Below are 144,179 nucleotides of genomic sequence, written 5' to 3' on the forward strand. Positions count from 1 at the left end.
TTTGCAGCAGAAGACTCACTTTTAACAATCGCATATTCTATACATACAGCATAGAGTATTTATTTATTCTGCAATGTTCTAGAACACTACATTTCACTTCCTCCAAAGCACATGAGAGCTATGTTCGAGATGGAGATTTTGGCAGAACTCAGTGTTATTGTGGAAAATACTTTTCTTTCCCTGTTTTTCACTCATATAAATTATTATTCTCAGTAGTTTCATTGCAGAACATGTTTGGAAGTCTCTCATTCAGTATTTTAAGGAGAAAAGTAATTAAGTTCATTTCCCCCCCTCCCCCCAAATGTTTTATCATTCCAGTGAAAAGCTTGCAAAGCAATGCAGAGATCTGGGAAAGAACCTTCCAAAACTCTCCATCAGGAAGACAAGGAAGTTAATGGAATGACTGAAAGTGCCTCTCGCTCCCTTTCACTTCCTTCTCCCCTTCTCTGCTTGAGTGGTGAGAGAAACACACAAGTGGAAATGCTGGAAAAAGCCCAGGAGCTCTTCCGGCTCTGTGATAAGGAGGAGAAGGGTTTCATAACAAGATTTGACATGCAGGTAAGGATCTGACACTGGCTGGCTTCTCAGGATACTATATGGTTTGTTTGCTTGTTTGATGTATTGTATGAATCCAACCACTAGGTTTAGGAACGTATCGTAGTTCATGGGAAGAAGCATATCACTTTATTTAACAGATTCTGTTCGAAATACAAAGCAGAACATTCAAGCCTGAGCTTTTGAAAACAGTACTGGAGCAAACCAAGTATCAGACTGACATCAAATATGATGCAACATAATTTAATTATTATAGGTTCAGCATAAAATGGTTTTCTGTTAAAGTCTTAGCTTAAATGTAATACTAAAGCTGAAGATTGGTGTTGACCCATGATTGACATTAGTTTTCCCTATCCCTATGCCCTCAAGTGAATGAAAGGAATGGTAAAAACTGTCATCATTTAACTGCCTTAGGTTCTTTTCTGTCGTTGGTCAGTCAGCTGCTCAAAGTTTGATATTTATCTTTCCTTTTTATATGTTCTCACATTTGGAAAGAAATCCAAATTGCCCATATCATGTTCTGTACTTTTTGGTTGCTTAGCTAGCCCAGTTTAGTACTTTGTTATTTTGCTCCAAAGGTGCTTTTTCAAAAGGCAGCTGGGCCTTGTTTTTCCTTGCAGATGTTTTGATTCTCATCCAAGAAGCTTCTTCAGTTCTTCTTCTTCAGAACTGAAAAAGCTTCTTGGATGAGAAGCGAAATTTCTTCAAGGAAAAACAAATTCCAGTTGCCTTTTGAAAAAGCACCTTTGGGAAAACCATGACCTGGTTGACTGAGAATCTCCATAGACATTTTTTTTACTTTGTGTTGTCCTTTTGCCTTTTCTCACAACGTACAGAGATAGTTCTTGTTTATGTTGCCTAGTCTGGTGATGGTCTCTTGCTCATTCAGTCATCTGGTAATTGTCACAAGAAGATCCACTTTCCACTTTCTGATTGGTTTCTTTTATTTGTTCCGTTGGTTTGTCTAATTAAGCCTTACTAGGTAGGCTGTCAAGATTCCAACCATCATTTTCTCACCTCTCTTGGTTCACGACCATCATCTTTTCAGCTTTTCTCCAACATTGGTGTGTTCAGTATATTTCAAACTTTTTACTTATTGTTCAACTTAAAAATGCTGAACATAACCATCTGCCATAGTAATTATACATTGCCATAGTATTAATTGGCTTACCTATGTTGACAACGAAATCAAAGTTTATGGTTTAATATATGATATGAATCAGTTCTAATTTATTTTATAAGCTAGGGTTATATAAACTTGTGGATTAATATAATGGTGAATCTTGTATCATCTTCCACATTAGCTCTTACTTCCCATGCATGCCAAATTTGGCCCAAGTGAATTTTTTAAAATAAGAAAAAGTCCCTAAACAAATTTAATACAATATAGACAAAGACCATGTTTCATTACTTTAAAAACACTTAGTCTGTATACATAAGAATAAAGGGACACATATCTAAAAGATATGTATCCATTTATTCTTATGTATGCAGACATATCTAAAAGATATATGGACATATATCTAAATTTTACCAAGAGGCAGAAAAATTCTTCACACAGATTCTTGAACGATAGGTACAGATACTGTGTCTATTTCACACCTGCACCTGCATCTACTCCCAAAGGCAAGGAAGTCTAAAGCATAAATCCAAAAGAAAGTACAGGCATTCTGATGCCTGTCGTTGCATAAATGCAACTTTGGCTTCAGTGGCCATCTTCCTGTGTCTTTCTATGCCATGAAGAAATAAAACATGTGAAGGCTATTGAAGGGATATAAAGCTAAAAAAAAAAAAAGAGCTTATCCTGGTTCCTTCTTTTGCATATATTTGCATACTTTGAAGAATGCTGTTAAAGGCGCAGAAGAAATACCAAATGAATGGTTGTGGCTATGAATTGCAGCTAAATTGGACAGAGTGTGCACTTAGAGAACACCCAGTTTCTGCCCTGGCAAAATTGAATGTTCATTGTTTATATGACGTCTGCCAATTTTCCATGAGTTGCATACCAGTAAGGTTATTCAGGACTTCCTTCTCTGGTTTATCATACTAAATGCTAATTATAATTATAGACTATAATGGTTAAGACACACCTTAACTAGAAATTCTACCCATTAATATGAGTTTAGAGCAGAAAATGCAAGAGTGCAAATCGTCAGATCCACGTATTCAAGGAAAGCCCCCCCCTTTTTTTTTTTCATCTGCCATTGTACAAGAACTTGGCAAGCTGGGTAAATAAGGTGGGAATAATATTTTCTATTTGTTCTGTTAATTATAGATAAAAATCCTGAATCTGATCCTCCTTTTTCTTCTTTTCCACAGCGGTTACAAAGTGAGCTACCATTCACCACTGAACAGCTGGAGGCTGTTTTTGACAGTCTGGTGCAAGACAATAATGGTTACCTCACCCCAGTAGAATTCAGTGTAGGTCTAGGTAAGAGAAGAAGGAGAGTTTGGAAGGTGATCATCACTACATGTGGAACAATGACAGCTGCTCCTATTGAAGGCAAACAGTAGACAGGAAATCCATATTTCTGTTCTCAGACAGCTGAGAGCTGAGAATCGAACCATACTGAGAATTGAGTCTACTGTAGCAGGCAAGGCAGTGATATATGGAGAACTGAAAATATTGCTCTACTCTGAAGCAAAGAGGTAGGAATGGATAGACGAGGAGTAGATTCAAGCTGGTGAACTATTTGTCTTTGCCATTTTACTGTTTAGTAAAACAAACATCACTTACAAATGTTGGTGAACCTTCAGGAATTGTTTTGCCCCATGTCTATTCCACAAACAAGTTTTTCAGAGTAGTGAACATCTGGAAGCCACACCAAGCTTCGTGTTTGCAGAACAGAGTATGGAATGTACTTTCTCTTATTGTGAGTCATGTTGGGATGAGGTTTCCTTGCAACAACCTGCTGTCCTATTAAAAAGTCTTCCAACACTTCCCATTTACTGCTAAAATACCAAGCAAGCATGAATCCCCCATGTGGGCAAAGTAGATACTGTAAAAAAGATCCATTTGGTATGAGCTGGTTTTGAAGGAGGGGAGGTTACTACCTTATGCTGATTAGAAGAAGCCAAGTTCCTCTGTTTAAGAAGACAACTAAAGTCAACAGTTCTAAGACTTTGCTGAGAAGCAGGCTGATCAAAGTGAACAGACCTAGGAAATTGGGTAGAAAAGCAGTGAGAGATTCTGATTTGATGAACTAGAATAGAGACATGATATGGTATATTTTGTCCAAAGGGTAAATATCTTGCTATTCCAAGGGTAAACAGTTCAGGTATTTGACCAAGGCTACACATTTAGGAGGCAGTAATCACAATATAGGTAGTCCTCAACTTACGACCATAATTGAGGCCAAAATTTATGTTACTAAGTCAGAAGTTTGTTAAATGAGTTTTGCCCCGTTTTATGACTTTTCTTGCCACCTTTGTTAAGTGAATCACTGCAGTTGTTACATTAGTAACACGGTTGTTAAGTGAATCAGGTTTCCCCATTGATTTTGCTTGCCAGAGGGTCGGAAAAAGGTGATCACATGACCCCGGGACATTGCAACCATCATAAATGTGAGTCAGTTGTTAAGCATCTGAATGTAAATCAAGTGAGCATGGGGATGCTGCAATGGTCAAAAAGTCAGTTTTTTTAGTGTCATATCTTTGAACAGTCACTAAGCAAACTGTTGTAAATTGAGAACTACCTGTATAGAATATTGCTAGTACTGGCCTAATCCCAGAATAGTTAATGGTTGACTCTCTATCAAAGAATCAGAACTGCTGTATTAAAAAGCTGCAAGCAACCAGAGCCACTGCTAGATAGCTAAAGCAAGTAACTTTATTGTTCTCTACCTACAATACAAGAATCTCCCCAGACTGTTTGCCTTCCCTTGGGAACAACCACATAAGGTTTCATGAATCTTGGGGGTGGAAGGTTTATGCTTTTTGCAGTTGTGCAAGGATTCTAAACTAACTGGCAGTTTCCCAACAAAAACTCTGAAATCAAGTGTTTGCTAAGCCAATAATAATAAGGGGAATGTCATAGTCAGCCTATCACAAATGAGAAAGTCAGTCAGACAAATCGCTCTTATTAAAATACTGGGGGATGCAGGTAGGGTGGGGCGTCCCTGTGCTCTGTCTCCTGAGCTAAGCAAGACAATCCAGAGAGAGAGAGAAGTAATAGAAGAAAACAATATGCGCTCTCTGATAGCAACTTCCATATTTTGGCACTAATTCGCATATAACAGTTATGGCAGATATAACACTATGCTATAATAACTGTTTGTTTTTGCCTTCGTATTATGTGCAAATCAGGTCAGCAAATCATTTAACAAAGTATAGTTTTTAAAAAATTGAGTTATTAATATGTGTATGGAGTCCAAATAATAATAATAATAATAAAATGCAGGATTCAACCCGTAGTCTGTGTTTGGGTTGCCAGCAGTAGTGGGATTCTGTCCCAGGAAGCCATGTTGGCTTCTCTCACCACGATGCACTAGAAAATTAGAAAGCTTTTCTCTGTAGCCTAGGGCAGGGCAGGGAGTCAGTGCACTGCATAGGGAAGTGAAGCTGTCCCAACTTTGTTCCTTCATACAACATGTCCCTGCACTGACTTCCCTGGCTAGACAAAAAGCCTTCTCTCTAACTGGTGTGTGTGTGTGAGAGAGAGGGAGAGGGAGAGGGAGAGGGGAAGTGGTGCACTGTTTAGAGAAACAAAATGGCTTGTGACCTTCTCATCCAGTTTTCCTGTTGACTTTCTCAGGAAGCTGGCAGGGATGATTGCAAATGGTGATCGCATGAGGTTGCTAACAGCCCAGATTGCAATTACATGACTGCAGGGGCTGTGTAATGGCTGTGACTGTGAACACCAGTGTTAAGTATCTTCACTCAGCGCCATCTTAATTTCCAACAGTCGCTGAATGAACAGCCATTCAGTAAGTGGAAGACTACCTGTATGGAATAGCAGAGAATATTTTTAAGACCATGAAGCTGCCCTCCTAGTATGATTGACTGTAGTTTCTAGAATTTTCAGCTAGCATGGTGAAAGGTCTGGATGGCTGGGGAGACTGAGGTTTATACTCAAACATACTTATGAGTACTAAGTGAGGGTAGGGTGATAAGCAGAATTACCTTCATTGCCATAGAGTAACCACAGTTCACTGCATAAATTATGTGGATGGGCTAAGGATGGCCAGTCCTATTGTTCTTAGGACAACCCACATAGCTAGTGTGATTTAGAAAGTCACTTTCTAAATTAAGATGGGGTTATGGATTTGCTATTTCACAAAGGGTCTCTAATTTTGCTTCCCCAATTAATTATGTAGGTCCTGATACTGCAGTCTGGGACTTTGTCTTGAAGTTGGTAACTTCAGTGGGCTTCCAGTCAGTATTGTACTTCTCCCTCTTTACAAACCAGATCAAAAGAAGTGGGCTGCAAGGTGATCTTGTGTTCTTTCACTTATTTTCATAGGAAAGTTCATAGGAAACGAACTACACCAGAACTCTGAAAATGCCAGTCACGAGGAGACCTTTGAGTCTAGCTGGTCGGAGGAATTGGACCAGACAGATGAAGGGGAGAAACAGTTTTGCTCTGTGCTGGAGCAGTTTGAAGCATCCCAGGTCTTTGAAGAGTAAGATGGAACTCTCCAATCTGTCTTTTTCCATTAGAGTATGATTATGATAATTGTTCCATTCAACAGCCTCATGTTCAAAAAAGGTGCCTTGAATTTTGTTTGGCAGACTCTTTGCTATATAATTAGTGAGCTATATCTATTGCCTTTAATCTGTAGAATAGGAGTGAAGACCCTCTGGCTCTCCAGCTGCTGCTGAATTACAGCTCCTAGTATCTCTTACCAGTGGTCACATTGACTAGAACTGAGGGCTATAGTAAATCAGGTGGGCTATGGGTTTCTTATGCCCATGGGAGAATGTTACTAACTCTTCTGCTTTTCTGTTGCTAGGCCAATAAGGGCTAATGCATGATTCTGTGACAACAAGTCTAAGTGCTATTGTTCTAATAAAGCCTCCCCATAATGGCCATAAGTCATGTTAGTGAAGGAAGAAGAGCAAAAATCAGCATAAGAATTAACCAAAACTATTTTGAAGGCGGAAATGCGCAAACCTAATGTCCAGAAAAAGCTCAGACTTTTAAGATGTATGTCTTTCCTCTTGTGTTCTGCTTGTTCTTATCATAAGGAAGTATGTGTAGGAGTAAAACTTAAGGTTGTGTTTTTAAAAGCATTTTGCTAGAATTTTCATTTCCTTTACTCCAGTCAGGGTGAAGTTCAAGAGCTTTGGGTTCGAATCCGAAAAGAGGCACCAGAACTCCTAGCCAGTTTTGAAGAGTTTCTTTTCCATATTTCCTCATACATCAAGGATCTGCACCATGAGAAAGAATCCATGGAACTGGTATTAAAACGGTAAGCAATTCCCAGAATGTCTTAATGCTTCTCTTATTAAGATGAAGATTGGGACATTGGTTTCCCATGGACCATCAACAGGGTCTAGCAGAAAGTGGGAATCTAAAGGAAAGACTATGTTGTGCAAGTATGATAGTCCCTAAAGTTTTAATTAGAAGGCAAAAAATCTGTAAAATATTGTTGATGATAAAATATTCATGCACAACATGGAGGCATAGTTGAAGTAAAATATGGGGCTTAACTTTGATGCCAAGATTAGCCAACTGTTTGTGAATAAAACAAAATAGATAAAATGTCAGTAATTTAAATCAGTCATTGTGTCAATTTATTATAAAACACGATTAATCTAATCTTTTATTTTATAGTCATTTAATACACTTTGCCCTTTGACAAATGAGTCTTACTGGAATAATTTTTCCAAGGCCTAGTTACAGTTGCTAAAGATTGCAGATAGGATTGTAAAACTTACAGCAAACATTCACTGTCCAGAAACAACATATTAAGCCTATTATAAAGAATCCTGAGTTTTTCTTTTTAGGAATTTTTCTTTTTATGGGCAGCAACTATTTAAACATTCTGATATTTTTGTAGGGCTATGAGAGTATGTGAAAAGTGACAGGGTGTATGATGTGGTGAAGTGGAATGTATTTATTTTGCTTTAAAGAAAAGATTTTCCCCGTTCTCCAACTTTGTTTTCATTTTTTGTTTATTTTACCCAACCAATGTTTTTCAGACTTGGCAACTTTAATATGTGTGAACTTCAGCTACCAGAATTCTCCAGCCAGCATTGTTGCCAAGTTTGAAAAACAACGGTATACACTTTTTCCATATCTCCTTCTTCCTGTTCTATTCTTTTAGAAGAGAGACCGACCATGACCGAGAAATCGGGTGTCTCTATGAGGAAATGGAGCAACAAATTAAAGCTGAAAGGGAGAGGCTGGTCCAGCAGGTAAACTCCTGATCTGCATGCAATCCTAGTCCTTGACTACTCCTATGATGTTTGGCAAGTGCTGGGAATGATTTTATGGAGGAAGAAAAATAAAAAAAAGGAATACCTGTTCCTCTGCTTTTTTTTTTTCAGGCATCAACAAGGCTTGAGAAAAACAACATGTTTCAGAAAGAGTTGCAGAACAAAGAGCAAGAATTTGAGAAAATTCTTTACCGGCAGAAAAAGGTGACCAAGGCCTGCTTCTCATCCTTTCATGATTACAACCAAAGTTATCATTCAGTAAAGGGGTAACAATCTTTACTATAAACTATCCTTGCCCAATCTAGTGTTCCCTAAATATACTGGATTATGATTTCCAGAATCCTTGGTAAATGTTTGGAGGATGTGGAATAGAGAAAGGCTGCTACAAGTATTTGTTGATTTCATCAAGAGAAACTCATGGCTTAAAATAAGCTTTTGTATATGCACAAGTGATGCAAAGATGCATTGGAAAGTACCGTATTTTTCGGAGTATAAGATGCACTGGAGTATAAGACGCAACTTAGTTTTTGGGGAGGAAAATAAGAAAAAAAAATCTGCCTACCAGGTATTCATCTGGCTAGCGTCCTTAGTCTGGTCAGCTTCAGCACATTAATTTGCTGTTTTTTTATCCCCTGCTTTGGGGATAAAAAACAGCTTCTAAAGCACAACTGATCTTCAGAGAGAGAAGCAATGAGAAAAACAGGCAAACCACGGAGATCGCTTCACTCACTAGCGCCTCATTAGGGCTGAAAAAAAACTTCACAGCTGAGAGTCGGAGGGAGCAGGGAAAGCTGTAGCGCCTCGTTAGGGCTGAAAAAAAGCTACATTCGGAGTATAAGACACACCCAAATTTTCAGCCTCTTAGGAGGAAAAAAAGTGCGTCTTATACTCCGAAAAATATGGTACATCTTGTCTGGCTGGCAGTATTTTTTGCAGAACTAGAACTGGATTAGGGTACAAAAGGTTATTGTACAAATTGCAAATTAATATATAGACCCATTGGGAAAGGAAGAAGTAAAATGCTTTCTGCTCTATTTATTATTTCATCATTCTTGGTCCATTTGGTTCCAATAAGTACCAGTGTTACCATCTGTAGGCTTTCTATTGTCCTTTCATTGCCATGTTACCTCAAGATACGATTGAAAGATATGATATGAAAGCTTTGTGTTATTTTTACAGTCTTTGGTTTGTGACTTGTACAAAGCATTAAAAATGTTGTGGTCCTTCAGAGATGAATGGACATGCCTATGAGTTTGACAATGTGAAATCCTTGCTGCTACATTAATACTAGTATTGCAGAAAAGATCTTGTTTGCAAAGTCAGGATGCGTGCATGGACGGAAACATTTCTATCTGTTTGGAAACTGTCATGGATGAGATCAGAGCTAAAATGGACAAAGCCACGTTTTATTTAAGGAAAGATATAAGTTTAAAATGCCCATTTGAAGAGGAATGTAGCCTAGCCTGCCACCTGTGTTAAGAAATTTATATCTTATGGTGTGGCAAGCAAATAATTTTCACAAGGAGTCCTTTCATTTGGGGTGGATATGTCTATGATTACGTCTAACCATACCTGATTGGTTTATGTAACAGCTGTCTGGTTGAGAGCCAATTGCATAATATTGATACAGCAAACTTCATAAAATTCCTGACGTAGGAATCCATGACTGTAGGCCAAGTTTCTTCTGAAATCTTATCTTAATCTGCAAGGCCTGGCCCAACTGCTTTTGAATAGTATCTGCTATCTTCCTTTAACCTCCAGGCCCATGGCTTTGGCAGGGTTTCAACTCCTTTCATATTTCACTCTGGTCTGGTACATTAATCACCACCAAAGTAAGAAGGACTGTATTTATTCATGTCACAATTGTATGGTTATTATTCTTGGAGGAATGCAATTGAGAACTGGGAAATGGAGTTTGTTTGGATAATTATTCTATCCATATTGTCGTAGGTGATTTAAATTAATTTAAAAAAATAAAAAAACATACTCCTAGGATAAAACATTAACAATATTAGATATTGTTCTTATTGCAATCCTAGATTTCATTCAGACTTCTTGGTTCTCCAACTATATTTATTTTGTTTTATAAATGTCTGTATTTAGTTGGAACATCAGTTACACTGCCAGCACTCTGAGCAGCTAGAAATGCGTATACAAAATGAGAGATTACAAATTCTGAGTGAAAATCTCCTGGATCAGCTGGAAAGGACCAAATGGGAGCTGGAAGTAGCCCAAAGTCGGTTGCAAGAATTGCAGAAAGAAGCCCAAGTAGAGCAGGAACAGAAAAACAGGTATGACCAGTGGTAACGGCAGGATGTAGAATGGCATCACGAAGTTAGAATGGAAATATTAGAAAATCAATGCTGTTGTATGTGACTGTTGCACATTGATAACTCTTTAAGGTTGAATATTTTCTGATATTTCATTTCCCTTACTCAACTGCAATCTTTATAAATCTCAAGTACACAGAAGGCATAGTACCTTTCCTTTCCTTGAGATAAACTAATGATGGAAGTCTTTTTCCAATTACGTTTTTCTAGCAACTTCATGGAGGAATTAGCTTGGATAACAAACACCCCAGCATTTAAATATAAGGCCTTCTTTTGTCAAAACCTACAGGGCATGACAGTCCTGGAACAAAACGAATATTATCATTATCTCCACAGAAATCAATCCCTTTAATATTTAGAAAAATATGTCATTTGAGAATCATGTTGCTAGTCAAGTAACCAGTTACTATATATGTTATCAAGTGGTAAATAATTTATTTGCTAGTACTTAATTGACCAAAACCTGTTTTCCATGGTAAACAGAGGTAAGAGAATGGCCTTGTCCTCTGTGCAACAATTTCATCCAGTTTTCACTGATACGGTCTGCTTCAAACACACGGAGCATTAAATCCCAAATGCCTACATCAGAGTTGAAGTAGAAACGTATTTAGAGAGTCAAAGCTGGTGATTGTTGAGAAACAATAACTACCCAGTATCCATAGACACAATGTTTTAGATGAGATGAATGTATCAAAAATAAAGCTACCTAAAAAGCTGTTTTGGTGTGCTCAGGCAAACACATACAGGTAGTCCCTGACTTACAACGACAATTGGGACCAGAATTTCATTGCTAAGCAAGGCAGTTAAGAGAGTAGTGCCCAATTTTATGACCTTTTTTGGCTACATCTGTTAACCAAATCACTGCAGTTATTAAGTAAATCACACGGTTGTTAACCAAATCTGGCTTCCCTCATTGACTTTGCTTGTTGGTAGTTGGCTGGGAAGGTCATGAATGATGGTCATATGTCTGGGATGCTGCAATGGTCGTACGTGTGAGGACGGTCATAAGTCACTTTTTTCAATGCCCTTTATAATGTTGAACAGTTGCTAAATGAATGTTGTATGCCGAGGACTCCCTGTATGTCACTTGATCTGTATCCTTAGGGCCAAACTATACCTTGTGTATACATGCAACCATTGGAGGAAAAAAAGTGCAGGTAAGAAGGACATATGAATGTCCTTTGAGAAAAGGCAGATAAGTAAATATCCTTGTCTATAAACCTGTGATAACAATAGGCCATTAACAAGTAGTCCAAGTTCATATCATGTACTTAGCCATTGTTCGTTTTAACCATGTTCAGTAAACCAAAATGTGTGGGTTCACACCGCATATGAACCTGTGCAAGCTTGCAAATTACCATCACTTGATTCATACCTAGAATTAAGCCAAAAACACACAAGCAACATTATGCCATTGTGCAGCTGCAAACAAGTAGGGGAGACCTAGTTAGTGTTAATTTACTTAGACCATCCTCCATATACAGTTACCGGTAGCAGGCATAATACTACTACGTTTTAGCCAATAGTAATGTTTGCAAAAGAATAAAATACAGATTTACGCATATGAAATCTTTTTTTCCTTGCTTCTATCCCAGAGATATATTTCAAGCTTCTAAGAATATGCAGAAAGAAAAACAAAGCCTTTTGCGTCAGTTGGAGCTCCTCAGGTAAGAAAGGTATCTTAAAAAGAGTGGTTGGAAGAGTGAGTGTCTGTTCAGTTACTTGGAAAATACTTGAATACAGCAGTACAGAAAGTGGACCTCTTTGGGGCAGCTGTCTCCAACCTTTCTGGTTTTATGGACTAGCGGGGGAGGAGGCAGAGGTGATGGTTTTGCTCAAGTGGCGGGTGAGTGTGCATGTGTGCAAAGCTCTATTTGCGTGAGCAGCAGGCACGTGTGCTGGCCACTTGTACAAATGGAGCTATGTACGCAAATGGAGCTGCGTGCACGTGTGCTCATCCGCCGTGTCCACAGCCCGGTTCTGAACAGACCAGTAGTGGGCCACAGCCCAAGGGTTGGGGACCTCTGCTCTGGGGAATAGCAATAGCACTTAGACTTATATACCACTTTACAGTGCTTTACAGCCCTCTCTAAGCAGTTTACAGAGTCAGCATATTGCCCCCAACAATCTGGGTCCTCATTTTACCGACCTTGGAAGGATGGAAGGCTGAGTCAATCTTGAGCCGGTGAGAATCGAACTGCTAAACTGCAGGCAGCCAGCAGCCAGCAGAAGTAGCCTTCAGTACTGCATTTTAACCACTGTGCCACCAGAGCTCCTAGATATGTTACATGATGGTAGAAGATTAAAATAAAGATTAAAAAAGAGGAAGGGAAATGGACTTTTGCAATTGGAGGCTTGTGATTGAATTACAGGGGGGTGGGGGTGGGAAGGGGAAACAGAAAGTGTCTCTTCCTCTACCTGGGACTAATTCTTCCAGGATATTTGTGATGTCCCTCTCTTTACCCTTGGAGATACAATTCCATGGAAAGGAACAATATGCATTTAACTTATAGTTAAGAGAAAACAGTTCTTTAAGTGTTGGGAGGCCTACAGGGGAATTAGCTGTTAAGAGTTATTGGTCTCATTTACAGACAACAATGGCTTAAGATTTATTTTGATCATGGTATATGGAAGAAACAGAATGATGTCATGCAGACGAACAAAATAGTCTTGACTATTTTTTTCTCCTTAATTTATTTTACGGTGGAGCGCCCAGTATAAGCTATTTTGTATTCAGAATAATAATAATACAATGTGTTAGGTTGTTAATAATTTACTTTGTATAATTAAATATTTGGATGGTCTAATATTCGTTGGATCGTTGCCAAAATGGGAAAATTGAACTCAGAAACTCCTTGACTAGTTGACATTGGGTTGGACTCAGATGATAGCTACCTTATACAAGCAACTGCTCTTCAGAATTTATTAAATGCAATCTAGGTGCCAAAGAAATTATTTTCTTTGTGATCATACAAAAAAATAGTTTCTTACTTTCCCTGCCCTCTCTGTCTGTTAAGGCTGTATTCGTACAACAAATTGATTCACAATTATCTTGCTATTAAAGCTCAGTGTAATTATTTTATAGTTCACTGCATTATGCAAATTCAGAACATTTGATTAATCACATAAATCATCGATAAGTAAACCATTGGTAAGCAGGTAAGACAAACAGAGTTATTGACCACAGTACCTTTAATGATTATCAGTGGTTATGAAATCTTCTACAATCTGGTACCTTCGAAATGTGACCAGAAATTATGGGAGCTGTAGTACATCATAGCAGTAGGGAAGTCAGATCATTTCTGCACTAGTGACTTGCAGCCTTTCAGAGCTGTGCAACAATCATTTTGCCAAAGTAACAGTAATCTGAACAGGGTTTATATTACTTTAGGAATGACTAGGCAATACTATGACTACATTATACATCACTAGCATGGAAATTATTTAAGTTTGGATATGGGGAAAAGGCAAACGTGAACACTGTAGCCATAACACTTGCATTTGTCTTGCTTGCCTCTGGAGCAGAGAGATGAACAAAAATCTGCGAGATGAGAGAGACACAGTTGAAGCTAAGAAGATGGTCAGTCTGAAAAAGAACATTTTAATCCCCAGCCACCACTCCTTTGCCTGCTGTTGTTGCTGCCATCACTTGGGGACATTTCATTTATCTGCTGGGGGATACTAACAGAAACACAAGAGTTTAATTATTCTTTTTTTGTAAGGATGTTTCTTTTCTAAGTCTAAATGAAGCGAGGACTGCATTTTTGCAAACCCGTGTCATTGCAACAACAACAAAAAAAATCAGCATAGCTTGCCTATTTCTGATTGTACAGGAAAGACTCGTTAAGCAGATGTTCTTTGGACCGGAAAGCATGGAGAAATGTTTGCACTTTTTGAGTTCTTTGCACTAAAGGTAAAATACACATTAACTGAATCTATAGAAAATTGAATTTTCCTCATGTAGTTTAAAGAAAAAGTCTTCTCTTTTCCTCTATTGTCACTGTTTCTAATAACTTGGGAATTTTTACCTGCAAGCCCCATGTCTTACTTTACAACAGTTAGCACTTTGTACCAGCTCTTTTGCCATATTTATTCATGATTTTTTTCACAGTTTTCACAGTTGTGTAGCTTTATTCAAGCCTGAAGGATTTGTGCATGACCCTTTCTGTTCCTTACCTAGGTCTGCTGCTCCCGTAATGGACTACCCCCCCTTTTATTTTCTATAATGGCATGTGTGTACATAGGCACACAGACATGCACATACACTTGTATACCTTTGTCTCAGAGGAATGAGACGTATATATTCATCTCATGAAGTATATTCCCCAGTAGATTCCACAGTACAGATATAGCCCAAATATGAGGTATAAATGGAGCATGAGCCAAAGAAGACTCATGGGCTTCCAATGAAAAGTATTCTTGCTGTTTCATAAATGAAGACATGAAAGAACAATGAAGAAGAGAAAAAAGGTGATTAACATCTGTGGTCGGTTTTGTTGGGCAATGATAAACAGTACTTTGAGGTGTGTGTTTTTTTAAAAAAGACAACAACCTTGGAGATATATTGAAGCTGCTAAGTAAAATTTTGTACAGAGCAAGAGAGGAATCACAGTGTAATGGCTTGCTTTACAAATCTAGATTAATGTGTGTTATTTGACTGAATATTTCACTATTTATCTCTGTGATTAATTGGTGTGTGGAAGTATCTCCAGGTGAATAATTGATGAGGATACATATTACCATTCCATTGTAAATAGTGAAAGGTGTCTTTTTTGTTTCGGTAATATTTTCATGTAATTATAATTACCCAGGGAAATAACTATTGCACATTGTTCCCCAAATCCTGTGATGTGTTAAACTGGAGCATGTACAGATACAAAGATTAATAAAATCGTGTAAATAGAAGTTTCAGTAAATATGAATATAAAATGAACGATGTGAAGTCTTATTTTGCACACTCTGCATCTTTACATACTGATCAAGTTGTAAAAGGTTCTGCTGGAAAAATCCAGAGAGGATGACCATCAATGTTAAGTCTTGGAGGTATTGTACTTGGCAGCCATAGTGTTTCTCATCTCTTCCTCCTAAATCCTCCAAAGTGAATCCAGAGGCTGTATTTTTCTTTTTTTGTTGTTGTTTATTCCTACTCTGTGAGTCCAAGTCACATAAAATAAAGATCTATTTGTCAAGAAAAGTAGAATGTTCCATCCACATCTTTAGACCAATGGTGCAGATAGGCATAGGTTACAATGTGACTGGGATTACTATTACTAAGCAATGTGGTCATAAAGTACAATGTCACATGACCATTTTGCTTAGTGGTGGCAATCCTGGAAGTCCCAGTTGCTGTTGTAGCCTCAGGGTGCAAAGTTGTTAAGTGGTAAGAAGTGGGAGTCCCAGTGGGTGGGCACTCGGGGGCATGGTTGGGGTCAAAGAGGGCTGGTGGAGGCCTTGGTTGGGTTAAGAGAGGTTATGGAAGGAGAGTTATCTGAAGCCACAGGAGGCCAAGAGTGCTGTAGGCAGGTCCCTGGGATCTTGTCCTTTAGTGGACTCTTTGGAAGAAAAAACAGTGGCAGCAACTTACTGTGGCAACTTGCAACCTTATCTACTGGTTTTCCCTTGACTTTGCTTGTGGGAAGCTGGCAGGAAAAGTCACAAATGGTGATAATGTGACATGGGTTGCTGTGACATTGTAATCACAAACTGGACACTCAAGCACCCAACTCATAATCATATGACTGAAGGGATGCTACAGAGTGTGGTCCAGTTTTTCAGCATCACCATAACTTTAAATGGTCACTGAATTAATTTATTTTCCCCCAAGTTCTAAGCATTTGACAAATAAAGTTGCTTGAATTCGCTGGGCAAGTCCAGTCAATTTGACTGAGCATGAATTTTTTCTATTTGTGAAATGTTTGATCTTCTGATTTCTGAGAATGGCCTAAATAGTCCTTTATAATTCTAGTGTTTTATGTGGTGGCTACTTGATATAAAACAGTTAAAAGACTTGTAGAGCTGCTGCTATTGATCTGAGTTAGATAAAAGAGCACAGAGTATGATTTTGTTGAAATGAACATCTTAAATTGTATCTATTTCATTGTGTTGCCACCATGGTTACAGAATTGTGTGCTTTCTACCACAAGCTACATTTAGTCCTAGAGAGGTGGAGAGACAACATTTTTGTAATAAATATCTTACCTGAACTGAATGTTATTAAGAGATGCAATTTCATATACATACATACACCCCATCCACACATACCAAACGTCAGGCCCCATAAACAATTTATTACATAAATTACGTTAAATGTGTGAATAGGTTGCCATTTTCTTCTAAACACTTATTTGTTTGGTGCATGACCTTTGAACTTTCCTAAGTACAGTACAGTAACATTTCTCTAAAAATATTATTTAGCCAAATTAGTCAAACTTGTTCTTTACTACTATGGGACTTGATTTTGATTTTTGGTAGTGTGCGTATGTGCGTGCACAATACAGATACAAATACAGATTATATAATGAGTTAAAAGAGGCATACTTTTTATAGTGTCATATAAATTTGAACATGTTGATATTTGGCAGTAAAATACTGTATGCTATTTTAGCTTTGCTTAACCTGGCTGTCTCCAGAAATGCTGGAGTTCAACATCTTTAAAATTATGTGTCCTGGGGAAGATTGCCTTAAGATAAATTATACCAGAGTATGATGCTAATTTAAAAGGTCTGAAATCAAGATGACTAGGCCAGCATAAGCATGCTAAGGGTCTGCCTTAGACCAGATACAGTGTGATCTATTTACTTAGAAATAACCCCATTATATTAAGTGAGGCCTACTTTTAGATAAAAATACACAGGGTAGCAACCACAAAGAATGCAGTGAAAGTAGGCTTTTGCATACAGTATCTCATTTCAAAATGTGTCTACATTGTGTCACACCATTTTTGTTTTGCATGGCATCTAGATAAGCTGTTTATTTGGCCAATAGAGATTTATGTGTGCAGTAGTTGATACATTTCTAGTTATTTTGTAGCAGATATTTAAAGAAATTGCATCCCAGTGAAGAAAAGGGCCATTTCTCACTGGCTTGTAATAATTCAGAGAATTATATCATGAACTTTGCTATTTGGAACTTTTCTCTTATTTACCCCAAAAGCAGCAAGAAAGCAAAAGTCCAACAGGACGTAAATTAGATTCTATAAATTGAACATCATTGCCTCTTTGACATACTCCTGACTTTGTTCCCAGGCTGCTACGTCCCTTGGCCTCCCTGGGCCGCATGACTCCCTCTTGAGAGCAGATGCCATTTTTGGAGTAGACCCAATTCATTATGGCCACTCTGAAAATGGCATCCGCTTCTGGGACAAAGTTACATGGCCTAGAGATGGGGCAGTGTGCTCTGCTTCCCTAACACACTCTCCAGAGTTCTGGAGAACTTCTAAAGGTAAGGGTGCAATCAGTTACTGAGGTGGGGAGGAGTGTGTGGGAACCAGTGTGGTCAGTAACAGATCCAAGGTCTTCAGGGATCAAGTGGGAGGGAAGCAGGTCCAAAGCCTCTGAGGATCCTGAGGCGTGGGATGGGGGGAGATAGGAAAGGTGGGACACTGAAATGTACTTGCAGTCAGTCATAAGGGGGAATGACCTTAACTTTGAAACCAGGTCATAATTAGCTCAGTTATAACTTTGAACTACTAAAACATTTTTTTAATTACACAGTATTAGAATATTTTATTTGAGCCATTACACTTTTATTGAGGCTCAGACACCATGTCTCCTTTTATTTTACTTTAAGATGTATAAGGCTTCTCACACTTCATTGTTCAGAAACCTTTAAAGGAGTTTACCCAGTGGATTGAGATAAGGTATACATTCTAAGGAAAGATAAGGTATACATTCCAAGGATAGTTTCTCCTTGGATAAGAAAAAACCTTAGAAGCCCTGGCAAGGAAAGAAGTTCCTTATATGGAATGAGGTGCAGAGGGAAATGAATGACTGCATAGGGGATTTGTATTCTATAGGAGGGATCGATTTTAATGCATATAACCTGTGCTGGATGGAGGGAGCCTTTGCAGCAGCCCACATAAAGGCTTGCTATCATTGTCTTTAGGTGAAAAATAAAGAACTTAATTTCATGCAGCTGCCTGGTGTTTTTTTATCAACCTGACTCAGAATGAACTGGGTAAGGAATAAAATATTCCAGCAGAATGGTTGCAAGTCGAGGATAACCTGTAATGAACGGTAATAAAAATTCATTTTCCAACCAATGTGTGCATTTATGACCAAATTTCATGCTCTTGACTACAGTGCACAAGAGTAAGGATGGCAGAGCTGTACCACAAAACACTTTCTCAAATGAGACAGTGGCAATCTGGGATATTCATAGCATCTCTCTCTGCCTTCCTCTCTCAGTCACATGTTCACTCAGTGGCCATAACAACCCGATTGTTGGAATGGAACTTGGTCATTAAACAAGGAGGTGTAGTATAACTGAATCTATACAGTATTCAAATAATCTTTACTTGTTTGCACTTTTTAAAGCCTAGCCTTCTATCGGGAGGCATCAGCTGTAGAAACTGAAGTGAAACAGATCACATTGTTATTTTTTTTCCAAATTATGGGGAAAATGTGCTGCATTCTGTAAGCCACAATCATTGTATTGCACCTGCTCATGACACCAATAATTTGCAAGAGTTGAACCTGTACTGCACACAAGAGGGCAGCATCAGAGGCATGTTTTTCTCAAGTAAAGCAGGGTACTTCTGGCGAGCTGCTTCCAAGAATACCAAGCAGGAAGCGTGACAAGAAATATGTCTGCTGAACTTTTAGCCTGCAAAAGTATAGTAATGGAGAACTTTTTATTGACAGATGCTACTTTTACCTTTTAAAAAAATAAAAATAAAAATCAAGGCTGGAATGTATCTTGGAATGTTACATTTCCACCCCAATATTGAGACTATGTTGGGATAGAAATAAATGACTCAATGAATAAATAATTATTTATTAGAGCAAGCAATAATAACAGGTAACTGTTCCAAACTTCCCCAAATTGCTCTAACAGAAGATTTTTTTCTAGATTTTTTGATGAGCACATTTAAATCTCAGATTAGCTTTCCCCAACCTGGTATTTTTTGTATGCCTAAGGTATAATTTTCATAACTCCCATAAAGGATGACTGAAGGGAATTTGCATTTTCAAGATTGAGAAGGGCTTCAAAAAGCACCAATTGGGCATTTTCTGGAAGCAAACATCTGAGGAAGACAAATGACCGGTTCTTCCTGCAATTCTAGCTAAAAAGACATGCCTGCTGCAGCCTAAAATGGTCAATAACAACTGGGAACACTTGCCTCTATCTCACTGGAAACCATACCATCAGTGAAGCATCACGTCCATGGCAAAAACTATCTAAATTAGTGGGAAAAAGACTTGAAACAATTAAAGGTGTATGTCCTTCAGCTCTGGCTGGGATTGAGAGAAAGGCAATACAGGTAGTCCTTAATTTATGACCATAATTGAACCCTAAATTTGTTTTGCTAAGCAAAACAGTTGTTAAGTGAGTTTTACCCCATTTTACCATAGTTGTTAAGTGAATCACTGCAGTTGTTAAGTTGGTAACATGGTTGTTACTATTGACTTTGCTTATCGGAACATCACAAAAGGGGATCGCATGACCCCAGTAGTACACTGCAACTCATAAATACAAAGCAATTGCCAAGTGTCTTAATTTTGATCATGTGACCAATGGACATAAGTGGAAAATGGTAATAAGTCACTTTTTGCAATGGTATCTTCGAATGGTCACTAAATGAACTGTTGTAAGTTGAGGACTACCAGTATCATCAGGACATTTCATATCTATATATTTAAAATATAGTTACTGGGAAATGTTTGTGCCCAATCAGGAGCAATAAGGAAGTGTCATGGATTGAAATGGGATTTGCCTCTTTTTGGCTTGGTAGTGTGTTTGTTTGCAGCATGTTAAAGCTGCCATTGTTCAACAGTTCTGAAACTTTTGGCATTCACTTTGTACTGATGATAATAATGCTCAAGTAGATAAAAATCACATTTAAAATACAGTAATGATATGGGATGAATGTTTATTATCTAGCTTTCAATCATGCTGATTCATAAAGTAGGCAATAATATAAACCTATTAACACAAGGAGACCTTATATACACAATGCTGCAGTGTTTCTTCTAGGATAGAAAACATGCAAGAAGTAGATATATCCTGTTCGTTTTACTTTTCTTCCTGATATTTTTACTATCAACAAAAACACCACTAGATGGTGCCATTTTTACAGCACCCAACATGATATCAGCAGAAATAATTAATGGAAAGGAACTACTGTATGTATGGGCAAGATTGAAAGACTGCATCTGTTCAACAAAATCCATTGGCATTTATTGCTGTGCAAAATGGAAGTTAATTAGATGAACAAAAGTGCCTCCTTTTTCCTATTTTCATATGACAGCTCTCATCTGAAGCACAAACATTATTTTATTTATTTGTCAAGAACATGTTAGGTAATAAATATGAGTAAAAGCATGAATTGAATACATAAAATAAATACAAATAGAGGAAACATTAGGACAGGGATGGTAGGCATGCTGGTGCTTTTATGCACGCCCCTTACAGACCTCTTAGGAATGGGGTGAAGTCAACAGTAGACAGTCTTTCAGATCTCTCTGTCTCCCTCCCTCCCTCCAATTTGTTTAATTTTGTGAGCAGAATTTGAATAGGTTATAAAGTTGGCCAGACTGGTGCCATACAAAGATGTTGTATTTCAGTTTCATAATGCTTAGCCACGCTTGATTTCAACACTGTTGTAAGAAATAACTTAAAATGGCATATGAAACTTTTCATGCAACATCTTTACAAATACAGCCAGACCTGTAGAATGCCCAAAGAACTGAAGAGAGATGCATGCATGGTCATTGGAACAGATGACGGAAAATGTTCCTAAGTGGCTGAGATAATTTCCCTAGAATTCTGCTTCTGATTCAGGTGTTTTTCCTGGTGAGACCGGTCTATTAGGGCATCCTGGTCTACCCAAATATGGGCCGGAGCATACAGCTTCCGCTTCTGATTCAGGGTTCTCTTACTGCAGGGGTGTCAAACTTGATCTCAAGGGTGCAAGGCTGGACTGGGTGAGGACCAGAAAGCTTTTTACATAACTATTTTGGACTTCATTCGCTGCCACCAGAACTGCCGCCTGGCAAAGTGTTGCGCTGGCTTTGTCTCAAGGGTCCAAGATCAGACTGGGTGAGGACCAAAGCAAACACACAGGAAAGCGAGATGCTCAGTAAGCCTGACTGGAGGCCTGTGCATGGAAGCAGGGGGGCGATCAGCTGGTGAGCAGCTGTTTGGCGCTGCCACCAGAAGTCCCGTTGCTGCCACTGCCTCCTTGTTCGTCGCGCCGGTCGCCTGCCCCGCTGCCAGCTGCTCGGTGCCACTCTCGGAGGGCCAGCCAAGGGAGCAATCTGCTGCTGAGCGGCTAGTCAGCGCTGCCCTTGAGTGTCCCACTGCCGCAGCCTCACCCGTTACTTTGGTTGCCATCTCCACTGTGTGCTGCTCTGTGCCTTTCCCACCCACCCCAGGTACTGTATGGTGAGCCCCGAATCGGGGCTCAACACTCAATTTCATTGTGGGCTGCAAAAGGGTGGTGTTTGACCTCAGGGGGCCCAAAGTGTGTGGCCAGGGGGTGTGGCCAGCTTGACGTCACTCGTTTTGGGGGCATCTGTGGTGGCCAAGTGCTAAGGCAGGCTCCCAAGCTCCATTTTCGATTGTGACGGCCTCCTGCAGCCCTCTGCCAGTGAAAATGGAGCTCAGGGGGGCTGAGCGTGCTTTGTTTTCGCTGGCAGAAGCACCATGGGCAGGTTCTTTATTGTTTCCAGGGCAGCTCTAATCTTAGATCCAGATCTAAGTACCCTGTGGGCCAGATTTGGCCCACGGGCCTTGAGTTTGACACCCCAGTCTTACTGAGACCTTGCTCTCCTCTTGAGCAAACCGGTTTTTTTCTTGTAACATCACAATCATTTTGCTGCTGGAATGAATTTAAGATGGTGGTTGTCACTTTTAAAGCTCTACTTGTCTATTATTGTATTGTAAGAAAATTATAAACTTCTCCGAGCCTTCTGATTGGAATAGCACAAAGGAAGTATAAATAAATGAATAACAAGTTGGTGTGGCTTCCTATTCAGTTTACAAAAGCCATCTGAATTTGAAACCAGTCTGTATTTCAACAGCCATAGTGATGTTCTTCACCAAAGCCTAGTGTAGCATATGGGTATTATGCTTTTAAGAAGAGTCATTATCATACAGTTGTGATAGCTGTCCTGATACATCTAATTAATGTTACATATATTGACTGTATCCCTTTCTGTGGGACGCTTCCTGTGGTTTTATGTGTACTACTTGTTGTGTGTGCTTGGCTACATTTCTTAGAATAACTTGGCTGTGAAACTTGGATCTCAGACAAAGTCAGGAGATGGTGTACCGTAGATAAGCACATTTTTTTACACTGAGAAAAGCAGCCCTGCATTGAAGAGTTGCTCATGTATCATACACATAATGCACCCACCCTCCAAAAACTTGTTGACGCTTTCAGTTTCCCAGGGTATGCTAAGTCAAGTCATCATCTCATTGCCTGAAGGCCAATCAAGTCATGAAACTTACTGAGTAAGTAAGAGTCCCATTGCTCTTTCATAGCCCAGCTGAAAGTAGCATCACAGATTATGTGTGAACGTAGAATATGGTTGCCAAAAAAGCCTAACACCATTTTAAGTCATATCATGAAAGCAAAGTGTCCAAATGCTGTATTCTGTTTCTATTTCAAATATTGTATTCAGATCTAAAAAGGATTAGGACAGTTTAAACAAAGATGGTCTTAGATTGAAAATTGCTCAAGAGGAAAATAGGCATCTTTATGTTTGAGAAAACTGAGAAAGGCTCTGATAACACTCTTCAAATACCAAATGCCTGAAGGAATGTTACATAAAAGACAGATCTGTTCTGTCATTCCTTGCTGCAGGATACAAAATAATGGACACAGGTTATAAGAAAGCAATGTCAGACTTCAGGCCAGGCACGGCTACCTAATTCTTCCAGAAACACATTCCCATATTCAGGAAGAAGATAACAGCAGATGATTCAGGGCGTCAGGACTGAAATTGCAGTATATTTGTATGGTATAGTATGGTATAGTATGATATGGTATGGCATGGCATGGCATGATATTATTATATGGAAGAGGCCTTTATCCTGCAGTGGAGCGGATATACAATGCCTAGAATGAGACATTACACAACACTACAGGTTGTCCTCCACTTACAAATGTAATTGGGCCCAAAATTGTTGTTAAGTAAGACAGTTAAGTGAGTTTTACCCCATTTTATGACCTTTCTTTCCACAGCTGTTAAGTGAATCACTGTAGTTGTTAAGTTAGTAACACAGTTGTAAAATGATTCTGGTTTCCACATTGATTTTGCTTGTCAAGAAGGTTGCAAAAGGTGATCACATGACCTCGGACACTGCAGTCATCATAAATATTGTCAAATTGCCAAGTGTCTGAATTTTGATTACATGACCATGGGGATGCTGCAAGTGTGAAAAACGGTCATAAGTAATTTTTTTCAGCACCACTGAAACTTTGAACAGTCACTAAATGAACTGTTATAAGTTGAAGACTACCACTATACCAGTGGCGGGTTGCCCCCCGTTCGCACCGGTTCTATAGAACTGGTAGAACTGGCAGTAAAACCAGTGGGAGGCTCCGCCTACCGACCCCGACGTCATCAAAATGCTTCTGCACATGCGCAGAAACTTTTGCGCATGCACGCACGGCCCCATTGCGAACCAGTAGTAAAGATAGGTAGAACCCACCTCTGCACTATACTATACTACAGTATACTACACTACATCCTGTCTTTATTATTTTTACAAATAACTCAAAGCAGCAAACATATCCAATGTATTTCTTCCACCTATTTTCCCTACAACTGGTTTTCATGGCTAAGGCGGGAAACTCAAAAGTTTCCAGGTTTCTAACCCTGGTGCATAAACTACTAGACCAAACTGGTTGTATGCAGAAGATTCCGAACACAGAAATCAAGCCGGCTCTCTATCTGTCAATACTAGGTTTTAAATCTTAACCATTTTCTTCCCACCATTTCAAATCAGTTGGCTTTTGGGCTATTCTTTTCAAAGACTGGAATTCCCTCTTCTTCATGCTTATATAATGGTTTTGCCTGACCTGATCAATGCTGATTCCCACCTCTCCAACTTTAGCTCTTATAAGTAGCTTCACTTCATTGGGAGAAATATTTCTAATTGTAAGGGCAGCTTGAAAAAGCAGCATTTGCCTAGAGAAGTGATGCTTCCTTTCCTGCTATATATACTGTAATGAAGTTGGGGCTTGACCATAATCTCATCGGGTTGCTTTTAATCAGAAATCTGGGACTAATAAGGATGTTAGAAGTTATGGCTCTAATATGCATACCTCTATAATTTTGCACCTCTGTTTTTTTATGAGGCTAAAATGAAAGACAGAGAGTAGTGTATTTGTGTATGTGTGAGCATATGCATGTGTGTGCATCTGTGTGTGCCTGCACACATGCCAAGATTCTTGGAAAATAGGCAAAACCATAAATTAGTGCTAACAGCTAATTTATAGTTTTCCTTGCTTACTTTATATTTTTACCAGGCAACCCCCTTTTTTAAAATTTCATCAAATGCAGTGTAACTCATTTCTCTCGCTTAAACTCTAAAGTAATATTTTGAGCTATTCAGTATCTTAATTATTTTTACATGTTTGTGGTTCCTTGGTGTACAGTATTAGTCTTTGTTTTCCACTACACAGTATTTCGCTGCTGCATTTTCTTTGTGATTGTATTTTTGGGAATTACTCCTTGCATTGATTTTTTTATTCTTGTTTTATTATGTATATTGTCCTGAGAGCCTAGGCTAGAGGATAAAATGTATACAAATAAATTCTCCAGATGACTCTTGGGCAACCGAAGAGCTAGCCATACATAACTTTCATAGTTGATGCCTGCTGGTTTATGTTGATCATGTGATATAAAAAAAAGTATTTCTAGATACAAGCACTTCAAACAGCAGTACAGATAAGTTTCCTTCCAAATGGTTAGTCTATAATTTTTAGCTGTGCTATCTGTTTCTTTTTGCTAGGGGCAAAATCAACACTTTTGATTTTACCAGCTGACACTGAATCCCCGCACCAACCTCTTCAAATGCTGTTGTTCCTTTGGCAAAGGGAAAGCATTCCTATTTTAGGCATTTGAGAGATGATGGGAGGAAGTTTACTCTTTCGATATGTCATGTGCAGAGAATTTCTCTGTTGGTCAACAATGACTCAGCTTTTTGGTGTTTCCGATTTCGTCTTTCATTTCATCTCTAGTGGTGAGCAAAAGCTTTCCTCGTCAGCTGAATGAGTTTGGACATATTCTCCTCAAAACGCTCTGCCAGAAATTTAGGAGCAGAGCTCCAAGTGGAAATAGGATGATGAGTTTTAGCCTTCCCAATTTTCTTGTTTATTCCTGGCCATAAAAGGAAATGTGAAATGCAGGCACATTGCCTCACCTAGGTCTAATCTCTTACATATTTAAATATCATACATTAGAATTCATTGACACAAAATAGCCATTAACACTGTTTTCCCTCCATCTATTGGCTTTGTACAAGGCTTATATTTTCCTGCAGGTACTGTCATCCTTCTGATGACTTTTCATACCACTTCTACATTGAGGACATCTAGTTGTTCTTTACAGGGATCCTTTATTCCATGTCTTCAGTGGCAAGCCTGGTATTTTTTTTCCCTCTCACTAACTCTGCCATAAAATTTCTTATCTTTTAGGTCTCATTTTGTCACCCTATTGCCATCTACACTCTTGAGTGAGTATACAGTCTTGCTTTCCCCTTTGAGCATTTCTTTATCCTTCACTGCTATATTCAAATCACTATATATCAGTGCTTCTCAACCTGCGGTCCGCTGATTTCTGGAGGGAGGCATGATGTTGTCACAGGGGGTCTGCGAAGACTTGAAGAAAATTTATGATTTAAATCTTGAGTTAAGCCCTGGTGATCCGTGGCCATGGTCCGTGGCCACAAAGGTAATTAAAGTAATAAAGAAAAGGTTGAGAACTACTGCACTATATTGTTTATCTTCTACCAAAGATGGCTTTTCTTCTCTGGCTCTTCTGTGAAACTTTTTTCCATTGTTCCATGAACAATGTGTCTCAGCTACTAGAGTTCTTCCACTGTCCTATCTACACCTCAGGGGTGAAATCCAGCAGGTTCTGACAGGTTCTGGAGAACCGATAGCGGAAATTTTGAGTAGTCCAGAGAACCAGCAAATACCACCTCTGGCTGGCCCCCGAGTGGGATGGGAATGGAGATTTCGCAATAGCCTTCCCCCTAGAGTGGGGTGGGAATGGAGATTTTGCAGTATACTTCCCTGCCATGCTCACCAAGTCACCCCATGCCCACCAAGCCACGCCCACAGAACCAGTAGTAAAAAAAATTGGATTTCATCACTGCTACACCTGTGTTTTTCCATCCAACATTCCTTCATCCTTCCAGAATGATTTACTTCTCTAGCTAGGTGTGATGAAGATGTTTTGCTAACTAAGTAGCAAATCCTCTCTCCTGTCTGCACATATATTAATGTATCCAAAGCAGAGCAGCATTAGGGTATATGAGGCACAAAATCCCTCATGTAACAAATGCAAGAATGTTACACTTAAAATAACCTTGCAATATTCTCAATAGGTGGCTGCAGATAAGAGTGCTTTCATACATACTTTTCTTGGCGTGTTTGGTTGTACATGATTCTACCTCCCTGTGTGCTTAGAAAGTGTATTCAAAACACTTGTTACTTTTGATAAAACATCACAGTATCATTCATATTTGTACTGGTTATAATACAAGCGAAACTGTGTTTTTGCATTTAATGTGCACCCTTTTAAACATCCAAATACTATTAATTTGAGAATCAGGTGTGTTAATTGATAAAGCAATGAAGGAGCAGCAAAATTGGAGGAAGAAGAGTTAAATTCCAGTTTTGCTGCAAATGATCAAACATCTTTCTCCATCAGTTGATGCTATACTGTATTCTCCCCCCCCCCCCCCAAAAAAAAGGAAGCTCTGTACCATACCTTCAAGCAAGAATGTATTTCTACCTATTTGTGCCCTCAGGCTTTGTTTACTTAAGAATGCACAGAAAAAAAAAATCCCTTTGAAGAGTCTTCATTAGGAAAATGATGACTCACTTCCTTTTCTAAAGAGAGAGGCTTCTAGCAAGGAAAGAAGTATCCCCAACCAAAGTCTACCAGTATCATCTCTGTTTTTGCTGGATACTATTAATGAAGAGGAGACACTGCAATGAGGTGGGTGAGTCAACATGACAGCACCTGGCTTTGAATATACCATCAGCAATTTAATCTCTCAGCAGAAACCAAAAGAATAAAGAATAAAGTAGATCAGAAGCAGTTGTGTGTGTTGCCGTTTTTTAAAAACAGAAAGTAAAATCTAATAGTTTATACTTAGAGGTGAATTTTTCTTCACCATGAGTTACATGAATAACAAGAAATAATGTAGTCCTGCCATTTTTGTATTTATGATTTACTAACTTGTAGGAATCCATTTAATAAAATTTGGTGGTTTGGGAGTGTACAGATAAAAAAATCCACACCATGGAGACTGGACAGTATTCAAATGATGGCATTATAGGAACTTTTGCCAGCAATACCTCTCTCTAGTCTGTCTGTAGAACAGAAAGCCATAAATTCGGTGTTGAAAATTACAGCAACTTTCTAATAACAATGGAAAAATCTGCCAATTCCCCAGGATGTTTTGGTCTAATCCTAGCTTTAAATTGGGGGGGGGGGGAGGCAAGATATAGATGTAACAAATAAAAAAAACCTCTTTTTAAGTCCAACTGTTGTGAAGTAGGAATCTTAGAAAAGTTTCTCACTTTTCACATGGTTATAGCAATTTAGACAGGAAAATTAACTAAGATTGTGTCATTGTGGATAATTACATATTTTCAATCATTAATGAGACTGTAATAGTTTCTGGGAAGACAAACCACTACACTATCTCTGCAGTCATTACTCTCTGGAAGTCCCTAATTTGCCCTATTCCCAAAACTGCATTTTGGAGTTGGTTTTTCTTCTTCTTCTTGTAATAGTTCTTTGCAGTGCAGTGCATTGACATATTCAGAATTGTTTTTTTTTTTTAATTTAAAATTTGGTGAGTCTGCAAAGATGTTTTACCTTTAAGATTGCAAGCAGGAACTATGAATTATTTTTAGAAAAGCAGTTCCATTCTCTAACTGGACAGCCACTTGTCTGAAATGGTATAGGCCTTTTTACCATTGCGTGCCAAGAGCGGGGAGAGTGCGGGGGGTGGTCACGCGAGTGCATGCCCACACCCATAATTCAATGTGTCCCGCCCGTGCACGTGACCCCCCTATGCTCCCCTCCTCTTTTGGCACATGATGGCACGGTGGGCCCAGTAGGCCCGTATTTCGTCCTCCCCAGGCTCCATAACCTTTCTAGGAGCCTGGGGAGGATGAAAACAGCCTTCCCCACCCCCCAGAGGCCTTCTGGAGGCCGGAAACAGCCTGTTTTCCAACTTCCAGTGGGCCTGGAAGGCCTGAAAATCAGTTGGCCGGCACACACATGTGCGCCGGAGCTAAGCTAGGGCAACATTTGCGTGCCCACCGACATGGCTCCGCGTGCCACCTGTGCCATAGGTTCACCATCACGGGTATAGGGTCTCCTGCTTGAGCAGGGAGTTGGACTAGATAGAAGACCTCCAAGGTCCCTTCCAGCTCTATTCTATTCCTTTATGATAGATTATAGGTTATATTTGTATAACACATTAAGCCACAAATGAGTCAATCATTCTTTAGCCTAGTCGTCAGTTGGTGGTACCAACCTCAATAAACTTTCAGTTGACAAAGAGTAGCCATGTTATAAAACCCAAACTATTCCTAACTGCAATACAGACAGGTCAGTTTTGTTACTCCCAGGGGTGAAATCCAGCAGGTTCTGACAGGTTGTAGAGAATTGGTAGTGAAAATTTTGAGTAGTTTGGAAAACTGGCAACTACCACCTCTGGCTGGTCCCAGAGTGGGGTGGGAATGGAGATTTTGCAATATCCTTCCCCTGCCACGCCCACCAAGCCAAGCCCACAGAACTGGTAGTAAAATAATTTGGATTTCCTCACTGGTTACTCCCACTAAGCAGCTACATCTACCTGATCCTGATTAATCTTGAAAAGTTAAATGAGAAGAGGCCTGGCTTGTTCTTGAATGGAAAATCTTTTTTTTTTTTGATGCTCTTCCTTGAAAAACAAAGTCCAGTTGCCTTCTGAAATAGGCCACTTGGGACCACTTTCATGTTGTGTTTGAGAAGGTCACAGGGATAAAAGTCACCGGGAGTCAAGCTCAGCTTGCTTTCCACAGCCTTTTTACTCCACTTACCGGTACTTGCACTCAACGCCAGGAAAGGGGTCGCTCAGCTCAGGGAGCCACCCGGTGACATCATCCACCTCCGCCCCCCCACTCCAGACAGCGTGTCTCGCGTGCCCTCCGCTTAACAGGCACCGACTTCCCTTCCCGGGATCCGAATTCCACTTCCAGCCGCGGCGGCGCTTCGACGTCCTCCCTGCGTCTCCCCCCCCCCAAGGCAGCGGCAGTGGTCCCGTCCTTCCGCTAGGCGTCTCGGAAAGACCAGAGTTTATTCAGATGATTAAAAGCACCGAAGCAGCTGCCGGAGCCGCGAGACGACTGGGAGGAGTCGCTGCCTCGGCGTAGCGTTTTGGGAAAAGCGACCCGAGCCTCTCCCGCCGCCAGCAGCGTCAGGACCACCCGGCTCGCCAGGCGAAGGTACTGGGGGCGAATTCCGGGGTGTTTCGGGGCTCCCGCCTGGCTGCGTCTAGCAGCGGGTGGGCGGACGCGGGAGGCTACCTGGCCGAGGGGCCCCAGAGGAAGGAAGGGCGCACTTGAGATCTTCAACGGGGAAGCGCAACTCCTTGTCCTTCCCATCTTTTGCCGGAGGGTCGTGCTCTTTGTCTCGCGTGTATGTGGAGGGGGGGGGGTGAAAAAAGAAGTGCTTGGTTTGTTGGAGGCCCACAAAGTTCCTGAAAGTGACGAGCGGGAGTGGAGGCTGCGTGAGTGTGTGTGTGAGTGAAAGGGCGCCGCGGGCGTTTCTTTCTCTTGGTACGTTTGTTTTTAATAATTCGGGATCGCGCCGGCTGTTGCGGCGAAGCGGGGAAGGGAAGCTCCGGGCTTTGGAAATCCCCCCTCCACTCCTTTGGAATTGGATCCCGCTGTGGAAATGAAGGGATAGGGGGTTGGGGGGGGGGAAGGAGAGATGAAAGTTCATTTTATTTAAGCCGCAGGCAGTTTTTTTTTTTTTTTAAATTTGATTTATATGCCGCCCTTCTCCGGAGACTCAGGGCGGCTTACAATGCTTTAAGCAATAGCCTTCATTCTTTTGTATATTTTATACAAAGTCATCTTATTGCCCCCATAAACTGGGTCCTCATTTCACCTACCTTAGAAAGGATGGAAGGCTGAGTCAACCTTGAGCCTTGGAGAGATTCGAACCAGCAGAAATTGTTTCGTTGGACATCCAACTTTTTGTTTCGGAAATCCGCGTGGGAGTGGGGGGGGGGTTGCGGAGCGGGGGAAGGGATCAAAGTTCTTCTCGTGGGTTTATTCTGTGAAAGTGGAACTAGGAGATAGCCGCGTGCTCGCCCAGGAACACTTGATTGCTTTGATTTTTTCCCCCCCCAAGGAAAGACAACCATAGGTCTGTTATGTGGATTGTTTCTGCAAATAATCATAATTTATTAGCTGTATAGTCCATCCTATTTCTTTTAGGCGACCTGCCTAGTGGCAGAAAGTAAAAAGCTCTGTGGGGAGGGACGGGTTGGGGTGGTGGTGAGACCAATGTTTCCTTGTGCTTTCCTGCTTTTAGAGTTGATAGGGGTGAGTGCGCCTATTTGTGTCTTAACATCCTGCCTTTGATGGGTTTACCCAATGTTAGTAATATATGTATTATATGTCTTTTACTTAGATGGAGTAACTATAGATCCATTTTTCCCAATCTGGTACACCCTCCTCCTCCCCCAGTTGGAACTGCAATTTCCAAAATTTCTGATCTGTCGTTCCTGAATTCTGAAAGTTACAATTCCAGTCACATCTATAAGATTCCAGTTTGGGGAAAGTGTGTTCACATGATGGATTCTGAGACTTTTTTTTTTTTAAATAATTGTTCCAGAAAGTTGCAACATTTGTTTTGGACCAGCATATGTAATAAGACGACACACACACATTCTGTAGCAAACTTTAAAATATATTAGGTAATGATTAATGTCCCAAATTGGTCATTTAAAAGATAGGGGACTTTTATGACTTTTATGTTCATTTTTAATATGTAAGTTTACTTTCTGAATTCTAACATGGTATTTTGGTTCTGTTTGCATAGTCTGGTTATCTGGGTTAACTGAGCCAAAAATTAGCTGTGTTTGTACCCGAGTCAAATATTTGCCAAATATATATTAATTGTAGTGTGCAATCTCAACCTTTGAAATATAGTATAAAATTGAAAGCGCTGAAATATGTAGTAAATCCCAGTGTCAGGATAACAGAGTGCATTAGGTATTTCTGCATTGCATTTTCATAAATTCATTTGCACTGATGTACTTGCAATGCAGAATCAATGTCAAAATTCCAGAGAAGTTTGCTTTCAATTTGTATTTACAACTTTCTGACTGCTTTCATGAGCATGTACAAGAAAACCTCACCAACTGCAATTGGGACTGACAATTCTGTCAATAAGTGGCACGGTTGTTAAGTGTGATATAAGTGATCACAACTTGCCCCTGGTTTCCCCATTGATTTTGCTTGTTGGAAACTTGCAATGGTGACCACATAACAGCGGGATGCTCTAAACCAGGATTCTCCAACCTTGGCAACTTTAAGACTTGTGGACTTCAACTCCCAGAGTTCTGGGAGTTGAAGTCCATAAGTCTTAAAGTTGCCAAGGTTGGAGACCCCTGCTCTAAACATCATAAAATATGTATGAGCTGCAAAGTGCCTGAATTGCAATCACATGACCTGATAAGACCACAAATTAATGGATCAGTTGTAAGTTTTTTTTTCACCACTGTCATAAGTTAATGGGGTGCTGAATGAGTGATTGATAAGGGAGGGCTACCTCTAAAGAAGTTTGAGGGAGTTGCACTTCCATTGTAACAGGAAAAAGGAGCTTGGGCATCTTTTCTGAAGTGAAATATATATATATATATTCATTTATGTCATCCTTGGGGTAAATGCCAAGATCCCACCCCCACCCCCCTTTGGGTATAATATAAAAATAGTAACATGGGATGAAACTTGCATTACTTTTTGTGGGAATGTGTTCTGATCTGCTACTCTATAAATGTTTCAGCATTCACCCATAGCAGCTCCAGCCAGTTTGCACAAGAAAAGAGCTTGTCTGGTGGGAGTTGTTCAGAAATTTAGAGAATGCTAGACTGCCTATCCTTAGGGATACCTTTCTGCTATGGATCTACTGTTATATTTTGTTTGTGTAATGATTAGATAGGAAGCCTTTGATCTTGCAATATACTGTGCTGACTAATGAAAAGAATACTGCCAACAAAATAGAATTTCTCAATTTTCTAATGAGTTGTAAATACTGCCTTGAAAAAAAGTTATGTGCCTTTGGCATCATATAATTTGTTTCCTTAGTAGCTGAAGGAGAGCAAACCAAGTTAATGACGTCCTCAGATGACCTTAACCCCTAGTGACTTTGTGGACACAAATGTAGATGTCTTGATAATAGAATGAGGTTGTTCTGCAATTCCCTTCTTTTGGGATGTTTTGCCTATAGCTTTGGGGTCTCCTGGTGGTCTCCCATCCAAGTGCTTTGTAGCTTAACCCTGCTTAGTGTTTTGAAATCAGCTAGAGTTGGCTAGGTGTGGAGGAGAGTAGCTGTGTGGGATGGCATGGTAAAAGAACAAAGAGAGAGTGGGTGGTCTAGCAACAGGAAAAGCTGCCAGTAAGGTTTTAAGAGAATGAGAAAGCAACTGTTGATCTCAAAAGGGCAGCCAGACCTGTAGGCAGTTCTGGGCAATGGTATCTAGGATCTTGGGAACAAACAAAGCTCAAAGGCTGAAGTGGAATTTGCTGGCATTGGCTATAAAGAGCTGGAACTAACTCTTAAAGGAACAAGGTTCATTTTTATTTTGCAAAGCAACCTTGTGTAGTCTAGTGTATTCTCTCTCACTGGTTATTCTGACAATTTTCATCCAGCACCAATGAAAGGGACCACTTTGGTGGAAACTGGCTGCAAACTGTAGAAAAATAACCGGAAAACAAATTAAAATTATGTGTCCCATTCTGGAATTTGTTTTTTTTTAAATAGTTTTGAGAATACATAGTAACTCAAAAGCATGTTAATAATTTTCTTTGGAAATAGAATGTAAGCTTAATGAAAGGGTTTAATCAAAATTGTCAATAAAACCTGTTTCATTTGTCTTTTAAAGGAGTAGATAAATTCTAATGTTGCTTTGAATAGTTTGGCTTTTCTCTGTAAGTTTGGAATAATAAATAGCCTAAATTTCTTATAATATCCTTGATTGAACATTCCATGGGCCTAGTAGAGTGTAATCTAAGACTACCAGAATTCCAGGTGAATTGTTGGTTTTGCCGTCGTAAGGTCATCTGCATTGTTGCAGCCAGATCTGGAATAGGATTTCAGTCTTGAAAAATTACATCTCCTTTTAAAGGTATTTTTACTTCCAAATAAATATCAATAGGACTGTATTACTCTAGGCTTGACTTCTACTTTCTCCATCATCAAAAGTGGCTTATCAAGACTAAAGATTAATAAAAGGGAGAAATACCTTTAACTGAATCACAGCTGACCTCAAATGGCAAATTGGAGTACAAATTTAAAAGAGTTAAGACCCTTTGCAAATCTGCTTATTTTTGGAGATTCAGCCTGTTGTTGAGCAGTAGAAGGTAGATGGGTGAAGACTGGGATTAAGAACTGATTAGTACAGATATCAAATAGGCAACTACAATAAGTGCAGTAACATTAATAGGGATATTAGTTGAAGGGTTTTTGTAAACTGAACAAAGGTATCAATATCTAGTTACTAGCAGCTAATTCTGAGGGCCAAACTACATAGTATTTAACATATAAATTGCTCCAGAATGTTTTCAGTTTGAATGTATTCTGTATAGATGCACACTGGCCCAATCTGGATTAAGACCACTAACATCAAGGAGGTAAACCATTTAACTTTGTCCCACACATATTTATTGCCTTAGTTGGAAAATATGTACGGATATCTTTTGCTGATATAAGATCTTTGTTTTTTTTATCATTGAGATCACTGAAGTTTAAAGCAAATCCTGTGGCCATGCATGCTGATTTTTTTTAAAAATGAGCTTCTTGCATGATGCTTACATCCCACATTAAACTATCTATGGTTCAAGTAGAATAAATTGAAATTGGAAGGATTCTTGCATTATGCCGATACCCAAAGGTATCCCATACTGTAACTTTAGACTATTTGAATCTGTGCAAACAAGACTTACTGTTCTATATTTGGCATCACTAATTGTGCTTCTAAAAATAATAATTTAATTCAAACAATTTAAAAATTTAAAAATAAGCAACACAACAACAACCCCTCCCCCAAAAAATAAAAGAAGAAAGATGGTAAAGCAAACAAACCTGGATGGGAACAAAGCAAAAGAAGAAAAGGACCTCCTTGGTTTAAGAGTCACATCTTTAGGGCCCTTCAAAATATTTGCAGGATGGGAGCTGTTCAAACCTCCGGAAGAATCTCACTCCAGAGAGCAGGTGCTGCTACAGAAAAGGCACAATTTCTGGGTCCTGATAGATATCATTTTAATTGAAGGAAGCTGGAACACACCAACTCTGCCAGACCAGACTAGCTGAGAATATAATATTGGAGACAAGTAATCCCTCAAATTACAGAACAAAATGGTTACAGTATAATCTAAGCCAATTATCCAGTTTCTGCAAGCTGCCAAACATATTTTAATGAGAGGGGTCTGGCTTCTTACTTTCCTACATAGATGAACTTCTCTCTCTGCTACTAGAAGGCAAGTGACATAAATGTTCCTAAGCACATTGTTTGTGTAGTGTAATAGAGGTTGAATTGATCTTTTTTTAGTGTAGACCTTATTTTCCAGGGGCCACCCCAGCCATTAAGGCGATTTCTGTGTTGATTTCCTTCCTGCTCAATGAGGTCTTTAAGAAACCTACAATGTTGAATTTTGCTACTTAGCATCAAGATGGTGGAAGGACACTCCCTGTGAAATGCAAGCCTAACTAATATAGATATACAGCCTTTTCATGGGTTTTTTTTTCCTTCCTATATTTGTGTGCTGGCTAATGGCTATAAAAATTGAAATTCAATATGTTGAAATGTGTGGGTTAGCAAGATTAGGTGTGTCCTTAAAAGAAATACAGCCAAAACCACCCCTCCCATCTGCAGATTTGGAGGAGAGTCAATTTTTCCTCATGGAGTAAGCTGAACCCCTTGGAAGCATTTTCTCATACCATTTCCTATGCTGCATTGTTTGAGGTGCCAGAGCAGGAGTGACCGGACATAAAGGCCTGTATCTCATTTCATCTGTAATCTAGATAACAATCACAGCCTTTATTTTTGGATTGTTAGTTTTGAAAGACAAAGGTCCCCAAAAAAACCCTCCCATCCATGATCTTTTTTTTTTTTAATGATGTGCAGAGATGTATTGGAGGAAAGAAGGTGTGGCTGGACGGTATTTCCTTTGGCATCTGTCGTCTTGTAGTATGTTCTGTATCATTGCCTAGTTAAGGTCAGTTTTGCTCAGTGAAATACGCCTGGGTGGAAAAGTTGTTTTTCCATTCTTGGCTCCCAGATGTCTCCTGTGGCAAACTAACATGGTTTACTTCTGGCCCTAAAGAAAATATGCTGCTGTTTGAGGATTTAATAGTGCTCCCACAAAGAAAGTGGGAGATTCTAATGAAAACAAAGGCATTGCTGAGAATTGCTGCTGGTGTGGGCACAAAAGAATTTATTCTGCCTATTTGTATCTGAAGTCTCCTGAAAGCAGCCCACAGTAGCAGGTTTTGTTCAAGATTGGATGGTGTAAAAACAAACCTACAGTCTGCATCAGAGATGACCAGCTTTGGCAAGGGAGTTTAAGGACTTCACATGGCCTTTGAATGCCATGCTGCTGTTTCAAAAGGAGAGGCATCCCTTTACTCCTTGTTTCTGTTTATATCACACCAACACTCATTGGAGGTCAGTTCATAGAATGGCTGGTTACACATCATGGGAAGTGGTCAGCCATGGTTTGTGAATGGTAGTGCAGGCATTTGCATAAGTCACAGCCAAGTAACATTTGAGTGCATTTTCTTTTTAAAAAGTCTACACCCTTGCCTGTAGTTACATCTTTGCCTGCATGCTGCTTGAATTTTGACTACTCTGAATGAAGTGTAGTTCATTGTACTTGTCCTGGTCTTTCTCCTATTTCCTCCAGCTCTTTTTGAGTTTTGAATGCATCTGTATTTCTTTCTGTAGTTTGTGTCTCTAGTTTGTATTCAGGTCTGTATTCTCTACTGGGCACAGTGCCCTGAGACTGTGAGATCATTTTATCTCCAAAATGTATATTCCATGGATTTATAATTATAATATCACCATCAAAGCTGATACCACCCAGAGCAGAGAACAACTCAAAGAAGTAGTGCAAGATTGAAAGATGTGAAGAGAGACCTGGCCCATGGAATCACCAAGAGTCAGTCATGAGTGAATGGATAAAATCATCATCAGTTATAACATGGGACATACATCTTGTATACCATTTTTTTGTTGGTAGGATGAACTTAGAGTCTGTCTCCAGGGTCTGCAATGATTTTTTTTTAAATCCTGCTCTGGTTCACTGGGCACTGCTGATGAAGCATTCTTCTCAACAAGTTTTATTGAATTTCTATGAAGAAATGTTCTCAGACACAAAATAAAAAAATTTCTATTTCCTCACTTCAATCTAAGTGTTGCAGATAGTTTTAATGAAAGGACTTCAATCAGTTAACTCCCTGAAATTTCTCTGTGATTGCATTAAGACATGATTCACAGACATTTTTACATTTATCATTTTATCTCCTGGAAAATATGTTAATGGCCTGAGGAAAAAAAAGCACCTTCCATCTACTTGTTAACCATAGGGTTCTTTAAAAGATGCATAAACATTAGAAACTCTGTAATTTTATTCAGTGGTAGGATTCAAGTAATTTAACAACCGGTTTTCTGCCCTAATGATATCTTCCAACAACCAGTTCACCAAACTGCTCACAAAGTTAACAACCGGTTCTCCCAAAGTGGTGCGAACTGGCTGAATCCCACCACTGATTTTATTGGAATATTTGGAAGCAATGGCAGCTAAAAGAGGCGGATTTATTTTTAATGGTGCATTGAAGTGCAGTTTTTCTTCAAATTCCAGCAGGGGGTAGCTTGGAAGATATACTGTGAAGCTGCTCAATTTAGTTGATTAGTACCTGACTTTCATTTTGAGAAAGAGGTTTAGCATTTAAATTAGTTTGAGCAATATTCTTGCAAAGTACTGTTGAACACAAAATAAAAGCAAGGGAAACTCATATCCTTGTAAGGGAGAAAACCCCAGACCACTTTGCAAAGGTTATTCTGTGTTTAGTCTATATGATGAAATGATGAATAGCATTCAGTTAACTTTTCCTGCCATTGGAATGGCCTCTACAAAAATGAGGGATTGTGTGTGTGTCAATTTCTCCTGTGCAGTTCTTCTCATGTCATATATGGGAATTTGCAGGAATAGAAACAAGTCCCATCATGCAAGCAGAAATCCAGGCCTCAGATTTTGGATTTTATCCAAAGTAGGAAGCTGCACAACATGGAAAAATGCGGACTTGGATTGAATTAAGATTAAGAAACAAATTGTGGGGATGGGGGGAGGGGTTTGGACACACAATTGCAGATGAGTTTATCTTTATAAGACAGAATTTTGAGGAAAATTATTTAGGCAATCCTTCCTAACAAGGGATAATTGTCAAAGATAATAGAACATACAAATAGAATTTAGATAGAGGCTGCCTGGAAAAGATGGAAAAGAGATTTAGCCAGGAAAGTTAGAGGGAAACCTGGATTTCTTGTTTCCTCAGTGTAAGATACATCCTTCATTTACCCCTTATTGTTATTTATTTATTACATTTATATAACCACCCATCGCACGAGAACTGACATGAGAGCAGTGTGCAGTAGTCAGTTAAAAAAAATGCATATACAGTAGAACCTCTGATCACGACCATAATTTGTTCCATAACTTTGGTTGCAACTTGATTTGGTCATGACCTGAACCTAATTTTGGAAATTTGGCGCGTACAAAAAATATGGCACGGAAGAGGAAATCTGCTGCGAAAAAAAAAAAATCTGAATTTTTTGGGTTGGAATCCAATTTGCTTGGGATCAGAAGGCGTTCGTGACCAGAGGTTCTACTGTATGTAAAAACAGATGTTTAAAAATGGAAAAAACAACAACATTGAAATGGAGATGATTAAAATTAGAAACCCAACAAAATAATTGATGGAATTGAGCGGATGTGTTTTTGGTCATGGATGCCAACCATACCTGGAAATGCCCTCCAGTACATGATTTCTGAGGGAAAAAGTACTAGAAATTAAACTTAGCTGAACCTTTGGTGATCTGTACATTTAAAGAGGCTGGATCCTTGTTAATACTTTGATTGAAGACCACGAAAAGATACTAGGGCTACTCTCTACAGTGAAAAATAGATAAAAATATCCTGCAGTGGCCAATCATTTCTATATTGCAACTGAGGAAACTACATGACTATTTCCACAAAGACACCAGAAGTTAAAATTGACTTGAGCTGCTTGATTTTCATCAAGGGTCACTCTTTGACCATTATATGAACAATTGAGAGGCTGAATTGAGCCTCTGGAACAGAATTTTAAACCCAGTTTTAAAGGAGAGTGACAAACGGTGCAGATATTGTGATGTTACACAGAGGTAAGTATTGGCTGTTCCAAGTCATATCACAATAAATAATTCTGTGTGGGTACAGGTGACACTCTTGAAATTGTATTTCTATGTGGCATTGACAAAAAACTACATAAAAGAACAGGTGTTAACTGCAGTTCAGAAGGCATTTGCACAAATGCATCTTGGGCTCCAGTTGTATCCATTTCTGGATCAAGAGGCCTTACTCACATATACTGATCCTTTGTCTCTTGTCTGGATTACTGCAATGTGCTCTACCTGGGATTTCTCTTGAAGATCACTCAGAAGCTACATCCTGGACAGTTACCGGCATTCCTCTGTGTGACCATGTAACATTTCTGTTTCAAGAGCTGCATTGGTTAGCAATAAGCTTCTGGGTACATTTTTTTTAAAAGACAGTAATTTAGTAAGATTTCCTCAATCTAATTTATGGACTCTACTCTCTGCATATCTAGCACTGGTGGTCATTAACATACCCTCAGATTTTGGTTCTCTCCAGATAGAAGAGAAACTCTAATCATCTAGTCTCCATTGTAATATGCCATTCTCAACCTCTTTGGTTTCACAATTATGATCTCTGGAGATGGTCTTTCTACCCAATCCAAAGGGGCAAAATTTGTTTTGATTTGATTAAACAATAAAGTGAACAGAATTCTGCTTCTTTCTTGAAACAGTTGTCATGTTTCTTTGATACTTGCTTTAAAAGCATCATAAGAGTCCCATTTTGAACTCCAGCCTTCGTGATTCCCCCTGCCCCAATTTCTTTTTATTTGATAGTAAAAAATCCAGTGGGCTATATTTCTAATAACTACTGAGAAGGTGGACGAGCATGTCCAGAGATCTGTTTTCCTTTTACATGTTCCTCCATCTGCCTTTGATAGCTCATCTTATACCAAGAAATATTAGGATAGTCACAATGTTGCAAGAGTTCATTTATAACGCTACCATCATAGTTATTTTCCTCAAAATACTCATTATATATTTTCTATGGAGTCTTAGAATTGAGCCCTAGGAAAGGATTGGGAGAAAAAAAGCCAATAGATTACTGACAATATGAGGCAAACAGTTGAAAGGATTTTTATTCAGAATCTTTTAAAGTTTTTTTTTTTAAAAAAAAAATCTCAGTTATGCACTTATAGAGAACCAGTTATCCAGTGAAAATTTTAAATGTCTAAGTTAAGATAGGGCAGGCTGCATGCTTTTGTATATCAGATGGGGAGAATCTTGTGCATGTCAGACACGCTCCAACAAAAACATATCAGGAAAAAAGTGTTAGCAAGAAACCTCCAAAGGGGCAGGCAGCTCTGTTACGTTTATATTAGGAAAGCAGCCAACCAGCTGATGGGAGTGCCAGTGTACAGAATATAATGGTTTCATTCTAAAAGCTTTTTGTGTGATTGATTCACAGGAGCCACTTCAGCAACCACTGAGATGAATGAGGGAACAATAAGAAATGAAGGGCTCGCATCTTTCAGTGAAGTGACAACAAGGCCCTAGAAAAAAGCTCTTTTTAATCTGGTCTAAGTCTGCCAAACGCAAAGGGAACTGTACACAATGTTCATTTGTAAAATGAAAGATATTTGTTTTTTGTAGGAAGAATTCCCCCCCCCCACAGCTTTTACAGGGACGGAGTAGGGTTGGAGACCCCCAGTATGACAACCTTGGGCCTCCAGGCATCTCTCTTCATGATCACCAAACTCCCTGCCCCACTTGACCATTTGCAATATAAAGCATTGAGTTCCAAAAAAAGAAGTGAAACTGCCATGCTGTAAGTCAAAGCATCAGACTTTCCTACCCAAAAATAAAATGAAGAATGATGGTTTCCTAGGGTTTTTTTTTTATTCATTTCAACTATATACTGAGCCATGGTGGCGTAGTGGTTAGAATTGCAGGCTGACTGCCCACTGCCAGGAATTCGATCCTGACCAGTTCAAGATTAACTCAGCCCTCCACCCTTCCAAGATCAGTAAAATGAGGACCCAGGTTGTTGGGGGAAATATGCTGACTCTGTAAACCGCTTAGTGAGGGCTGTAAAGCACTCTGAAGTGGCATATAACTCAAACTGCTATTGCTATTTATTTATCAAGGAAGCTTGATTCAAAGAACCCTTTCTAACTTTTCTTCATCCCCACCCCCGCCAGCCATATGGAAAATCACTCTTGTGGAAGTTGTGGAGTAATCATGCAAAATATTTATTTGGCCAAGAAATAGAGAGGGCACATTGGATATCATGTGCTCTGTCATGAGCATAATATGAATTATGAGCTTCCTAAAACAATATGGATACCTGGTAGGACAAGAAGCAATGGGTGAAAACTAATCAATGAGAGAAGCAACTTAGAACTAAGGAGAAATTTCCTGACAGAACAATCAGTGGAACAGCTTGTTATTGTGAAGTTGTGAATGCTCCAACACTGGAAGTTTTTAAGAAGATGTTGGATAACCATTGTCTGAAGTGGTATAGGGTTTCCTGCCTAAGCAGGGGTTGGACTAGAAGACCTCCAAGATCCCTTCCAACTCTTCTGTTCTGTTCTGTTCTGTTCTGTTCTGTTCTGTTCTGTTCTGTTCTGTTCTGTTCTGTTCTGTTCTATTCTATTCTATTCTATTCTATTCTATTCTATTCTATTCTATTCTACTCTACTCTACTCTACTCTACTCTACTCTACTCTACTCTACCCTACCCTACCCTACCCTACCCTACCCTACTCTACCCTACCCTACCCTACCCTACCTGCATTGACTAGGACTTGGATAAGTGTTTTAATGCACTGTAATATATTCACTTAGCTGCTTGGCTGAGGACTAGTTCCATCCATCTGGAATTTCTTCCATGAAATATTTTGTAGCCTTTATCTTATGCCCTGGCTGTGAAATACAGTGATGCATTTCCCCCCTAATTGGAAAATTGACATTTCTTTCGCTTAGTAAATGTCTAGTTTGCCTGTCTTGGAAAAGCTGAAGGAGACTTACAGAATAAAACCACATATCACACTCTCCCAGTCCGATGACACCCAGATGTGTTCATGGCCAGAATAGCCATAGGATAATAAGAACTGTAGTCTAGTACATTAGGAAAGCAGACTTGTACACAAATCATACTGCTTGAGAATTTTCAAACAAATAAAGGAGAATATTTGTAGCTCAGGGTTGCCAAGAGGGGCCCTTGGTGCTCTCTGATCTTGCTTGTTTTCTGGCAAAGGTTTCATTACCCAAACTAGGTAACATTGTTGACTAGCACTGATGATGATATCTAGTTTAGGTAATGAAATATCTACAAGAAAACAAGCTCAGAAAGCATCAAGGACCCCTCAATTTTCAAACGGATATCCAATAAATTTGAAGGGCATCTGGTTGTGGAAGGCTGATGTAAACTGTTTTCTGCTAGGAAAGTTTAGCAAGAAACTTTTATATTATCAAGAGCTTCCTCCCACTGCCACAAAAAGGAATAGTAATTGCCCATTTCTAAGGCTCTGGGCAACAATTAAGCTTTTTATTATTCCTAAAACTGGAGGAACAAGGCTGTAATATTTCTGGAGAGCAGTGTTTATTATGCTCTTGTTTTGCATGAGCTGTAGCTTCTAAATCTACATAAGATTTATTTTACCTCTATTTCCTAAACTCCCGCTTTGGGTTTAGATCTAGCCTCAAGATAGGCTACAAAGAAATAGCTTCAGGAGCTGCTTTCTTTATTACCATACAAGTTGAGACAAGTGTGAAGGGCAAGGAGTGTGAGTATAAAGATGGTTATAATTATAAAAGAGAGTGATGATGTGAGCAGATGACTTTGTTGAGATTCTTGTTTATAATTAATAATTCAGTGCTTAGCATATGCGAGGTAAGAGAAAATTCTAGTTTGACAGGTGTTCTACCCAATTTTGCATCTACAGTATGCCTTGGGACAGTCTCTGGGCTCACACGTTGCCAGAGGATAGCGTGTTTTGATTAGCAAGCATGAACCCATCTACTCCCTTTTCCCCCCAGCTTCAAGATGGCTTACAGCAGAGGTGTCAAACTCGCATCGTCACATGATGTATCGGGATTTTTCCCCCTTTTGCTAAACCGGATGGCTGCCAGGGCAAGCACGTGATGCATCCGGCCCACAGGCCGCAAGTTTGACACCTCTGGTTTACAGTATTCTTGAGAACAAAACCCTATAATTAAGTGGCATAAGGCAAAAAGAGACTGCTGGAACTTGCCATCGATGAGATAATTTTTTACCAAATGAGTGTAGGTGCCTCAATAAATCTGCTACTGAATAGCTTTTAAGCTTTTATTTTTGTTTCCTTATCCCTGAGGTATATTTTTCTCTTAGTCTCTCCTTCCTTAAAGTGCACCTAAACTATATTTAACATTGGTAGATTGATGTGAATAAGCTCAAGTTAATAGCCAGCAGGTTTTTTTTGTCTGTGTATATGTTGTGTGTTTTTAATTATTAGCATTTTATCCTGCCACAGAAAAGGGGGAAATTCACAATGCTATTTTCTCAGAATGATATTACAAAACTTGTATTCTACTGAATTGGTTAGTTAAAAAGCTATTAGTAAATAATACTTCCTTAGTAAAGGAAGGCTGAGGAGTGGGAAAGATGCACCCTTTTTGTAGAGCTAAGAGTGAAATGAAGGGAGGGAGGGAGGGGAGGAGTTAGAGCAGTGATGGCTAACCTTTTCCAGGCTGAATGCCCAAAGTGCGCATGCCCGAACCCCCCCAAATACAATGCACGTGGGGGGCCTGCACATGCACCCCACCCACCATGCATGCACATGGCCCCCAGCATGCGCCCCCCCCGTGCATGTGCACGCCTCCGCCCCCCGCACATGCATGGCAGAGACCCAAAGACCAGCTGGCCGGAGGGAGGCGTGTGCGCTTGTGCAGTAGAGCTGAACTGGGGTGACGGCTTGTGTGCCATCAGAGAGAGCGCTGCGTGCCACCTCTGGCACACGTACCATAGGTTCGCCATCACGGAGTTAGAGGAATCGGAGGAATCATCTAATTCTAAGCCCTTGTTTCTTTGCCTGCAACTTCACTTATCTGTATGCAATTGCTGGTCTCTTGTGCCAACCAGGTGTGACTAGTCAAAAACCCACTATATACTATAGCCTCAGCATTTTGCTATTATGAGACAAGCGGTGCTATTAGGCTTGGAATCAGTTAAAATAAATGGATTTCAACTTGGAAAAATTGAGTCCTTTTGAAGAAAGAGATCAGGTTCCCAATTCATAGATATAAAGCCTCAGCAGACATAACACTGAAAATGGCCTTTTATCTTGATTTCAGTGCAGAAGAGGATTATTATAGTATTACGGTAGTATTTGATGTTTGCTTCTTAAAATATTTTAATGATTTTTAAAAAATCTTTGGTGTACCTATTAAGTTGAACAAACTGTTTTGAAATGTATCAGTCTAATAGGTGTTGGAATCTTAGATAGAAATGCTTTATGAAAAGCCCTTATGCAGAACTCCTCAAAGAAGATTAGTAATAACTATGCAATGAACTATGGATGTATTTTCTTCCTAACTCCTCTCTCTGGCTTGCTTTGGCTGAATGATTCTGCCATGCACCTGTGCATAACTGCAAGAAACCAGCTGGTATTTTATTGGAGTCTCTTTGCACGTATGTCTAAATAACAAGAAAGTGTTGCCTGCAGGATGTTTGCAGCCTTTCTTGGTGATGCATATCTTGAAATATGTATGAATGGCTCCAGATACTTCTGCATGTTACAGTTTGCATGAGCTTGTGCCATTGAGCTGATAAATCAACCTTTGTGGGCTGGATGAGAAGATGGTGTTTTAGAATGAAATGCAAGCCATCAAGATATTGCAGGTTCCCCTAGAGAGCTATCTTTTGTGGATCATCTGATGGCTGATGGCTCAGTTGTCCTTCTCAGAAGGACAGGTTGGAACAGTTGTCTGGGACCTCTTTCAATTCTTTGGTCCCAACATGAAATCTGCAGCAGAAGATTGGCTTGACTCCAATGTTTTGCTGGGACTAAAAATCAACCATAATCTGGGTGAGAAAGCAGGGCATAATTTGGATATATGGATGAACCACCCCACCTCTGCAGAGGAGTTTCCCTCCAGATTTGTCATTTCCATTTTCAATTTCCTTTCCCATAAGCTTGGAGGGAATGGCAAGATTAATTAATTGTTTGGATTAATTTTGTAAGCATTGTGCAGACAAAGCCATAACATAGAGAAACTCAAATAGTCAGGTATGAGCATACTGTAATTTCCAGGAATCATGAGCATGGCTTTTAGCAGAAGTAGAACAAGAGGCCCTAGAAGAAACATATTAACCTCTTGTTTAGGTTGTCTAATTCATTTATGCAGTATTGAAAAATCCACATTTCCTTGGAAGAAGTGCATGCAAATTCTGATATCAGAAAGATAACTGAGGTGCATACAGAACTGTAGTGCTAGCTAAGAGATGGAGAATCTTTTCAAATTTTCAATCTTTGGAATGTTAAGAGCATGTTGTTCAGAGGTGGGTTTCAGCAGGTTCTGACCGGTTCTGGAGAACCGGTAGCGTAAATTTTGAGTAGTTCAGAGAACCGGTAAATACCACCTCTGACTGGCCCCGCCCCCATTTATTCTCTGCCTCCCGAGTCCCAGCTGATCAGGAGGAAATGGGGATTTTGCAGTAACCTTCCCCTGGAGTGGGAGGGAATGGAGATTTTACAGTATCCTTCCCCTGGAGTGGGATGGGAATGGAGATTTTACATGCCCACCATGCCACGCCCACCAAGCCATGCCATGCCCACCAAGCCACACCCACAGAATCGGTAGTAAAAAAATTTGAAACCACCACTGATGTTCTCACAAAACATCTACAATGAAACTTTCCTGTGCACTAAATTGGCATCCCAGGAGGCATGTTCAATACAGGATGCCAATTTATTAGAAAACAGCTGCTGTTGTTCTCCCTATCTAGTCCCTTCACAATGTTTTCTAACATCCCAGCTTTCCACTTTTGCTCATGCAAATAGACACACTTCCAAACAAAGCACTGAACTATAGCCACCCACCCACCTCTTTTTTAAAAAAGTGCTTCTGGCATAAATATTTTGTAAGAGGCTAGCACTGTGCTATAACTTCAGGAGACCAAGGAACCCAATGGGCACTAAGGAAGGTGCCTACAAATGCCAATTTTTCTACCTAAAGATTAATCAACTTTGCATCTCCAGTGCACCATGAAAAAGTGAGTTTGTTCCAGCTGATGTCAAAGGAAAGCATGAACCTGCAAAGATAGAATTACCAAAAGAGCATGATTGGTTCTAATAGTATTCCCAGTGGCTTGCCAGTTTCATTGCAAGAACAGTCTTGCTATACTCTGAAATGCTGCTTTCTGGCCAGGACAACTGGAGAGAGCAGTGATAGTTCCATGATTCACTGCCCATTAACGGGGCATTAATCATGCTGCTTTTTGAATTTCCAGCTGCTTTTTGGCTACAGCATTAAAACCAGTTAGTGCCTTTTAAAACTGTCTGTGAAATCCCACTGATTTTACAAGCTTCTGGAAATTTAGAAGGAACATAACTATCTCTTGAAGTGCTGAATTGTTTCCTGTGATAAAAATGGGGAAGCAGTAATAGAAGTGGAGCAGTTTGCAGTAACATCGGATCATATCTGAAATCTCATTTCTTATGATGCTCTTATGATGCTCAGAAGAAAAAAATAGACTGAAATGTAGGGTTGGCTGGGTTTAAAGATTTTCCTCTGGAAAGAACTATTTTTAATTCCTGGCAGTTTGGAGATTCTGGAGTGTTGGTTCCAATGTTTTTAGTTGATATTTCCGTAAAGGTAAAGCCAGTTTATGTTTTAATGTAATTTATTTATTGAATTTATTTGCCCCCCATGTCATTTTGAAATTATATACTCCTTGTGATTGATACCACTAAATAGTTAGTGATAGTTCCCACAGTTAGTTACTGTAGGAAGGAAGTGAAGAGGAAGAAAGTTTAGGGGAGAAGAGAAAATAACAAACCAAATATGACAGTTTATGGGGATGTTTTGAAGACATTCCACCTTAATTAACTTGCTGTAAGTCTGGCTGAGAATTTGCCGTTTGAAAAATAGGGATGTTTTTATCTCATCTTAGCCTTAATGATGCCTTCCTGAAAGCCATGGTTTTCTTGCTTCTTAGATTGGTTAATTATATGGGGCTTGACAACAGTTCTATCCTGTATGTCCTGGGAACAGTAAATCTCTCACTATTTACAAGCAATAAATCTCTGGGAAGCCTAATAGAAGTAGGATACTGGAATGTGAAGGGATGCATAAGGGGAGCACAGACATGTTTCATGATGACTGGGTTGACAGCAAGCCAAGACTGGAGCATTCTGTCCCTGATACTATCTTGGGTGCATGCAGTCATCTCCCAGTCTTTCCTTTTGTTTGTGAATAAGATCCTCTGCCAATTATGCCGTCACCTGTCCTAAGAGAAAAATCATTTGCTCTCTACTTGTGCAGTTGGGCAAAAGGAACTGATTGGAGTAGAGATGAAAGCATTCCCATTTTTTTCTTCAGAAAAATGTCCCATGTTCTGGGGAGACAGAAGAGCTTTCTAAATGTGAGAGACCAAAACTGGGGGGGGGGGGGAGTGTTTGTAGTGCAAACTCCTATTTATATTCAATCCAGAGTGCCTCTTTAACTTGAAACACCCATGTAAAGGGGTCCTTGATGCTCTGTGAACTTGCTTGTTTTCTTGCAGACGTTTCATTATCCTAATCAGGTAACACTATCAGTGCTAGTGATATTACCTAGTTAGGGTAATAAAACATCTGCAGGAAAACAAGCAAGCTCAGAGAATCCGAAGAACTTCTTATTTCAACCCTGAACTACAAATGTTCTCCTTTATTGAAACCTAAGAGAGCACATTCTTATACATTTGCTCTCTTTCTCTCACTTGTGTGTATATAGCCTTCTGGTAAGAATTCAAGATGCTGGTCATAATTTACTAAAACCTGTGACAGAACTCTCAGCCCTCATCATGGCCAAAGTGGAGAAAGGCATAAAACTTGGAAAGGGAGTTTTAATTTGGCTTCCTTTAGAGAAAACTACCCACAGGAGACCATCAGTGAAAGGTTGCCATCAGGGGTAGGATTCTACCGGTCCGGACTGGTTCAGGTGAACCGGTAGCTCCGACGATCAGCTGGGAGCAAACTGGTTCACTCCAATGATCAGGTTTGCCCACCCGTCTGCCTCTGTGCTTTACTGACTTATATCTTCTCAGCTGATTTGCACAGCAGAGTGGATTGCCGCACCTCAGCTGTGTTACTCCCCAGCAGTAACATGAAAAGTAAGTTTTCATAAAGTTGTGCACGCGTGCACATCAGTCACCGAACTGGTTGTTAACCTGGCAGGATCCCACCACTGGTTGCCATGTGGATGATCCTGAGTCTGCCTGTCTCTTGTAAATGTGTTTGAGTGCCTGCAATTTCCAGCATAACACAAACGTATGCAGAAACAATAGAAGAGGAGAGCAGAAACGTACACACAACGCACTGTATTATTTTGTTATAGAAGGAAATGCAGACCCTCCCTATGGTCACTGTCGGTAAAAGAGTCCCACAAGCATGCTCTGCATTCTTTCCCTAACATATTTCCTATATGGTGTATTGCAGCCATGCCAGCTGGGTTGTCATTGTGTAGAGAAATGCAGAATGATCATGCTTGCACAAAATAAAACACAGAAAGAAAGGCTTCTTCATGGGTTTGATGTTTTGCTTTCTTCTTCCTTTACAGTTCTGTTGATTTGTGACCATGCGTGAATACAGTGAAAGCAAGGAGACATGTATGACCATCTGTCTCAAATACCTGCTGTTCATCTTCAACTTCTTCTTCTGGGTAAGGAACTGCTATTTGGGGTACTTTCCTGCATCATGCTGTAAATCTAGGGGGTTTTTTTGGGGAGGGAAGCGTAATTAAAGTTAATCTAATGTAGTACTGTGGGCTAGAGTGTTAGATTTGGATTGCAAAGACCCAGGTCCAAGTCCACTCTCAGCCATCTCCACTTGCTATTGAAAAAAAAATGGAAGGAGGGAGTTATGTATGTTGCCTTGAGCCTTTACAGTAGGGGTGTTAAACTCAATTTCCTTCAGGGCTGCATTGGGGTTGTGTTTGACCTCAGGGGGGCGGGATGGGCATGGCCAAAGTGGGTGTGGCCAGTTCAAGGTCACTTCTATCAGGGCCGCCTGTGGAGGCCTGAGTGCTCTGTCAGCAAAAATGGAGCTCGGGAGGGCCGCACACTGGTTGCAGGAGGCCATGGCAGCCAAAAATGGAGCTAGGGGGGCCATTTTTGCTGGCAGAAGCACCACAGGCCAGTCCTTCATTGTTTCCAGGGTGGCCCCGCGGGCCAGATCTAAGTACCTCGCAGGCTGGATCCGACTCCAGGCCTTGAGTTTGACACCCCTGCTTTAGAGGAAAGGCGACATAAATCTAATAAATGCATGATATTGATCTGCCTTTATTCTGTTTTTAAGAATGACTGAGATAAGGTATTCAGGCAATCATTTGCCTTAGCGTGTATGTACCTTTTCTGCTCAGAGGGCTGCAATTTTCTAAAAATGACAAGTAATTGGTGATTGAGGAAGGTGGCATCTGAAACTTTCATTTGTACAGAAGATAATTTTTTCCCCCTGAACTTAAGTCACTGGTTTAAATCCCTGCACTGGATTAGGAGTTACCTTCTTTTTTCCTTGTTTGAACTCCATGCTGCATAGCCTGGAAGCCCACCAAAAGAGTTTCAAAAGCTTAATAATGGGGTTCGAGATAACATTTAGGAGATAACATATTGGAAGGTCCTTGAAACACAAATATATGGGGTTTTTGTGTTCAGGCTATGTAATGAATTGTTTCTGTGCTTGTGTGGTTCAGATACAGTTTCCTAAATTGAGGTTTATGTCCTTTTATATTCACCAAGAAACATTATTGCCTTTGCCAGGCATTCTAAGCTCTTTACAAAATGCTTAGTTTTGATTTCTTGATTGGATAAATTCCTAATCATATAACCCAGAGAAAAGTGAAAGTGAAAAAAAATGCTTAGACATATTCCGGGAATTCAAATCTAAAACTCTTAAAGTTGCCAAGGTTGAAATAAGCTATGCTATAATACCCACAATTTCTAGACACAGTCCAGTGCATGTGGATGACACCAGTTTGAAGAAAATTAGACAAGGTGGTTCTGGGACATTTGAATGCAGATATCTTTCACTCATCCTGTATGTGTTTCTCTCTCCCTCTTTAGCTGGCAGGCGGAGCTGTGATGGCAGTGGGCATCTGGACCCTAGCTGAGAAGAGTGACTACATTAGTCTCTTGCAGTCCAATATATACCTGGCAACAGCCTACATTCTGGTGGTGGCAGGTGCTGTTGTCATGATTACTGGCATATTGGGTTGCTGTGCAACCTTCAGGGAACAACGGAGCCTGCTGAAAGTGGTGAGTTTCTCTTATTTAAATGGACTACATCTGGAACGCAGAAAGCGAAGGGGAACGTGTTTAGTCAGACGAAGGGCAAGCTAAATTAGAAAAGAAACCCAGATTTGGGACAGCTCAAAAAAACAACTACTGTTTCTGTGTTAGTTTATTTTAGTTCATATATTATAGGAAATTCTAAATATGGAACAGCAAAATACAGATCAGTTTTGCTCCAGCAAAATTATTCGGTGGGAAAAACTTGCATCTTTTTTTGATAGAGAAAAAAACAAATGTACCGAATTGGTTGTGTTGCTGTCCTTTTTCTATACATATGATATGACAAAGAGCAGGGCAAAAGAGAGGTATTCTGAGAGCTTTGGCCCAAAGCATTTGGAGGGTGCCATGTTGGGGGAAAGGTTGTTATAGTTTAAAGATCAAGTCACCCTTGAGGATATTTTTGAAGTTCTTCTAGCAGCTTCAGAAGATGTTGGTGTTGGACGTGGTTTGCAAGCCAGGCCATTCCACTCTGGCTGCACACAAGAACTCCCTGTGTTGGAAAATTATCCCTGTTTGTTTCTCTTCCCCAAAGCCAAAAATTACAGATTAAAAGTTGGTACAGTCTTTTAGGTTGTTTTGCCATAGAAAACTAATACTTCTCTTTCGGGGAAGAAAAGAGCTGTTTGTTTCTGCATTTTCTGCTCTAAGTGGCTGGCTGTGACAGGTCGATTGTCTCCTGATTTGGGGCCAGCAGTTCATTTGGCCTGGCTGGCTTTGGCTTCAGCTGTTTCTGCCAAGTCTGAGCTCAGCCCATATTTCAAGCATCTCTGTGATTAGAATAAAGAGCTGTGCACTTGTATATTCCCATTTCTTTCTTATTGAACATTAAGATGAATGGATATGATGGCCCACCGTGATGAGTGAACATCAAAGGACGAGTGGGTCTCTTGTGGGCTTAATGATTCAAATCTGGTATCAAATGCCTTGGAAAGAAGGCACAGACTTCAAAATACATTTTCTTCCTTTACCTCTGATGATGAATCCCCTCCATTTCTTCTCCTGCCCCCCTCCCAATTGCTGTGTAAGTCACTTGTTGCCATTCCAAGAGCAGGCTGTTGAGGGGGAAGTCTTTATGATCCCTATAAAATGGGTTGGCAACTCTTTTAATGGCCACAATGACTAAGTTTCGACTTGCATCTTAGTGATATTAGGCATGTTCCTCATATCTGTAAGTTCAAAATAAACTCAAAATTCTCCCACTGCAAAACTTAAACCTATTGATAGGCATTCTTCCTCCCTTCTAGCTCACCTCAATAATGACCTGATGGAATTTTTTCCCATATTTTTCCCTCTGTCAGTTATAACTTTGATAAATTGTCATCCACATTTAAGCATTCATAATAGGGTGTGATGTTGGTCTTTTCTGGGAGGGAGTTGACAAAGATTGGGCTACAGTCAGGTTTGTGTGTCTGTGTCTGTGTGCGTGCGTACACACCTTCTGGTCAGTATTGACACCGGGAGATTGCCTGGACTAATCCCTGCAATTTTCTTGGCAAAGTTTTTCAGAAGTGGTTTGCCATTACCTCCTTTCTAGGGCTGAGAGAGAATGACTGGCTCAAGGTCACCAACTTGTCTTGTGTCTAAAGCAGGACTAGAACTCAGTCTTCTGCTTTCTAGCTTGGTGCCTTAACTACTATACCAAACTAACTCTAGAATCAGTTTGTTTGTTTGTTTGTTTGTTTGTTTGTTTGTTTGTTTGTTTGTTTTAAAAAATACTTGGGACTTTTGTAGACCCAAGTCTGTTCTTGCAAAAAAGAGAATTGTACTTTACAACTTGCTGGCTTCCTTTTAAAAATTCTATTTAAATATTATTTTTAAAAATATCAAAAGTAAAATCTAGCATATAGCAAGAAGGCTAGCAAACAGTTGAGAGATATCTGCAAGTGCCAGATGCAGATCTCAATTCCTACTATGTCAATTGCTAGATCACAACTGACAAGGATTTGTTGTGATTCTATAGATCAGTCTTTCTCCTGCTGGCAGAGGATGATCACAGTTCTCGGTCAACATATTTAGAAGGCATCACATTTGAGAAGAGCATTACTGACCTTTGATGTTCTACAAAAGAAACAGCTGTGTCCTGTTTAATTTGGGAACCATTGGCTCTAATCATCTCTTAATGGAAAGAAAAATATAATTTAATTGGGCCATATGTGTACATCAGAGGAGGAGAACTTCAGGAATACAAGCATAAGAATCAGTTTTCTAGCTCATTGGCGAGTTGTTTCTTTTTTAAAGATCTCAGCTGCTAGAAGGATGACGTCAGTAACATTACTTATTCTGTTTCCAAAAGTGACCTGTGGGTTAAGGCGTGTTTTTGTTCTATTTGCAACTCCTTTTAGTATGAAGTCCAGTCTTGAGTTAGCTAGCTCTCTCTTTGTTTACTCGTGCCTGTGGTATGAAAGGACATCTTGTCCAGCACACAGATGGTCAAGGCTTCAACAAACTTTGTGGGATGTGAAGGGCTGAGATCAGCCAAGAGAAAAAAAAAAGTTTGAGGTTTATTACCCTGTTTCCCTGAAAATAAAAATCCCCAATCGGGCTTTTGAGCGCGTGCGCTAAAATAAGCACCCTCTGAAAATAAGCCCTCCCCAAAAATATTTAAATGCATGCGCAGCTGGCCCCGCCATTTCATCTGGTTAGGGAGACAGAGCTGGAAATCAGGTAAGACAGCGAAGGACCCCCGTCTTGCCCCTCACGCCCCAAAATAAGACTTCCCTGAAAATAAGGCCAAGCATTTATTTTGGGGTTCAAAAAAATATAAGACAGGATCTTATTTTCAGGGAAACAAGGTTTTTAACTGAATAAATGTGTTTAGGTTTTAGTCTTCAATTGTGTTTACTACTAGTATGGACCAATGTATAAATTAAAGGGTGGAACCCCCCCCCCCAAATAAAATTAGCCAGAATAAAATTAGAAACTAAGAGGAAATTAAGAAACACTGCAACAACTACAATAACCAACACAACTGTTTCATAATATTTTTAATGAAGTCCATTATCTTAAAACAACATAGCATATAACACTTAAGAACCAGTATAGGGAGACGGCTAAGATATTGGACTAGATGTGGGGAGACTGAGGATCTAGTCTTCCCTTAGCCACAGTAGCTCATTGGGTGACTTTGGGATGATTTTGTTCATAACTCAGCTAGCCTCACATTGTGAGTGTAATGGAGAAAAATAAATCTGTTGTGCTTAGTCATAAAATACATATGAAATAAAAATATTAAGCTTAAATTAGTATTGTCATTTAATACTGGATGAAATATTAAATGCTCAAATAATATTAGGGGACTGGAGGCTAAAACATACGATGAACGGTTGCAGGAACTGGACGTGGCTAGCCAGTGAAGGATACTTGCTTCCATCAGAATCTGATTTTCTTTTTAAGGCAAGGGGATCTAGATGTAATTTAGGGGCCAAGGCAGGTTAAAATAGCAGAGGGCAGATGGAAGTTATAAGGGGATCGAAGGATAAGTATCAGCAATTTGAATTTTGTCCAGGGTCAAACTAGAAACCATTGGAGCTTTGTCTCTGCTGCCAGAAGACAGACATTCTAGTGTCCCAGTTCTACCTCACAACTAACTTCAATTCTTGAGTATTTAGCAAGAATGACTTCATGTATAATCTACCGCAGTAATCTAACTTGAAGATGTCAGCGCATGGGCAATTCTTCCCAGGCTGTTTTTATCCTAGAGGTGCTACACATAGCAGGTCACTTTTGGTTGATATAAGTGGTCCAGCATCAAATCAGACATACTGGGCATGCTGTGAGTTCCCATTGTTGAAGCAGGAGGCTCCAGGAAATGTGAGACATGCAGCAGTAGTACCACCAATGTGTCATAGCTGAGTTGTCTGTTTTCTTTAGTGGCCGAATTGTTGAGATGAAGGCTGGCTGTACTACTAGGCAAAATGAGAAACTAGGAACTAGAGTGTGTTGAAAGACAAAGATGTGTATCTCATAAAGTCCACTCTTTTATTTCTAAATTACTCTACTGCCTTATAGTGCAGAAAGAGGAAGTTCATCCATCTCTAGTGTTGAACTTAGCCAGCTGTCCAGACAGCTCTGTATGTAAAGAAATGAATGTAGGTTGTTGTTACCTTGTCCTTTGCTTTAGGCAGCAAATTGTTTGGACCAACAATGTTAGAAATTGAGCTACAAAGAGAGTACCATCATTGCAGAAGAAGAAGTAATCTGCTCTAATACGTCTTTGAATTGCTTCCCTCTGGGAGATTGTTCACGTTTTGTGGCATTAAATCTGTTTTCTTAAAAGAACTGCGTTTTATCTTCCCTAAACTCTCTGTGAAAGACTATTCAGTATCCTGAATCCAAAGCACTGCTTATACATGGAAGGATGAATAAAGCTGGTGGTAGTCTTTTGAACATTTGAATCCAAGTTTTATTTAAATTAATCAGAGTTAACTATGTGCTTAATTAAAAGCAAGTTATAATAGATTCAGTGGTGCAATGTGTTATGGTATCTGGAACATGAAGCACTCCAATTGTCAAAGCATCACAGTAGACGCCGTCATTAAATCTTACTCCCTACTGTGCATTTCAAGCAAATGCAAGAAGGCTGGATAAATAGCAAAAAAGCCATAAATGCGAAGAAGTTTTTAGTCTAACAGTGCCCTCAAGTCCTGCCTTCTTTATATGTTAGTCCTCAAATTTAAGACCTGGGCTTCTCCTCTTGAATTTCTGAGTCAAAGGCCATGTTTGCTCAATTCCTGACTTTGAATTCTTGACTATTTACCCCTGTTTAGCTAAAGGACTTGCTGTGGCAAATGTGCAGGCTGATGACCAGAAGCAAAGACACTGAGATCAGCATACATGATATAATGAATAAGCAGGTCCATTATTGTGTAAGATGGGGGAGGTTTAATAATTCTATCTACACGCTGTTATTAAATAGAGAGCTTGATTGCTTGATTGGCGATAACTGAACTTCCTTGTTATTAGGGATACTTGTTTCTACAATAACATCAATGTATGTTGCCTTGTCCTGCTAATTCTTGAATGAGGATCTGAGTTCCTTGAGGGAGATTTATGGTTGACGCTTGGATGAAGTGCTGACGCTATAAGAATAAAAGATTTTCATCTCATCAGCTTTATCTTTATACTACCTCTGTTTCTACCTTTCCTGTCACCTGACCCTGTGGATGCTTTCTTCTGATTTGGGGGAACTGGAGGATGTCCTTCCTTCCATCTCTGTTTTTTTTTTTTTTTTCAGTTGGAACTGACAAAGTCTCCTCCCTTCTACCTTCTCCTTTGTTTCTTTTAAGTTGGGTATTTCAAGCCAGGGGAGTTGCATTTCTTTTACAGTTAGAGTTATTAAAAAAAAAACTTCACCCCTTCAGTTCTTTTAGTTAACCTCTTCCTCCACTTAGTTAGAGATCTCAGGGATAAAGGGAACAGACTGGCATAGGGAGCAAGGGAGGCATTCCAGAACATAGGATGGAAAGCAAGACATATCTTCTGAATGTGGGGAAGCTATAGACCAAAGGCAAAAGAATATGCAGGAATGGGAAATGGTCCATCAACCTGGATCCAACTTTTTTGATGTTCATGTGGAGGGAAGAAATATTGTTAGCAGTGTGGAGAGTCCCTGATGGTGACAGTTGGAGTGCTTGTAATAGGCCTTGAATGGCCTGAGGAATCCTTGAAGAGGCCCTGAGCAGTTTACATGTCCTGGAGTAAACGTGAGAGCTCTGGTAGAAGACAGCCAAAAAGCAACAGGGAGCAGTCATGAGTGATAAGTGTAAGTGGTCCGAAATGACAAATCTGTAGAGGCATGAATTGAGTAAGTATACTGTACGTATGTTTGACAGGATTGTTGAGCATAGCTCCCAAGAATGTCATAAATTGGAGATGTCTAAGCCTGGGGATAAGATAGCTGGTTTTGTTGGTCTCTTAGCCATCATGTCAATTATAAATCCTGAAAAGGGTTGATGGGAAAACCCTCAAAGCAATGGGTAATTACTACAGGAAGGTAATGAACCTGCTCAGTTGTTCTTCCTTTCAGGCAGAGTAGCAGAAGTTTGACTTCAGAGGGCTACTTCAGCAGCAACAGTTTATGAGGATTTGAGCAGGAAGTGTGACTAGAGCTACTATTGTGGCAAATTCCTTGCCACCTGTTGGGCTAGAATTGGTTCATTGTCTTGATTAACTGGACTGCACCTTAATACTGATACTAGAGCAAGTGATTCTTCTGATCCCCAGATCTGTAGCCATAGCTTTATCCTATTTATTATTTATTTATTTATTTATTTTTAAAATTTTTATACCGCCCCCTCTCCCGAAGGACTCGGGGCGGTGAACAGCCAAGATTAAAAAACATACAGTATAAACATTAAAATACATTTAAAACAAAATTAAATCCCTAATGGCTTTCCCCAATTTAAAACCCCTTACCCATAAAATTCACCAATAAAAAATTTTAAGCCAGCCCGGCTTGCCGAAATAGGAACGTTTTCAGAGCCCGGCGAAAGGTTCGGAGGTCCGGGATCAGTCGTATCCCTATGAGTGAGGGCGGGGGGACTTTATACGAGGTATGGCAGTTAAACTCCCTCCTAACTCCACATTCCCAAGCAAAGAGAAGTTGGGTAAGCAGATTTATTTCAGAAGATTAGGAACTCATAAATATGAAGAAGTTATCTGTATAGCAGCACTTTCAAATTTGGTCCTCTCTTTCTTCCTCTTTCTTTTAGTCTCTAGTTTTATATCCTGGGCCTGTTCCTCTTGCCCTTTTGAGTCAAAGTCATGTAGTTGCTTGTTCCCTGACTTCTCAATTTGTCCCTTTTTCTGGTGTGCCTGTTGGAGATGTCTACATGACCAGTTTTAAGCCTCACATCAGAGTTAGTGTTAATCTGTTCTGAATGTTTTTAGAGATTGCTAAGTAGTTGGATCTTTAAAATAAAAAAAGTTTATCTCCTTTATTCTTTTGTGAAATTCACAGCTGATAATTCAGCCCAAAGTGCTTGCCTACATTTTGTTGACTTTCGGTACTGTTAGGAGCCACAAGAAGCTCAGCTATTTCAAAATGTTTTCTGCCCTGAGCAATTAAGCATTCCACCATCATCTAACAAGCTTGTGATGAGTTTTTACTGATGTCAGCTGGAGGGGTTGCATTTCAAAACAAGTAGTATTGGCAAGAGGCGTAGGAGTCACAGCTGTGAAAGCAATGGGTAAGGGAATATAATTTAGTGGTAGAGCACATGCTTTACACACAGAAATTCTACGGATCGGTCCCCAGACTCATTGAAAGGATCTTGGCTAGCAGGGCTGCAAATGAACTCTCACCTATTATTTTGGAAAACCATTGCCACACAGTAGACAAAGGTTTAATGTCAAAAGCCATGCTTTAGTTAATTATGATTTATGGAATAAAGCACAAGGGCTGTAATTTTGAAATGTGCTAAACCAAACAAATCTCATTTTGGTGAATTTATACGGCAGCGAAGACCTGTTTTTGTCTTCCCCCTTAATTTATCAAGAAAGCTATCAAATAATGTATCAAGAAAGCTACCTTCTAGACAAGGTGGATGCTTGTTCCACTTCTGAGTAAAGTGTACTTTGTGCAACTTGTTCTGAGCATTTCATAAAATAACTAGCTCTGAAAGTTGAAAGCCATTCTTCCACTCCTAGATAGAGCAGTTGGCTGATAAGCCCCCAAATCAGGAGCAACCTCCAAATCCACTTCCTCTTGGCCAGGAGTGCATCATGCCTGTTACTGTTTCCCTGCTTTGCCTCTGCTTTGTCTTCAACGTTAGGTAGCTAAGTCTGCTTGTTTTGTCAATACTATATTTTTATAGGCAAAGTAAATCCCATAGTGTACAATGCGCTGCTTTAATTTCTTTGTTCATTTTGTTTCTTTAGTATTTTGTACTACTACTCTGCATCTTCCTGCTTGAGATAATTGCTGGAATCCTGGCCTGTGTCTATTACCAGCAGGTAGGTAACAAGAGAAAAGGGGGTGATCGGTAAACAGGCTACATTTCATTCCCTGCAGGTCTTCTCAACACAATGAATATTTGTCTACAGAGATCTACTCATTCTTGTCTACTGTGAGCCAGCACTACTGTGACAGTGGTAGTCATGGGGCTTTTTGGCTTCTTTCCACAAAACCCTGTAAGCACATCTGTTATGCATAGAACCTCCTAGGCTACAGATTTGTGCAAACCTACAATGAACAAGGGATTGGCATCTGGGCACTCAGTGTGTCTCAAGGGCCATGCTATGATTTGAAACTGTAGTGCAAACACTTCTTTCATTAGCTTTGTTCCAGTGCTACAATAAAAATGCATTTGATTATAAAATTCATATGTAGGCATTGATGTACAGCCATTGGCCCAAGTAAGGCAACTTTTATGATGCAGTAAATTTTAGTAAACCAGGAGCGTAAAACGTTGCTCTAAATGATTTAGAGCATTTCAGTAGTTCACCCATGCACACACCTGGGAAGATCCTTACCACCAGATCCATTTATTATTTAAACTATTTACATAGCTGCCCATCTTATATCAAATTCTGGTAGGCTTCCAATCGAGAATTAAAACAGTATCAATAATAAAACAACATTAAGACCATATTAAAACTATAAACATTGAAAACAAAAACCCAGCACCAAGTTAAGCTTCTGACATGTAGTTGCATCATCCTATTCCACAATAGCAATAGCACTTAGACTTAGACTTACATACCACTTCATAGTGTTTTACAGCACTCTCTGTGCAGTTTGCAGAGTCAGCATATTCCCCCCAACAATCTGGGTCCTCAGAAGGATGGAAAACTGAGTCAGCTTTGAGCTGGTCAGGATCGAACTCCTGGCAGTGGGCAGAGCCAGCCTGCAAATGCTTCATTCTAACCAATGCACCATTGGCCAATTTAATATAACATGAAATTGATCGGGAATGAGTTGGTCTGAAGCCATTTTCATGAATTGTGAGAATACCATCTAGGAGAATATTCTGCTTATTACATCTGTGCTTGGAATGCAAATATTGGAATGTACATTGCCTTGTTCTCTTCTCTTTTGATGCTGTAGTATAAAATGGAATAACTAACCATCCATTTGATTCTATAGTTCTTAACACTTTATCTTATTACTAACAAAAGGTGATTGTCACTGCAATATCTCTTTGACTATTCACATAGTCTATACTAAGCCCAGAGAGCTAAGAAACGGGGAGGAATGAAGATGTGAATGGGTGACACCTAGATCTGTTTTTAAACTCCTAAGTGTCTCATTATATATTTTGCAATATCCACATTCAACTGCAAGTACATAGAATCCCAGAGATGGATGTCTGTGAAACTCGCTTCATTTTTAATATTGTCCTGATTGATGCATGTTTTCATAATAAATGTAGAGACTGCTGATCTAATCAATAGTGGGTTTTTTGGCATCCCAGAGAGTGAGTTTGCAACAGTTTTACTACTTAAGAAATAAACCAGCCTTAACTTGAATGTGACCTGAAAAGAAGACCTGACACAATTGTTTTGGTTCACACAACAATCTAAATCCTGTTTGCCTGGTGTCTTTGCTTGTGTAACAAGCTGTGCCCAAACTAATAAACTAATTTGGGCAAGCTAACACAAATGTTCAGGTTTCCGCAGCATGCTAAATCACAAATTACACAATTCCACATTAGCTTTTTCCAGCAAATGCAGTGCAATGGATCAGGTCAGGTGGAAAAGCATGGAGGTTTGCCACCTGTAGGTGCTTAATAATTTGGTCATGGCTTGATTTAGGACTCTGAACTGTCACATTAGGTTCGAATATAATTCAAATATGGATTATAAAAATCCTATGATTTATACAGGGATTAGCAGCATTAAAATGTCAGGTGTTGAAAAGATAAGTAGGCTGAATGCTAGTGAAATAAAATGCAGTAGTGCTGGAATCACTAGAAAATCCTGATCCCATCCCTTGTGAAGTTTGCAGGTTGCAGAATCTGAGGTATTACCTGTATGTGAAAATGGACTGGAAGCTAAAGGAATGCATGGCAAGCATTGATGATGGGGACAGGGAAAGGGGAGAAGGCATGGCATGTTGAGATCTTCACTCTTTGGGGATTTTTAATGTGAGAATCATCTTGGTTTTGTAAGCTTCATTTTCTCCCTCTGCTAGTTTTTCTTTGGCAAACTTTCTGTCCTCTCAAAGACTCAAGGAATTGGTCTTTTGTGTTGCCTTTTGTATTTCTTCCCTCGCTGGCGCTTTCTTCCAAAATGCCTATAAACTCTGTGTGTGTGTGTTTATTTTTGCTGCCTCTTTCTGATGCTGCAGTTTTCCCCTATCAACCCACAGGTAAATCGGCTTTTGTTTTTCTGCATGGCATGGATTAATGGAGGGGCTTTTAAAATGTTTTCTTCTAGTATTGTTAAGGTATTCTGTTTTGCAATTTTTTTTCCTGATTTTTCTGCTCTAAAACTTCACAACCTTTGGTTTCCAAATAAAAACGTGATCTGGACATAGCCAAGGTGATATGCTACCTGATTGGACAAGTGGGGTTTAAGGCTTATTGCTGAGTTGATGATGCAAAATCTTGACCTTGGCTTTTTTCCAGATATGCTTCTCTCCACAAATGCTTGCATAACAATGTACTAGTTTAGACAGCAAAGTTGTACATTGGGCAGTTGACGTCTATAGTTCAAATTACCTTGGCTGATAGAGTTAATAAAAATAATGGGTCTTGTTCAACTTGATGAGTTACTGGTTCTCCGTTAGATGAAACCATTCTTTGCTTCCAACATATAAGGTAGTGCTGTTTTCTTTCAGGTGTGGGGGAATCATTTGAATAAGCACTTGTAGCTCTCAGTGCCAACAATATACTTCTAAAAGTAAATCCAGGCAACCAAGAGTACTGGGTCTTAAAACTGTTTCAGTTCTAGAGTTCTAACCAAGTTAAGTGCTTTGTCTTACTTGGTTTGCAAAGCATGAGGCAGGATGTGCAGGAAAGATCAGAGCTGTCCTGCAATATATTAAAAAAGAAACAGGAGCAGGACATATTGACACATTCAATGAGCATTTCTTCAGAAGCTGGAGGAGACCTTGAGTAGCCTTCTCCAATGATCATGTTGGGTAGTGGATGGTGGGAACTACTGTCCAAGTTTTGGACTGACACTTGTTCAAGAAGCCTGTTCTAGAGCATTCAGTTTGTGCAGCATTTCAAGCTATCCACCTTGCACAATTTGCCAAATTTATATTTGCCAAATTGGACTTCCAAGTTCTGGGAGCCATTTTGTATTACATTAAAATTCTCTCAGAAGAGTTGGTAACAATTGTTACACAGGCAACTGGGTTGAAGAACCATATTGCTATATCTTATATCTGTCCCCATTGTTGATGTCCTGTTCTGTATAGCTGAACCACGAGCTGAAGGAAAATCTGAGGAACACGATAATCAAGAAGTATAGGAAAAAAGGAGAAGAGAGTGTGACTAATGCGGTGGACAAACTTCAGCAGGAGGTATGTTTAAGAGATTAAGATTAAGAGATTAATACAGATTAAGATCTAGGGGAAGAAATGGGAAAAGCTGAATTTATGTATGTATGTATATTTATTTATTTATATCTATCTATCAATCATGGCAGAAAATAAAATAGCTCTTTCCCCCTATCTTCAGACTGTGGTATCTTTGAGGCATGTTTTCTGGGTCCATTTTTATTCATGCAGATACTTTCAAAATTAGCCTGCAGTTGTTTTTGGCCAGAATATTGATCCCACTCATCCTGGATCCCTGGGCATTTTCCTTGAACAAAAGTCATAATGTGGTCCTTCCTTTCAAGAAAGCTGTGGATGAAAAAATTAATCAAATGAAGCCCAATAGCACTACTCAAATAAGTACCGATGGACTTGACTACTGCCAATTGACCCAGAATGTTTACCCAGAATGTAGGTGCACATTTGAAAAGAGGTAGCTATAGGCCTACTTATCTGCAAGTAACATCTGAAGGGGCCTGCATTTCTACCAAATAACTGTGTTTAAATTATCTTTTATAAGGGCAAGGCACTTGTAAATGCATCACACATAGATAACTTTCCCATGCCTTCCATTCTGTGTTGACTTTCCCTGGTCCAATAAAGCCTGTGTATTTTTAGCACTCTTGCTTCATGCATGAAACAGCAGATCCCAAAGGAGAGGTACAAAAGTAGCTGGGAAAAATAATCTGCTGGTCCTATTTAATGATCAGGTCACTGGAATACCTCTCCAGTTCTTATTTCCGCCCTCAACCATTTAATAGTCTTGTAGCATGAGAAATTTAGAAAAAAAAAACAGATGGGTCTTTGTTGAGTAAAAGTGGTAAATCACTTCCTGATTGTCAAGTATTTTTCTTGAAGCTATTAATCTCCGGTTACAGAGAGGCATGGCATAAAATGTAATTAACAGAGGAGCACAGTTCCCTCAGAGAGTGAAGGGGATGTGCTTCATCTTCTTTTGACCAGTGCAGCTGGGCTTCAGATCAATATGTCTGGTTATTTTAGAATTTAGATGATCATATTGGACGTTGCTAGACACTTTAAGGTACGGTGAGTAAGATTTGGGAACATACTGAGTAATTCATTCGAAAGGACAAGATTGAGGGCATTTTCCCAACTGGTGGGAAATTCTATTCATCTTTTTTATTTTTATAAACTGCTGATAGGAAAATGGCCGTTTCTGCTCTTCAGTTTATAAAATCACTCTATTTTATTTCAACACTTGTGAAAGTGTGTTGCTATAAGCCACTGGTATGCCAAGTCTAAACAGGAACATCATCCTAACATCTATCCTTAGAATATTTGCAGTGAATGAAAGGTTCTGCCGTTGGGCAGTAGGGCAGAGAGAGTGTGTGATAGTAGAGGGTTCACTCAGCACATGTTCCAAACTGTTCAGAAATAAATCCAGCTGCATTTAAATTAACTTCCCAACATGCGTGAGATTGCTGCCTAACAGTATAATAGCACAGGGAATAAGCTGCTCAGAGATAATACAGTACATATATATATTCTGGATTCATGCCACAAACTGGAACCTTGGGATACTTCTGTGTAATCATGATATCAGATGGAAAAAGACTGTACAAGGAAGGAAGGAGACTCCTTTTGACCGTAATTGAACAGAAATGCTTGAGCATGCCATGTCTCTACAGGGAATTGCATTTTTCAGAAATGATTCTTCCACACCCAGCTGGTATATCATCCACTTCAGGGAGTGTAGCTTGATATAGTGAAAACAACTACAGTGATTTATTCATTGATTGAACAAACTAATGGAGGCCAGCATATGCCCATGGATACGAAGCAAAAGTGGCACAACCAAGCCTGGCTTTATATTTAACAGTAGGAGCTAATATCTTCCAACACTACTGAAAGAGACTCTTAATATTCAGTATTTGTATCAAGCTCAAGGCTTCATTAGTTCCAGGTATTCCTCTACAGTATTCAGTGCCAGAAGGTGGTCCAGTCTATATCTCTCTGAGATGGAGTTTATTTATTTGTTTGTTTGTTTGTTTGTTCAATTTCTATGACCTCCCTTTTTAGTCACTGGGCGATTAGAGTTCAGAAAATATACTACAATTAAACATTTAAAAAACATTTTAAAGCAATAAAAACAGTAAGGTAAAGATAAAGGTTCCCCTCGCATATGTGCTAGTCGTTCCTGACTCTAGGGGGTGGTGCTCATCTCCGTTTCAAAGCCGAAGAGCCAGCGCTGTCCGAAGACGTCTCCGTGGTCATGTGGCTGGCATGACTAAATGCCAAAAGCGCATGGAAAGCTGTTACCTTCCCACCAAAGGTGGTCCCTATTTTTCTACTTGCATTTTTTACGTGCTTTCGAACTGCTAGGTTGGCAGAAGCTGGGACATGTAACGGGAGCTCACCCCATTACGTGGCACTAGGGATTCGAACCACTGAACTGCCGACCTTTCAATTGACAAGCTCAGCGTCTTAGCCACTGAGAACCTCCAATTTAAGATACACTAGACCAAGCTATTTGGCCTGTTAGCAATATAGCCAGGAAATGGAGCCCTTGACACATTCAGCGCCCCAGGCTTTGAAACATACCCAGGTTTTTAAGGCCTTATGAAAGACTAACAGGGCTGGGGCCATTCTGATCTCCGAAGGGACGATGCCACTGAGAAAAAAGCCCATCTTCTAGTCCCCATCAGCCAACCTTCTTTGATTGACTGCAGCATATGCACGTTCTGCTTGACTTAGTTGGTAGAGACTCTTGGAAAAAGGTGATCCCTCATGGATCCCAAGGCATGTAGGGCTTTAGAATAATAACAATTCTATTTTTAATAGAACAGCATTTGCAAAAGGAGGTGAAGGGGACTGCCTTCAGGTGAATTTTTTTTTTTAGAAAGTACTTTTTCTTTTTTTGGGGAAAAACATTGGATTCCTAAACTGTACTGATACACATTTTTCTCGCTCCCAAACTGAAAAGAGACATTGTAAGCTTCCAGAAACAAAGTGGACTCGTGGGAAGAGATGCATAGCCTTGTAACTACATAATGGCAACAAGAAACTTAAAAACAAAACATTTTTGTTTTGTTGCCTGGCTGGTGGGTTGTTATGTACTGACCTTTTTATGAAAAGTGGCCACAAGTTGTGCATACTTGAAGGACGTGTTGTCAAAGACAGGACACGTAATTTTGTAATTTTGGCTAATACGTCATGCAATTTTGGTTTTCTCATAATGTCTCATTGCTTGTGTTTTTCAGTTCAAGTGCTGCGGCAGTCATAATTACACAGACTGGAGTGACAGCTATTGGTACAAAGTTGAAAAGGAAGGAAGGAAGGTCCCGGATAGCTGCTGCAAGACGATGACTGATACCTGTGGTAAAAGAGATCATCCTTCAAATATCTACAAAGAGGTAAAAAAAAAAAACAAATTAAAAAGAAACCAAACCGAGCCCTCTCCAGTTATTGTGTGAAGAAAACACTGATGAAACCGTTGACTGATTATACTCTCTGATCAATCATACCTTAGTCAGTATGCATTTGAACATCATAACAACCTCCATCTCGAACTATACCACAGTACAGGTAGTCCATGACTTACAACAGTTCGTTTAGTGACCACTCAAAGTTACAACGGCACTGAAAAAAGTGACATGACCGTTTTTCACAGTTACGAACTTTGCAGCATCCCCATGATGATGTGATCAACATTCAAACGCTGGGCAATTGGTTCATATTTATGACCGTTGCTTTGTCCCCAGATCATGTGATTCACCTTTTGAGACCTCCTGACAAGCAAAGTCAATGGGGAAGCCAGATTCACTTAACAATCAGGTTAATAACTTATCAACTGCAGTGATTCATTTAGCAACTGTGGCAAGAAAGGTTGTAAAATGGGGCAAAACTCGCTTAAATGTCTCACTTAACAACAGAAGTTTTGGGCTCCATTGTGGTCGTAGGTAAGGACTATTTGTATTTATCTGGATTATATTGTTCTACAGAAGTAAACATATAAGCAAAATAGATACTTATATTCCTTAGCAGAGCTGGCCCTACTGTTCTTGGCATACGAGGCCAAGAGGTTTAGCCTAGCTAGGCAGCTGCACCTCTCTGATCTTCACTAAGCCAGTATGATTAGTTCTTGAAGGGGACACCAACGGGGAAGCCCAAGACTATATGCTAGAAATGGAAGAAACATTCTGGAAGAAAACAGTGGTAACCTACTTTCGTTATTAAGAAAACAAATGGGAATATCTGAAACTGAACTCGCTCTAAAAAGTATTTTTCTTCTGTTTTCTTGTGCATATAAGCTTTTCAGTGTGAAGAGTAGCGAAATGTATATATTTCAAAGCGCCCATTTCTACTCCAATCCTTTAGAATTGATTTAAGTGCAAAACTCCATTTTCCCACTGAGCTGGTTGATGTTTTCAGCCTCTAGGATACTTTGCTGGATGATGATGATGAAGCAGTCCCTTTCAGTGGGGCTCAGGGGAGGATTAAGGGACATGAAGGCACATGAATAACTTCTGCAACTAAGCTTGTTTTGGTCATGCAGAGGCAGACCAAACTCTGCCTCAGGGCACAATTGCTGACTGCTGAATCCAGGGGACCTTTTTTTAAAAAAGCCCCTTATCTAAAATGTTGGGGAAAGAGGTTCTTCTGAAGGAAAATTCCATCACATTTATCTGAATTTTCCCTATATTTTTCCCTGCATCTATTTCCTCTCTCTCTCTTTATCTTTGTTTCTAAATTGCGAACCTTCCTTCTATCATTGCTGCTGTATAATTTAAAAAAATAACTAACAGGGCTGGGTTATTTTAAAGACTAGCCAGTTTATTATCATGGATTGCAAATCACTTCTTACAATTCACAAAAATTTAGATGATGGTAATAATAAAATGGGCTATTTTTAAGTTGTCACAAGACACTGGCTTATTTTTGCTCCAAATGTTCAACAGGGCAACTCCATACAACCCATAAAATAAGTAATGTTCCCAAAGACTTAGAAACAATAATGAACAATTTCCTCTTGATGAGATTTCCTTCCAGCCAGTATTTGAATCTGACCTGCCATAAATAGGTTGAGAACATAAGGAGAAAGACTACTTTGGGGGTTATACTACTTAATTTATTCCGCTGCAGTTGTATAGCCCTGGGAGGCAATTGATAAGGAGGAGAAGGTAGAAAGGGACAATTCATGACTCCTGTCATAAAAATAATCACTTGTTTTTATCTTTGCAAGAATTAGATTGTAAGAAACATGAGGCTAAATAGCCAGTGGGTTTGAGGGCATCTAGCAGCTTCATGATCGAAGAAGGATCTGACCTTAGATCGTCTCAGCATGTTTCTTGCTAGCTCAGTTTTAAAATCATGGGACATAAGGGGCATGCATAAGCGCACCAGCGTGCCTACCGCCCCTGTCCTAATGTTTTCTTTTATTCGTATCCTTTTCATGTATTTATAATTATATTTATACTTGTATCTGTCATAAAATACATGCTTGACGAAATTAAATAAATAAATAAATAAATAAATAAATATCTTATACCGCTACTGGAGTACATGGGTATGAAATGAATAATGAATGTTCAGACATTCCCCAATTGTCTGTAAAAAAAGAATATACGCTCGGATTATAATACACAACCACATATCCTGTTTCTGTGTCTGCAAGATCTTGGAAGATCTGAGGGAGAAGCAGGTAAGACATCAAATATAATATTTTCCAGAAATGCTAGGCTTCGCTGATCCCAGATTATGTATCAAACTTTTTTAGGGTTAGGGTTATATTCCTGGTTCTTCTTGTTCTTGTGCCATATCCGTCATCGGAGGTTGGCGATTATGTTGCGATCCTATTTTTATCAACAGCCGCATGAAAAAGTGCTGTTGAGTGCTCCAAACCAGTCCCTTAGATTTTCAAGCCATGTTGTTCTTTTTCTGCCTGGACCTCGTTTGCCTTCAATCTTTTCTTGGAGGATTAAGTGAAGTATGCCATATTTTTCTGGGTGTCACATCACATTCCCAAAATATTCTAACTTTCACTTTTTTATGGTTTTGATGATCTCTTTTGGCTTTCCCAATACTCCTGATTGAACCTTCTTAAACCCACTTGATACAAGGCTGTATAGAAAGCTCATCAGGAGATGGGGATGATTCTCAGGCTGATGACAGTTTTGCCACAAGTATCAACCTGTGTTTTACCTCATCCATTCATATGTTTGTGTCTTGAAGGATGTGACATTGTACAACATGAGAAGATAAAACGAGCTTAAGAAGATAGGTATGAAAAGTAACATCATCTCAATGTTTTATTCCCAGGGTGGCTGTATCACTAAGCTGGGAAACTTTATCCAGGAACACTTGATAATTATTGGAGCGGTAGGGCTGAGCATTGCATTTGTACAGGTATGTAACCAGCAAAGACTGAATTAGGCCTGCTCAGAGTTTGACAGGCCACTTGGAAAGCCAAATTTGTCGACTGTGACCAAAATTGGTGCTATAAGAGGCCCAGTGATCCAGTTAATTGAAGTAGGGGTAAGGGGTTTTTACTCAACTAGAATCTTGCTGAAGATTGCATGGTAATAAAAGGAAATCTTACTTATTCCACTGCCTTAGAAATAAACCTGAATAGAAAATACTTCTCAAGAGTGCCATCCTCTGTAATGAATTCGATAAAATTTCAAGGAGAAGCTAACATGAAATCTTATATTTCTCTCAAAGGTATTTTTTTAAGACTAAGTAAAAAATTTCAGAATGACAGTCAGTTCAGAGTTCTGTCATTATGCAAAGTGTGTCATAAAACCAAGATTAAGTAATAGAAAGCTTATAGACCTGTGATGTTGTGTTAATTTTACAGTTTTATTATGGCTTTTATGTTGTTTTTCATTTTTGGAGCCACCCAGAACTGGACATAAGATGAGAGGTATATAAATGTTTTGAATAAATAAATATTTTTAAATATTTTAAATAAATGAACTGCAGGATTCATTGTGGCTTTTATGTATACCTCAACTAAAACTGTGTATGTTGTTAATAAGTTGTTTTCATCCATCATGGCTATCACCTTTGTTTTTAGGGTCTGTGGGGCCAAAATGTACTGAAGCATGGGTATTTATTTATTTAAAACATTTATATATCCCTCCATCTTATGTCCAACTCTGGGTGGTTCCAATCAAAAGTGAAAACAACATAAAACTGTAAAATTAACCACATTAAAAACATTTAAAAAAAAACATCCAGCACCAAGATAAATGATAGATCATGATTTGGTAGGTAAATACAAACAAACAAATTCCTGTCAAAAATAACTTTAAAATATTGAAACAATTGTTATTTTCTATATCTTCACCCAGGCCATCACTACCCCTGCCAGTCATACATACATAGAGGTGTTGACCTGAACTTAACTTTATATTTTTACAACAGCAAATAGTTTAAGCTGAAACCTCATCTTACTTTACACTATATATGCGTTGGAATGTTCTCACCCTTGTGTCTTTTTTTGAAATTGAGTATTTCTGGATCCTGAAGATTTGTGGCTGTCATTTACTCTTGGAGGCTGTGTGTTCCTCCAGGGCAAAAAACTCTATGAACAAACCCTGCAAAGATCTTATCCCCACTTTTTTTTAAAAAAAGCCAGCCAGTATTTAAAGGAGGATAATTGGCTCCGAAGACCTACATTCTTTCTTACCATCTAGAAACTTCTCTGCCTAAAGAGAATTTCTTTCATGTATGAATAGCCATGTGATTTCATGTTGTTTGGATGCTGGGTTAAAAATGATACAAGCAGCCCTATTTATGGATTGGAATCTGCTTTTCAATCGAGACCTCAGTGAAAAAGCGAGAGACACTTGAATTTTTGAATTATTTTAAATTGCATTTTGTTAAATGTGTAGGTGGAAGTTCCAGTAATCTTTTTTTTTTCTTTTTCAGGTGTGTGTGTGTGTGTGTGTGTGTGTGTGTTGGGTAGGGAAGGCTAGAAAGTCTTTCAGGAAATGTGAAAATTTAGAGCAGTCAAACAGCGCCCCCTGGTGTTAATGTAGCACAACAACAAACCAATTTGCAAACTCCTGAGGAAGGGAGAGGTTTTGAACAGCTTCTTACAAATTCCTCTCATCAGAGGTATAACCCACTGTGATAATTACATCCAGTGTCTGGAAAATTAGTAGTTTTCCATCATTGGGTATCTCCCTCCTCCCTGCACATTTCAAATAACTTTGGAGAGTGTTAGTTTTTTGTTTGTAGTAAAAAAGGAAGCCTGCTGTGAAAATGCTGAAAATAACCCAATTCTCCTAAGAACAGTACAACAGTTCACTTGAGAATTTTTGTTAAATTGGATCTGCACACTATGATGTAATCCAGGTTTTGCTTTCTTACAACACCATAGAAAGAAATGTCCCTATGCATAATATATTGATTATCTTAAAAGCTCATTGCCATCCTATTCAGTTACCCCATGACTTACCAAGAGAAAATCTCCAGTTCTTTCTTATAGGTCCACCTAAATGCACACTCAGCATTTCTGATTATAGGATACAGTTTGATTTAATTAATTAATTAATTAATTAATTTTTATGCCATCCATTTCACTGATAAAGTGACTCTGGGTGGCTTATAAATGATAAAAAAAGATAAATAGAAAAACAACAATTTAAAAGTTTATAAGAACTAAGACCAGATTTATAAGAGCTAAGACCAAGAGACCAATGGCACATAGGTGGAATATTCTTATCCTGTTAACCTTCTCCAGCAAACAGCACCTCCATTAAACTGTTGGCCTGGGAATTCTGGGAGTTAACATTGAAACCTTTATTTGCAATCATAGATTTTAGCAAAGTTAATATAAAATTGCAGCAATCCATATCATTCTGGGAATCAAAATCCATGGATCTTAACATTGCTAAATTTGAGAAATGGTGATTTAAACCAGGAGCCAGTTTGCTCTAGTGGTTAAGGTACCATACTAGAAAGCAGGAGACTTGTCAGTTCAAATCCTGCCAGCTGGGTGACTTTGGGCCAATCACTCTCTCTTAGCCCAACATACCTTACAGGCAGGGGTGAAATCCAGGAGGTTCTGACAGGTTCTGGAGAACCGGTAGTGGAAATTTTGAGCAGTTCAGAGAACCGGTAGTGGAAATTTTGAATAGTTCGGAGAACCAGCAAATATCACCTCTGGCTGGCCCCAGAGTGAGGTGTGAATGGAGATTTTGCAATATCCTTCCCCCAGGAATGGGGAGGGAATGGGGATTTTGCAATATCCTTCCCCTGGAGTGGGGTGGGAATGGAGATTTTGCAGTATCCTTCCCCTGGAGTGGGGTGGGAATGGAGATTTTGCAGAATCCTTCCCCTGCCACGCCCACCAAGCCACACCACGCCCACCAAGCAATGCCCACAGAACTGGTAGTAAAAAAAAAATTGATTTCACCACTGCTTACAGGGTTGCTGTTGTGGGGAAAATAGGGGGAAGAAGGTGTGTTGGCTATGTTCACCTTGAGTTATCTGCAAAAATAATAAAGGCAGGATATAAACAAAACAAATTAACTGCATGGATCCACAGATGTTCTGGCTTAATATTATAGCCCTCCTCTTACTTACCTCCATTCTCTTTGTCTCCTAGATATTTGGGATGTGCTTTACTTGCTGTCTGTATAATAGCTTGAAGCTAGAGCCTTACTAAGAGCTCATGGATTGCCCACCTACTCAATTTCTCCACGTTCCAGCCCGTCACCCTGACCTTCTCTACAGCAGCACAAAACTATCAACCTTTCCAGGACTTTGCTGCTTCAAGGAATTTATTCTGGGATCATCCAGTGCCTCTGCCAGAAATAATAGTCCTCCTTGAGTCAGTAAGGAGGGAATTCAGTGCTTAGCTAAGTCATTTTTTTCCTCTCACTCCAACGTAATGGAACTATAGAATGCAGTCTGGTTGAATTCTTTACAAGCACACAATCTGAAAGAGAGCTCCCAAGGACATGGTGCCTTTGTCTTTTCCCAAACCATCAATCAAGGTCTTTGAGCTCCAAGATATGACAACTAAGCATTGTGTGTGTGCAGTAGATGCTTTCTTCCTTTTCCTAAATACAGTGTCTATATGGAAGTTTTCATGACACCTTACCCAAGAGGATAGCTCTATCTGTCAATAGATACTCCATACTGGAAAAATTTTTCCTCCTAATTGCCTTACAGGATACTACTACCCAGGGATGGATGAATGACGTACCCTGCACATTTTTCCCCCCTTCAAGGAATGTTTTTGTTCTGGAGAAGAATATTATTTTGTGTTTCACAAACCAAGTGTTGGAAGATATTATTTTGTTCACATAATTAGAAATTGTGGACTTTAAAAAACAACAACCAAAAACTGATTTCTTGTTTGAGGAAGGCTGTTGAGATAATCCCACTTTGTGTTATGCAGTAGTAACTCTTCATAGAATTAGATCCATTTCCAGAATGACATCTCTTCATTGGGGAAAAAAATATATTATCAAGTTTGAAGACTGATATGAAAGTCTCATTTACCAGCCAGGTATGATCTGATAGGAAGAGATCCAAAATTTTGATCACCTTGCATCATGAGTGAGATTCATTAGGAAAAAAAGGTTGAGAAGGTGGTGTCTTTTCTAAAACGTGATCATTAAAAATTGATCAGCAAAGCAGAAAAGTGATCACTACCTCTTTGCAGCCATAGTAATACTCCATCTGGTGCTGTTTGAAGAGGCTGACCAGGCACTGGCTCCCATCGCTGGATTTATTAATTTCCCAAGAATTCATCCACATGGAGAATTCCTAGAGAAGATGCCTATCCTTTATAGTCATTCAGGGTCCAATTGGTATACCCACTGCTAGACCATTTCTTGCCCCTTCCTACATCCCATTTTGGGTTTCAGGTATAAAGATCTTTAGTTAATGCTTGTTTATCCCTCATCAACAGCAGTGGGCACTCGAGTGTGCTTTTTAAAGTGTTCATTATGGATTGTTGTTCCTACAATCCCTGGCCATTAGCCGTGCCATTTAGGTTTAATGGCAGATGCAGTCCATAGTCATAGTGGGCCACCAGATTGTCTATCCCTGGTTAACAGACTACTGCCTGTAAGGTCTGTGATGCTTTGGAGCCTAGCAGGGCTCCATTCTCCATTTTCCCCATCTCTTCTCTTATTGGTTCTTCTGACAGAATTGGCAGCAAGGGAAGTCACATGATCCGAGACTTCTTTTTCAGCCAGGACCAATCCACTTTGAGTGGCCATATTCCCTACCCCACCGCAAAATCACTACTCATTCTCTCAGAGAAAGGAAAGGTGGAAGAAAGTATTTTTAAAAATCTCTCTCTCTCTCTTCTTTCTCTCCCCTTTTGTAGACCCTTACTGCAAACACCTAACATTAACTCACATTGTTCTGAAACATCCATGTTGTTGTTTTGAGTCCAAGAGACGAATGTTCAGAAGGCAAATGGCAAGATGAAAAGACAGATCTTCTTTGTGTAAATGTTCACACAGGAGTGAGGGGAAAAGCTATTCTCACTGTAAAGGTTGACAGGTCTTAAATTATTGACAGAAATTCATTTCTAGAATTAGGGGTGAATTATTTCTTGAATATGACATGGTGTGTTCCTTGAGAAATGGGTTATTAACTAAACTACTGCTATGATAGCTTGAAATGATGTTTGACTACTGAAATGTACATGCACATTGGCTAGCTTTCTTTTTCCCTTCTTTCTGGGAGTCATATAGTGCCATGGTATAAGCAGACCAGATATGCTGATTGGTAAGCTGTGCCTGCTCTTCTTTTTTTCTTTTTTAAAATATATGTATATATTAACCATGCTTAAATGCAGTTATGTTGCTGGCCAATAAAGTTAAATGTGTCTTTATTTGTCTTGTTAATGCTGAACTGATCTCATATACAGTGGAAGAGTAACAGCAACATATCTTCCTAGGATGAAGTCTGGGCAGAAGGGAAGTTTTTAACTTTCCAGCTGTCCAGGACCCTCCTTAGCTGAAATATAATTGCCTTCTGGGTTAATAAAAACAGATTCTACTGCTACCCCCTGCTCACACATTTCAGAAACCCAGCTGATTTCCTCTTCTGAAATAATACCTGTATTAAAATATTTTTTGTAAACATTAGAGCAAGTCAGTTTCCATTTTTTTATGTGATGGAGCAGAGTCTAACCATCTGCTGCCACAGTTCATTTGTAATGTTGCCAGTGGGTATGTCTAAATACCCAGTGACTTGGCTAATCTCATAAAGGTTGACCTTGGATGGGAGATCTCCAGAAAATCCAAAAAAGTGTAGCCGGAACTGGGAAGTAATCAATGCTAGAAGGAGGTAATGGCAAATTACTTCCCTGTTGTTCCCAAGAAAACCACATGAAATTATCCTTGAATCAACATGAGTTGACTTTATCTGGGTTATGTAATGTTCTTTCCAGCCTAAAAGTTGTGCCTGTACTTTGAACGGGATGCTTGGGGGCTGTGATTATAAAAAAAGTGGGATCAAGATTAAAAAAAAAATTAGTAATTTTTAAATTATTAATCTTATTGCAATTTGATGACTACCCAGCCCAATTTTTTTTTTAAAGGATGCACTATGGTCCTGCAATTTGGGATGTGCACCTCTGTTTTATAGTGGTAATATAAGGATGAAATTGTCTTGCCTCTATTTATTTCATTCTAGACTATACGGGGCATTATTGTTCAGGGATTACAATTGGGATTAGCATCTCGGTTGCTAAGCGACCATGACTATACTTTAGCTTTCCTTTTCCCTGACCTTTCACTCTCCTGCCCTTTGGAATCCTCACCCCAACACTGGGATAATTAGAAAGAAGATAATTTATGTTCATATTTACATTCGTTGGAAAGGAAGGGATTACAAAAGAGTATAAGCAGGCACACAATGGAGAATGCACATAAAAAGAAATGAGTTAGCATTGGCTGTTTGCCTAGTCTAGTGCACTAGCAGCTCCAGGCAGAAATGTGAAAGTGATTGAAATCTTGTCAGTTACAGGCAGCAGTTGGGAGCCAGTGAATTAAGATTACAGAGCTGAGTTTGTTAACTTGTGGTTATCATCTTTTGGGGAAGCACTGCAATGTAGAGAAAAATAGCTCAAGAAGAGATTGCTTATTGAAACAAACTTTGCGGGGGAGGGGGAAAGCAAAAATGGGTCAGGCGTAGGATGACGCATATGAACTGACTGTAATGGCAAACATGATAGGGAGATGCTGTGAAGGTCATAAATGCACACCTTGGTCACAAAGTTATTTTTTCCATCATCATAACTTAAAAACAGTCAAATGAGGCAGTCCGTAAACAAGGTCTTCCTGTAATTTCTCCAGTCAAAAGCTGACCTATTGCATTTTTTTCCTTTATTGGCCATGACTAGCATCTATTACATCAAGCTATGTTTGTTTGGAGCAATTTGAGATTTCAAATAAAATTGGTTTGGTAATTCAAACAGAAACAGAAGTTCTTGTTTAGACCAATGGTTTTCAACTTCTTTGAATCAACCATACAATCTCAAGTGTAGCAGTAGTTCTGTGACACACCAGAAAATTATTAATTCTATATATGTATTTTTAAGCATATAAAACATGGTTTGAGGGAAAGTTATACAATATTTAAAAATATCTGCACTGAATTGAATATATGGTTTATACAGAATATACATAATGCCAAAAAATAGACCCCTTGCAATTTGCACACCGAGCAAATAGATCAACAGATGATGCTATTAATATGGCTCTGCACTACATCCTACAACATCTTGAATCTCCAAAGACCTACGCAAGGGTCCTCTTTGTAGACTTTAGTTCAGCATTCAATAACATCATTCCAGACACTCTTCTAACTAAGTTAAACCAGCTACAGGTACCTGAACACACTTGTAAGTGGATCATAAGCTTCCTAACGAACAGGAAGTAGCAGATGAAGCTAAGCAGAATCACATCAAATACCTGTACAATTAGCACAGGGGCCCCCCAAGGCTGTGTGCTCTCCCCACTTTTCTCTGTATACCAATGACTGCATCTCTAATTATCCATCTGTTAAACTATTGAAGTTCGCAGATGACAACAGTGATCCGTCTCATTCAAGACAATGATGAATCCGCATACAGACGGGAGGTTGAAGAACTAGCCTTGTGCGACTGGAACAATCTGGAACTGAACACACTCAAAACTACATTTAGGAGAAATCCTTCCATACTTCCACCTCTTACAATACTAGACAACTCAATATCAACAGGAGAGACCTTCAAATTTCTAGGTTCTACTATATCGCAAGATCTAAAATGGACAGCTAACATCAAAAACGTCATCAAAAAAGCACAACAAAGAACGTTCTTTCTACGCCAACTCAGAAAGCTCAAACTGCCCAAGGAGCTGCTGATCCAGTTCTACAGAGGAATTATTGAGTCTGTCATCTGCACCTCTATAACTCTCTGGTTTGGTTCTGCAACCCAACAAGAAAGACACAGACTTCAGAGGATAATTAGAACTGCAGAAAAAACAATGGCTATCAACCTGCCTTCCATTGAGGACCTGTATACTGCACGAGTCAAAAAGAGGGCTATGAAAATATTTATAGACCCCTCGCATCCTGGACAAAAATTGTTTCAATGTCCTCAAAACAACGCTATAGAACACTGCACACCAGAACAACTAGACAGACACAAGAACAGTTTTTTCGAACACCATCACTCTGCTAAACAAATAATTCCCTCAACACTGTCAAACTAGTTACTAAGTCTGCATTACTATTAATCTTCTAATCGGTCCCACCACCCATCTCCTTCCAATTTTGACTGTATGACTGTAACTTTGTTGCTTGTATCCTTACAACTTATATTGATATTGTTTCCCGATTGCTTATTTGTACCCTATGGCTATCAATAAGTGTTGTACTTTATGATTCTTGATGAATGTATCTTTTCTTTTATGTACACTGAGAGCATATGCACCAAGACAAATTCCTTGTGTGTCCAATCACACTTGGCCAATAAAGAATTCTATTCTATTCTATTCTATTCTATTCTATTCTATTCTATTCTATTCTATTCTATTCTATTCTATTCTATTCTATTCTATTCTATTCTATTCATTGAAAAAAATAAGACGAAAATCCTGTAACATGCTGGAGACAAGCCCATGGCACATCTGATTGAGAACCACTGCTTTAGAATGGGATTTGCTTCTTAGTAAACATAGTTTTATTGTTGCAGTGCTTTTGTTTATGAAAAAGCCTTATGGAAGTAGAAAAGAACAAGCTCATGTCAAAGCATGAAAAAAGTAATTGGAGGATCCTTGCATTCTTTCTAGGTTTTGAAACTTCTTATTGCATGAGTGCCTATGGAGATTCTCAGTCATCCAGGTCAAGGTTGTCCCAAAGATGCTTGCACCTCCCCTTCACCCCCCGCCATCCAGTCAGAGCTGAAGAAGTTCTTGGATAAGAAGCAAAACCTCTTCAAAGAAAAACCAGAAAGACCTATTGCATGAGTGCAAAGCGATCCACAGAATATGGGGCGAGACTAATCCAAGATGTGTCCTTATTAAAGGCTCCCAAAGGTATTCAATAGGATGCCTGAGGTTTCCACTCTGCAGTTATGATATCGATATCTGCTTTATACCGCATGAAGCAATTTCCCAGAGACAAAATACTGTAGTTGGATAATGGAAGGAAATGAGTGAATTTATTCAGCATTTCAAGTTGGTCATTTCTATCATAGGCCTTCTGTTCTCTGTGAAATTTAAAAGCCCAGGCAATGGGAAACAGAAATAACGATTGGAAACCTCATGAAAACCTAAGATCAATAACATTTCAAAATGTTTTTGTTCTGCTTTTCAGCAAGTCGGTGGTAGCAAAGGGGTCCTCCATGGATACATCAATAAGAATGCCTTTCTGTTTTTCATGTGGACGTAACTCCATAACCTCCTGAGCCAGGATTTCATTAAGCCATTGATGTTAAAGATCACATCATTCACATGTAGTATATAAAGATCTGGAAGCATAAAGAAGAACTAAAAGCCTCCAAGGGAGATTCAAGTCCAAACTGCTGATGTTGTACATTGCACTGTAGTGACAACCAGAGCACTTGTTCAATACCATATAAAAGACATTCGTTATCAGGTTTCAATTAAAAGAGTAAAATGTTCTTTTGTCTCGAACAACTCCAAAGACTTTACCACGTAAACCATTTGTTGCTCCTGAGGGGAGAAAGAAAACCCCTCTGACTTTTATTACATTTATTTACCGATTTTCCTTGAGCAGATTAAATAGCGTGCATAGTTCTTTCACCCAATTTTATTCTCACAACAATCTGTTGAGGTAGTTTGTTGGAGAGCGAGTGACTGACTCAGAGGCAGTAAATGGGTCCAAATTAAAGGCATCTAGAAAATATTAAAATGAAGAAGAGCGAGGATTCTTAATAAGAGTCACTTATCAATCTTAACCATGAGTCACAGTTTTTAACACACGTAGGCATGCAAATTTAGAGCTGTAAAATAATGAGCACAATTAAAGAAGTAACAAAACCAAATGACCTGGGACCAGATCCAGAGATAATCAAGTTCTCAGAATCCACTGAAATTAGAGAAGAAAGGGATGAATCTTGCTGGGATTCTCAGGAGAGGAAGTGCGAAATGTCTGAATTCATTCCTGTGAAAATTAGATTGATAGGTAACCCTGGTCCCTATGCATTTGGTGTTTATTATTTAATTTAATTTATCGAATTTCTATGCCGCCCAACTCCCAAGGGACTCTGGGTGCCTTACAGCAAAAAAATAATACAACAAAGAACATAGGAAAATTACTAAAAAACATGGGATTTTTGAAGCTGATCTCAGTTACTGATTTACCGTAGCAAGATCCTTTTGCATCATGTAATTCTGCAGTTGGGAAATATTCCCATCTGCAGTTTAAATACAAGACATGAGTCTGTTGATGGAAAATCCCAATTTATAACTCTTCACAGCTCTCAGTGTTGTAATGAAGAAGCAATGGCCATATCCAGAGCTAAATCTAGAAACAGTTGGAGAAGATCATGTGAAGGCTGAAGACCAAACACTCCTTCCACCATCATTTGTGGCCTGGCTGTGGTAGTTGTTCAAGATCTGGTATTGGAGTATGCAGGGAAATGAGAGGGAGCCATCAGTCGTATCTGATTCACATGGTGAATGAGGAATGAGGGGAGTGGCTCAGAAAACCATCCACCAATTGAACTGAAGAACTGCTTCAGGAGGTGGAAGCTCTAAAACGCCATCCACTGCAAGAGATGGGATGCTCTAAAACAGCAGTGTTGTGCCAAAAGCTCCTCTCTTGAATACCATACATACTTATAAAGAAGTCTTTGGGGTCCCCATTGGTCTAAAATATTGTGGCCAACCTATTTTGATGCCAGGATAGGTACACGGGTGGAGTCCATAGCCCCCACCCTACAGCCTCTTAAAGACCCAGATGACTTCTCTCTTGTCCTCCATTTAGATGACACTACAGTATTTGCAGGTGAAGCATCTCCAGCATATGCTCCATTTTTCAAAAAACTGTACAGCTACAAGGTTTATTCATGTCAAGCCCAGCTGGTATTGAATATCAGTGTGTACTGGCTCAGAATCCACTGCCTCTCTGTATGCAGCCTACTGAATGCAACCCATGAAGGCTAGAGCTTCCGCTGGTCTATTGCAGCCGACACACAGCACCAGGCCAGCAGGTGGCGCAGCATATACCTGGGGAATATGCAGACCTTACAGAGATGGGCATTGTTTTCTAATTACAGGGATGTTCTGATGACCAGGTGCTTCCAGGAGATGACAAGTATGGATGATTTGTGGGGGACCAATACAGGGGTGGGTTCTACTTACCTTTACTACTGGTTCGTAATGGGGCCGCGCGTGTGTGCGCTTCTGCACATGCGCAGAAGCTTCCTGATGACATCTGGGTCAGTTTTACTATGGGTTCTATAGAACCGGTCTGAACCCGGGGCAACCCACCACTGGACCAATAGCCATCTCCTTTTTTTAAAAAAAATAAATTTTATTAATTTTTCCAAGTTAAAATCCACATAAGACAAAAACATTGATTATACATAAAAACAAAAACCATACATTCCCCTCCCTCCCTCCCCCATTCATAACACTAAACATATAAACACGTCTATCTTGGCAGATAATATTCCTGCCCTCATTAATAAATAATTATGCCCACAACACAGAATAAAGTAATAATCCCCAAATATGGTTTTCATACAATTATCTTTCAATCTAGATAAATATCTCTCTCTTCATATTGACTTAGGCCCTCACTTCATCTCAATCCTTTTATTCAACCACCGATACCAACTGTCCCAACTTTGAAAAAATTCAGAATCCTCTTTTCCTTTCAACATATACATCATTCTGTCCGCCTCAGCGCACTCTAATACTTTATTTATAATTTGTGCACTAGCCGGTATCTCTTTTTCTTTCCATTGTTGGGCACAGCCATCTCCTGAAAATATAGCCAAAGCCTATGCTCTCATATTGCATGGATGTCCCACATGACCCTACAAATGTCTTAGGAGTATATCATTTGAGCTCCATGAATGATCACAGATATAGGGGGGGAAAAAGGAGCTTCATTGCTTAACCTTGATTCAACACATTCAGAGTTTGGAATAAAATAGGCAGCTATATAAATGTTTTAGATAAATAAAACAAACAAACACGCCTTCATCAGAGGTTAAATACATCAGAAGCCTTAGCCCCGTCCCCCAAAACCCACACCAAATTACTTCTTAAACTTGAGGGGACCTGACATTGGCATGACTGCAGAGTGGGGTTTCATATATAGATTACAAAAATCCCAACAACCACTAGATGGCAGCAAAAGGTTACGATTTGCCACCTCAATTCCCACAGCCCAGATTCAGTATTGGAATTCTATCAGGAGAAAAAGGGAGATGACAACTTATCCCCTGTCATCAGGAAGACACAGGGCCAAGGGGAGGCAGAAGGGAGAGAAAGGGGCAAATGAGAAAGGGAAGTGAAGTGGAACTACTTGTAAAGCATCACAGTCTGAAGCAGGACAAGGACAGAGAGGCAGGCAGGCAGTGTTGGAAGAAATGTCCATCTGGGTTCAGTTCCAAGTAGGGAGAGACACTGGAAACATGGAGACTACGTGGAAAGATGGCTTAATGGTGGACAAAGATAGGCACTTTTGAGATGTTTTGGATTTTGGTTCCCACCAAGACTGCATTTCCACAGGCAAAGACCCGTGAGAATTCATAGGCCTGGATTTAGGATGGTTAAAATTCTTGCGCACGCCAGAATAGTCCAGGATGTTGCTATTCAAGTAGTGGATTGCGTACAATTCTAGTATCCTTACCCTTTATTTTGTTTGGTCTTATGAGGGGAATTATCAGTAGTTACAAAAGTTAGAAGATGATCGGATATCAAAAAATAACAAAGATTCTTGTTGGGAGAAGCAACATTAGCAGCCATCAGTGTTCTGTAAAACTAATTGTACCTTGTGCCCAACTGAAATATATAAAAGCCACCTTTACCTTTTAATTTGACAATTCTATGAACACAAGCAAGAGAAAAAATCCTGCATTCCTTGATGCTGAGTCTAATGTAAGGTGTTAAGTGAGGGCTTTCCACTTTTACGTGAAATTATATTTCTGGGGAGAAAAAAATGCCCACTCTTCTAGACTTTTACCAAAGGCTGCCAAAGAACACTAGCTTTAGGTTAACCTCCTTAGGCCAGTGGTTGACACAAGAAACAGTTAAAAATATATCTACAGTCTTGGGAATGAAGTGTGATTAAGGAGTTCCTCTTGAACACATTTTCCCCCCAAAGCACTGAATCTGTATGCTGTAAGAGATCTTTAAATGTCCTGCAAATGCAATCTCTGCTATTTTTCTCTTTGCATTGATCTTTTTTTTTTTAATGATGGAGCATTCAAGTATACAATCTTCTTCCCTTCAACAGGAAATATCACAGTCCCATTAAATTTTACTACTTGAGGCTAATATACTACGATTGTATAAAGTGGTCCCTAGAAATTAATTCTCAGGAAGCATTATCAAGTTTACTATGCTACTTTGGCCCAAACAGTTGTGTCTTTTTGACAGGGTGGTTATGAAGGTGGAATGAGTGTAGCTTCTGTGTCAGTATTTGGAGAGTTGTATGCACTCCCAGGGATGTGGTGGCTCAGTGGCTAAGATACTGAGCTTGTCAATCGAAAGGTCGGCAGTTCAGCAGTTCGAATCCCTAGTGAGGTGTAATGGGGTGAGCTCCTGTTACTTGTCCCAGTTTCTACCAAACTAGCAGTTCGAAAGCATGTAAAAAATGCAAGTAGAAAAATAGGGACCACCTTTGGTAGGAAGGTAAGAGCGTTCCGTGCATCTTTGGCGTTTAGTCATGCCGGCCACATGACCACAGAGACATCTTTGGACAGTGCTAGCCCTTCGGCTTTGAAACAGAGATGAGCACCACCCCCTAGAGTCAGGAGCGACTAGCATACATGTGTGAGGGGAATCTTTACTTTTACCTTTATGCATACTCCCAGCAACTTGAATCTTGCTATTAGACTACATTTCCAGATTCTGCCCCATTTTTACTGTATTTATCCCCTTTTCCTTGAGGCCTTCAGCATAATGTAAAACATGATGTACATGCACAACTTTTTTTTAAAAAAATTTGATTTATATGCCGCCCTTCTCCGGAGACTCAGGGCGGCTTACAATGCGTTAAGCAATAGCCTTCATACTTTTGTATATTTATAGAAAGTCAGCTTATTGCCCCCACAAACTGGGTCCTCATTTCACCTACCTTTGAAAGGATGGAAGGCTGAGTCAACCTTGAGCCTTGGAGAGATTCGAACCAGCAGTAAATTGCAGGCAGCTGTGTTAATAACAGGGTACGTAGACCACTGTACTATCAAGGCTCTTCATTACTTAAAACCGTAATGAAGCCTGTCTATCATGGTCATAAGATGTGATGGTTGTAAAACAGGATTGGTCATGTGACTGACCCGATTTTACAACTTTTATATGTGGGTCATTAAGTGAACCAATGGCTTGCTATGGGTGCAGTTTTGCCAAAAACCATAAGTAACTGTCACATTTTGGCAAAACCATTATAAAATGCAATCGTGTAACCGTGGGACACTGCAAATGGCAATAAATGCAGCCTGGTTGCCAAATGCCTGAAGTTCAGTCATTTGACCACTAGGGGTGCAATTATCAGAACTTTGAATCCAGGTCATCAGTAGCTCTGTGGTAGGTCCACTGTACTTTTTTTTTTAAGTTTTTTATTTTTTAAGACAAACAAACATTTAATACATCAGTCATCCCTGCCTTGTGACATCTTAGTGTTGACTTCTTCAGTTCTTTTTATTTTTCTTGTTGCAACAGTTTCTTCTATCTTAATCGTCATCCAAACCACTATAAAAGTTCATTCCTATAACCATATTCTTGCCATCAAATTTTTACACATAGTTATAAAATTAATCATTTATATCTCTTTTCCAACCAACAATAAAAACAATTTCATATTCTAAAGTATTCTGATTCTTCCCTATCTTTAATCAACAAAGTTAATCGGTTCATTTCTGCACAATCTAAAATCTTTTTTATTACTTCATCTTCCAAAGGTATTTTCTCTAATTTCCAATTTTGAGCATAAACAATTCTTGCAGCTGTTATTACGTGTATAATCAAATAAATATATTCCTTTTTAATTTTGTTAGGTAGGATACCCAATAGGAACACTGTAATTTTGAATGGTTGTTAAGTAACCAGTTGTAAATCGAGGATTACCTGTACCAGTGCACTAAGACAAAATGGGTGTTTTGTTTATGGTTTAGCACATTGTATAACCCACTCAGCCTGGTTTGTAAACCTTGATTTGCTACAGAGGGAGCAACATTTGGTGGCTAAGGCAAAAGCTGCACTGAGATGCTTAGTGGCCAGGTGATAGGTAGGGACTGGAATTTTGCTTTTGTTTTTTTTCTGGGAATTGGGAAACCTTTCCTTGGTTTTTTTTTTTTAAAGCAAATGTTTCAGCGCATTTCCTCCCTCAAAACTCCCCCCCGCTTGTTTTTGTCAGAGGAAATTCTGTGATATATAGAGAAGGTTTCAAATGACGATCATTTGTGTGTAGGCGATTTTGCTACTGGTACTGATCAGATAGTCTCATCCTCATCTTTGCATAATCTAATTTGTTATAGTTTCCACTTTTTCTATTTTTTTTCTTTTATGGGGTTTGTTGCTAGCAAATATTAAGCCATCTCTTTCCTTCTTGACTGAGCCAGTCTGAAACCATTGCCAAGTTTTGTTACTATTCACATTGCCTTCAATTTCATTTAGATATTGACCGTGTAAAAGATTTATCTAATTTTTCGTTTACTGTTGCACCTGTTCATATTTTATGTCACCTTTGATTCTGTCACTTTCAAAATATTTTCCTTGCAGACTTAATATCCTCTTTTTGCTTGCTTTTATGTAATCACTGAATGAAACCTCAGATTTCATCCTCCACTGTCTGCTTTACTTGCAGCAAATAAGCACCAATTTTCCTTGGTAAATACAAAAAAAAAAAAAAATCAGTGTTGCTTCCTGGAGTGGTTGGAATGTTAAAGATCACAGTGCATGATACTGAGTTCAGCAACATAATGTTGGGTTTGCGGTTTACTGCATGATGTATTATCATATATTTTAGGTCTTGTGGTCTAAAGCATCTAATTCCACCTGAATCCAGCCAACAGTATCTGTTGTACAGCATATTGCAAGAACAACTTTGTATTATTTGACTTTGTATTACCATCATTCAGTTTTGATTGAAAACTTTAAAAAGTCATATTCCATATTCAGGGCTGGTTTTCTTTTTCATTTAAGTATACCAATATTAAAACATCTAAATATGTACAACTCTCCTCCATTTCAGTGTTTTCATTTTGCTGGCATTCAATTCCATCTAAGTATTCAATTTTTCCTTTTTTATTGCCACTATTGCAGATTTTTCTCAATCCAAATACCATTTTCATGTCATCACTAAAGTTTTTAACTGTATCTAAAAGTAAATGTATTTCTTCTGACAATCTTGCATATAATTTCAAACCATATCGGAAGAATAAATGTAAAACATTTGTTCCTTGCTTAGATGATCCATACTCTGAGAACATTTTAGTCAGTAGAGACAAAGAATCTCTAAACAAATTGTCTTTTGATTTTGACTTCTAAGTTCTTTTGTGTTATTTTCTATTGCATTATTTAGAAAGTTATATATTTTCCCATTGAATTCAAAACTTTCCAAATATTTTTAATCCAACTATTGTGTAGTGAATCTAATGCTTTTTGTAACTAATCTAAGCCGTATAAATGATTGTTTTATGCCTTTCAGCATTTTTAAATATTGCTTTATCAATGAAAAGTTGTTCTTTGTCACTAGAATTTTTGAAGTGCTTTTTGTTCTAGACCAAGGGTGTCAAACTCATGGCCTGCGGCAGCCCAGATACATCACACACTGGCCACCCCCACCCCCATTTTAGCAAAGGGGGAAAAAGTTGTGATATGTCACATGATGACAATGTGTCATCGTGAGTTTGACACCCCTGTTCTACAGTATAAAACTGAGATTAGGTATCTATATAGTAGATGCTACTGACCATTTTACATTTAGCTGTTGATCACGATCAAAGAAAGTCTGTAACTTCCTTTCTGTGATGTTGACTATGAACCCTTTCAAGTTTATAACTATACAAGTTTTATACTTTATCTCTTTTTTATAATTTGATTTTGCTTATCTCTTGTGAGATTGATCTCGCTCCTAAGGAAAGGCTGAAATCTTGTAGCTGCACACTTCTAAACTACACGGCCTATTGTGATTCAAGATGTGTGTTTTTTTATTACTTCTTGAAATGACTTCATATTCCAAAAAAAAAACCCGGAATAAGCTTTTTTTGTCCCATGTTTATCTTTAATCACTAGGAAGACAGCCCAGTATGTCAGAGTTTCCTCTCTCACACTTGCCAACATGTGGGGAAATATTGTGGCCCAATAATAGTCTTGCAAGGGATGATTCCAGCAGCATAGAAACCTATGACTCCACTCAGGCTGAGGTAGATCCAGAAAGTCCTCAGGGCTCCTTGCCTATACTTCAGACTCTGGTGTCTGAACTTTGGAGGCTTTAAACAGCAGAGGTCCATGGTCACCCAGACTGGTAAAAAATCGGGCTAGGAGGAGAGTAGACTGTAATGAGTAAGGTGTCTCAGCTGTGTATTTGGCTATTGGTTCAGTTTAGCTTATTTATTACTCCTTGAGAGAAAACTCTGAGAACAAGTTTTCAAGCCTAAACTTTGTGGTGTTTGCCTTGCTAAGACTCTGGATTCCACCTCACCAGGCCTCTTGTCTTATATCATGGGTTTCTTGCTTGTTTATTGGATTCCTGGTCTCAATCTGTGCCAAGCCTTGGACTATGACGCAGTTGCCATCTTTAACTATAGATGAAAAGAATTCTTCACTTCTCAAAGGTCCATCCAATTTTGCCTATCGCTGGACTATAGCAGGCATCCAGCTTGTTATCTTGTTGGCTGTCAGTCAAAAATGCCAGCAGAGAATGTCAAATAAAATGCTGCTTCGGTATCAGCAACAGGAACTATCTTCCAGCTACCCCCAAGCAGGAGGTGGAACTCAGGGGTGAAGAGCCAGAGAGCTTATGGTAGAGGAGGTTTGATGTTTCCATCCTTCAACTCTATGGACTCAGACATTCCACTGTAGGTACAATCCCAAAAAACTGGGATCGTTGAGAAAAATATGGATATGTTAAGCGTGCTGTGTGAATGCAACCTTAGAAAGAAGGGGCAATGAACTGGTTCAGACTTTATTGCTGCAAGAAAAGCTTTGTGATTCCTTTAAAACAAACAAACAAACAAACAAACAAACAAACAAACAAACAAACAAACCCATTAACAAAACTTAGAATTGCTGATCTCCTGTTCTTCAAACCATACTGTGCATTTGCAGGGGGCTATTAACAGCTGCAACATAAACAGTGGCAACTCCCCATACATGCTCAGAGCAGGGAGAAATTGAAGAAAGGTTAAATTGAAACCCTGAAGTGAAGGAAAGGTCTAAAGATAGATGAGATCTACTGATAGATTTCTGAGTAAATCCATACATTTCAGAGTCAAAAAGCATATGTAATTGCTCTGCCCTATCAGGAAAGTAGACTAGTACATAATCCAAGTGCTCCATTCTTTTTTTTTTAACATCCTTTTCTGTCCTGCTCATTGAGGACTGATATACAAGTACCAGGACCCGTCCTTTGCAGATATCAGCGTGCTCTTACTTTCCCAGCCAATCATGCTTCTGTGCTAGCTAAAGTGAAAGGAATTTTCTTCCATTATGCGTCCCCATGCTGGGTGCTATTATAGAGTGCTTTACATTTATGGCCTCTAAATTAAATCTCATCCCATTTAAACTCCTCCATTTGGCTGAGGTCCCTCCATCTCTAAGTGATTCCATTTACTTGCTGTTTTTGCAAGCCCTCCTTTTTTGATTAGCAAAGGTGATCGATACCGCAATGTATTTTTGTCTCTGAAAACCACTAATGAAGATTTTAGAGGGTAGCCAGCCTCAGACTTACCTGGTGTTTCCTATGCCTCATATATCACAGCCAGTTGTGGAGACGTTCAGTGCAATTGATTTGTTGATGGGCTGTCAGCAGCTCTCTGGTTGCACGGCAATATTCTCAAACAGAACATTTCAAAGATTTGTCGCAATACCAAGATTCCATAAGGAATCTTTATAAAAAAAAGTGGCTGAAGCTTCTCTTATTCCTTGAGTACTTTGCCTTTATGGGTGAGGGTATAGAGTATAGGGTATATATGAGGATATAGTGATGATGGCATTGGACTTAGGCCAAGAAAATCCCATTTTCTTGGCCTAAGGAGCCTTGGTGGCGCAGCAGACTAAAGTGCTGTTAAGTAGCACCAGCTGCCTGCAATTACTGCAAGTTCAAATCTCACCAGGCTCAAGGTTGGCTCAGCCTTCCATCCTTTTCAAGGTAGGTAAAATGAGGACCCGGATTGTGGGGGCAATAAGCTGATTTTGTATAAAAAAGAACAGGGGTGGGGGCGAAAGCCCTACTAAGCAGGTATATACAAAAGTATGAAGGCTATTGCTTAACACATTGTAAACTACCCTGAGTCTCCGGAGAAGGGCAGCATATAAATCGATCCAATAAATAAATAAATAAATACATTTAGCCCCAACTGAGGATTTAAATGGGAATTTTAGGTAACTGGAGCCAGTGATTGTGTTTCATTCAATCTACCTTACAGGGTTGGTATTGTAGAGGTAAAAGTGAAAGACCTTTATATCAGAGGTGGTATTCAGCAGGTTCTGACCAGTTCTGGAGAACCAGTAGTAGAAATTTTGAGTAGTTTGGAGAACCGGTAAATACCACCTCAGACTGGTCCCGCCCCCATCTATTTTCTGCCTCATGAGTCCCAGCTGATCAGGAGGAAATGGGGATTTTGCGGTAACCTTCCCCTGGAGTGGGGAGGGAATGGAGATTTTACAGTATCCTTCCCCTGCCACGCCCACCAAGCCACGCCCACCAAGCCATGCCCACAGAACTGGTAGTAAAAAAATTTGAATCCCACCACTGCTTTATATGTGCTATCTTGAGGTCTTAGAGAAAGGGTGGAATATAAATAAAGTAAATGAACTAAAATGGTGGAAGAGCCAAGGGTAACAAATGGACATAGTTTAGCAATTTAATATTCATCAGACAGGTTTATAGTTCACACTAAGGGCACACTGGATTACAGCAAAATTCAGTTTTGGAGTTGAGTTGATCTCTAGCTATTTCAGTTTGATGCATATACTAACTCATAGGTAAGTATACGGCTAAATCGGGGTGAAATCTAAAATTTGTTACTACTGGTTCTGTGGGCATGGCTTGGTGGGGGGGGGATAATGTGACGGTGGGCGTGGCCAATTTTTTTTTTTTTTACTTTTAAAAGCATTTTTTCTACAACCTCTTCGACTGAAGAGGTTGCAGAAAAAAATGCTTTTAGAAGCCTCTGAAGATCAGGCAACTCAGCTGGAATCGCCAGAGGCTTTTAAAGGCATTTTTTTCCCTACAACCTCTTCGGCTTTTAAAAGCATTTTTTTGGCCGAAGAGGTTGTAGAAAAAATGCTTTTAAAAGTAAAAAAACCAGCCTCTGATGATCGCGCGGCTCAGCTGAGCATGGGGGTGGGGGGCAGGGATGTTTGCTACCGGTTCTCCAAACCACCCACCGCCATCGCTACTGGATCAGGCGATCCAATCCAAACCGGGAACATTTCACCCCTGGGCTAAATCATAGTTTATTGAATTAACCCAATTGTTTCCTAAACTGACATGCTGAGTTCCTACAACATGCTGAGTCAAAACTAATAACAATATTTTAGGCTAGTGCAGAGATTCTCAAACGCTGTGGTACTGAGACCTCCTAAAATGGTAAATGAATTTGTGTGACTACCCTCTCCCATCAGCGAAATGAATGGTTAATTGGGTTTATGGCTGCTTACATGCCATTCAACAAAAAAAAATATGTATTTTAAAATGTTTTACAGGTGGCACATGTCTCCAACTAGACTGGCGAAAATACAGCCCAAAAATAGTCCAATCTGCTATGTAAGCAGATAAGTGTAAGAAGACACAAGGAACCTTCTATCATTTATGGTGGACATGCAAAAGAGCAGCAAAGAAATTTTGGTCTAATATTAAAAAATAATTGGAACAAATAACAGAAACACAAATAGATAAAGAACCAGAAAGATTTTTAATAGGAATCTTTAATAAATCATACCCTAAGATATCAAATACCTTACAATTCACATATTAACAGCTGCAAGAATAATCTATGCAAAAAATTGGAAGCAAGAAAGAACGCCAAACGAAACAGAATTAATAGAAACAATTCTAGAATGCGCTGAAATGGATAGATTAACCAAAGAAATACAAGAAAGAGAAGAATCAGACTATTACAAAGTATGGAACAATTGGTATAATTGGTTAAAAACTAGAAACAAACAAAAAATATAGGGGGAAATATTACCGGTATAAAAAATGTTATTAGATTAAGGAGAGGTGAAGAAACGTATTATAAGCAGAATGTCACTTTGAAATAATGCTTAAGAAGGAAACATAATCCTTTTCTTTTTGTTTATATGTTGTATAAATGTTTGTTGTGTGTATGTTATGTTATGTTTTTTTTTAATATTTATACTCAAATAAAAATTTATTTTTTTTAAAAAAACAAAAACAAAAAAAATATGTAAATTTCCTCAAACTTGTTTGACCTGGACTTAACTTTTATAAGCATTAACTGTAGCTTGGTCAGTTTTACCTTTTCTCCATCCAGCAAAACCATTTTCATTTTGAAAGGCTAGAAACTGAAAAGAATGGATTAACAATTCTGATCTTGGATTACATGTATCAACATGGCAAAGACAAGGGATATACTGCTTTAGGCCATGCTGGAATTTGCCAGGTGGTGCAAAACTACCCATCAGTCACAAACCTGCTGTGATTGGGTTTCACCACCTATTAAACTCTGCTTGTGAGCAAGTCTGGACCCATTCAATTTTGACAGTCCCCTACTTTGCCTGTACGAGTCTGTTCAGCTTGGGGGGAAAAAAAGAGTTCCCACCAATTGCTTGTGATCTCCCCAAAGGTCATACCTCCAATCTGAACATCCTTGGTCTACATTACTGTAGACCAAGGATGTCTACAGTGCCAACCTTTGAAACAGGATTTGAGTACAGCTGAGATCCTTACATGCTGCAGAACCACGACTCTCAACATCTCTTACCATGTAGGCTATGGGTGCTATTCAGCAGGTTCTGACAGGTTCTGGAGAACAGGTAGCGGAAATTTTGAGTAGTTAGGAGAACCAGCAAATACCATCTCTGGCTGGCCCCAGAGTGGGGTGGGAATGGAGATTTTGCAATATTCTTCCCCCAGGAGTGGGGAGGGAATGGGGATTTTGCAGTATCCTTCTCCTGCCACACCCACCAATCCACACCACACCCACCAAGCCACGCCCACAGAACCAGTAGTAAAAAAAAATTGAATTCCACCACTGATGTAGGCTGTTTGGAGTTTGATTAGAATGGCAGGTTTTCCTTTTCTGGATATTAAGATTCTGGAAAGAGTATAGAGAAGAGCAACAAAGATGATTGGGGACTGAAAGCTAAAACATATAAGGATGGTTGCAGGAATTGGGTATGTTTTGTTTAGTGAAAATAAGAACTAGGGGTGACATGATACAGTGTTCCAATATTTGAGAGGCTGCCACAAAGAAGAGGGGGGTCAATCTATTTTTCAAAGCACCAGAAAGCAAGACAAGAAGCAATGAATGGAAACTGAACAAAGAGAGAAGCAACCTAGAACTAAAGAGAAACTTCCTGACAGAACAATCAACCAGTGGAACAATTTGCCTTCAGAAGCTTTAGTTACTCCAACATTGGAAATTTTTAAGAAGGGACTGCACAACAATTTGTCTAAAATGGTATAGGGCCGTGATGGCGAACCTATGGCACGCGTGCCACAGGTGGCACGCGGAGCCATATTAGTGGGCACGCCAGCTCAGCTCTGGGGCACATGCATGTGCTGGCCAGCTGATTTTCGGGCCTTCTGGGCTCACCAGAAGTAGGGAAACAGGCTGTTTCCTGCCTCTGGAGGGTCTGGGTGGTGGGTGGGGAAGGCCCGTTTTTCTTTCTTACCTGTCTACAGATCCTCTTTATTTATCTGGGAAGGGCGAAAACAGCCTTTCCCACTCCCTTAGAGGTCCTACGGAGGCTGAAAGGGCCCATTTCCTGACTCCCGGTGGGACAGGAAGTGACTTTTTTGCTGTCCCCAGTCTCCAGAGACTCCTAGAGAGGCTCCTAGAGACTCCTAGAGAGGCTTTGGAGGCTGGGGACAGCAAAAAATGTCACTTCCTGTCCCATCGGGAGTTGGGAAATGGGCCGTTTCAGGCCTTTGGAGGGCCTCCGAGAGAGTGAGAAAGGCTGTTTTCACCCTTCCCAGATAAATAGAGAGGATCTGGAACCAGGTAAGAAAGAAAAATGGGCCTACCAGGCCATCATGTGCCAGGAGCAGGGGGGGGTGCATGTAGGCACGTGCGCGTGCGACCCTCCCCCGCCCCCCCTCTCCTGGCACGCGATGGCAAAAAGGTTAGCCATCACTGGTATAGGGTCTCCTGCTTTGACAGGCTGTTGGACTAGAAGACCCCAAAGTTTAGTTTAGTTTATTTGATTTGTCCTTTCCAACTCTGTTTTTCTGCCGTACATTATAGAAAACTTACAATAGCAATATTCTCAAGGCCAGGAGTTTTCTTACAAGTGTTTCTTACAGGAGTTTCTAACATTGTGCCACCTTTTGTAATATATTCACATTTATCTCCACAATATTTTGTAAGGAAAACTCCACAGCCCATTGATTAGAAAAGTTGTTTTGCGAGAAACTCTGCCTAAAGCCTTTCTGTATCTAGCTAGATTGAATTCTTTTTGTCAGCCAAATCAGTAATTTTGTCAAAGGAGGCTATTGGGTCTGCCTGGTGCGATCTGTTCTTTATGAACTCGAGCTGCTTATCACTCATTGCATTGTTCTTTCATAAAGGTGGGCATATTGATTCCTCCATCTCACTTGCCTGGTGTAGAAATGCTGATTTCCATAAATGAGTGAAAGCAACAGGCCCAGGCTACATCACACATTATTTCAAATGGAAATGGGCAACAAGACTTGGGTTGCTCCCTCTGTCTAGAAGGGAGAAGATGCTTCTTGGCAAGTAGTGATGTGCAGCATATTATTAGAATCAGCGGTGAAATCCTCTGAAGTCTGCTACTGGTTCTGTGAGTCTGCTACCGAGCGTGCTTTGCGTGCACATGTGCACCTGAGGCACACCCACGAAGCGCTAAAAAAGGAACATTTTGAAGCCTTCCAAGTCTGCAAAGGTAAGTAGAACAGTGAGGGTGGGGGAATCCACTGTGCCACGTGATTTAGATTAGTTAGAAAGTAGGAAATCCGACGATTCTAGCTAATATAAATCACGCGTCACAACTGATCATTGGAAATACCGGTTCGTCTGAACCAGTAGCATTTTTTTTTACTACCGGTTCATCTGAACTGGTAGCATTTCACCCCTGATTAGAATGTCTTGAGGTATTTGCGAGAAACCAACAAGAAGGAACATCCCTGCTGCAACACACAATAAACAAATCAGGGAAGAAGAGATCAAGAGGAGGCTTATCCCTAACACTGTGACAAGCTTTATTCAAGAAGCACAATTTGCTACCTTCAGTCAACCTCCCAAACCATACACAAACCTTTTACAAACCTCAGTGGGTTAGGGACATACAGCATATTAAGCCAAAATGTGGTTTGCTTTGCCTAGCTTAATAGGAAGCTGCTTTGAAAGACTCTTTGAAAGCTTCATTGGGACCTGATGAGACAAATCAGTGGGAGTCTGAGACTTCAATATTGCATTTGCTCCAGTTGAGGTCTCCCCTGATACAAGTAGTCCTCAACTTGCAACAGTTTTCGTTTAGTGACTGTTTGAAGTTACAATGGCACTGAAAAAAAGTGATTTTTTCACACTTGTGTCACACTTGTGTCACACTTGTGTCACACTTGTGTCACACTGTCACACTTGTGACAGTTGCTGCATCCCTGTGGTCACATAATCAAATATTGGTCACACTTGGCAACTGGCATGGATTTATGACTGCTGCAGTGTCTTGGGATCATCTGATCACCTGTTGTGACCTTCTGACAAGCCAAATTAATGGGAAAGCCAGATTCATTGAAATGTTACTAATTTAACAACTGCACTTAACAACTGTGCTAAGAAAAGTCATAAAATTGGGCAAAATTCACTTAACAACTGTCTCACTTAGCAACAGAAATTTTGGGCTCAATTGTGGTTGTAAATTGAGAACCCACGGTATTTCTGCATAGCTCTCATATGCAACTCTGGACTTATTTAGGCAGGAGAATTCCCACTGGACTCAGTTGGATTTTTCAAGTGAAGATAACAGTATATATGGAGGTAGTCCAAATAACTAAAAGGGTTCAGGACTAAGATATTTTCAGGATCTCCCTTATCCACATCTTAAGAGTTAATCCTGGCACCTGGGATGGGTGAATCTTTTTAAGTTCCAAAACAGCTCCATAGTTCAGTTCCACTGTTCAGATAAATGTTTTGTGGAAACATTCATAAAACATGAATGTCCAAGGTTTGGCTAGGGTTCATTTTGCTTCATTTTTTCCTGGGGCTTTGCAAGTTATGTGAACTCTGCCTATCTGGTTAGTTGATGGTTCAGTTTATTGTATACATCCAGAAAATAGGTTAATTCAGTAACTTGGTTTAACGGGTTGTGAGAACACAGCCAATAAACCACAGTCCAGAACGGAGTGGTGTGTAATATGGCAAACTTTTTAGTTTTCCACATTGGGCCAGAACAGCTTCCAAAGTTGTATTCCTTTGCTCTTTTTGGCTGAAGGCCACCCACAAGGGAAAGAACTGTTTTTGCGGTAACCCCGTGACATGATTGCCAGTGGGGGCACATCAGACTCCATCACATCAAGCTTTTACAAAGCGCCTCAAGACTTATTTCTTTTCCGGTGAATGTTCTTAGATAAGTTTATATTCAGTCTCTGGATTTATAAAATAGATTTAGTCAGAGTGATTTATTGGGGGTTAGCTTTTTTCTTTTTATTGAGCTGTCTTTTGGTGTTATTGCTCTTTCTTATTTATTTTTAAATTTAGCACTATATAAGTTTATTGTTATTTATATTGTCAGTTGATTGTTTAAAGCCGCCCGGGGAGAGCTCTCATTCCAAAAGGAAGAAAGTTATATTTTAAATAAATAAATAAATACATATTTGTTACACTGCCACTCTTTTATTGATATTTTATAGCTGCTGCTCTGAAAATTTTTCTTTACCCACTGCAATATATCTTAAAGTATTGCCAGTGTGTGCGTTGGAGGAAACTTTGCTGATTCCTCATTAAATGAGAGGAGGAAGGTCAAGTCCCTCAGCCATGTCCCTCGGCCAGAAGATCAAACCTATTGTCTCTAGGATGGCTTCCCCATACACAGCATTGGGGAATACTAGACCCACTCACACAGAGAGACTGATAAAATAGCTGATTTCCAAATCACTATGAAACGGTATATAAGTCTAAGTGCTAATGATATTGATAAGCACAAGATGCAGTTTATTTCTGAACAATGGGCTTCTTTGGGGGCAGGGCATTATTCAAGACTTACTTTCATGTGTGAGTGTCTTTTCCAGGATTTGAAATCTATCAGTTGACACACAGAAGACTTGGCTTTCTAAAACTTGTAGTTTTTGACTGGCTAGTGTCATCTGTTAGAATATACCATATTTATTAGAGTTATCAAACCTGGACTACTATCTGATGATGGTCTGGATGTTTGTATTCCATATCTGTTAACTCTATATTAAATAGATTTTGGTTTAGCACTTGGTCTTGCTTAGCCATTAGCAATAGAAAAAAATGAAGTTGACTGTCTGTGATGAAGCAATGTCTTCACTGACTTCTACTTGACTACATTTCTTACTTTATGAAGTCTTGGGTATCTGATGGTCTCTGAGGCCTGCTCTTAGTCAACTCTCCCCCGTTCTCCTAATGAGTTCAATATTTTGATAGTGACTATCGGGTTGTTCAACTCATTTATATATTGTGAATTGACTCCTAGTGGCTTGCTGATATTGCAAGAAAAGAGAATGATAATTATTTAATTTTTAAAAATTGATGTGGTACTTTTCTGTACCATTGACCAAAGGATGCATGGAGGTTTGCAAATGTATAAAAGCAACAATTAAGCACATGCCTTCCCCAATGTCAAAGCACCATACTATAACCAAACATCATCCATCAGAAGTGCTATAGAAAAATATACCACTTTCCAAAATATGGTAAAGAATGGCACTGTTCAGATCACTGGAGGCAAAAGAGGAGCCTGGATAGCTCAGCAGACTAATGCATTGTAATTTAACTCCAGCTGTCTGCAATTAGTAAGTTCGAATCTTGCCAGGCTCAAGGTTGACTCAGCCTTCCATCCTTTCTAAGGTAGATAAATTGAGGACCCAGTTTGTGGGGGCAATAAGCTGACTTTGTATAAATATACAAAAGTATGAAGGCTATTGCTTAACACACTGTAAGCCGCCCTGAGTCTCCGGAGAAGGGCGGCATATAAATAATAATAATAAAAAAATGTCCACAACAATGGGGGAATACAAGATTTCAACTGAGATAGGATTCTCTCTGGGCCCACCCACATTGAACTGTTTGTTTGCCTCTGGAGTAAATAGTCTCAAAATTATGCCCAGAGGCTAAGTTATAGAGAACATCAAACTTTGAGCCTTGGTGGCTCAGTGCTTAGAGTACTGTGGTACTGTAGGCTACTTCTGCTGACTCCAAGCTGCCTGAAATTTGGCAGTTTGAATCTCATCAGGCTCAAGGTTGACTCAGCCTTCTATCCTTCCAAGGTGAGTAAAATGAGGATCCAAATTGTTGGGGGCAATATGCGGACTCTGTAAAACCGCTTAGAGAGGGCTGTAAAGCACTGTAAAGCTGTATATAAGTCTAAGTGCTATTGCTATTGCTATTACCCAGACGCTTAGTGATGCATTGCCTGCGATACCAGTGTTACATGATCCTTATATGCCAGCAAACATTCTATATCATTTGCAGCTTGCAAGTACCCTTCAAATACAGTAAATTGCATTGCAGATCTCTTAACAGATGAAGGTACATGTAACTGTTTTCCAAGGCATTATATTCCAGGAAAGGCTGTACTACCAAAAACCAATAAACCTCTACTAACCATGGCCTCCACTGGTATATCTAACAGCAACTATGAGTTAGGTGAACCCCAAGTCATGCATCTACTTCTTCAGGTGAAGTGCCTCCACATCCATACTTAATATTGGAACAGGCTGAATGCCCTTATAGTCCTTTGATAAACAGTGCCTCCATCTGCAGAGATAAATTTTAGCTTATTTCTTGTCAACCACATCCTTACACCATCCTGATTCCAGGCCTTGACTCTTTCTCAGTCACATACTGTAATGTAAAACTAGGTATCTGATGATACCACATTCCAAAGTGATGGAAGAACTTTCCTATTAGTTATATATAAATCTTAACTAGTTAGGGAAGAAATAAGTATTCTGCAGTATCCCACAATGGAGCAACTGAAAAGTAACTTTATCTCTCATGATTGATTGGCACTACCCAATTAGGTAAGAGTAGAACCACTGTCACACAGTACATCCAATTTTGTAGGCAATGGAGAAGTATACCACAGTTGATGGTATCAAACACCATCAAGAGGAAGTGAGCAATATCAATATGATGTAGGTCATCCACTAAGATTACTAAGGTGGTTTGCATCCTAAACCCAGGATTGAACCCTGACTGAAACTATGGGGTTAATCTTCTTTCTCTAGGGCACTCTATAGCTGGAGCCTCTCCATTATCTCAACAATCTTTTCCCCAAAAGTGAAAGTTGGAATGTGGCCAATAATTGCCCAGATTTGGAAGACCAAAAAAAGAACTTTTCAGAAAGGAATACATAACCATTTCTTTCAAAGTGGGTGACATAATTTCCTCTCTTAAAAAAGATTTGGCTATCTCTTGGATCCAGCTCTAGATTTCTTGGGTTCAGCATGCAAATGACAAAGCTTATTCCACAGATGATCTACTTCTTCAAAATCCACAATCAAAACAAATGCCCTATCCCAGTGATCCTTGATAATAACCTTGCCCCTGCAAGAGTAGGCCAGGACAGAGTCGTGGAATATTATTGACCAAATGTTGTCTTAAAATCTCAACTTGTCCTTCCTGCCTCCCAACCATAAACAGAGAGCAGGTTACCCCAAAAAGTGTTGTTACAGCACAATCTACAGATACAATATTAGTGGAGACGTCCATATTAATTTTTAATGGGACTGTAGGAAAAGATTATTCTGTTCTTTAAAGATTAAAAAATAACTAGATAAAACATGATCCATTGGATCATCATTTCAAAGGTATTTCCTTACTTAAACAGAGAAACAGAACAATCAAGAGTAAAAAAGCAGTGGGAATGGGAACAACTTCCAACTTCCTGCTGGCTTGACCACAGGAATGGTCGGCTGATGCTCTCCAGCAGATGATGGTGGGACCTGTCTACCCGATCTTTTAGAGTGATAGGATGAGACCCATCTACTGAACTTCTGAGAGGTGGTATGGCAGCATGGCAGCACTGAAGTGACCACAACTTTCTCAGATTTCAATTTGATTAAATTCTTGGGTTTCAAATTTTGGATGCATTCTGTAAGTTAGTCCATTTGCGGTACTTCAGTTCAAAAATTGTTATTCTATGAGGCACTATTTCACCGAGTTAAAGGTTAGTTATGGGGTTGGACTAGAAGACCTCCAAGTCCCTTCCAACTCTGTCATTCTCTTCTCATCTCGTCTCTTCGCTCCTATTCCCATTCCATTCCATTCTACATGGTATATAAATAGAAATTACACTAACTAGCAAAATTGAGTGCTAATTTTGCATAACAATAATTGATAGCATGGTGGACAATAAATTGGAGCTAATGCTGAAGATTGGCAGCTTATCTGAGTTTAGTTCCAAGCATTGAAACTGTATCTGAAGAGCATTTTACGTGTTAGCATCTTTGAATTTAGTTTATACTGTCTTTTCCACAATTACATCCTCATGTGCTCCAGTCAACCAGTGTTTGCCCAGAAGATTGTAGAGAGAGATGGAAAAAGTAGGACAACCAATGATGTACATGCTCTAACAACTTCTTGAGTTGGACTTGAAAAGTAACATACATGTAGATTTGCCTTGGTATGGATTTCAGAAATGGTAAGTGTTTTAAAGAGTGGCCATCAGCATGATGGTGGACTGGGACAGATTGCCCAAGGCATGTTAAATTCAAATTCTGTTTTGGCAAGATGTTCCCAGTTAAATATTGTCTGCTCAAAGAAAACCTTTTCCCACCTGAAATACACACAGCCCGGTGACCTGAATTGTGCTGGAGGGCCACTTCTCCACATGCCACTGCTCTGCTCAGAGCTCTCACAGGATAGTTGAGATAGCTCTAGAATAATGGGAGGTTTAGGCTTCAGCAAAATCTGATATTTCTTGGCAAGATCTTCCTTGGCACACGTTGGCTGGGCTCAGACGTTTTACCACTGGTATATAAAAAGTTGTTATTTTGCAACAAGCTGCTTGGAAGACTGATGCTTTCTGAAAATATAGCAAAATGATTAAAATTTGCTAGATTGCCTGAGGAGGTTGTCTCTGGCATTGTGGCAAATTTTCTCCGTAGTTCTGTTTTTAATCCTTATCATGGATTGGATTAAAATGTATGTTTATTTACTTCCGTTGTAAATAAACATAAAATGTGGTCTTGGGAGGATATGCCAGGACCCACTTGTTAGGAATGGTGACCCCCAAACCTGAAGCCCTCTCAAATACACAGGCTACCCCAAAGCTTTGCCCAGGATCACTGCAGGCACGTTGAAAGTTAATGGGTGTCTCTAGAGGCAGGTATGAAGGCTCTGCTAATTGAGCTTCTTGATTGGCGACAGCTGCCGTGCCTAGTGTACCGTCACAACTGATGCAGAAAAATGTAGCTTCTTCTGACTCTGATGCTTCCTGAGTGGGCCGAAAGGAGATCAGAATAGGTTTCGGATAAATAAACGAGCAAACCCAACATGGGTAATGTGCCTGAGTTGGTGTATAATATAAGAAGCAGCTGTTTCAATTTAAATGGGTCCTTTCTAGCAATAGGATCATTTAAATTTTAAAAGGGATGGACAGAGGTTCACTGAGTTTCCTCTTCCTGGAAACTTGCAGATTTATTCAGAAGGGTTGAAAAAAATGGTCTGTTTACAAGAAACCTGTTGTCTTACTGTTTAGGAAGTGACTGATTCCAATACTCCATAGGTAGCCAAAGTGCTAATATTTGTAAGACCCCGAGAAAATGTTAGGCTTGCTATGGGGCCAATATGAGGTAACTGCAAGATCTGGAATTGTATATCTCATTTATCAGAAGGAAAGAAAAACTTGAGAAAAAGGAAGGAAGAGAGGAAGGAAGGGAGGGAGGGAGGGAGGGAAGAAGGAAGGAAGAAAAAGCTTGAATAGTTTGTAGTTGAAACATTTTGGGCAAAAATTCTGCAACTGCAGCCAAGCTTTTATCTTTCATTCCAGAATCTGCAGTAGAAATAAACCTATGGTGAGGCTTGTAAAGAGTCTGTCTTCAGAATGTCATTAAAATCTGACTACTTAAACTCTCAAAAGAGTAGTGCATTTCTTACCATCTGAATGAAACAGAGGGACAGCTTTTCCAAACCATGTCATTATTGCACAATGTTGTTTTCTTGTTATTTGTTGAAGAAGATCCAGGCATCTTTGCCAGAATTTGTCCATCTATTGCCAGAGAACTACAATTGCTCAGATCGGAAAACAATATTTTCTATCTAGAAAAAAAAAAATCAACTTTGTCTCATAGCCCGTCAGCTAGTATGTCTTTTGGAATTGGGATTTTATCTCAACACCTATCAGGGCATTTTTGCATAATGCTCACGACACTAAAAACTACCCCTGCATTTCCTTATTATCAGTAGAAGTTGTCAATTTCCTATATGCTGCTTTAGAACATTCAAGGTGGAAAAATAACTGAATATTACGTGGTAACCTAGAATCTTAGATTCAAGAATGTCAGTTCCATCCCTAGGTTTGCTACTGAAATGATTGCCTTGACAATAGGGGAATCATTGCCCAGTCACCAAATCTATTCATACATATTACCCATGATGAACTAAATCAAGAGATTATTAACTTAATTTTGAGGATTCTCACGATGTACCAGCATTGTATTCACACGATGCAATCAAACATGTTTTTGGTAAATGTGTGGCTACTGAATGGTTCAATGTCTTAACCACAGGAACATGGCTCACACCACCACCTTCTAGGCTAAAACATAGTTGACTAGTTTGGAGTTCAGTAGATCATTCAAGCATAACAATTATTAACAAAACTGGAGCAAATGAAAGAATGGTGGCTCTACATACCAGAAGAATCCCTGGTGCTATTGTGGCCTGTTGGCCACCGGCCCCTCCAGCAGCTGAATCACATGAGGAGGACGTGTGGGAGTCAGGATCAAGGCAACCTGAGAGCTACGTGTGGGAAGAGGGAGCTGTCAGAGAGAGAGAGACAGACAGAGGCAGAGCCTGGGCTGTCCATCAGCTCTCTGATAGCGAGTCAACAGCCCCCACGTCTGGAGGTGGCTGATGAGGAAAAGGAGGAACAGCTGGGTCCAGTGCCTGATGCGCAGATGTGCAGAACACAGAGGAGAGGAGAGTAGTGGAAATCTGTGGGCCGATCCTTGGGACAGAAGAACCATCGCTGCTAGTGAAGCCCCACCCTAACTCTGGGGATAAAAGGCAGGGGGCGGAGATGAATAGATGTGGCAGACAACTATTCATCTCCCTGCTGGAGGGACTTGTTAGCCTGCTGTGAGAGAGACTTTTGCTGGGGCTGCTAGCGCTCCTATATAAAGGAATCATTAATTCATTACAGAGGGTTTGTCGTGTTTGGGGAGCTGGGTCAGAACAGATGCCTTATCTTGGTTTCTGATTTAGCATATTGTGTGAACTCAGAAACTGCACATTAGAGATGGCTCTCGACTTACAACCTAATTGAGAACAGACTTTCTGTTCCTAAGCAAGACAGTTGCTAAACGAGTCATGCCCAATTTTATGAACTTTTTTACCATAGTTGCTAAGTGAGTCACTGCAGTTATTAATTGAATCACATGGTCATTAAGTGAATCTGGCTGCCTCCACTGACTTTGCTTGTCGGAAGCAGGTTGGGAAGGTTAAAAATATGATCACGTCTCTGGGTATGCTGCAGTCTTCACAAATACAGGTCAGTTGCCAAGTGTCCAGATTTTGATCACAGGATCCTGGGGATGCTGTGGGTGTAACAAGTGTGAGGACCGGTTGGAAGTCACTTTTTTCAGACTGCTGTAACTTGAAATGGTCGGTAAACAAATGGTTGAAATTTGAGGACTACCTGTATAAAACACAGTGCATGGTTTTGCTACCCATGTAAACCCAGCCAATTGGAACTAAAGCAACCAGACTTAATTTAATAAGCTCCGTTTTCACTGGCAGAGGGTTGCAGGAGGCTGTGACAGCAGAAAACGGAGCTCAGGAGCCTGTTTTTGCCAGCAGAGTGCTTGGGCCACCACAGGTGCCCCCGATAGGAGTGACATCGAGCTGGCCATGCCTACCCTGGCTAGGCCTACCCCAGCCCCCCATGGTCAAACATAACCCTGATGCGGCGCTCAATGAAATCGAGTTTGACACCCCTGATGTATAGGAAGCAGGTCAAAATAGGGTAGTTTTTTTCAGTTCCTAAATTTTCAACAGTCTTCAGATACTGGGTGCATTCCATTCATGTTCTTAACATACTGATGTTGCCTTGAAGTCTTTACAAAATAAATTAAGAAGACAAACTAAGTACTAGTGCATTTCTTCTGTACTGTTTGCAAAAATGCCTTGTCATTTGGTGAAACCCAAACATATTTATGTAACTAGATAGCGTTACTGCCAATATTTTACATATGACATGGTTAAACCCCCCTCTCAACCCATTTTTCATATATTTCTTGGGCTATGGGGCAACCTAAGTTATTATTCCTTTGAATTTAACAGTAGTTCCTCTTGGTTTTCATGGAAATGCTCTTCCAAAAAGCAGGACAAACAGCCCCAAGAAAAATGAGATATCCACATTGGAGCACTGATGCCAAAGTCAGCATCAAAAGGCTGAAAAGGATAAGCAAAAGAGACAAAGCCCGAGAATTAGCAGTTGCCATCCTCCTATAAAGCACAAAAGCAGCAAAGCATGATAGTGAATGATGTATACTGGGAACAGGAAGACAGACTGCTTACAAGGGGTTACATTATTTGTCAAAGTACAATTCAATTACGAGCTACAGTTCAGGATTGTCTTCTGAGGGAGAGAGCAAATCTGAGCCAGGAGGTTCAGAAGGTTTCAAGAACTGAAAACCTGGTGCTTTGGATCTTTCCCTAAAGCGCTTTAATCCCAAAACATAGATTTAGCCTGGCATTAGATAAGACCAGGAGTTAAAGGAAAAACTCATACAGTTAAGTTTGGACTGAACGACATGCTGAGCCAAAGCTGAACTGCTGAAAGCACAATCAATCTGAAGTTGGTTCCAGCAATCTTGTCTTAGTATATTTCAGAGGAGCTGCAAAAACACCCTGTGGGGTTGCAGCCGAATCGTGCAGTGATCTGTATGATATTCTGTTCAGATGCTGAATGTTTCATAAAGAATCAGCAAGCAGCTTGCTTTGCACTCAGGTGTCTTGAAAAAGAGGCAGGAACCCCTTCTAAAACTTCCCACTGTCTTTTGGAAACAGAAGGAAAAAAAACTGGTCAGAACAGTTTCCCTTATCCCAATTTCTCCATTTGTGCTGGATTTGGACTCCCATAATCCCAAAGCAGGATTATGAAAAGTGAAGTCTAATACAACTGGAATGTGCCAGTTGGGAAGGCTGCTTTAAAGAACATTGTTCATGTCAGTACAGTACAGTACATGTCATCATGTAATGATGATTTAATAGCTGACCAGCTGCTGTAAGGCTGTAAACTGAAATGATGATGCAATGAGAATGAGTCAGCAAAGTTATCACTTTAAGAGGCTATCTATATAAGAGAAGCCCTATGAGGGCGTATCTCTCTCTCCGTATGTGCTTCCGTGCTATAATTGATGATTGATTGCCTGACTTTACCTAGTATGTTCATATATATATTCCTTATAGATAAACCACTATTTGAAAGACAAACCTCTGTTTACTGTATTTTGCTCCTGGGTAGTCTCAAAATAGTCACACTGTGTGCACTCTGTAGTCACACTATAGTCTGTAGTCTGTAGTCACTCTGTAGTCACTGTGTGCACTCTGTAGTCACACTTTGTGCACTCTGACAGTTCAAAAATCAAGACCATCAAATTTAAGTTCACATAGGGAAAAAAATTCCTTGGCTCCAAACAATATAATTTTTATAAAGCATATTTTTATATAGCCATGCCTGGCATGATGCTTTGACACCAACTTTTCTATCTCACTACCTCCAATGCTATGGGAGGCATGTTCTCACCTCAGGATTAAGATATGATTCTAGAATTTAGACCTTTCTTCAATCCCATTGACTGTCATTGAAATCACCAACACCTTGTTCCAATATCACCACCAAATTGTGAGTCAGATAGTCCCATCATCCATCCATCCCCTAGTGATGAACGAGCTAACCAAGAAGGTGGAACAGAAATGTTCAGTATTGCCTATATCTTTTTTTTTTCTTTTTAAAGAAATCAATTTTATTGAATTTCAAATATAAAATAAGAACCACAACCAAAGATTGGGAATGTGGGAGGAGGTCAAGGGGAAAGAGAAATTTAAACGTGACAAAACTTGCAACAGTTTATATTTAATTCTTGGTTTCATACCTTGCCGTACAAATATGGAAATATATTTCTGCCATTGTTTAAATAATACATCAGTTGCCAATGTTGGTATAGTATGAGATAAAAATAACATCCTGTGTCAATAGCATCTCCTGTATACTGCCCATTTAGCAGCTATTGTTGCTTCAGCAACCCTCCCATATCAAGTATTTGCCTTCACGCTTGACAATATAATGGGTTTGTTGGTGTATTTGCTACCTTCTTGCTCAGAGAAGATTGTTCATCTCCCTACGAGCTGCACATTTTCCCACTGACCAATCTTGAGTAGGATTTCTAATCAGTTTAATGTCTGAGAGAGCTGCAGAATGGACACCTGCCTTTCTGATTTAGAACAGCCCGGATTTGCATCAAATATGTGTCAAATCTGGGGAGAAGGGGGACATTTTGTAAGCAGATACCGTGAATAGTCCAGGTCTTGTTTTTCAGGAAAAGAGGCCCGCCTAGGTCTCAAAAGCTAAGAGGCTGGGACACCCAGAAATTCAGTGGAGCCAGACAATTGCACAACTTGCTTTCATTTAGTTATTCCTCTTACATTACAGACCCAGACAGATCCAGAAATAAAACAGCAGGCTGTAGTAGACTCCGATGCCCCTGGCAACTTCACTGAATCCTCTGTTGCACACAAATATGCTCTCCCCAGGCAGTCTATCAATCTGCTAGTTTGGGCTGAAACTATTGACGGCTGGCTCTTACGCTCAGGACCCATAGATCGATCTTCTTCCCATCAACAGTCATCAGGAGTTCCTGTATGACAACCTCTCCTCCCCTTCCCCGAATCCCCCCTGGCCCCTCCTGTTTATGGACCTGACTTTTCTTTCCCTCCCTTCACTGTTACTTGGCCCATGGGCAGCCTGATCCCCCTGTGGCCCCCTCTCATTGAAAGTGCAAATCTGAGGGAGAAGGGCCCCCCCCATAGTTTTTTTTCTCCCACAGGGGTTGCTTTATTGCTGTGCATTCTTGCCTAGAATAAGGAAAGGCTGGGGAACATGGACAAAAGGAGGCAGGAGGGAAAAGTGAGAAAAAAAGAAGGAAAAAAAGCAAGCAAAGCGTTTGGCATTGAACAGCCAGTTTGCACAAACTAGATGGAATTGGCTGGATTACACTCCTTTGTATTCACTCCAAGATATTTGACTTGCCTGCTTGTTTTAGCGATAAAACTGAGTAGAATAGTAAACTATTGGTCATTTCAAAATATGCTTCCTTTGATTCCATACTGCGTTGGATGTCACTTTTATTTTAGCTCATTTTAGATAGGAGAAAGAAAGGAATATAGTGCACACATATTTCATTCCAAGTCTCAATCCAATGCATTTTGAAGAAAAACTTTCCTTCGGGGGACTGTGAATAATAGAAATGATATCTTTACAATGCATTTATCAAATAATAACTACAAATGGAAACACACATCAAGCAATATGAAATAATATTAATAAATGAACTAACCAGGAAAAGAATGTAACAAAAAAGAAAATGTAAAATCAAATTAGAGCAAAACTAAAAACATAAAAAAACCTATGAGCACAGCGCAAATTAAATGCAGTGTGACAAAATAAAAACAAATGAAGCATATTATGTAGAAATGTAGCAAATAATATAAAATTGCTGCCAATTATACAAAGTATGTGCACACATAGCTCTATGGTCAGGATAGGAAACATATAACTTCTCATTTTGCTTCATTTCCTCTGTCTGCTCATTTTTTTCTCCTACATTTCCCCCCAAAATATATCAGCATTTTCGGCCTCATTTGAAAATTGTCCACAAAGAGGGGAATATTGCAAATACCTGAATGCCACCTTCCCACTGGCGGGTCCTACTTAGTTGTCCCATGTAGAAGTTTGCTAGAAGAGTCCATTTTAGAAATGTGCAGAAAATGAATTAATTTGGCCTGATTAATCTGCCCAGGACAGGTCATAGTTGACACAAAAGCCTGAGGTGATGGGAGCCTGCAGCCACAAATGGCAACTAACACTGAGAATTTGGATGCCATCAGACCCAGAGCAAAATGAAGCATCCTAGCTATATTCACTTATCTTCCTGAACTATGGTTTATTTAATCACAATCTGTTGAATGGTATTGAAGTTAGATTCACACAACACATTACCACAAAATAATCAAACTCTATGGATTAGGTCTATAGAGTCGCCTTTTGGGATCTTCTCCCTGAAGCACGAATGGAACCATCAAACACTGCATCTCCCATTCTCGATGCAGAAATCATAGCACCCAGAGCATACGATGATGGATAGTGTTGAATGTTGCTGGGAGTTGTAGGGGAATTAGTTTTCCCTTAGCCCTTTTCCCATCTATCCATCATGGTTACTAAGGTGGTATTTGTGTTGCAATCAAGCTAGTAACCAAGCTAGTAACTAAATTAAAATGCATCAACATCATTAAAGAAAGCTTGGAGTTATTTGGCCATCATACCATTCCAGCATTTCATCTGAAAGAGAATGAGAGAAACAGAAAGAGAAAGAATATTAGCTTTGACTAGCTGATATTGTTCTGATCCTCTGGGATCAGGGAGGCTATTTTCCAGTCTGTCAAAAGGTGATCTTAGTTATTTAGTCTATTATTTTCTTGAACTGTTTAAATTGTTAGGTCAGGTAGGCTCTCACATAGCTGTTGGAGGAAGTCTCAGATCAAGTGGTCAAACTCTCTTACCACTCACATCTCCATGTGTACTTGAGGATGTGTTTGGATATGGAGGGGGAAGAATCTGTTACCCATTCTTAACTGAATTATGAAACCAATCAAGCCATGAAGCTATTAACTATTCTCTTCTTTTGAGAACCAAGCCATGTCGCTACCATAGAACCTGCCAATGGATGAGGTAACGATTGATCCTGGAACCAATGTTAAAATGAGAATTGACATCCAATTCTTATCAACTTCTGTCCATGGATTACAGTTGTATTTGGTACTTATGATGATCATCAATTCATTCTAAAAGAAAATTAGAGTCAGGCATTTCGATCAATGGAATGATACTCAAGAATGAGTATGGGAGGTTGTGCCTTATTTAAAGAACAGAATTCTGATATTCACTATTGAAGTTTGATCTTCACAATATAGATGTCTAGAAATGTCTCATGGCTCAAACAAGGGAGATTTCTGATGACATCCAAAAGTAATTGTTGATGCTTACCAGACTGGAAAAAAATTTACAAGATGATTTCCCAAAGAATTTGAACTCCACCAGTCCAGTGTCAGGCAGACAGTATACAAATGGAGGCAATTCAATGCTATTGTTACTCTCCCCAGAAGTGGTCAATCAACCAAGATTGCACCAAGAGTAAGGCATGTAATATTCTGAGAGATATCAAAGAACACCAAGATAACATCTAAGGAACTAAAAGTGTCTCTTGCATTGGCAAATGTTAGTGTTCATGAGACTACTATCAGGAAAACACTGAACAACAATGGTGTGTGTGGTAGGCTTGCAAGGAAAAAGGCACTGTTCCCTAAAAAGAATATTGTTACCTGTGCACAGTTTGTGAACGAGCATGTGGATATGCCAGAAAATCATTGGAAGAATGCTTTGTGAACTGATAAGATCAAAATAAAATTTTTTGGCTTGAGTGAAAAGTGTTAAATGAGTACTTGTATTGATCTATGACCACAATAAATTGAAACTGAACTGAACTGTGTTCCAGCATACGAACTTTATCTCATCTTTGAAACATGGTGATGGCAATATCACAGTTTGTGCCTGTTTTGTTGCCTCGATATTAGGATGGCCATCAATCACAGGGTTATGAATTCTGAATTGCTCCAGCAAATTCTACAGGAAAGTAATAGGGTATTTGTTCATAAAGTGAAGCTCAAGAGAAAATCAGTCATGTAGCAAAACAACTGAAAACACACAAGTTGTATGACCAAAGAATGGTTAAAACAAAAATTAGTCAATTTTGGGATGATCAAGTCAGTGTCCTGATCATAATGCTATACAAATGTGGAAGAACTTGACGTGTGGAAGCCTATCAACATTTCTCTCCAAGCCAATGTGCAGGATTGATCAACAGTTATCAGAAACAATTAGTTACAGTTATTGCTGCCCAAGAGGGCACACCAGTTAATGAAAGCAACGGTTCAGATACTTTTGTCACATAGAAATATGTAGCTTTAGATCAATTCTCTCAATAAATCAATGAACAAGTACAGGTAGTCCTTGTTTAACAACCATTTGTTCAAAGTTACAACAATGTTGTAGTAAGGTGTGGCTGTTGCAGCACCTAAAACTGTGTGCAGGATTTCACTTAATGGCAGTCGGAACTGCTGCAACTGCTGTTGTATGTTGGCACAGTCATTTAACATTGTACTTTATGAATATGTCACTTAGTGAACAGAGTTGCCAGTCCCAATTATCATTGTTAAGTGAAGACCACTTGTATAAAGTTTTTGATCCGTTTGTTTAACTCTTTATCTAGTTTTAAGACTTGTGTGGAGAACAGATCGTGTTTAGGTCATATGTATGCAGAAATATTGAAAACTGAAAAGGATTCACAAACTTTTAAGTGACACTGTATATATAGAGGTAGAGTCCTTTGCTTGAAATCACAAAACAGGTTGCCTGGCTTTTGATTTGTGTAGATTGTATCAGGGATCCTTCTTGCACTTGAGTGCCTATACAGGTAATCCCCGGGTTATGAGCATTCCCTTAGCGAACATTCAAAGTTATGCGATAAGCGCCCCCTAGTGTTTACAAACAAGTTCCAAAACTACGAATGTTGCAGTACCACAGCAGTTGTTTCCCTTTACAAACAACCGTAGAGGCTCTGCAACATTCACCTATCCAACTATTCCCCTTCCCTCCTGCGCCAGGTATTCATAGGTACTAGGCCTCTGGATACTCACATTGTGAAGATCTAGAGAGCCTTCACTTTCTTGGCCTGTTTTGGCAGTTCAGGCCTTCGGTGAGTACACAGAGAATGGAGGCCTAAAGTACTGCAAGATCATGCAAGATCAGTAGCATGAGAACTCATGCTATTGATCTCTCGTGGTCTCTCATGGTACTTTAGTTCTCTGTTCTCTGCAAATGGAGACCTGAATAAGATCTGCAGCAAACAGCTTTGCAAATGGAGGGAAGGCCTTGAACATCGAAGCTTTCCCTCTGTTTGCAAAGCCTTTTGCCATCTTTGCAAAAAACCTTTGCAGCCCAATACAGCTCTGCAGCTCCATTTTGGTGTGCACAGGCCTCATCTGGCACTTTGCAGCCCAAAACAGAGTTCTTGGGAGTGGGCCGCCCCTCCAAAGCTTTGTTTGGGCTGTAAAATGCTGGACGAGGCCTGCACATGCCAAAACAGAGCTCTGGAGGGGTGCTGAGAGGTTGGAGAGGAGACAGCTTGCTAGATGTTTGCACAGTAAGTGACCTGGTATGGCAGGTTGGGGGGAAAGCAATTGTGGGGATCATGTGGTATTTCAGTGGGGCAAGGAGGCCTTGGGTGGTCTTAAGCAGGTAGCCTGTTCCATCACTAGGCCCCCCCCGCATGGCCTTCCCCCCCTGAAATACCTCATGTGCACTTAACGAACTGCACATTCGATTAGCGAATGCGTGGGCGAAAGGAGGGAGTGATCGCATTCAAGGTACAAAATTCACTCTCACAAATCCTCTGGTTAAAAATGGAATGGGCAGGCTCCATTACATTCGTATCTCGAGGACTACCTGTATTCTAGCTGGTCAATGAAAGAGATGCTTGCACTGAGACTGGTAAGTTGACCTGAGCTTAACTGGGCTGTCTCATCTCCTACTCTTAATGGATGCCAATTACATCCAGTTCTTTTAACTCTCAAATAGTCCTTCTCTCTGAATTTATATATGATCCTAAGCTAGAGGAACAATTTCTTTACTTTTTTTTATTGTTTTATCTAGCTATGATTGCATTGTTGTTGGTTATTATTTTTTTTTTTTGGAGACTTTTGCCAAAGTTACTGAATTACTGTTTCCAATGGATATTGTGACTTAAAAGCAAAATAAAGCAAAACAATGAAATGTCTCTTTGCCAATCCTGTCTTCCCCTTTCCATTCTTTTTGAATGCTTGAACTCCATTTTCTGCCGGCAGTAAACAAAACCCCATAATTATTTTGTTATTGGTTTAGTTTTGCTCAAAAAACAACAATTCAGCATTAGATGTTAATTATGATAGTCCTGGAAATTATGCACCATGGAGATGCAGATCCATTTGTTAAGGTTGCAGTTACCAAAGACTGAAACCAAAAGATATTTTTCTGACTCAGCGGACAATAAGAAAACAACAACAACAAAGTTAGTGCCGGCCTAAGCCGTGGGCCTTCCCTGCTAATAATGTGAAGCACTCAAGCCATTATTAGCTTAATGGTTTAATTTAATAGATCTTTCCTGGAGGTAGAATTTATTGTGCAAACAGTGGAGTTAGAAAAAGTAAAGTTAATAATAGCCTGGACTGCAGAACTTGTTAGAGGGACTGGTCTTCAGCGTTAATTACACTTTGAATTTTAAGGAACACTTCTTGCTTATTTCACAAGCCTAGTGTGGATGCCACACTTTCTGAAAACGTATCAGAAAGAGCTGGAGCTCTAAGCAGCCCAGGTTAGAATTCATCTGTCCCCAATTATATTTGTGCAGCATAATGTGATAATAACCGGTCAGTGAAGAAACAAAACACCTGCCAAAGCTGTTGAAGCTTCCTTAGAACATACTCATGCCGTGAATGAAAAACATAATGGCTGTGTTCACACTATGATTACCTATGGTTGTCTATGGTTAGATGGGTTTTCTTGGTTTGCCAGCACATTGAATTACAGGTAGTCTTCACTTAATGACTGTAGTTGCGACTGCAACTATTGCTATGTGACATGGTCACATGTGTGACAGCGATTTGTCATTTTGCTGCCAGTTTTCCTATTAACCTTGCTTGTCAGGAGCTGACTATGAAGCTCATAAATGGTGACCAGGTAATTTGAGGATTCTGCATTGGTCATAAATGAGCACTGGTTGAAAAGCACCCAAATGGTGATAATGCTTGTTATAACTCCAAACAGTTGCTAAACAGGATAGTCATTATTTTGGGACTACAGTCCTAGGGATATTTGAGACAATAGGCAAATTGATTGGGGTTTGCAAAGGAGGGCTATTTAAGAATTTACAAAGATTTGTGGGGCAAGGAGCATAGCTGCCCTGAGTGCAGCCAGGTGATGCCATTGGTATAGTGAAATTTTTAGTTACTAATTTACTCCTCCAAAAGCATGACTCCACCCATTACCAACACATTATCCAAAACTGAAAAGTGCAACATTAATTTGCACAACAGAGCATAGTTTAAGAGAAAAATGATCAGACTGACAGATCGTATGGCTTCCAAGGGTTTCTTCTGTTACATTTCCCTGTCTTTAACAATGTCTTTATGAATACATGAATTTATACACAACAATAACGCATAACTCCATCAGCTAAGCTTCATTAGGGCATTGAGCCGGGAATATTTTTAATCATAGTTTGTTGAATAAAGCATTGAAGTCTGAGTCACACGGAATATTAAGTCATATTGTATGAGGTCATATTGCATGGTATGGGGTTCTGTAAAAAACAGAGTCTGGATTGAGAAGCTTCATTGTCTATATATGAATCCGGCCCCTTAATAGAGAAGTTCCAGGTTCTGCAGTTTCCAGCTGCCATCCCCCATTGCCCTCTCTGAGAAAACGATTAACTATCTGGGAGAATAGATTGCAGGCAAGAAAACAGCATCTAAAAACCTGCTGTGAGGAAGTTGTTGGTTGCGGTGTCAAGGTGACTGATAGTGCAATAAAAAGCCCCAGAAGAATGGCTGGAACAGTAGCATTTGAAGCTCTTGGGGGGGCTGGGAGAACATAGCAGCCATCACTTATCGAGTGTAATAGGGCTGCGAAAACAAGCAGGGTTTGGCGAGGGATGGAAATGCTGCTAGTTGTAAGAGGACTCTCTTACGTTCTCCTAATGTCAGGTTAGGAAATGAGCATCCAAGGTAAGGGCCCTTTCTCTGCCATGGCCCTCAAGACTAGGAGTGAGGTGGGGCCTGGAATTGTTACAATGATGGAGTGCAGAGGGGGATTGTGCCGTGGGGTTATTGAAGCTGGAGAGTTAATGAAAATGCTCATGAACGTAAATTTAAATTTAAATTGAAGTAAATTTAATTTACTTCATGAAAGTAAATGCAGAAATAGCCCCTTCGGTTTTGACAGATCGCATAGCTTCAAATACAACACTAAGCCCTAATGTTGGTTGATTGATTTTTGGATTTTTGTTGTGTTTCTCAGCCTCAGCAGCTTTAGGATGTTTGGACTTCATCTCCCAGAATTCCTCAGCCAGCAAGAAGAAGCCCACTCATCTTAAAGTTGCTGAAATTGAGAAACACTGGTGTAGCATGTTGTATGTACTCAGATAGTGGGTACAGTTTATTCACTGAAGTGTTTATACTGAAAAAGCCCAATCCTTCAAATTAGACTTGCTTTATAGTTCTGGCTGGACAACTAAACTTACCTAGTTATTTTTCTTTTCTTTAAAACAACACCAATGTTTAGCCAAAGGCAGTAAAGTGATAGACAAAGCAACTGTTTCTATCATATTGCACAAACCATATGTTTGTGCAATATGGTTCACACATTGAACAAACTCAGCCCTTATAGTTTATAAAGCTGAAAACTTAAAGCATTGCATACAATTTGTTAATTGTGATTTATTCTATAAATATTTAACCAGACCACAGCTTATTGTAAAATCCAGACATAGGCGTACAGTATCAAAACTTTCTAATCTTTGAATTCCTGGAAGCTACTATTTCTAAATTGTATTATTCATTCTTATCCACAAAGTGGAGCACGCTAGTTTACTAAGACCCTTGTCTCCTATTCCAATCTGGAGTGGGGATAAATGCAAAATTTCCTTCTATTATGTCTCTACTTCATGCTTTTGAATGCATTATGATTACATTCAGCATAGAGAAACAGGAGTAGCACAAGGAAAATATGTCAGACAATTGAAATCTGTGCATTTCAGAGTCAGGAAAAAAACCCACTGTGTCAACAGTGTTAAGCATGGCTTAATGAATACGACTGAATTGGCTGTGCATATGCAATATTAAGGCATTAACAAACCACGATACTAGATTTATATAAATTCCCAAGGAAAACAAAGCAAATATATGTAAACCCAAGATTGAATGTGACTTTTGACTCAAGTCATTTGAAGAGCTTGAACTTTTCCTTGTCTCAACATTACATTAGTACCTTGGAAGCCTGTATCAGAACAGCTTGTCCGGTTGGGTGGAAATCACTATTGTAATCCCCTCTTCCTGAAGCTTTCTGGGTCATCATATACTGGATCTGGCTCCTATTTAGAGGTCATTCCTGCTACTACTACCTATCTTCTCAACTGGCATACTCCCCAATCCCTTTTGTAAAGATCTGTGACAAAAGGCTTGTTTTTTTGTAGAAAGCTAGAAACTTTCTACAAAATACTGGAGAGTTGTTGCTGTTTTTTTAAAAAATACATTATATATAAAAATACATTATATATAATGTATTTAGAAGTAAGAAAATTTATATATATATATATATATATGTATATATATGTTTTCTCAGGTTTTCGCGGGTGTTTGTATGTAGGTCTTTGGTTATTCGGGTCTTCTCCCACATAAAATTGGAAGTGTCTTGGCGACGTTTCGACGAAGTCTCATTCGTCATCTTCAGGCTGGTGTTCTCGGCTTTGTGCTTCCAGGAGCAATGTGAGATCTCAGCTGTCTCTTCCTTTTAACTGCTAGTGGGGGTGTGAGCTGATTGGGTGGGGACTTGGCTGTGTTCTGATTGGGTGGAGGTGTGTTCTGATTGGTTAGGGGCTTGGCTGTGCTCTGATTGGATGGGGGGTTGGTTGTGCTCTGATTGGCTGGGGGTGTGTTCTGTTTGGGTGGGGGCTTGGTTGTGCTCAGCTTAGTCTGAGTTGCAGGGGGATTTGAGCTGGTGAGCTGCGTTGTTGTTGTTTGGCTTTGTGTTTGTGGCCGTGCGAGCTCTTCATGATGGGTGTCAGTCTGCTTCATGTATGGATTGGAGGGGTTTAAAGTGGCTAATGATGCAGCTGCGGTCTGGCTTCTGGTCCTTGGTCGTGGCTCATTATCAGTGTGGGTTTGAGTCTGCTTTCTGCGTGGATGTGTGGTGGTGACATCCTGTGTGGCTCTCGTGAGTGTGGGTCTGGTGTCATTCGTCGTGTTAGGTACTCATTTGTCAATAAGGGCGGGTTTCCAAATGGCTGGTAGGCGGGAGGTATCGTCTCATTTGTTCATGCTGTGTGGGCGTTTTTCTATCTCGATGGCTTCTCTGATTATTCTGTTGTTAAAGTGTTCAGTTTTGGCGATAGTTCTGGTCTTTTTAAAGTCAATATCATGTCCTGTGGCTTTAAGGTGTTGGACCAGGGAAGAAGTTGGTTCCTCTTTTCTGACTGAGTTCTTGTGTTCTTCTATGCGTGCACTTATTCGTCTGTTGGTTTGTCCGATGTATGTAATGGGGCAGGCGGTGCATGGGATTTCATATACTCCTTGATTTTCTAACTCAATTTTGTCTTTGGGGTTCCTTAGGATGGTGGATATTTTTCGGTTTGTGCAGAATGCTGTCTTGATGTTATGTTTGTGGAGGATTTTGCTTATTCTGTCTGTGGTGCCTTTTATGTATGGGAGGAGGACTTTGCCGTTTTCTTGTTCTCTGTCTTGGATTTTAGTGGGGGTTTCTTTTTGGATTAGGTTGGTGATCTTATTTCTTTGGAATATATATATATATATATGTATATATATATGTATATGTATATATATATGTATATATATGTATATATATGTATATATGTATGTATGTATGTATGTATGTGTATATATATATATATATATATTGGGAGGGGGAATCCAATAGATCTTGTATATAGCTTGAGCTTTGATTGAAAACTGATAGACTGATAGACCCGATTTTTCTCACTTGTACAGAGAAATAAAACCAAATAGACTTAACACCGCACACATACACACGCACACAGAGAAATCTAATGCAAACATGTGGTTTGATGCATTATCAGTTTCTTCAAAGATATTATCCAAAACCTCTATTGATCTTTACTTTTTCTAGATTTTCCATGAGGTTAATATTGTTAATAAAGTTAACAATTAGGTTAATAAAGTTGCTGGGGAAAGCAACTTTAATCTCCGTTAGTGAATCCTAGTTCACAGCCCCTGGCTTTCTGCTTCTGAGTTTCAAATATTTACAGTTTTTCTCTATGTCCCAGAAGGAAAGGTGCTTTTGTATACATGACAGAGAATCACCTCTTCCTCATGGGAACGTGTATTCAGCCTGAGCCAGTTTGCCATGGAAGCCACATCCACAACAAGGGCTAAAGTCTGGGCTTTATACAAGGGCTTATAGCATGGCTCCCCTGAGAGTCAAATAAAATATGATAGAAATCTATGGGAAGGATTCCTGGTATATCTTAAAATACTTCTGGTTGGAGATGCCTGTGCTGAGCATCATGCTCAGTTGTCCCATGTCTATTACAAATAAGAACAAAATATGTTAACAGCAACAATGGGACAGGGTACAGGTTTTTTTTTTACATGAAGGCAGTGATGTTAGAGGCTTCCTTTCCTCAATATCCTTAACTAAAATAAATTTACCTATTTGATTTATATCCCACCTTTGTACAGGAGCAAACGGAAGGACTTCCTCTCATAATTTCTCTGCAACAATTCTTTGGGAGGTTGATAGGCTTAGACCACAGGTGAGGAACTATGGACCCTTTATGATTTGTGGACTTCAACTCTCAGAATTCCTGAGCCAGCCATGCTAGTTCAGGAATTCTGGGAGTTGAAGTCCACAAGTCATAAAAGGGCCATAGTTCCTCTTGCCTGTCTTAGATGGAGTGACTAATTCAGAGATGCCCCAATCATGAGCTGAGCACAGATCTGGGTCCCCTCACTCTAGTCTAATCTAACACCTTAACCGCTACATCACACGGACTTTCACCAAATGACTTCCAGAATTATTTGCACTGTATAGAGTAAAACCTCTGGGTACTGTTTGAGATAGCGCGCGCGCGCACACACACACACACACACAATTTTAAAACTGATTTTATTTGTAATTATTTTATTTGTAAAAGCTGTGGACATCATAGTCAAACTCTGGCTAAGAGCAATTGCATCAGTACACACACACACACACACACCCTTTCGCATTTTGCAAAGGAGCCAAATTGATGGCTGGGAGCAGCTCCAGCTCCAAGTAGATGGCTAATCTCTTGACCCAGATAGTGATTTCTTTTCCCCAAAGCTTTAGATTATATTATTTCCTCTCCTTCAAAGGGGAGGAAATAATACTACAATGAAACATCTACTACTTGTGTTAGTAGATGCTTCATTGTGTCTTGTTTTAGAGACATGCCAAATTGCTTCAGGGGAACTGCAGCTGTGAGATGTGTTCAGATGAAGACGGACCAGCTGCAAGAAGCCGTCAGAACTAAAAAGGAGAATCCCCAAATCTTTGCAAAGCTACCAATCCACTGGTTCTTGGTTTTCAGCATAACGCTTGATTGTAAAAAACAAAAAGCCCTCTGATTAGTATTGGGCTATACAGCTCCCAGCCTGAGAAACCACAGGAGCTTGCAATGCTCATCTTTCAGTTACAGCTGCTTTTTCTTACCTATTTTATTAACAGTGCTCTTCTTTAAGCATCTTTCCTATATAATCTAAGCATCTGCTGACCTTCTGCTGACACTTATTGGTGATTTGGATGTAGGGGATGTTCAATCAGTCTGATCATTATTGCACTACTCTCTCCTGGTGCACATCAGTGGGGACGGTGGGGGGAAAAATACTGCTTGAAAGATTTTGCTAATGCACTCGGGAAACCATGTGGCTTGAGATGTTTTATGGTGGGCTGCCAACAAGATACCAGACAGCACTTTTAGAGTGGAGGGCTTGTAAATCATAACCATTTTAAGGAATGTTTTTATCTCCCAAATACTCCCAAGGCATTTGTTTTCTACAGTATTCTGGTGTAGGATGGCACTGTTATTAATTAATATTAAAACTTGTAAAACAACTTCCTGTGTCCATCCATCCTTATTTTTCCAGCAACAGTTCCACGAAGTAGGTTGTTTATTCCTTTTAAAAACAAACCAACAAACCAAGATGTAAGTCCAGCCCATATATTTTTGAAGCTCATTTCTTCAGTCTGAAAAAGGAGGCTGATTGAAAAAAACAACCCCTTTGTTGGAAATAAAGTCTAAGTTAGCTTTCTGTGGTCCATGGCTTGATATTTTTCTATGTGCAGAGAATTTTTTAGCATGATGGATTGTTCAGTCATGAATCTCTCCACTCTCTATCACTACCACCACCTATGATGTGGTATAAGTTTAACAATGAAAGAGGCGCTTCCCTCCCCCCATCTGTTGTATATCACAATGGAGTCCCAGGAATATGGGACCATAGGCTGTTGGCAACAAATGCATGTTTTAGTCACATTCTCTCCCTGATGTCCACAAAAACTCTCACAGTTCGATCTACCTTTGTTCTTGACCTTGTCACACTGATAACTTTTCTATCTTTCTAATAGTAGCAAAGATGTGGGTCTGAAACACCTCATGTCGTTATTAAGAAGCTAAGATATCCTAACTTCCTTTTCACTAACTGACAATTCTGGATTTGTAGTCCATATCTGGAGACACCAAGCTGAGGAGAAGTTAAAGCAATTGAAAGGCTATCATTTTGGTTTCAGGTTTGAACTTCTTGTCATATCTAATTTGCCGTCTGTACCTGCTTGGTAACCAGTCATCCTCATTTGCCCATGATTATTCTTAGGTTTCTTCACTTATCTTCATTTAAATGTAGCATCTGAAAGGACCCCCACACTGCCTCTGCCTTAAATAACTAATAACATTTAACAGATGGAAGCAAATGTAATCATGCCCTCTTAATTCAACATAGGCTTGTAGCCAGATGAAATGAGTCTTGCATTTTCCAAGTTTTCCCTTGGAAACTGGTGGAATTAAATTAGTCATTATTAACTTGTTGGGACTATTAGGGCAATCCTACAAAAAGGGGGAAGGATAAAGTAGCGGCTTGTTTGCAGCTTCCCAGTCTGCCAAGTCACACTGGCTTGGGGACAATTTTACTTTTCTTTCTCTCTAGCAGTTTTGTTTTCATTTCAATGGTAGAGAAAAATGTTTGTGCCAGCTGCAAACTGGAAAGAGTTTTGGAACTAAGACTGCCTCCATTTATCACAAGGGTATCCCATTTTAGTGCCAGGGACTTACTTGGCAGACAAATAGCAGGGCTGCTGAGATAGTTTCTCTCCCAACATGAGTGCTTCTTTGCTATACATATAGTCCTTGCTTACCGACCACTTGTTCAATGACTTTTCAAAGTTACAAATGGTTCTGAAAAAACAATTTTCCAGCCATTTACAACCTTCACAATCTCCTTCAATCATGTGATTGCCATTACAGGGTTCTGTGATGCACTAAGAAGTGGTATATAAGTCTAAATGCTATTGCTATCACAGTCAATATGCATTGAATTGTGCTTGAACTGTGGTTTTTGCTCCCTCCCACCTAGAAGAGCAGAGAGATTGGAGAAGATGGGATTGCAAGAGAATAAACAGTTTCTCTTCCACATATCAAAAGCAAAGTGATCATGCTGGCAGCAGGAAAGGGTCAGACAAAAGAGAGATTGCCTACAGAAATTGCTTGTTTTTTTTCTCCCTTCCCTTGCTGAGTAGAGAGATTGGAGAGAAAGAAAATAAAGAGTACTGTAAGATGGATAGAACAATGCAAACTAATGCAAACAACAAAATAGGACTTCCCCTCAATTACAACAAATATAAATTTTAATAACTTATCTCTTAAAATATAACAAATGAACTCTTCTTCTCATATCCCATCTCTTATCTAAGAATAAATCCTAAAACTTTGTCATTTCAGTCCTGATGTTAGCAAGATTAACAATACCATTAAAAGATTAACAATATATCTTTTAACCTTGATCAAGTTAACCATCCTTGTATTCCTTCATTTTACTTTTAACAATCTTGTTCATTTATTTCTTCAAACAATGTGCTAGAATTGGATATTTTTGTTCTGTTCCACAAACTTCTTCAAAGCTTTAACAAGTCTGTTTTATAAATCTAATATAACAAAATTATCTGGCTCACTCTTTTGGGTCCATTGATCAAAAATATCCTTCAATATGTCTGAAATAAAAATATATCCAGTGTTAAACTATTTTGCTTCATTCTTTATTTGTATTTGTAAGTAGAGTTTCAGTGTTCTTCTCCTTCAATTGTAGTCTTTAGTTCCTTCTGGTTCCCTCTAGTGTCCAATTTTTAAAGTCTTCAAAAGCATTTCACCATGGGAAGGATTCTGTATAATTAATTCCAAAATCTTATTTCAACTGTACCAGACCCTTTATTCCATGTGTAATTTTCTAAAATCAATGTTTAACCACCTTTTTGCTATTTATTAACCCCCCCTTTTTTTTAAAAAAAGTCCTTAATCTTGTATTTAAAACCTCTTTTGCTAAGAATGGAAGAAAACACATAGGTGCTATAAATTCAAAGGTTCCTAATAGCTGAAAAGCAGTTAACAATTTCCAAAAACAATTAGAAAAGGAAGTATGTGAACCAAGGACTCATACAAGTGCTGACCACAGTTTGAGCAAGGTGGCTATTCTCTCATTTCACAGAACTCTAAACCTAAACAGAGATCACTGTCTTGTAGTTTCCTTACTAGAGCAACTGTCTGGAGTACTTGTGGGCAACCTCACGTCCTCTCCTTGTCTAGAGAGGAGCTATTGAAGAGCTGGCCTACTTGCTGGCTCTTCATTCTGCAATGATTAGCAGTTCCACCTTTCACAAAGCTGTCTTCAGTTTGCTATTTGTTCCCTGGAAAATAGGCACTTGAGCATTTCAAAGGATGGGGGAGTGATAAGGGAACAAAAGTGGGAAGTGTGAAACTTATTCATCTTGTCTCTTTCCAGCCAGAAAGCACAATTGCAGTCAGGTAATTTCTCACTTAGTGACTGCTTTGCTTAGCAATGGAGTTGCTGATCCAATTCGGGCCATTAAGTAGGGACCTTCTGTAATCTCTTCCAAATAGCAGATTTGGGGATTAAGACTGCTCTAGGAATAATAACTAGTGTAGTCAAGAAACCATGGATGTCTAGCTCTAGTTGTGTTTACTCCTGAGTAAATCAATCCCACTCTTAGGCATTTTGAACTATCAAAATGGCAAATCCAAGGGCAAATCTGGCTTTGAGAAATTATTTCCATTTCAGAAAAAAGAAAAGAAATCAATATATGCAGCACACCGTGAGTTTAGACTCAGCAAATTATTTGCTCTTGTTGCAAGATGAACAGAGGGAATGCTCAGCAAATTCTAATTCACTTCTGCAGAAGGCAATACTGCTATTTTCCAGGAATAAAAGCAGAAACCATAAAATACTTGCCATGGTTTCTTTCTTGCCTCTCCCTTCAACCTTGGAGCAGCAGATACTATTTAGGTAGGGTATTTAGAGTGATTGGCATATAATGATAGAAGATAAAATAATACATGGTAGTCCAATTAAATCTAGAGGCTTACAATCAGGGTATGCAATGCATCTCTTCAGGATAGAGATGGCAACCAAAACCCCAAAATCACATCTATTGGCAGGGATGGTTTGGTTTTCTTCTTGCTACCCTCCTTTCCTCTTTCCCCCCTTCTCCTGGCTAGAAATATTGTAGGAGCCAGTTCTCACACATTCAGTTTTATTTATAGAATTCCTAGCTCCCCTTTATGAAAGCAATTTTCCATGAGGCATCTATATCGCTTAAAAGCAGTTATAGGTAAATAAAATAAGATTTCAGAAGTGGCTTGCCATTGCCTGCTTCCTAGAATAGAATAGAATAGAATTCTTTATTGGCCAAGTGTGATTGGACACACAAGGAATTTGCCTTGGTGCATACGCTCTTGGAGTACATAAAAGAAAAGATACATTCGTCAAGAATCATAAGGTACAACACTTAATGATAGTCATAGGGAAACAGTCAATATAAATCTTAAGGATACCAGCAACAAGGTTACAGTCATACAGTCATAAGTGGGAGGAGATGGGTGATAGGAATGATGAGAAGATTAATAGCAATGCAAACTTGGTAACTAGTTTGACAGTATAAAACAGTATAGTAAAATTCTAAATAACATGTTAAAACTCTTGAATACATACACACATCCAACTATCCCCTTCCAGAGTAAAGAGTATTATGTAAAGTGCCAAAAGAAGAATAAGACAAAGGTTTTCAAATTGCCATATCCTACAATAATGGATGAATTTGGGTGAGCTCCCTCTGGTCCAGCACCGAGCCTGCATGACTCCCTCAGGCAGCCCAAGTGTACAGGCCAGCTGTTGTGAGGATTTTTTGTTTTTTTGCAGCAGGCTAGACACCACAATTGCCTAGTGTGAGAATGAAGATTTAGCATAAGACCTAGAGTGTAGCTTCATATAGTAGGAAAAAGTCAATGGAGAGCTGCCCTGGGAAGGGGAGTACATAGTACCTTTATGCTCGCCAGGTCACCATGGGCAATGGTCAGAAGGATATTAAGCTTCCTGTAGAAGCTGTTAACTAAGAGAGTTGTGTTTGTGGAGGAGCCACAGTCCCTGGTTCCCAAGCATGGTTCGGTCCAGCAACAGCAGGAACGGCTTGCCTGCCTTCAGGCACAACAGACCAGAATACAACCTCCCTCATTGGCTCATCACCTTCTCTCAGCTTGAATACCTGAGGTAAGGAAGAGTAAATAAAGGAAATGAAAAGCTTGAAATAAGAAAAGGAGATAAACTCCATCTACCTTTTTGATATAGAGAATGGGCCATAGATTGTATCCCCAAAAGGGTGGTCATATCACTGCAAAGGACTCAGACAAAGTTCTCATTTCTTTTTCTCCTTTTGGGAAAGACTTAAGGGTAGAATGGGAATGAATGATCTTTCCTCTTTCTATGTTTAAAAATTCTACCATCACCACCCCCTGGTCCAAAATTATGTAATCGGAATTAGCAACAAAATGGTCACCTCCCTCTATCCTCTCTCTTTCTATTTTTGAAATTGCCCTTGCTTCCATTTTGTCCAACGTTCAAACACAATTTCATGTTTTGCTTTTTGTTCTTTAAACTCCTCCTTTTGAGGAAATCATCAAGTCCATTTAATCATATGACTTTCTCAGCCTTTCTCTTCCTCTTAAATCCATTTATCTTTCTTGTATTGTTTTGTAATTTAGTTCTCACCCATTCTTTCTACATGACCAACCTATCTCAAAATATGATCATTATTTATATTCACACACACTTTAAGTATCTTATTCTGCATTTGACTTCCATTATGTTTCTTCCTGATATACCCAATTCTCATTTTTATATAACAAAGTGGGAAGAAGCATGCTCTATGCACAACCACTTTCACTGCTTTGGACAGCTATTCATTCTTATAACTACTATCCATCACTTTTCTACAAATATTTGCATATCTTTAAATTTCTCCATGTATCCCCTGGTTTTAGTGAATGTTCTACAGAAGGACCCAATTTCATTGACTTTCTCTAGTTTGCTACCTTTTATGTATAATACAGTTATCACTTCATTTTTCCTACCAAATTACAATTACCTTGGTCTTTGATATAATTTGAATGAAGGTTGGTTTGATCTTGTGGAGAAGAGTCAATAAACACATACGGGGAAATTAAGGTGTAGGTTTAATTATGAACAAAAGATATAAAAATGAAGCAAATATGAATTTGCTACGGGTGCATATGAAAGTAGAAATTCATAAGTTGGTAATTGTTGCATGCTATATTGCAATAATTGGTGATAATGGCTAAAACCAAGGACATATTTTAGGGAAAGGTATGCAACAGTCTGTGTGAATGAAATATTTGAATGGCTGGTTGGAACAAGGTAGAAGAGTACAGTAGAGAGATTAGGTTATTTGGAGACATTAAAATGAATGAGAAATGTGGTCATTTGGTGAGCATCTGCTTCAAAAATCTGTATTGGCTTTGAATATGTGGTCTAAGCATAAATCTACTCATTTGTACACATGGACAAAGAATGAATTCAAAAAAGATGATTCATTTGATTGTTTATGATGGAAAAGTGAGAGAATTATTGAATAATGCAAGAATATTGAGAGGCTTTGAACGTGAGAGAGGCTTCTTTTTTTTAGGGGGGTTTGATCATGTGGAGAATGGATGGGAGGTAAAGAACATAGAAAAACAAAATAAGTAAAATAAATCAGATTAAAAGAAATTGGAAGCAGATAGGAAAGGAAAGTATAAACCTGTTGTTTTTTTTTAAAAAAAAGTATTAAAAGACAGATTATTCTCTCAACAATGAATGGACAGTGAATATATAAAGAAAGAAGATGTGTAAGCTGTTCAGAGTGAAACAGTAAAAATAATTATGTAACAGACTGCCAAGAAGTGTTTGAAGGTATGCTAATAGGAAGTATGAAAAATAATGTTTAGGGGGATGATGAAGTGAAAAAGCTGTGGAGAAGAAAAAAATGCATAGGTGACAATGATTGCTGCAAAACTGAGGATGAGGGAAAGATACTACAAAAGGGTATAGAGAAATATGGTTGCAAGAATGTAGACAAAGGAAGAACAAACAGAGAAAATGCAGTTACTTTTATTGGAATAAAATAGTTTTAAAGAAGAACAAAATGAGAAAGTGAAGCAAATTGGAATGAAATTTGAAGTAAGAGAATGCTATAAGATGATTTCTATGGAAATAATAGTGGTATATAAAAGAATGGGACTAAAATGATGAAAAGGAAGCAAACATTGCTGAGCATGATGCAAAATGCGGAAGCTGCAGGGCTGATGGTGTAACTGAAAAAATGTGAAAGGTGCAGGTGTGAAGATCGGATCTGTGCCTGATTAATGGAAGAAAGGGAAAGATTGCATGAGTGAAGGCAAAAACTGCTAGTTTGTCATAGTACCGTGGGAAGTGAATTCTGTACAAGAGGTAACAGAGAGTAAAACTTGGGAGATGTAGAGGGGCTTTAGTCTGAATATGGGGTGTATAGGCCAGATGTTTGCTCTTCAGCAGATGGTTGGGAAACAAATGCATGAATGTGAAACCTTGTACATTTCTTGAGTGAATTTATTGTACATTTCTTGAGTGAAAGGAAGGGTATGATAAAATGAACAAGCTTGAAATATGAATATTTTGCTCTCAATTGGATTGGAAGTTGGGTTATTGAATGAGTAAGAATAGCATATGATGAAAGAAGAGCACATGTGAAAATAAATGGAACCCTTACTGAATGGTTCAACATTGAACGGACAGTAATAGTAGGATGCCCTAGTTCTAACTCCAGCCTTCCTTGCAGATAGTTTGGGGAATGAGCTAGAACAACACATCCCATATTTTCCTCCTATTGATGACAAGGTAAAGTACAATAAATTGATGAAGACCTGCTGAAGACCACTGTCAGAACGCTTCCTGAGACTGCTTTTCTATATTAGATTGTATCTGAAGTCAGAACAATTTTTGTGGTTGTATAATCTGGAGAAATTTGTCAGGTGCATGTCTGTTAACAATATAGTCTTACGACTTGCAAATAGTTGTATTTTTTTTTCTCACTTATGTACACCTATGGGGCCTGGTGTGATGCACAACTTGATGAGAGTATTGTTCACATATTCAATCACTGTCCCAGTTTCACCACCTGCAGGGACATCATTTCAGCTTTCATTTCTAACAGAGTAACAGAGTTGGAAGTGACCTTGGAGGTCTTCTAATCCAGCCTCCTGCTCAAGCAGGAGACCCTATACAATTTGAGACAAGTGGCTGTCCAGCCTTTAGTGATGGAGTGCCCACAACTTCTGGAGGCAAGCTGTTCCACTGGTTAAGTGTTCTCACTGTTAATTGTTAATTGTCCTAAGTGGTTAATTGTGCTCTAGCTGGAGTTCAGACGTCAGGAGGCCAAACTGTCAACAATTCCTTTACAGTGAAGCTCCTATTCCTGAATTTGTTTAGAGATCCCACTGACAGACTGACAGACACAGGACTAAGCTACGTATAACTATGCATTTGTTTTTGGTTTGGTGTGGGTATTAATTCATTTTATAACAATGAAAATATGGTTTATCATTTACACATCACACTGGGGGGGAAAAAGAAACAAGTTGCATAATTGCTAAGCAGAAGGTGTAAATATATGATGATTGGGTATTACAACTCATCAAAGTGTGGCAACAGAGAACACCTCCTCCCAGTTTATATTCTGGAGGAATTATGAACAGAGAGATTTAGGAAGTGTGAGTGGAAAGACAGATTGGACGGAAGGTCACAGTCCCTAGAAAAACGTCCATCTGTCAAAGGGATAGATTTATGTGTATATATTTAGTGTTGGGGATGGCAAGAAGGGCAGCTTACACACACACACACACACACACACACACACACACACACACACACACACACACACACACAAACTGTGCTGGTCTTATATCTTTCCCACATTCTTCCTAGTCACTTTACCTTAAATATTTATAAATAAATAAATATAGGAGAAAAATGAAAGAAATGGAAATGGTCTTGTGGCAGCAAAAACAATAGAACTATCCTTGAAATAATGGGGTTACACTTTAATTTTGAACAAAGCAAGGAAAATAAGGACACCCCTTTTGGCAACAGGGCTTGTATGTGACAGAATCAATGATAGGTTTTTCATTTCAAGAGGGTAAAATTTCCCTTTATTACGGTAGTACTGCATTGTGCTCTCTAAAAGGTAAGAATCTTCATTTTGAATCCGATAGCAAAAATACCTTCTGCAAATTTAACACATAGGGAAAATAATATTTTCCCTGTTTAAAATTAAAATCTTGATGATTGTGTTCAAATGGTAAATAAATACCTGTGGCACATGCTCACTGACAAATTCTTATAGCTCTGCAAACGCACATTAGCATGTCTTCAGTACTAATTACTCTTATTGCTTAATATTTGCAGTGGAAATACTTTTTAACTCCCATTTGCATATTTAAGTTTTACAGGTCAAATTTTCATCTTCGTAACAAGGAATGGTTAACAAAACATATAGTGATTAATCAAACTTTTTATTTGGTGCAGTTAGGTGTTTTACAGCTATATCATGTACATACACGTCTATCCCAGTGGTTCTCAGAGTGTGCTCTAGGGACCCTGGGTGTCTCTAACAGTATTTCAAGGGTCCATGAAGACAAATAAATATTTAAAAAATTCTCTGTTTTAATTTCTAATACAGTAAATATTTATAGATATAGTCCACATAAACCAATGTTCTTTCCTCACTCATTTTTAAACAATATAAAGAGGAAGTCCTGAGATTTAATGTTTAAGAACTGCTAATCTATCCCACTGTGCTGGATCAGGTGTTACACTTTGATCAAGGGATTATGTTTGTCTTTACACCTTTTATTTGCTTATATCTTATTTTCCTCAGTCCCACTTACAGTTTCAGTGTAAGTGGGGCTGAAGAAAATAAGATATAGGCAAATAAAAGGCATAAAGACAAACATAATCCCTTGATCAAAGTGTAACACTTTCAGTGTGGTAGGCACAAGTGAGCATCTTAAACTACCTAGATGCCTTCTGGTGTTGTCACAGTAGTTTTGTATGGTATTAGCAATATAACCTGGATATAATGGAGGAGACCATCTCAGTGAAACATTGGAAGTACAGAATAACCCAGGATTTTCTTCTGGAAGGCATAGATTCTGAAAAAAATCCCTCAACTGTAGCACCTGGAACTAGTGTGACTTTCTTCCCTAAAAATGTAACTTTGAAGGGGTAAAAAGCAAAGGAACAGTAGCTTGATGGATTCCAGAAGCCTGAAGCCTGAAACAGAATGTTATTTTTTTAAAAAGCTATTTTCCTAGATAATTTACAAGCTTATAAAAACATAAGCTCTCCAGCCAACCATGAAACACAAATGCCAAAATTAATCACTTAATGCCCTTTGCTTTAGGATTCAGCATGCGGTTTAAAATATAACAGAACATTTTAAATGGCTAAAGACTGGAGGATAAAAAAAAACAATATTTTGCATCCCAGTAAAAATGAAAGAATGGAAGGTTAACATATAAAGATTTGCAGGAGGGAATGAGAATAATGCTTAGAAGTTTTTAAATGTTTCTAAAATAGTTTTTTTTTTTTTAAAAAAAAAAGCAAATTGACAAAACTAGTCAAGAGTGTTGGAAAAAATTGGGTTCCACAAGGAACTGAAAATAGCTGAAGTAATGAAATATGCACCTGTCTTTGCTGGTCTTTTTGGGACAAGTTACATAAGCATAATTTCTTGAATTATGAAGTTGAGCGTAAGATTTGATGTTCTCCAAATCTTTTCATATCATATCAAACCTGGGAATGATGTTACCTCATTTATTATGTTCATGCCACCAAAGCATGATATATGGATTTGCTAGATTATTTCCAACTCAAGCACTGCCTAGACTGATTTTCTTAGTTTCAGCAAGGTACATGGACCATATACTCCTTAATGTAATATACCATTGGTTTATGGAAGCAGTTTTCTTTTGGCATGCTTTACATTTATTATTAGAAGAAGGGGATTTTGATACTTTTGAGGGTATGTGAAGCTGAAAGGATGGTTAACAATTGATATTTTAACAGGCTATGGGCATTTGGTAATCTCGCATGGCTTGATATTTTTCCTCTGTATTTCCCTGCTATGCAGTTATTACTGTACTTGATTTTTTAAAGTTTATCATCCGCTGTACGCTGCTTTGAGATGAATTGAATTATGCTGTGGTTGGTTGTAGTCAGCCAGATGTTTAGACTGGATTTGGCATTTTTATCGAATCCTTAGTACTATTATTCCAGAGAAGATTTACTAATCCCTGATGGCAGTGTGTAGAGAAGCAAGCTTTTCTTGTATTTTTAGTTTTATTTATTAAAATTTTATTAGATTACTTTTCTTATGTGGTCTGGGCTTGCTGAAGATAATATAAAAAAGGAAAACTTTATTCTGCCTTTGCAGGAAATATTATTTTTTAAAAGATAACAAGTTAGAATAATTTCTATAAATTGTTAAGTATCAATACCTCTAAGCCATTTGCTATCTCTAAAATGTCACTGTGCTATATTGAAACTCAAGGCCATTATAGCAGACCTGGATAACGACAGTCCAAAATGTCTTTCTCTAAATACGGTTTTGGATTGTACTTGCATCATAGCAGTACTCAAATGATTGAAAACATCTAAAAGTGTTTTGCTGGCTAATAGGAAAACATCTATTACCTCTTACTGAATTAATCACATATTTGTTTTCTACAGTTTGTAAGATGAATAATTTACAATTTCTTCCAGGTTTATTCGGCAACAAGCACATATTTATTTACTAAGTTCCCTCAAAAGATCCCAAAACAGAAAATACAAGTTGATTTCCAGCTCAACTCTAATTATTAAAAACCAACTCCAGAACTGGCAGAAACATATTCAACATAGAAGCAGTATCTTTTGGTTGACAGACAAAAAGTTTCTGAATTAAGGATGAACAAGAGACATTCTGGTGAGAGAAAAGTTCCCTGATGGTGTCCACAAGTCTGAAAGCTAGGAAGACTAAACCTCTGGTCCCAGTGATTTGACCCAGATGAACAAAAAAAATTGAAAACATGCATGTATCTATTTAGCTTCCTTATGACTTGCATAACAAGCACATATCTGTATAGCTTACTTACGACTTGCATCTGGTTAATCTATTCCTTCTTGGATGTAATGATTTCCATGAAACATAACTGCTCACCATGAAACTAAGTTGCTCACATTCTCTCCATCTTTGTATGTTTGCCACGGCTCCAGAAAATGAATTGTTAGTTTTACACTCTGGTATATGAAATGAAAAATATTCTATTATCTAGTTAATCAAATACAGATAACTTTCTACAAGGGTGAATATATATATATATTGAAATTATTGATATACAAAGGTCATTTGTGAAGAGGCTGCCTGCCCTTCCTACTTTTATTTTTCCTTTGACAACCCATAGCATATGTCATTAGGCCCAGTCTAGTTTTTAAGATATCATGTAATAATGTGGAAGAACACTGAAATGGAAGTAACCATAATGTTTAGATGGCCAAGTCAATGATCTGAATGAGGCTGAAATGCAATTCATGTAATTCAGGAATGAGATTTAGAATAAGGCGGTGGGAACTGGTTTAACCAACATATTTTTATTAAAACTTCATTACAACTGCCAACTGTAATCCAAATTTTGAGGGTTTTTTCAAACTGCCATATTTGAAAATTCAAGAGATTCTAATATACTTAGAATCTGACAAAAAACATGCTGTAATTAAAAGCACAGTCCCCAACTTTGGATTTAGGTGAAATTCAATATTAAGTCATTTATTTGGGGTATATGAAGTGGCTTAAGGAACTTCCCACAGATCATTAATTTGATTTCTAATCCCAGCAGTTTGGCTTGAGGATTGTAAAATCTTTGGTTCATGTACACATAGCACCATAAATTCTTCATATTTATTTCTCCAGTGGGGCATAGTTCAGGAGCTTTTCAATCAGGTCTACATGGGCAAGCAACATTCTGCGACAGCAGTATCTTTTCAGACCCAAAGCATCCAAGGCGTCACTAGGAACAAACAAAAGCAATAGTATTTTCAAAGAAAAGCATCATGCTTAAATCAGATCCCAATAAAATAAATACAAATTCGAGGCCTTGTCCACAAAAGGAAGAAGAATGAGAGACAAAGATAATGTGAGCATCTGCAGCAGAGGATGGTGCAACTAAGAACTAATCAGAGATCATTAGGGGGAAAAGTTGTGAAAGAAGTTGCCTCATAAATGCTCTGTTAATTCTACTTGGATCAATTACTAGTTTTTAGATTTTTCTACTCATAAACATGTGCCTGATTTGATTGCCTTGAGCCTTCCCACTTAAAATCACATCTGGTGTCTTGATAGTCTAGTGAGAGGAACTGCTGTTTTGATCGAAGAACCAAGGCTATATATTGGGGAAAAAAGATGCTTTTGACTACTTCAAATCTTATCTTCTTAACAAGGCAGATGTAGAAGATGGCTTCTGCCCTGCAGGGAAATGTAAAAAGAAAATGTGAGGAACTTTTAGATCTATGATTTGCTTATTTTCTTTCCATCCCAATGCTTAGGAATTCTCTATCACAAAAGTCACACAGTGTTGGCTTCTAGCAGTTTTCAGCATCTTCCTCTTTTTCTTCTTCCCAACTGCACAATATTGTATCCTCATATTATCACTGTGTGGATTGTGTGAGAGACACACGTGCCTATGAACACATGTATATGCATATGCCTGCAAGAGTCCCCATTATACAAAAATGACAGGATTGAAACACAACAATAATTTACTGAACCAATAACTACTCATTCAAATTAATTTCAGGGCACATGTTGCAATGCTGTATGCTACTAGTATAGTGCCACTCTCAAGAAAAAGCATTTAGTTTTTTCCCCCAGTAGTATAAATGCAGTATGGCAGAAACTCCTTGCTTTGTAATGATTTTTTTTTAAATTATTTTATGATCAAACAAATATACAATATAGGCAATCATTCAATATATCATCAATATACCTCTCCTTATCAGTTATCATTTAATATAACATTTTAACTTATCTGTTTAAACATTTATAAACCCCCTTCAACCCCCCCTTCCCACCCCCCACCCCCGACTTCCCAGAACAAAAACAGGGTATAAATTTTACCAAACATACGCTAATATATGCTAACTTTATGCAAGATTTAAAACTCTCTAGATCCCTTAACTCCCCTTCTACAGATTATTCATCAGCCTCCCTTTTTTATAAACTCAAAATAACATATAATCCTTTAGCCCTAAGAGTTTTAAAAACATTAACAAACACTAATAGATCATTCAAACCCCAAAAATACATCTGTAAAATATTCTTAATTCATTTACTTAATCATTTTACTCTTCCTCCTACTTTTATTCTCAAAATTCAAACATTTTAAAAATCTTAATACAACAATAAGTAAACCTTAATTAATCATTAATTGAATTTCTATATTTTCTTAATTCATTTACTTAATCATTGTAATTAATCATTAATACATCAAGTTAGACCAGAAAAAGTTAATCTTCCATTCTTCCTTTCTTTCTGTATTTTTTCCAGTCTTTCTTCCTCCCTCCTACTTTTATTTTGAGGAGGTTTTGAATTTTAACTTGAGGTTGATGTATCTTTAAAACTTGTCCCTTTCTTGGAACCATTTCCTCTGATTTAGAGCCCCCCCCATATGGGGGCTTTGTAATGATTTTAACTATCTGACCTTGCTGTATCATCCAGGATTGATTGTATCACTCTGATTTTATCATTCTGATGCATGCAGTGGATTATTCAGATGGAGGGATAGGAAACAGTATGCTGGTTTTAGATGGATACTTGTTCATTAGGCTCTATCAACCCTCATGATCAGATATAGCTAGTCAGCCTCTATGTAGTGGAACAGTTTATCTGGGCTTAATTCTGATCTTCCAGGTAAATATTCCATTTGTTTCTATCTTATATAAATCCAGGATTTCAATAAGGACTAATTAGCATCTTTCATATGGCAGAGTCAGAGGCACTAACAAGGATAGCAATAGTCTCAAAAAAGTTAGCATTTTTCAAGTGTTATTATTGCATATTTTCACATGTAAGGAAATATTACATTCTAAACGGGACACTACAAGTAATCCTTGATTTACAACAGCCATTGGGACAGAAATTTCAGTCATTAAGGACTACCTGCATAGCTCATGATTTGGGTAAGGATTTGTGTAGGCATAAAATATCTAGAGCATTTAACATTCAGTTTGAGATGACAGTCACTCACAGATCAAGTAAGTGAAAGCTAAAAAATGTAAACAGAGAACTGCTGAACACAAAATAGCAATCTGTAGCTTCCCCAAGTTCCAGATTTCTACATCAAATGAAAGCAGCTTCATAGAATTCAACCTCAAATCTATTCAAACAACAATAAAACTAAAAATAGATCATTACACATTTTAATGGTGTATTATAATTGTTCTATTTGTTTTATTAGTGTTTTGATGAAAATTCCAGCATACATAGGCTGCAGAGTTGTATAAGCTTATATGGAGATGATTTTATTGAACTCCAAGGAATTTATTTCTAAGTAGAAATGCATATAAACACATTAATTTCCACCAAAAATGCAGAAAAGCTGAGTGCTGCAAAAGAATTCTCATATACCAATTTTTATGAACCCATGCTCCAGCTTTTAAAAACCCTGTATCTGATAATATGAAGCTAAACAATTAAGCAGAAATGATTATGTTCTTTTCTTCAATATTATTTTTAGTCAGTGCTGTTTGAAGAAACTCAATGTAAGTGAAAAGCAACATTTTGAAATACGGCAGAATCTCTGCATCTCTGGACAACTAGCTTATTCAGGTGACCTGACTCCTTTTTATTACAATAAATTATTTTAACAATAACTTGAGTGTCCTGAAAATTGTCAGATGACAGTTACTACAGACAATTCTGCTGCTAGGAGGAATTCAATTATGTATTGTATGCTCACTTGGCCAATCTAAAATCATACAATAAATTGCAAGAGAATTTAGGCATACACTCAAATCAGATGTATTTATCATGCAAATATTTTACTAATGTACTAAAATAATATCTCAGGCTGTAGATCCATAGTTTCCAATTCTGTATTTGCAATGAAAAATCAATGGCTATCACAGCATGATTTACTGCAACCAGAGACAATTCTACCAAGGTAAGGAAAATGGTGAATATAGCACAAAAGAGAATAATAGACAATAGTTTCCAAATACTAGCAATCAATGGAAGAAATGTTTTTCATGCTTTTATAGTACATAATAGGATTCAACATAATGTGCTATTTAATTGCTATTATTGAAAAACAGTACTACATGACTGCAAAAGCAAGCAAGCTTTTTTTTAAAAAAGAGCACATCAGTGTTAGGGACTGCTGGAACAAGATCAAATTATTTGATCTGTTTTGGTAATATAACAAACTAAAGTATTACTCAGAAATACAGATCTAACAGGACACTACAAGGGAATAATTAAGCAATGTCTTATCCTGTACAAGCTATCAACTGAAGCCATCAGAAAATTAGCAACATTTACATTCAGTGGCATGGGAATAATATACTTAAATATTACATTGCAATCCAAATTGTTATATTGATAAAATTGTTGCTTATTTTATAAAATAGTTATGAAAATATAGTTGAGAATGCATACCCTTCTGTATATTCTGCTTGCAAAAGGCCAAGATATGCCTCCCATTTATTTCCAACTATTTTACCACAAGTGAAGCATCTCACAGGTATAATCATTTTGATCTATGAAAATATAAACAAAACAACATTTAAGCAAAGTGGTATTAAGTGATTCACACTCAATTTTATGACCTTTTTGTTATAGGAGTCACTGCAATTGTTAAGTGAATCACATGATCATTGAGTGAATTCTGGTTTCCCCATTGACTTCACTTGTTGGAAGCTCACTGGGCCCATTCTGGTCACAAATGGGCACCATGTGATCCTGGCATGCGGCAACCGTTGTAGATATGTGCCAGTTGCCAAGCTCCTGAATTTTGATCACAAGACTGTGGAAATGCTGTGATGGTCAAAAGTGCGAGGATGGTTGCAAGTCACTTTTTTTCAGTACCATTGTAATTTTGAATGATTGTTAGATGAATAAGTTATAAATCAAGGACTACCTATATAACACAACTCTAAACATAAGGTATTTCCTTGAATAGGGGCACAAAGGACATAACTGTTGAAGTGAATGTGGATTGAATGGTGGGATGTCTAGGAAACCAAAGTAATCAGGTACTTATGCAAAAAATCCCATCTGACTATAAGTGTATCTATTTTTTTTTTGGATGTTTATATACATATTTCTGGCAGGTGGGGCTTGCTGCCACCCCTTTGGTCAAGGAATTTCAGGTCTAGAAGAGCATTTTTTTGCCATGGCTCCTACCCTTTAAAACACCTTGCAAGAGCAATCCCTACTCTCTTTGCCTTTCAGAAGGGCTGGCTATGGTTTGAATATATTATGAGAACCCAGCTTTAAATTTTGGCTTAATCACCGAGTTCTTTGAGTAACCCAGATTGTTGGGGGCAATATGCTGAGTCTAAACAGCTTAGAGAGGGATATAAAGCACTGTGAAGTGGTGTATAAATCTAAGTGCTATTGCTAACCAATAAATGAAGATACTTGCTGAGTTTGGTTGTTTTCTTGCAGGCTAAGTAACATCATCAGTCCTGGTGCTGATGATGTTATCTAGTTTAGGTACTGAAACATGTGCAAGAAAACAACCAACTCAGATAGCACCAAGGACCCCTCATTTCAACCCTAAGCTACAAATATTCTCCTCTATTGGTAATCAACAAGTGTATTACATTTTCTTAGCCTGATGCCAAATTATCTTGCAGGATTGTTTTACATCTTTCATTTCTCAATAAATGTTCTTTTGATCATTTTTCATAGTATTTGAGCTACCGGTATTTGTGGGATGAAAGGGAATTAGAACTGGTCTGTATCAGCATGACCTTGTGCAAGATGTCTGTGCGCTCAAATGCAATTAATAAATCAGCTTGCCAATGGGTATTGCCCTGAAGAAAAGAGAGTGTTAAGTGACAAAAGTACTTGTTTAGTGAAACTAAACAAAAGTACTTGTTTAGTGAAACTATCAAGAGCCTTGATAGTACAGGGGTTTAGTGCACCCTGTTATTAATACAGCTGCCTGCAATTTCTGCTGGTTCGAATCTCTCCAAGGCTCAAGGTTGACTCAGCCTTCCATCCTTTCTAAGGTAGGTGAAATGAGGACCCAGTTTGTGGGGGCAATAAGCTGACTTTGTATTAAATATACAAAAGTATGAAGGCTACTGCTTAACGCATTGTAAGCCGCCCTGAGTCTCCGGAGAAGGGCGGCATATAAATCAAATTAAAAAAAAAAAAAACTAATTGAAATGGAACAGTTATCCTGTTTCATTCATGAAATGTTTTGTAAGGGTTCATGTGATGCTTTTCTGCATTTTTCTGTATTAAACAGCTGATGCTTCTAGATAAGAATGCTTGCATTGTCAATAAAAATACATGCTTCTGTTCTTTCCTTAGTTGACTTTTTTTAAATTAAAAAAAGAAAGAAATAGGAACGGAATATAATGAAAGATGCTATCTAGTTATTTGATAAAATTCTGCAAGGGCCATTTTGCAATAAATGTTTTATCTGATGGAAGTGTTTCTAGAGATTTTTCATATGTAAATATTTAGCCTCATTTAAGGAATCGTACAGAGGATCAGACTGTATCAATCTCTATTTGCAATTCTGTGTTTTCTCATTACTCTTTTCCAACTCTTTCATTGTAGGGGAAAAAAAACTAAGATACAAAAGATCCAATAGACATTTTTGTGATGCTTCTAGAGATAAGGCTTCATTCTGGACAGATACACAGTTCATTTAGACATTCATTTGGGGTGTGTGCAAATGTTGTCATCCTCCATTTGTAACCTTCCCTGTTTTTTCCCCTCATTATTCCATCATTTCTAGAAAAAAAAAAGAGAGGAGGAAACATTGGAATAGTTACAGATCGGCTGTTTGTATGATATTGCTCATCTAATCAATGTTAATTTATTCAGTGTAACCTACCATTATAGTGAATCATAAATTAATCAAGGCAGGCTACATTCGCACAGCACTGTAGTGTAGACCAAAATTTCACAGCATGTTGTACAACCCAAACCCGGCAGGCTTCACACAGAAGTACTTATGGGGTGTTTTTAGCGTTAGCTCAGCACTGTATGTTTGTGTCAAGCTGTCAACTCCTTAAATTATGCGCAGCACACAAGGTTTCTTCCCGCTAAAAAGCTTTTCTGGGGAAGCCTCCGAATCCCACGACGGCATCCCCGAAACAGTTTTTCGTCTTTTCTTCATCAGGTTATCTTTTGTGAAGAAAGAGTCAGAAAAACAGAATAAAAACCAAACTGAAAGGACACGAGCTGCAATTAGACTGGTGTGTCGGTCCCTGTCGGGGGGGGGGGGGAAACATTCCACGTTTGGGTGATATAGGACACGGCAAGTCCTATTTCCAAAGCTTAACAGCCAATGGCAAGTTCCTCTCTGGTCGCTCGGGGTACCTACCACGCCGAGCCGCCAACGGCTGCCTCCCGTTCAACCCCAGGCGACGAAGCTGCCGCTGGTCCACGCTTTAGCAAGGTCACGCCCACTCCCGCGGGCGCTACTACTCCGCAAAAGGGGAGAAATAACGTTTCCTGCCTTCCCTATTTTAGCGTCCCAGGGCAGTAACAGAAAATAGAGACGTGTACCCATAGATATCAGCGTGATCTGTGACAAGCGTAAAAAAAAAAAAAATCCCTTCCCTTTTTTTTCTTTTTAATCCAAATCTATCCCCCCCAAGGATAAAAAAATGGTACGTTCCAAGAGGTACGGCACCGCGGTTGGCTCAAGATAACTGCGTTCCTCTACAAGCTTCGCGATTCTCGTGCGCGGTGCGCTGAGTATCTATCTGGCTGGTGCGTTCGCTTTGCGGAGCGCTGAGTTTTAGGCAGCGGCTGAGTTCCGGAGCTCATCAGAAGCAGCGGCGAGACGGCAAGGTATTTCCTCGCTTCTTCTTCTTCTCTTTGCATTGCCGCGGTGCTGTTTGGACAACACTTGTTGCCGAGAGTTTTTCCAACGGAGAGTTCGGAACGGGGGATGGAAAGGCTCGTCTCCCCGCTCCGCTGATGTGCTCTGCAAACTGGAAAGCGCAACTGGTGGTGTTGCCATTGAGCCCTGCTAAGTTTCCCCCCCCCCCCTCCGCTTGTTGATGGGAGCAATGCTACACTAAAGAAAATAAGCGGAGGGCAGGCAGCGGATAGAAAACAGCTGCTCGCTGCCGTTGTCGGTCTGCTGCTTGTGATCTTACGTAGGAGGGCCGGTTGGTTTGTGTTCCGCTGCTGCCGAAGAGTGATTTCTTCTCGCGTTTGCCCCCAAACCGCTCGAGTTAGTAGAGATGTGCGTGTTTGCATGCACGGGGGGGGGGGGGAGAAGATGCGGGAGAGGTGACTGCGATGTCACGCTGTGCATTTTGAAATATCGAGAGGGAACTCTAAATGGAAACCTGGTGCTACTAAAATAATACCAAACCTTCCTTTCTTTTTAACTTAGGAGACCGAGTTGAGGAGAAAGCAATGGTTTGTTTTTGTTTTTTCTCTTCCTTGACAGCGCCGGCTCTTCTTGCTCATCGTTTTTTTTTCGTTTCCGAAAGAAGGAATTTTCCTTCCTTCCTTCGGAATGTTAAGTTAATGGAGCCGGTGACTATGTTAACGTCACGCGAAAACTTGCCCGGTATAGATGTGGATTCCCCCCCACCCCCAGGAGCTGGTTTAATTTCTCCAGCCTCTTGAAGGGAAGAGCTTCCCTTCAAATCAGCCTCTTGTGTTTTATTTGGTACGTCCCGGTTTCTTTCCGCGCACCTTTCCTCAGGCGTAACCCCGCGGGTGTGTGTATGTGTGTGGTGGGTGTCAGTGGGTTTTACGCCCCGAGAAGGATGTACGGCCTTTGAAGGGGAGACGTTTACATTGGGGAGGCGGGCAAGCCTGTTAAGCAATCCGCCTGGATTGAAATCGCCGGGTCGCTTACAGAGGAGCAAGTCCCGTTGGCTCAATTGATCGGACGTTGCTCGGGTTTTAAGGCTGCCCGTCGAGGAAAAAAACACCCGTGTACATATGCGCTGCTCTTCCTTCCAAGCATTTCGACGTCCTTCGGCCGCCTTCTTTCTCCTCCCCCCCCCCCCCCGCGCTTCGTGGTAATCTCATGAGGCGTTTCAGAACAAGAGGTGGGAGCTGATCTAAAATCACCCCGCGTAAACTTAAAAAGGCGGCGGGTGGGGTAGGTGCGCTAAGCATGTGAACGCTGATGAAAATAAACGGGGAAAGAGCTGATTACGTACTGTATACCTAGCTTACTCCGAGGTCCTGTAATCCAATGAATAGGTTCCTTTACAGTGCGGACCGTTGTGGGTGTCACAAGACACGAACTTTTCTGCTCTTGTGAGTTTGGCTGAAGCAACTGGGTGTGGCCCATTTGACTTAATCTGGCGTAATTTTGGTTTGCTCCCTCTGGGCCAAATGTGTTGAAGAGGCTCTGTCTAGAGCAGAGGCCTTCAAACTTGGCAGCTTTAAGACTTGTGGACTTCAATTCCACAATTCTGCAGCCAGCCAGTACAGCATAGGAGTTGAAGTCCACAAGTCTTAAAGCTGCCAAGTTTGAAGGCCTCTGGTCTAGAGCAGGGGTCTGCAACCTTAAACACTCAAAGAGCCATTTAGACCAGTTTCCCACAAAAAAGAAAACACTGGGAGCCACAAAACCCTTCCTGTGCCTAACTATTTCTTGAGTGGCCACAAAACTAGCATATGTAGTTGAATTAAATGTTCTGTTTTCTTCTGAAACTTTTCTTTTCTTGGATTTATTCATGGTTAGCCTACCGGAGGTTGAAAAACTCAAAAAATTGCATGCCGGCAGGTGTTGCACATTGGCGGTTGTGATGCATATTTTGAGTGACAGGGAGCCGCAGCAGAGGATTGAAAGAGCCACATGCAGCTCCAGAGCCGCAGGTTGCTGACCCCTGGTCTAGAGTCTAGACTACTTTCCTTCCAAAGGCTGGGAGTTATTCACACGTGTATTTAGAACAGAAACTTATACCTTTAGGAGGATTGTGGTCCAATGACAAAGTTGGAATGTGGTGGAGTTATAAACCATGGGGGAGAGGAGAAGATTTGAACAATACAAGGGGTCTTAAGTCTGCAGTTAGGTCTCTGCCCTTCTTCAAACTATATCTGCACTTTTAGGCAAATGCTAAAAGAAAGGTTATGGGAGATCTTTGAATGTCAGAATGGAAGCCAAGTCAGTTTGTAAAAGAGGGTGTGAGGGAGGTCTTCCCTACAATTTGTAAGGCTACCAAAGAGATGTTTGGGACAAGTTGAAGGATGGACATTTTTGGGTGGTTTTGTAACCAAAAACCTATGGTCTTTTGGAGATCTTTGGGCTCATCATCACACTACCAGAGCTAATAGAGTTGTGCATGCTTCGAATTTAAAGTCACCAAGGTCTTTGGTGCTTTGTACCTCTTTAATATAACTGCCCTTTTCTAGATGCTGTGGTTGGCCTTTACAACTGCTGCTCACTGTCGGAAGAAAAGCCCACAGAATTAACCTTTTAAGCTCGTTTGATCCAATCTATTGGGAAAACAAAGGATAGACTCTTTCCCAATATTCCTATTGACTCCTTCACTGCTAGGATAGAAAGAGCTGCAAGTTTGAAGAAGTGTTGACCTTCATGAAAATCTCCAACCATCATGTTCTCCCATGTCTTGTCTTCTGTTTTGTTTTAGTTTATGAACTGATGGAGAACAGAAAATCTAATAGCATGCTAATCTTATTTTCCCCCCAAGGGTGTGGTTAAAAACTTCCAAAGTTCTGGAAGTTAGCTATTGTGGGAAAATAGGATGCTATTCTAGATATGCTTTTGGTCTGTTCCAGCAGGATTCCTAGTTTCAAAGACCTGTATTATTACAGTTAGATTGAAGAACATAACAGTGTGATGCCACATATATTGCATATTTAAAGTAGATGCTAAATTGGCAGATATATATAGTATCTGCAAGTTGCAGACTGCAACTGATTTTGGAGGAAATGAATGGATCTAAGCAATCATGAAGATTATTTAGTGGGATCACATTCCTGAATCCTATGTGGTTAACATAGTTATTCAAAGTAAAATGAATTTTAAATGATTCCTCACTCCTACCCAAATGGAAAATTAAGTTTTCTTGTTTTTTTATTATCAGATTTTCAAGTAATTTACAATGATCACTTCATTTTAACAGTAAGTTACATGGGGGAGAAGAAAATGTCCTGTACCCTCTTTCAATAAATTACATAGAGGGAAGTGATATATAACAGTAATCTACAAAGGGGATTTCTCTGTAGTGGCATATTGTGAGAGACTGGGAAGAAAATGGAAGAAAAGCACATTTGGGGAGAAGAGATAGTACAGCTGGGTTGTGAAAGTAGTGGGAAGCATCATTAGAAAATTATTTAATTGTAATGAATTCACTACTGAATGGTTCTGCCTAATACAGGTAGTCCTTAACTTACAACAGTTCATGTAGTGACTGTTTGAAGTTACAACGGTACTGAAAAAAAGTGATTATGATAGTTTTTCGCAATTACAACCTTTCCAGCATCCCCATGATCATGTGATCAAAATTCAGGCGCTTGGCAACTGGTTCATCTTTATGACGGTTGCAGGGTCCCAAGGTCATGTGATCATATTTTGCAATCTTCTGACAAGCAAAGTCAGCAGGGAAGCCAGATTCACTTAACAACTGTGTTACTAATTTAAGAACTGCAGTAATTCACTTAACAAAAGTGGCATGAAAAGTCGTAAAATGGGGCAAAACTCACTTAACAAATTTCTCACTTAGCAACATAAAACATGGGCTCAATTGTGAGGACTACCTGTACTTTACTTTTAGAGTTTCCAAGATTATGTTTTTATCACAGTTTTAACATTACATATGCCTTCTTGAAAGTAATATGAACTTGTTTCCTTTGTTTGCTCCCCATGTGGGGCTCAACACGTATTCTTGAAATTCTTTGCCTTCTCTGACATTTGTGGTACACTTTAGAGTCTGTAAAAGTTTTACCTTGCCTGTTTTGGATTGAATTAATCTATTTTATATGTTTTAATTGTTGAATATTGAATAACACCTTTGTCACCTTTCTTTGTTAATCTGAAAATTAATGTGGCTACTTTATAAATTGCATCACACACGGCTGTTTTAAAATACTTGGTTCCTTAAAGCAGCTATCTTGCTTTCATATGTTCCAAAATGTATCTTTTGAACATTTTTGAAACATGCTCAGACCTAACATTCAGTACTTTAACTTCGATCTCTTACTGTACCTACCGTATGAAGTTAATTAGTACATAAATTAAAAGTAACGGAGATGTATGACAAATATATATTAATGTTTGATTGATTCTGGTTCTCACAATATTGATCTCAGTGTAAGCAAAACAGTGAGGTCATTGCATGAGAGAAGTATCAGAACTCTTGGGAGTACCCCAGACCTTGTAGAAACAGAAACAAATTTAGGGAACAATATAGATAAGGGACAAAATAGCCCACTGAGCTCAGAGCTAATGCTTTGTTGCCACAGAATGCTGAATGTTTCTTGTGAAACAAGAACCAGGCAAACTATCTTGGAGATGGATTTGGAGTAGGTACACCCCATTGTGCAACTCTGCATTGTGTTACTAGAACTATTTCAATGTTTCTGTGTTAATGGATAGTCAGGGCCAAGCCCAGAGATGAGACATTGAGATCCAATCAAGTCCAATCTTTTATTTGCTTACATCTAATGGACAGAATCTTGCCAAACTAAGGCTATAACTTTCTAATCTACTAGATCTATCCTGAGAGACTTTAGGACAGTGATAGCTAACCTTTTCCGAACAGAGTGCACAAAGCATGCACCCAAAACCCCAAAATGCAATGCATGTGTGGTCCCCGTGCATGCGTCCACCCCCTGCGCATGTGTGGCTGAGACCCGATGACCAGCTGGCTGGCGGGAGGCGCGTGCGCATGCGCGGCAGAGCTGAACTGGGGCGACAGCTCACATGCCCACAGACAGGTGACATACCACCTGTCGCCATGGGCCATGGGTTTGCCATCACAGCTTTAGGATGTTGAAATGTCTTTGAATATTAGTAGCTCAGGTTGGTAGTTAATGTTGCTGGTTTGAGCTCCGAGATTGGTGATTTGGTTGCAAATGTTTCATCCCCGTTCGAGGAGACATCTTCAATGCACTTTGAATTGTGCTTGTCTGGGGGAGCACTGGACTCGACAGATCACAAGAAATCAGACCACAGCACACACAGCCGATCAAATCAAACTGAAACCGGACCATGACATCATCAGAAGACATCCTAACAACAACACCAGCACTAATTTACATCACACAGATGGTATTTAAAACCAAGGACTACTCAGCAACTGCAGCCAGCCAATCACACAACCCGAAATCAGACCAGAACTCAGAAAGGTATTTAAAGGTCAGTACACCCTCAAGACAAGCACAATCCAAAGCACACTGAAGATGTATCCTCGAATGGGGATGAAATGTTTGTAACCAAATCATTAAAAGCTTGGAGCTCAAACCAATAGCAATAGCATTTAGACTTATATACCGCTTTACAGTGCTTTACAGCCCTCTCTAAGCGGTTTACAGAGTCAGCATATTGACCCACCCAATAATCTGGGTCCTCATTTTACCCACCTCGGAAGGATGGAAGGCTGAATCAACCTTGAGATTGGTGGGATTTGAACTGCCAAATTGCAGGCTGCTGGCAGTCAGCAGAAGTAGCCTGCAGTACTGCACTCTTAACCACTGCACCACCGAGGCTGCACCACTTTAGGATGTGGTTACCCTGAACCTCTTCCCGCTTCTCCCATCCAGCTCAGGACTTGAGCTGTTTCTTAATCTGGCCCTCTTTCTGTGAAGGCTCTGCGTTGACAAAATACTCCTCCCCTGTTGCTGCAGGTGCACATTTCATCACATGAATATCTTTATCAAGACAAGAAATTGTCTACATTCAACTCTAACTCTGTGTTTAAACAAAAATAGTTCTAATTTAGCTACTTTATGCTAGAGATTTACTTTTCAAATCTAGTTGTTGGGCAATGACAACATACAATTTAGGAGCAGAATGTTTGGGTAGATTTAAATGTTCTCCCACTGATTTATGAATATTGCTAGTGTTGTGTTTTTTTCCCCTTGGGTTTTTGCAAATAACAAAAATTCCTGTGCCAGCATTTCTGTTCCACCATTTTGCAGTCTACTTGAAAACTATGGTGGTCTCAGAAGAGACTTAATCAATTTTTTTTGTTTTATAGGTCAAAAAAGTATACTTCACTCATATTTCAGTGTTTTTCAGTAATGCCGTCATCATTGTCAAAACCAAATACTTTATTATGACAATCATACGCCCTGCAAATAATTAATTTTAGAAACATTAATATGTATCAGTTTTATGAGGACCATTGATCAATAAAGTTAAGGTCTTGTTAGGTTTTTTGATAATAAGGTATAATTAAAATACTCTTTGGGGGGGTGAAGGAAGT

At 39.3% G+C, this 144,179-nt stretch overlaps 3 protein-coding genes across 3 annotated transcripts; 2 read left to right on the plus strand and 1 right to left on the minus strand.

Moving 5' to 3' along the window:
• The first annotated feature begins 336 nt into the window (after nucleotides 1–336).
• On the plus strand, nucleotides 337–15,351 carry CRACR2B (calcium release activated channel regulator 2B). Its single transcript, XM_070957394.1, has 9 exons — nucleotides 337–558; nucleotides 2,875–2,986; nucleotides 6,017–6,176; nucleotides 6,819–6,965; nucleotides 7,824–7,914; nucleotides 8,047–8,139; nucleotides 10,039–10,226; nucleotides 11,861–11,932; nucleotides 13,791–15,351. The coding sequence occupies exons 1-9, from the start codon at nucleotides 337–339 to the stop codon at nucleotides 13,948–13,950; spliced, it is 1,245 nt and encodes a 414-aa protein (XP_070813495.1). The 3' UTR covers nucleotides 13,951–15,351.
• A 14,670-nt stretch (nucleotides 15,352–30,021) lies between these two features.
• On the plus strand, nucleotides 30,022–74,153 carry CD151 (CD151 molecule (Raph blood group)). The gene is made up of 8 exons (XM_070932791.1): nucleotides 30,022–30,171; nucleotides 49,113–49,214; nucleotides 50,614–50,805; nucleotides 58,720–58,794; nucleotides 62,207–62,311; nucleotides 65,548–65,700; nucleotides 68,606–68,692; nucleotides 71,904–74,153. The coding sequence occupies exons 2-8, from the start codon at nucleotides 49,131–49,133 to the stop codon at nucleotides 71,961–71,963; spliced, it is 756 nt and encodes a 251-aa protein (XP_070788892.1). The 5' UTR covers nucleotides 30,022–30,171; nucleotides 49,113–49,130; the 3' UTR covers nucleotides 71,964–74,153.
• A 56,022-nt stretch (nucleotides 74,154–130,175) lies between these two features.
• Nucleotides 130,176–137,193, minus strand: POLR2L (RNA polymerase II, I and III subunit L). The gene is made up of 3 exons (XM_070957395.1): nucleotides 137,132–137,193; nucleotides 134,221–134,321; nucleotides 130,176–130,576 (listed from the first exon to the last, which is right to left on the minus strand). The coding sequence occupies exons 2-3, from the start codon at nucleotides 134,313–134,315 to the stop codon at nucleotides 130,468–130,470; spliced, it is 204 nt and encodes a 67-aa protein (XP_070813496.1). The 5' UTR covers nucleotides 134,316–134,321; nucleotides 137,132–137,193; the 3' UTR covers nucleotides 130,176–130,467.
• Nucleotides 137,194–144,179: the final 6,986 nt, after the last annotated feature.

This window comes from Pituophis catenifer, unplaced genomic scaffold, assembly GCF_029215685.1.
Source record: "Pituophis catenifer annectens isolate HBS135680 unplaced genomic scaffold, rPitCat1.0.hap2 SCAF_1, whole genome shotgun sequence".
NCBI classification, from domain to species: Eukaryota; Metazoa; Chordata; class Lepidosauria; order Squamata; family Colubridae; genus Pituophis; species Pituophis catenifer.

What these genes read in the sequence shown, in the direction of transcription:
- CRACR2B (XM_070957394.1), top strand. Translation starts at nt 337, where the DNA reads ATGCAGAGATCTGGGAAAGAACCTTCCAAAACTCTCCATCAGGAAGAC. An exon ending in GCATCCCAGGTCTTTGAAGA is followed by an intron (nt 6,177 to 6,818) that starts GTAAGATGGAAC and finishes CCTTTACTCCAG; the next exon opens with TCAGGGTGAAGTTCAAGAGC. An exon ending in TTCTTTACCGGCAGAAAAAG is followed by an intron (nt 8,140 to 10,038) that starts GTGACCAAGGCC and finishes GTCTGTATTTAG; the next exon opens with TTGGAACATCAGTTACACTG.
- CD151 (XM_070932791.1), top strand. Translation starts at nt 49,131, where the DNA reads ATGCGTGAATACAGTGAAAGCAAGGAGACATGTATGACCATCTGTCTC. An exon ending in AACGGAGCCTGCTGAAAGTG is followed by an intron (nt 50,806 to 58,719) that starts GTGAGTTTCTCT and finishes TTGTTTCTTTAG; the next exon opens with TATTTTGTACTACTACTCTG. An exon ending in TGGACAAACTTCAGCAGGAG is followed by an intron (nt 62,312 to 65,547) that starts GTATGTTTAAGA and finishes TGTGTTTTTCAG; the next exon opens with TTCAAGTGCTGCGGCAGTCA.
- POLR2L (XM_070957395.1), bottom strand. Translation starts at nt 134,315, where the DNA reads ATGATTATACCTGTGAGATGCTTCACTTGTGGTAAAATAGTTGGAAAT. An exon ending in CAAGCAGAATATACAGAAGG is followed by an intron (nt 130,577 to 134,220) that starts GTATGCATTCTC and finishes GTTTGTTCCTAG; the next exon opens with TGACGCCTTGGATGCTTTGG.